Genomic DNA, 144,179 nt, shown 5'->3' with positions numbered 1-144,179 from the left:
GCATATATGTTTTAATATGCGAGAAACATTTGCGAGAAGGTTATTGAAGTAACAAATAATTATACAAGACGTTGTGATGAAAATTATTAATATATCTGAAATGTTGAGAGTTGACCTTGCAGTCTCTAAATGTACTTTTGGGGTTACGCAAAACCTTTAATCAAAATTGCTAGCGTAAATTTATAAGCTATTAAAATTTAAAACATTCCTGTTCGAAAAAAGAAACTGTCAAGTCAAATTAATATTTCGTAGAAATACATATATTTTTCTTTCACGAAGCCGAGAGAGTATTTGGAGGGGACGGTGGCTTGGGAAGGCTATAGCCCCGGATCTCGATCTGCAAAGGGGCTTCCAGTGGGAAAACATTGCTATGAAATAGTCCAGAAGAAGGGGCGAAATGATTTTTTTTAAATGGCTCAAGAATACAAAGATATAAGTGGACATTTTGCAAGCTTACTCTAAAACTTACAACTGATATCGTACGTGTGTGTGGGGGAGGGGGGGTGGCTACGTGAGGTAACACAGTGGAATATGATTCACAATACTAAAGTTAAAATAAATATGTGGGAACAATAAAAAAAAGGTAAAGTGCTCCCCTGTGCATAGCACCACGCCATGAAGGCGTATAGGGGGTGTGGGGGTAACGCCCCACACTTTCTTGATCCGGTCGTGAGTGGGGGTGATGTGATCAGCATCACGCCCCTGACCGCCTTTACCCCCCAGGGTTTCCCCCAGGTACCCATGTTATTCGCCAGGGCCGCTTCCACCGTTAGAAAAGTTCCCGGATTTGAACCGGCCGGGGATCGAACCCGGGACCTTTAGCATGGTAGTCAGACGCGTTACCGACTGAGCCACCGCGGCCAATGTGGGAACAATAGAAATCAAAATATGTTGTAGCTAGTGACGGCGCAATAGTAAAGATGGACGGGTAAATCATATTTTCCCGGGGCAATCATGTTTATTATTCCGTTACATACGACACAAAAATGCATATTTTGGCTAAAAGAGCATTCATTCATTTATTTATTTTGTCGTTTTACTGGGGGCAGATAAGAGAGAGAGAGAGAGAAATTGTCGAACGAGAATAGGGGGGCGTTCCTGCCTCCCCTCCTGTAGTGTATCACAATTGTATGTTTAAGGTCAGTGGTGGCAATTAGGTTCCAAAATGTGGGTGGGGGGGTGGACAAGGGGACAAGCATTAAGAGGCCATAGTGTGATAGTGCGGAGGCAAAGAATGGGGAGCAACTATCTCCTAAATCGTCGCCACTGTTTAAGTCTGTCATTTTAATCAGAACGTGAAATCGGGACATTTTCTACCACTCAACTCCTCTGTTTCCATGCATTAACATTGTGTGCCGGAACCATCTCAGTGTGTGTGTTTGTCCATTTCTTCTCCTCAGGCATCAAAACATCTATGTACCAGAAGTATTTTTACGAAGTTGTTACACATGCACGAAATGCACAATCCACTCGACAACTCGAGATGTGTCTTGTCCTCCCATGTTTGCAGCTCTTATAAAAGCTGAAACCCACCAAATTGTTCATATTCAGGCCTAAGCACTCGCAAGTGTTCAAAATTGTCTGTTGAGTGTGTGTCGAACCCAGTAGCCTTAAACAAAAGTATTTTTTTATGCCATGAAATTCTCGGACTGCATACACAAAATTTGGTCTTGGAACAACCAAATCATGACTCAAAACTTTAATTTTTAGTTGATCTGTGCAGCTTATTTCTTTTTTAATAAATCGCTCCAATGCCCAGCCCGATACTGCCGAAATATTCACTTTAGAGAGAGGGAGACCCGAACTACTCGTAGCACTACTCGAAGTTCCGCTGTCGTCAATGTCTTTAGCTTTGGGACCGAACTGGAACTAGTGGTAGACTTCGTTACTTTACGGTATTTAGTCCATTTCATTTTCGAATCACTAGAACTTATAAAGCAACCAATGGACACTGACTGATCACTAATCGACTGTATGAATTGTCATACTTACCTCAGAAGTCTCCACCTATTCTGTTGTACAGATCAACCGGGAAATTGAAGCCGCGTATTAATATCCTCATTATATTCTAGAACGTTCCGCAGATAAAACGATTCGTAAATATTGCCAGTAGTTCGACTCCTTCTCTTTTTCAAGAACGTTCCCTCTCGCGCTTTATAGAGATTAAAAAATTGCAATGAATCCGAATCGCCCTACGTGTGGCGTTACATTTGTTGTGCAGCTTGCAAATGCTGACAAGTCTGTACATAGAGTTCAAGTTCGCTACGACAACACCGAAAGAAGAAAAGTTTACGTGCAATGTTATCAACAGCAGGGTTATAGAACATTCTTCGTCTAGCCTTAATAAGTATTTCTCTTCTAAAATTATCGTCACATTATTGAAGAAGACAAAAACCTAATTTTATCTCATATAAACTGAAAAAATTGAGGGAGGGGGCTCGAGACACCTGATGCCCACCTTGGATAAGCACTATTAACAATAACAGGGTTATAGAATATTCTCCGTCTCGCGTCGATAATTATATATATATATATCTCAAATTATTATCACATTATTCAAGAAGCCAAAAACCTACGTAACTTTATCTAGTGTAAACAAAACAATTTCCTATAGGAGGGGGAGGGCTCGAACCCCTGATCCCCACCTTAGATACGTGCCATTAACAATAATAGGGTTATAGAACATTCTCCGTCTTGTCTCAATAATTATTCCTCTCCTTAAATTATCGTCACATTATTCAAGAAGTCAAAAACCTAATTTTATCAGTGTAAACTGAAATATTTCCTTGGGGAGCGGGGGGGGGGGGCCTCGAGCCACCTGATCCCTACCTTGGATACGCGCTATTATTAATAACAGGCTTATAGAACATTCTCCGTCTTGCCTAGATAATTATCTCTCAAATTAACACCATATTATTCAAGAAGCCAAAAACTAATTTTATCTAGCGTAAACTGAAAATTTTCTAAAGGGGGTTTGAGCCCCCTGATTCCCACCTTGGATACGAGCTGCTACCAATAACAGGGTTATGGAATATTCTCCGTCTTGCCTCGATAATTATTTCTCTCCTTAAATTAACGTCACATTATTTTATTTGACACCACAAGAAACAAAAAATCTCATTTTATCTAGTGTAAACCGAAAACTTTTGGGGGGCTCGAGCCCCCTAAGCCCCCCATGGATACTTGCCTGGGAAGCAGTCACGTTTATTACACCCTTACATTTATATACAATATTAAAAAGTTCTGTTTTCAGATCTCGCACAATGCCTTTTTCACAAAAATGGGCAATATCGCATTTTTTATATCAGTCAAGCTGTGATATTTTAGATTTATTCCGTTAGTTTTCTGATAATAGTTTTCACAGCTTTCCATAGCATTTAGGCATGATTTCAGTTGACAAGAACAAAATAATCTTAATTCAAAACATAGAGCAAAAATAAATCCAACGCGCTTAAGTTAAAACTCCTTTACATTCGAAGCCTGGAGAGAACGAAACAGGGGTTCCTTCGTAACACGATTTCTTGAAAACTATTTTACACATTTGAATCAACTTTGTGATAAATTGATTAGAAAGGATGAATCTTAACAGTAAAAGTTGTAACTTTTCCCCTGCTACTATATTTTAGGAGATATTCGTTGTCAAATTTCTCAATATGTGCATAAGGAACCAGCCTTTTCCGTGCCGAGTGTTTCGATGATGACGTCATGCATCCACGGACAACTGCGCATACGATCTGCGCCGCCGAACGAGCACCCCCTGGGTGAATGCTTGCCGTTGACTCAATACAAGTTTCAACTTGCTACAGTTGCTACACGATTGTTGTGAGCGTCTGACTGACGTGAAGTTGTGTTTGTGAGGTGCGTTACGAAAATGGACTGGCAAAAGTTTGAACAACGTTGTGCCATCAAATTTTGTGTTAAGCTTGGCGAATCTGCCACTGTGACTTATGAAAAGTTACAAAGGGCTTATGGAGAACATGCACTATCTAGGGCACAAGTGTTCAGATGGCAGAAGTCCTTTTTAGAAGGCCGAGAACAAGTGGAAGACTAACCTCGTGCGGGAAGACCTTCAACCTCAAAAACGGATGACAATGTGGAAAGAGTTAGGTCTCTTGTGAGGTCAGATTGTCGATTGATGGTGAGAATGATCAGTAGTGAGTTAAATTTGAACGTGTGTACCGAATGAAGTCCTTGCAAGACGCAGGAAAAGGGTTGCACGTGTGCGACCAGACAAGGCACGCACTTGGATGCTGCACCACGACAATGCAGCATGTCACACGGCAGTCTCCATCAATGAATTTCTGGCAAAAAAAGCATTCCCATGGTTCCTCAGCCCCTTATTCGCCGGATCTCAGTCCCTGTGACTTTTTTTATTCCCCTTGCTCAAAAACCACTTGAAAGGACACCATTTTGATACTTTGGATAATATCCAGAAGAGCGTAACCGACGAGCTAAAAGGTATTCCAGCAGAAGCCTTCCAGCACTGCTACGAACAGTGGAAACAACACCTCCATCGCTGTGTAGCTGCCCAAGGGAACTATTTTGAAGGGGATAACCTTGATTTGTAAAAATAATAAAATTCATCGTTTACAGAAAATCAGTCTCATTACTTTCCTAACAGACCACGTATGTCGTCCCATCTAGCGGAGATGAAAAGAAGTACAAGACAGGATGTTTGAGGAGCGTTGCGAACACGAATCAAAAGTACTCTCGCTATAAAAGCCTGATCTTGATCACTGTTGACGGATGTCCAGGGGCGGCGCCAGTTGGCTGCGATGGGTTGCTTTCGCACCCCTTAATTATCTTCCGTACCCCCTTCAAAGCCCGTTTTTCAAAACCTATTTTCAGAAACTGGCAACCAAACGGTTAAACAGGCAGCAAAGAAATGTTTATTCACCAGTACTAAATTCTCTTTAGTAATCGTGCCAACGTGCTTATAGTTACCAAATAATTTCTTCAAAATTGCCAACGGTAATAAGTGGTACTATTTTTTGTTGTTGTTTACAGTTGCTGAAATCAGTTTTTCTGTGTTGCAGTGTCATTTACGTTATGACTAGACCTAGGATTTTTAGGTACTAAATAGTGTGTTTTAGGTTCCTAAAATAGGTCTAAAAAAACTTAAAATAGGTTCTAAAAATCCTAAAATAGGTCCTAAAAACCTTAAGTTAGGTTCGAAAAATCTTGAAGTTGGTTCAAAAACACTTAAAATAGTTCAAAATTCCTGAAAATTGCTGATTAGGTATAGTCACCGGCAATGAAAATGGGACACCTATATCCTTAATTACGCACTATCTTGCATAACGTTATGTGTGTTGCCTAACCCTACTGCGATGGAAGAACTTACCATTGGAAATTTGCCATTAAAATTCACTCTTCACCGTATAGTTACATCGCCTTGAATAACGTAGTGTGGAAAACGACCCAAGAAACTGGTTCCCCGAGACGATGACAAGTAGATGGCAGTGCGATCGACCCAGGTGCTAATTTTGTTATGAAAGTAATGCGGCTTAGTTAGTTTTTGGAATATATTGTTAATGTTTGTTTCTCTAGAAAAGCGGTAAGTGAATTGATGGAAACAGTTATATTTGTGGAGTGATTTGCCGTCACGAAATGGCATTAATTTGAAAAGAAAAGTAAAATAAGATTAATAAATAAATAGCATGCGTAACACAAGAAGAAACATCGCAATGTGATTCCGGACGTCAGGTCTTGGACTGTGTATTAAGAGTTTATTTTTCTATGTTATTAGAATATAAATAGTTTGGTTTGGTTTGAGTTGGTGTTTTAAGTCCACTTTATGCACAGTAAGGCTAATCGGGACTGGACCTACAGTTTAAAGTGGGATCCGAACCACTTGTGCCTCCACCGGGTATCGAACCCGGGACCCCTTGATTACAAGGCAATGACGCTACCACTGCGCCATGAGGGAGGCCCGTAGAATATAAATAGTATCCTGAGAGATATTTCATACCGAGGCGACAAACCACAAATGTCGCTTGAAAGCGAGCAGTCGGAAATCAATGCAGCCTTTCGAACCGTAGGGACAAAAGCTCTGACTGCACCGTTTCCTCAAGGAGATTTTACACCAAAGCGACACGCGACAAACGATACGAGGATTTCACACCAAAGCGACATGGGTCATTCGGTCCAAGGCAACTTTCATAACGAAGTGACACATGTTGCTTGGAAAGGAGCCAATCAAGAGCAACATTTCACATCGTAGCGGTATGACGGGAAGCACAGGCCAGCGTTCGGTTGGTGAAATCCTCAAGCGATAAGTGTCGCGTGCCGCTTGTCGCTTTGGTGCGCAATCTCACTAAAGCAAGACACTCATTGCATCGCGTATGCGCGAACAACAAACCACGGCAACATATTGCAAGCTATTGAGGAAATGACCCAGTTTGAGCGACGCAGAAGCGACAAAGCGACACGTGTAGCTTATCGTGTCGCCTAGATCTGTTGTTGTAATGTGCGGTTTATCGTGTCGCCTATCTGTTGTTCGCCAGCAACGCTTGATGGTGGAAGCACAAAGCAAACTAATGGACAAGATTTTTAAAGAGGGGTACTTTCCGAAGGACTGGGCAAGCTCCATAATCTGTCCTATTTATAAAGGGAAAGGGGACAGAAATGACGCAAACAATTTCAGGGGCATTTCTTTATTACCTATATGGAGTAAAATTTACACACACATCTTAAACCGTAGGATCCAGAAATGGACAGAAATATTCGACAAAATCTCACCACTACAAGCGGGCTTCAGGAAAGGGTACAGCACGGTAGACAACATATTCATATTACAAACACTAGTACAGAGGAAAATTAAACAGAAGCGGGGGAAATTATACACATGTTTCATTGATTTTGAAAAAGCATTTGATAAAGTTCATAGGGAAATTCTGTGGGGAAAATTGTATGAGAAGGGAATGTCCGCGCGCATGATCAGAGCACTGCAAGCAATATATGCGAGGGTAGAATTCGGAGTAAGATGCGAAGGAAACCAAGTCTCGGCACTGCAGCCTTCGCTCAGGGGACTGAAACAAGGATGCATCCTATCACCAGTGCCATTTTCACTGTTCATAGATTGGGTAGCGCATGAAATTAAAATGGATCAGGATTCTATCCCATGTATAGGAGTGCAAAGTATACCAGTCCTTATGTATGCAGACGACATAGTCATCTTGTCCGAGACAATAGAGGGTCTTCAAAGGGGCATAGACAGCATATATGAGGGGTGCATCAAATATAAAATGAAGGTAAACATTAAAAAGACAAAAATCATTGCTTTCAAAAATGGCTACATATTTAGCAGACAGGAGACATGGACATACGGGGGGGATTTAATCGAGCGGGTTAAAAACTTCACATACCTGGGGGCATCACTCTCCATGACAGGGAGTTGGACACACCACATAAGGGCAAGAAAAACTAAAACAAAATTTGCAATAGAACAAGTCATAAGGACAATAAACAAGGCACCTCAAATGCCTTTCCCGGTCATTCAAAACCTCTATTCATCAATAGTACTAGGTACATTAAACTATGGAATAGAACTGTGGGGGTTAAGGGGGGACAACACAATAATTGGCATACAAACAGAATTTTATAAGAGAGTAATGGGCGTAAGCAGAGGCACGGCCAACTGTGGGATTCTCAAGGAATTGGGACTGAACAGAGACACGGTACAAGCGCGGATGAGGGTGGTTAAATATTGGATGCGATTATCACAAGAGGGCCAAACTACGCTGAGGGGACAATGTTTGGAAATACAGAAAAGGGAGGAAAACGTTTACGGCTGGGGTCTGGAAGTGAAAAATATCTTATATAATAGCGGAATAGGTTGGGTATGGGAAGAGGGGGGAAGGGGGGGCATCTCATCAGAAAATCAAATCAGAGACAGGTTACTCGACATAGACAAACAAGAAATAATAGCAGACTGCCAAGCAAAGACCTCAATCAGGAAACAGTTAAGAGTAAGAGAATGGGGGAAAGCGAAATATATCCAGGTGGTGGGAAAAAATGAAAGAAGCGCGCTGGCATGGTTCAGACTCGGGGGATGGAAACAACTAAGAAAGCTAAACGAATCAGGGGAAACGATATGTCCTTTGTGCGAGGGGGAGGAGACGGACGAGCATATCCTACTGAACTGCCCTTCTACACGTGACCTAAGGGACAAATGGATGAAAAACTTAACAGGGAGGGAGGTGATAGATGTGGTAGACGACAGAATAAAGATAAAGGAAGCGGGGCAGCAAGTGGGGAAATACCTGGGAGAAGTAAGAGAGCGGCGGCGGAAAGCTATTAGAGAAAACGGCGAAATTAGTGATCATGCTCCAGGCGTGTAGTGTAAGTGTGTGTAAAGCAAAATGTATGCGTGTTTTGGTGATAGTGCAGGAAGAAAGAAGTGAGGAGAAAGACTGGAAGAAGAACTGCCGAGGGAGGGGAAGAATGTGTATATAGGGGACAAAGTAAGAGACAGCTTAAAAGAAAACTAAATGTAACAAAATAGTGTAGAAAAATAAAAAATATGTAGTGCGTACAGCCTATGGCTCGCACAAAAAGAAAATAAATCTATCTATCTAATAGACTGAAGGCACCATGTCGCTTGTCACTTAGTTGGGAACTCCCCCTGTAGCGCGTCGCTCCGGTCTCAGCACCCTTCCTTTAAGGAGCTTTCCGACCGAAGTAACAAGTAGCACGCGAATACGCCATATGAACGTGTCGTTTGCTGTTTGGACCCTCATGCGCAATGAATGCTATTTTACAGTCTGGAAGTGTGTGTCACTAGTGTGACAGTGTGAACATCCCGTGTCGCTTGTCCCATTGGTCTGAAAGTTGCCTTACATTCATGTCGATGGCACTAAGAAAGTTTTGTGGGGTTCCCCTTGTCGTTTCATGCAATCATCATTATCATCATCGTCGCGATTAGTTTAAAGCGGAAGAAAAGAGACAGTAAATATCAAAAATACAAATGCTTCAGTGTGTATATCTTTAAAAGAAATGATGATGATGATAATAATAATGAACCTAATTCATATACAAAAATTTAGTTGCCAAGAACATTCGACGCGTATTTTTTCTCCCCTATTATTAACGAAAGTATGACGATAACAGGACGTGGTCGATTGTATAGAATGTTCGTTAATATCTTCGCGACCACTGTACCAAATACCATAGCAATTATCACATTCATAGAAATGCTTCATGTAAAAGAATCAGACGTTGCAGCGAAAACTCCATTTACTTCCATTATAAGCAGTCGAACACGAAGCACAGGGGTCAATACCAGCGCCTCTAGCGGATCATTTTCGAGTGGAACCAACCAGAGAGCGCAGAAGCATGCCGTTTTCCACACTACATTATTCTAGGCGCTGTAGTAAATTCTTTTTTCATGTTATCCGCAGTCAAATTCCGCAATTTTGTGTGTGAGGATCATCTTATATGCTGAAAATAATCTTTCAACAAAAGCATAGTTAGTGGTGCAAACTTCAATGCTGAAATGTTAGTTTGCAAGGCATGAATGCCACAAAGCACCGAAGTGACGCGAAAGTGAGCAAGACCACACAGATCAGACCACTTTGGATTGTACAGGCAACAGTGGCACCAGACATTTTGCTTTGTTTAGAGCTTTGAAAAATCACCATGGGCTTGGAGGAAAGGAGATTGACAGAGAGTACGTTTCAAACACATTCGTCATTGAAATTTTTCGTGACCAAACAAAGCAAATGGCTCTGTGTGACATACAAATCCTGTAAAACCTATAAAAATATATAAAAACCTTAAAAAAGGCTTCATTTAGGCGCATAAACCTAAAATGGGTTCTAACAAGCAAAATCGTTTTTTTAGGCAATATAAAACTTCACCAGTTGTTGCGTTTCGAGAAACGCTGACATAACTTATTATTTCTTACATACCTGTAAAGGAAAAAGATAGGTTAAAAATCTGAAATCCGAGGTCTTGTTATATCTTACGAAAACCAAGTAATCATGAGCGTATAATATTAAGTACTAAAGAGAAACCACTATTATACAGGCAAGAATAATTATTACTAATCTGAAAGGGAAGCCACATTTACTTCTTTGTACAGTCACGGACAGTTATGGAAATATTACAACCCAGAACTATTCGTGACTGTGCAGGTTGTGGTCATAGAAAAAGTCATTGCTATATTTTCATAGAAGACTACTAAAAGTTGATTGTTATTTGATGTAGTGGCTAAAGAATACATGCATGTTTTATTTTCCCTTCATTTTCAACATCGCACCCCCTAAATGTCATTCCGCACACCATCAATACCCCTGGCACCACTGGTGCGGATGTCGAAACCAACATTGGGAGAATCTCAGGATGTTAAAGAACAGTCCACGCCAGCAAACAAGAAGCACGTACACTTACACGACACAATCTCTTCATGTTCTCCAATACAGTACACGCCGTAACCAAGTGTCGGAATACCTTTTTCCGTTTGACGACCGCTGGGCCGGTATATTTCGGCCGTATTTCACTCGACCCCTTGCCTCCATCATGAAATAACCATAGGCATATATATCACAGCCATATTTGAAGGCTTAGCCTTTCCCCCCGCTGCGACCTGGCAGTAAATTCTTCTGGTTGTGAGGGCCACAGCAAGTCCCTCTTGAGATTTCAAGTTCAGAATTTATCAGAGCTCTCTGTTCGTTGGACGATTTATGCCGCGTCCACAATCAAAAGGGGGAAGGGAAGAGTCTGTGATAGCTTTCTCTCTCTCTCTCTCTCTCTCTCTTCCCCTCTTTCGTCTCTCTCTTATGAATTTTTTAATCGCATTGATTGGACTTGAACAAGTGTTTCTCTCCAAGAGACAGAATGTACAAGGAACCACAAGCAGGATGATATGAATGTAGGATGATTCCATGCTGAAGGTCATCGTATTCTTTTCTTCATATAATTGAAGCGTCTGCCCTACAGGGTGCCTCAAAAGTCAATATCCAACTGTATGCATCTCATGTTTTTAAAAAGTTTACAGATCACGTTTGTCATGTTCATACACAGATGGGTTATCCGGAACGAAATATATATGCTTTTAGCCGCACGGAAATACACATGTAGCCTATATACAGCATTATTGTTACAATTATGTATCATATCATATATGAACTATAAATGAGCTTTCCCAGATGGCTTAGTAGTAATGTCCTCGATTTGTAATCTTGGGGACCCGGTTTCGATATCCAGTGGAGACACATAGTGGGTCTCACTATAAACTGTAGGTCCAGTCTCGATTAGCCTATCTGTGGACTTAAAACAAAAACTCAAACAAACGAACTTTAAATGAAATGCGCTTACATGAGTTCTCGTACATAAATGCATAGCATATATATTCGAAGTGTTGTTTACAATTGTGTTATCGCATATTTATCATTTTGCTTTACTTACGTCGCTTTTTTACCTCTTTATGTTAATCGTGACGATGAGCATTAATGATAATTATATACTTAGACCGTGACTCGAACCAAGAATCATTATTGACGAGACTGTGAGGCACGTACTCAAGGCTCCCCGAGGGCTTCAGCGATAGCATAGTTTATAATGTTGGTGTCTTGTAAATAAGGGGTAGAGGGTTCGATTCCCGGTGGAGTACATTACATAGTGCTTTAGATCCCAACTTAAGTCCCACGTCCACTCTCTATTACCCAGTCTGAGCATAAAGAAGGTTTCAAACATGCCTTTCCCAAGGTTTTTCAAACAGCGAGGTGGCATTTGTATTATCGTAAAGAAATTGAATTATGAATATCATAATTTATAAATATTTAGGCCTACTCTTTTTGTAGGCAAAGTACTACATCAGTTGGAATAAATAATTTTGGCAAATACAATTTGGTAAAATTCGTCCAAAAGAATTTTACGTTTGCAGTCCTAATCGTTTCTGATATGCTGTTAATTGTTGCTGTCTTCCCAGTTCTGGAATGCATCGTCACTAACAATGACGTATTTACAGGGGAAGCTATGGGGATTTTTTCAAGCTGAAAATAATATGGTTTAACCATGGCATCTCTTGTGAAGAACTACTCATATACCCATAAATTGCGAAATGCGAGAAGTGGAGACACAGCAACACTAGAAAAAAAAAGAGCACTTAACACCCCCGAAATTGAATCGTAAATAAGCCACTGCCAATTTTCAGGTGTGGGAAAAATATTGGCAAAAGTATAGAGATTAATAATAATGAAAGACAGTTTAGAGTTTATCAGAGGCTTAGAAATTTCAATTTCATGTAATTCATTGTCGTCTTTGACATCCTGACAGACCTGAAATTTAGAGATGATGTCGTGGACTCGTGACCATACGAGACTTAGTAGAATTTCGTCTCGTCTCAATTTATAAATTCATGTCTCGTTCTCGGTCTCCAGTCTCGAAATAAATCGTATACCTTTTTCTCAACAACATATTTTTGTTTGACGCCTCGTTTCGACGCTACGAGACCTCGATAAACGTTGTATTTTTGTTTTGTTATTTAGAGACGCTTTTCTGTCACTTTACTAATCGCGACGATGAGGATAAGTGGTGTGTAGATGAAAATCCTGAAGGGACTCTAACCCGGAAACAAGATCAAAAATCGAGAGCGAGAAACTGAAATTTTATCCTGGGTGTATGCAACCACGCAGCATGGACTCACAATTGCCACTAATGGACTGACCTTGCACTTACTATAAACGAAATATACAACGTATCTATAACTTATGATGTCTATATCATTTTGATGTCTCAAGATGGCGCATGGTGACGGATATTCGATTTACTGTAGATATTAATATTTTCAAATTACCTACCAAAGTCTCCAACGAGATCGAGACTGTCGGATACTAAGTCTCGGTCTCGTCTCGAATTTACATATGTTTGTCTCGTCTCGACAAGTCTCGAAAGGTCTTGTATTGATTGGTACGTACCTTGCCTTATTCTAATAGCTAAGGTGAGGACTGATTATGATCGAATCAAATTCATTCAAAAACGAGAATCCTTGCCTAGGTGAAGACCCGAACCGATAACCTTCAATGACGCGATCGAACATCTTAGTGGATAAACTCGAAACAGAACAGCGAACAGAAAACCATTTCAGAACCTGCCATTTGACTTAGCGCGGTCAATGCAAGAAGAACCTAAGAACCTCCTTCCAGGAGGTCAAACAGAGTGATGGCCACCCAGGAACCACGACGGAGCCACGACCTTCGGAAAATGTTAAGCACCACGTTACAGCAATTACCACGGAGTTACCGGGACTTACGCTCCACTGTTGTCAAAACGTAAAAACATTAATTACTATGCGACCGACAGAGAAACCATTTTTCACTCAGGAGGGTCTTATCTGTGGCGAAATCTGGTCTAATCAGTGCAAAAAGATAAAAAAGCTGACAATTTTTTTCATGGTTCTTTATTCATTAAAACGGATGGGATGACGTTTCCAGAAATTTGCAAGTGAAATGGAAGTCAAAATTTCAGCTTTCTGGGTCTTCAGAATCTACTGAGGGGCGCTGACCTCGTATTTCTTGCACCCTTCACTGTGTAGAGACATGGGTTCATTGCAGTTCTGGTTGTTGTAAGTAGAGTTGGCGTTAGATGTGTTAATTATGAGAACGGATTGATTTAGAGACATTTTGGCCTTGATGATTCGTGCTGAAGGATTTTTCATGATGTTTGAAAGAGACATGGTGAATAAGTGGCGTGTCCAGAAATTTTTTAAATGCTGTGGCTCAAAAATGAAGTTGCTACACATAAATACACACTGAAATGAAGCATATACGTAACACTGCAGTTCTTGAATTTGAATTTGAATTTGAATTTAAAATTGTGGGAGCGTCAGCACTTAGGCTATTTTGCTCCCGTCACATTATACGGGGGCAAGCCCCTTATCATTACAAAGAACAACTCTAGCGTTGAATAATTAAAAATCTTAAAATGTTCTGACTTCTGTTAAAAGCTGAGGCTGTAAACGGGCACTCAGCACAAATAACAAATAAGGACAAAACAATGGACATCACAAACAAAATTATACTGGTCATGGGGCCAGTCGCCAGAGCCTCGTTAGTCTTCAGTCCAGGGTGTACTAACGTGGAAGTGAGGTTGACATTTGGGTGTACTACGTGGAAGGTCACCCCTTACATCCCCACTGCAGTTCTATGGCGAGAAATGTCTGCTCTGTGGTAGAAGCGAGCGAACAGAATCGTTGCCTTGTGAAGTTCTGAATAGGCCCTACATTTTATTTTATTATTATTTCATACCTATCATGTAGTTAAACAGTCTGACTCAGTTCTTAGCATATGCAGATGATGTATACTTACTAGGGGATGATATAAATACAATTAAGAATGACGCTAAAATATTTTAAAAAGCCGCAAAAGAGATAGGTTTGGAAGTTAGCAAAGAGAAAATTAAATACATGCTTGCAGGCAGAAAGCAAGTGTTAGGTAATATTCAAAATTTAATTATTGATAACAACTCCTTTGAATTAGTTTCCGTATTCAAGTACTAAGGAGCAATACTGACAAATAAAAATGATATTAAAGAGGAAATAAAAGCACACTTATTTCAGGAAATGCGTGTTAATTTTCTCTTCATAAACTTTTACCGTCTCGTATAATATATAAGAAACTAAAAGTTAAAATATACACAACAGTAATTTTGCCTGTAGTATTATATGGATGTGAAACTTGGTTCCTTACATTGAAAGAGGAACATAAATTAAGAGTATTTGAAAATAAAATCCTTAAGAAAATATTTGGACGTAAAAGGGATGAGGAGACAGGTGAGTGGAGAAGGTTACATAGTTTAGAACTGCATAATTTGTATTCATGTCCAGATATTATTAGAATAATTAAATCAAGAAGACTTAGATCGGCATGCCATATGGCACGAATGGGAAAGGAAAGAAGAGTTTACATGATTCTTGTTTGGAAACCTGATGGTAAGAGACCTGTAGGAAGGCCAAGACGAAGATGGAAGGATAACGTTGAGATGGACCGAATGGAAATCGGTAAGGGGAAAAGATTGGATAGATCTTGCCCAGGATAGGGACAAATTGAAGACTTGTGTTGCTTCAGCCATAAACCTTCAGGTTTAAGAAGGCTAGAGAGTTTAGTTAACTATCATGTAATTTGTTTGGGATCATCCTGATCACGTCTATCTTTTCTTGTTGTCATTGCACGCTACTACGGATTTTCCAACCACAACGCAAGGTGAAATATATACAAGCGAAATTAAATTTGTTAATAGAATTAACATGGGCGGTATTCATTGAACTCTCCAAACTATTGCATTTTTATTTTGCACAGCACTTTTTTATTTCCAGAGAGCGATGAATCAATAGTATGAGTTCCCTTTTGAGAGAGAGAAAAGGACAAACAAAAGTTCATAAGAGGCTGCCGATCGACTTTTTGGAAGACAGTGATTAATAGAAGCTATATATTTCGAAGCGTTTCTCTGAGGTTACTTTGGATAAATCAAAGTCGGGCGCACTAAGATGGTAGTAGTTATGTTCCCGGATATAGTCCGATAAATCAATTGATTGGAAAAGATCGATGAAAGATCAATTGATGATAAAGGGCGGTGGACAAGCAAGCATTGTTTATTTTTGGATGGAGGCCAGAAATGGGCGGGGTTTGAGATATGGGTGAGAGATTTGATTGGTTGTTTGGATGAGGAGATGATGACGTCATAGGTGTTTTGAGTTTTGATTGGTTGAAGAGTTTTTTGACCCCGGAACGGGAAATTCCCGAGCTTGATTTCAACAGGAAATTACTGAGTCAGTTGAATGATGATTAAAATGTTGTCTGAGAAAGGTGAAAGGTTATAGATAAGAGGTTGAGGTTTAGAAAATGTTGTGTGAATCACGTGAAAATCACGTGATAGGAAATTGTTGATTCGGGTCGATTCTGAGAATTTCCCGCCAAAATCACGTGAAAGTCACGTGACCGGAAATTCCCGGCTCGGGTTAATGTTCGAGTGAACAAGCAGATATTGTTATTATTTGGCAGGGTTCCAAAAATGTGTGGAGTTTGAGATAGAGGTTAAAAGGGTATAGATAACGGATGGGGAATGTTTTACTGTTGTTTTTTATTTTATTATGTTTGTTTTTCGGTACAGAGGTTGATTTAGGTTTTCGAATTTAATGACGCATTCAGTATAGAGGTCAACAACCTGTCTTTGAGAAGCCGGGAAAATGTTGCTGACTCATTTGATTCAAAGATCGTTGTATTAATTTAAGAATACAAAAAGTATTTATTTGGACATGTTTAAGGAAAATGACGTAATAGGAAGAAGGGTATATATATGTAGACGGTATAAAAAGAACGAGAGTGTGTCACAATGGCAGAGTATTACATAACGTTTCCGGAGAAAGCTCTGAATTTCTACGAGATAAGTTACGATGAGTTTTGGGAAGTCATCGAATCCTGCGGCGATATCGATACCGATCGTGAGGCTGTACAGCGAGTGTTGAAACAGTTCCCGTTTATGTACGTAGCACTACGTGAAGCTCCATGGTGCGGATGTTACCTGTTCAATAGATCGGGAGAAGCAGTCCATCATTCCTGCGAGACGTTGAAGGAGATAGTGGAAAGAAAAAAGTTTACGGATGAGAGAACAGGATTTCCCAGTCACAAATGTTCGTGTGAACTCATTCAGAGGAAGGATGAAGATGAGATTGCTGAAGCTTTAAAACAGAGAGTGAAAGAGTGGCTTGCCGTGTTAGTGAACAAAACTATTTTGTGGTGTACTACCTGCAACCGTTCTCTACTACGTAAATTAGAAGGACACCCCTGTTTTCCAGTGTTATCTTCGAATCGTCTTGGTTTTTCCAGAGCCCTGTTCGATAGTGATGTAGAAGATACTGTGCCGGTACCGTTATCACCAATACCTGGAACCCCATCACCTATTGTATCAGATTGTTTTTCTTTGGCTGATTTATGAAAGTGTTCAGTTACCCCTGCTACCGATTTTCGGGGCATTGTAATAACTACCTATCAGTCGATTCTCGATACAAAACTTACGAAAAGTGGCCTGTAGGATTACAACAGACACCTGAAGAGTTAGTGACTGCAGGATGTTACTATTCAGGCCACGGTGATAGAGTACTGTGTTCATATTGTTTTTATGGCTTTTGTGATTGGACACCGGAAGATTGTCCTGTTATAAGACATCTGGCAGCAGTGCCCCATTGTAGTTTTATACAAAGTGTTGCATTACTACATTATAAGGTCGAATGTAAATATTGTGCTAATAGAGAAAAGTCTGCAAAAAAAGTTATTGAAAAAAATGCAGATTCTGTAATGATTTGTAAAATCTGTTTTTTGAATGTTTGCGATATAGTGTTTCTCCCGTGCAGACATTTTGTCAGTTGTCGATCCTGTGCCTCACAACTCGATAAGTGTGCTATATGTCGTGGATCTATTAAAAATACATTGACAGTTTTTACCTGTTGAACAATGGATGTATGTTTTTTGGACGTTCAAGGTTTACGAGGAAAAGACGGTGAATTTGTGTGGAAAGAAGTCGGAATATTGAAGTCTCCTTTTGAATGTACATTTGATTATTTAGTAAAACCTCCATATGGTCTACATTTGTTAAGTGAAAAATATCGTCGTGTGAATTATTGGCTCCGTGCAAACAAACACGGACTCTCCTGGGAAAATGGTTGGGTACCGTATGAGAAGTTAGGAGATCTTTTATATTCTGTACTTGTAAATGAAAATGTGTATGTTAAAGGTACTGAAAAAACTAAATGGTTGGAAAAATGTATCGGAGAAAAACGTATGAGTACTTTAACCGTAGATAATATTGAAGAATTTGGGTGTCCAAAATTGGAGAGTGTGAAACTTTCCGTAGAGAAAAAGAAATGTAGAGAACATAGTGAATCAAAAAATGTGAACAAAACCTGTGCAGTTGAAAATGTTTGGAAAATGTACCATTTCTACTGTAATAGAGAAAAATAAAAAAATGTTTAACCTTTTTTTCAAATGTTTTACTCACAATTTAATAATATACATATAAAGATATACATTTACAGTAAAAATACATAATGGATAATAAAATTATTTATAATATCAATGAATGTCCAAGATTGTGTTGAAGATATATTTCGATCATCAATTCGTTGTACCAGAGAACGTGAAAATGGCTTATCAGGTTTTCCGGTACTTCTTTTCTTTCTGAAAACATATTCTTTTCGATACAATGCACAAAAGTCTGTATATGTGGCTGTAATTTATGATAACGTTCGTTCGTTAATTTTCTTAAGGGTGTGAAAAGTTCACAAAAAAATAAATGTAGTTCCGGGGTGTAAAAATAAAAGCATCCGGTGAGGAATGTTGATACATGGAAATACAACGTTTTCCGAAAAAATTTACAGCACTGACAGTAACATTCCCTGTGACGAGATAATTAAATCGTCGACCTGTTTCGATGTAATTAAGTACATCAGATTTCAAAACACACAATTCTCTAATCTGTGAAGAATTAATTCGTACGGGTAATCTTCCTTGTTGCGAAAACTCCCATACCAGATTGAAAGGTGTTTGTTTTTCGAATCCTACTGCTACATATTTGGTTTTTTCTGTGTTCAGAAAGTATATATTTGCAAGATAAAGATCCAAACAGACATCTATGTTGTGCAGTTCCGAACATTCGGTTTTATTTTGGGAAGAACCGTTTTCTTGACGTATTTTCATGAAATCACAATCCTTTGTCACATCCGGTTCACTCTCGATCGGTTCAGTTTTTATAACAGGAATCTCAATTTTGGTAGGGGGCAGACGTCTACGTTTTCTACATCTAGAAACACCATCCTTATGAGTAATACGGTCTAGAAGCTGATCATGTTTTTCCATTGTAGAATTTTTGACCGGTTCCATGATGTTTTCACTAAAGGTGTCAAGATGATACTGAGAGTGAGCAGAATCATCATACATATTTTATATAGAAATCACCTTATACACTCCCGAACTGGTTTGATGGAACGACACACTTGTGCTCCTTTAGGACACTTTGAATGCGGTAAACATTTGAAGATCTGACGAAAACGGTGTAAAATATATTCATCTTTACTGACACCCGGTGGGAATATCCGGATGAAATCCCTGGTTGTGACGTGATGTGCTTTATAATAAGCATATACACAACAGTAATGTCCGCAAGTTGTAGCAAATATTCCTTGTAAGGGGGTATTATTGTGAGTCCAAATAGAGGAATGACGGTTCAAGAATGTTATGAATTCTGGGTAATAGGGGTGGAAACCGTATGAATCAAAATATTCTGCCTTATTGTTTTTGTCGAAATAGAAAGCAACCCAGTGTGTTCCTTCGGAATCAGAAGTATCCGTGTTTGCGATTATCAAAGCAGGGGTGGAGAACGTTCGAGGCAGAAGATCTCTCGGGTAAACACCACAAAAAATTGTTTTGGTGGAACAATTGTGAGATAAAATATGTCTGATCTGTGATGTGTTCATGTCGGATACGTTTATAATAAAGTACACAAACACGATAGTCTTTTTCTATTACGATACAGGTAGGTTTCTGTGGCAGAAAACAGGAATACACCAAATTTATAGAGTAAAATTGTTAGGTTTATTAGTGAAGGATGGCACCTCTGTCTTTTGTCACATCCAAGGCCACTTCGAATTCAGCATAGAGAAGACAGGTAACATTTTCCGACAGTTGTGGAGAAAACTGCATTTCTACTCCTAAGGTACCTTGTTCCTGTAGACTGATGTGTGTATCGTTTCCTGAAAAATCTGGTGTAATGTCGTAAATTAGAAAAAATGATCCGTTTTCAAACATCTTCCTTGTTATCTGATGTCCATAATTATTGTGATGGATACCTGTGCCGGAAAAGAGAGTTTGGTAGGCACGTGTTACTAAACCGCTATTTCCTCCTGTACTGATTCGTAAAGGTTCAGAAGGTGTGAGCTCTCCATTTTTTACAAGATGGAAAGAAGATAGGTTAAAACTTCTAAAGTCGAACGGATTTTTTTTACTGTCTCCGAGAAAGCTGGCGGTGGATACCATAGTAAAAAGAATAACATTCGGAAAAGGACCTTGAAAAGCATTGTCGATAGAAATCTGCTGCGTTCCTGCAACGTAAGAGTATGCCTTGATAATACTTCTTGTGAACGGATAATGTGCAGGAGCGTAAGAAAGTGCTCTGTCTATAGCCAAACTGGTGCTAGGAGTAGGAATGACGTGATTTATTTCGAGAGCAGCTTTTAAAATTTTTATTTGTACGCTAGGTGAATCTTGATCTCCCCAGATATAAAAAGCATCACGTGACTTGATAAGTTCGATACGTACTTCCACACCATTGAGTAGATATTTAGGCTGATTGAAAAAATCTATGTGGAGTTTTCCCATAAGTTCCATTTCGGCTGTTACTTCCATAGGATTTCCTGATGACGGAACGTACTGGAAAAAATTTTTTCGGGTGGTGAAACCTTCGTTATTGGTTGTGATTTTATCTTGGTTTCCAGGTGTGTCCAGGTACCATAAAGCATTAGTAAGATGTGTATTTGCAGCATCAGTACCATAATTGAGAAGTACCTCAAAAATCGATTTGTATGCATAATTGTTGTCAGCATTTGTTACAGATATACCGTTGATAGCAACGTTACATTGTGAAAATATAGTATTGAGGAGATAATTTACTACCCCACAATTTTTTGTGGTTGCATTATCGGTCGGCAAAGCACTCATACGACTCCCATCTTGTTTAACCATCTCCACCTGTAAACGAAGATAAACAGATGCAAGATCCAGAAAATCTGTTGCTGTTGCAGGTATGAGAAATGGTATCACGTTCTGGTTATCGATGGATGCAATAGGTTTGTAGGTAACAGTGTAGGTTTTTTCGACATTTTGTTGAATAGGTTTTTTCCGAAAAAGATCGAACTGTGAAATCATACACGTGTTGTCCTGCATCATTGTGTAAAAATATTTTTGACTTTGATAGTCTGTTTGATTTTTCTGATCCTCGAGGTTCTAACACGGGTACCTGAATGTTTTAACATCGAATGAGTATTTTTTCTTGTAATTCTTCTTCTTATACCCGAACCTGTCAGAGAATCGATTTTTTATCGGACGGTAGAGTTCTCATACGACTTCCATCTTGTTTAATCATCTTCAGCTGTAAGCGAAGATAGACAGGTTCGAGAAACGAAGTTACATTCTGGTTATCGAAGAAAGCAATAGGTTTGTACGGAATAGTATGTTTTTTCTGAAAAAGGTCGAACTGTGAAATTACCCAGGTGCTGTTCTGTATCATGATGTAAAAATATCTCTGACTTTGATATTTTGTCTGATTTTTCTTTTACGTGTTTTCCTAGATTTCGATGATGTTTTTCGACGTTTTACGGATGTACGTTTTTTCTTGATTCTCGAGGTTCTAGCACGGGTACCTGAACGTTTTAACACCGAATGGGTATTTTTTCTTGCAATTCTTCTTCTTATACCCGAACCTGTCAGAGAATCGATTTTTTGTTGTGCTCTAGTTTTAAGATTCTGACCAGCTTCACGTATTCGCTGACGAACAATAGTTTTCGGGGTTTGCTGACTTGTTGCAATATCTGTAACAATATTAGCACCAGTTTTTAAAGCTTCTTTTCCGATAGCTTTTGCACCACTCCAGAGAAGAGGTTTCACCATTCTGAAAAGTCCAGCAAAAAGAGAACCTAATCCTCTTCCTTTCTGAATTCTGTTAGAACGAAAAATGGGTCCGATTCCTCCATGTATTTGGGTTGTGTAATATTCTGCTTGCGAATTCATGATGACTCATTCGTTTACCAATATAGACTGAGAAAATAGTGTTATGTCGGTTTTTTAAAAGGATTTTGTTTTTTTACGAAAATGTAAAACAGCGATAGTAGGAACGGAACCGTTTCTTAAAGGTAAAAAGTTTCCTTTTTGATCGTTCAAAGTAATTTCTATTGTTTCAAAAGAACTTTTATCCAGAGAAACATAGTGAATCGGATTGAATGTGTGATGAGCTACAGGTATCGTACATGTGGTATCTACTTCTGAACATTGTTTTCGAGTAAGACGTAAAAGACGTATCATTTCTTCACCGACCAACTGTTGTTTTACAATATCTGAATATACAAATATGTAAGGATTTTTATCGACAACGTTATTAGATATTACGTGCGAAGAGTAGATAGATTTTAATATATCATATCGAAATTTAGCATAGTCGTCTGTTAAATCTATCGGTGTTATTGTATTGTCTACAGAGGCATCGGGTTCAGGGTCGAGCATTCCTGTTTCGGACAAGTGTTTATATACGGCAGCTTTAAAATAGAATCGAAGATGAGTAGGAATAGCTACATTTGCAGGGTTGGTTTTCAGGAAAAAAATAAGATCATCTATTGTATAAGTAGTTGCAGGAAAATAAAACGGTTGATCGTTAATATATAGTGTGTTATCTGTAGAAACAGATGACTCGAATGAACTCCATTGCGGGTCAGCCAGAAGATGCCAGAATTTGTAAAGCACAGATTTTCGTATTTCTCGATTATCGGGAAGGGAAGTTACGATCGACGAAATCAAGTCGTCAACATTTGTATATGTTCGAACAGGAAATGTTAGTTGTCCTGAATCTGTTTCCAGAACGTTATCATAAAGAGTTGAATGACATAATTCTGCTAAACCGACTTCCCACAAATCTGGAGACAGATCGATACGTTTTGCCAATTTTACAGTAAAATGAGTTAATGTGTTGTTTGAAAAATATTTTTCTGATGAAGACGATGGGAGGTAGATATAGAAATTATCATCCATTCTGACTGAACAAGAAGAACTCACTGATTCGAAATGGTGATATATTTCGATATATATTGAGGTTTAGTTGTTTGCTATCGGTTTTAGCGATGATGCCTTGATCCATGAATCAAAACTGGAGGGATAACCCAGCCAACGAACAAGGTATTCTAAATTTTTACCTTTACCTCGTGTTTTTAAAATTTTATCAATTTTATACTCTTCGTCAGGATTCGAATATACTTTCTGAACCTCCTGTTTGTAAAATGTTCCTTTTACAGGTTCACCATTTAAGTCGTCCAATATGTAAACAGGTACCGGCTGCCGTTGAACGACGGAATGAATCTTAAAAAGTTCTCGTGACCACGATTGTTCGTATCCTTTTTCGAAATGTCCTTTAACAACAGAAATTCGCACAATGTCCCCAACTTTCAAATCTGAAATTGTGTGTGAGATACGGTTGTTGTGTCTATTAAGATGTTTCCACACTGTGTAAACATTAGTTTCGTTTACATCTTGAGGTGCCATTCCTATGGAACGATGGATCGCAGTATTGTAACCTTCAAGAAGTTGAGGTAAAATATCTATGTAACGTCTTGTCTGTTTTGCTGTAAAATATTTCCACATTCGTTCTTTTAACGTTCGGTTAAAACGTTCCACTATACTTGCTTTTACAGGGTGGTTAATTGCGATCGAAAAGTCTACTTGTTCATTTTTCAGAAAATTCTGGAACACAGAATTCGTAAATTCTGTTCCTTGATCTGTCTGTAATGTGGCAGGTTTTCTTTTGCTTTGTTCAAAAATGGTTCTGAAAGCTTCGGTTACAGAATTACTTGTTTTATTTTTTAGGGGTAATGCATAAGCATATTTTGAAAATACATCGATCACTGTTAGGAGATATTTAAATCCGTCGTTATGTTTTTGTATCGATGTCATATCGTTAAGATCGGCTTCCCAGAGCATATCTATGTTCCATACATTGTAATGGTTTCGAGGAAACCTTTTTCGTGCACTTTTGTGGAGAGTGTATGTTTCCTGGTGCATTAACCAATTTTTTACTGTATCACGAGATATATTCCTATCTCGTACAGCTTTCCATAAACGATCCACAGATGAAAATGAGGCTCTGTGTTGAGGATCGTAATATATTCTAGCAAGAATTTTATCATGTTTTACTTTAGGGACTCCCATGATTGGTCTCTCTGTCTACGACTTTTTCTTAAAGGAACGAGTTTGTATGCATCAGGTGTTCTCAAAAATGGTGAAGTTTTTTCTGGAAACACGTAAGACAACATTTTTCTTCTTTTTTTTCGCAGGTTTTCGTTTACGAGACGGACCAGGAACCCCCGTTGGTGATGATGACGATGAAAAATTTAAAGATCTCGGTTCCGGAAGCGTTTTTTCCTGATCTTTTTCGATTAGACGTTGGGCTGTAGATTGATACTCATCAATAATATTTTCTAACTGCTGTCTTGTATTACGTGGTAATGTTTCTACCAGGTTTGGAGGAAAATATGTTGATCCTGGTGAAATACTAGAATCACCATTATCCTGGATAATAGGAATCTCTAATGGTTCTTTCGATTTTCGACTCAACCATAAATACTCATCCAATTCTTTTCTATAAAGACGCCATTTTTGGTCATCTGGTATATTTTTCATTTTAAAAATTTCGTTCATTTTTTTATCCAGAACAGATAATTTTTGATTTATAGACTGTTCGGAACCGCGAATACGTGTCAATTGTTCTGGTGAAAGAACAATCATTTTTTTGTAAACAGGTGTCATTATTAATGTGGAATGAGAGTTCCGAGAAGACCGGATAGTAGAGATCCTAAAAGTAGGGGTAGAAACCCTCCTCTTTGAACAAGAATTTTTCTTCGTTTTTCGATATCTACTTTAGGTTTTACAAGTCTACGTAAAACAGTTTTGTAAGGTGTTAGACGATGTTTTACAGACGGTCGAAGTTTTATATTACCTTTTAAAACATTCAGACAACATTCACTGATAAAACGGATTGTTTTTTTTGGAGCACTTTTCAATAATGTTTTACGAACTTTTGTTGGGGAATTTTTCAATATGTGCAAAAAAGGTGAATGTGTTTTAAAAGAAATATTCTGTTTAGAACGTAAGTTGGTACGTCTCTTCCTCGTTTTCTTCATCTCGAGGTTTCAGGCATTCCTGAGGAAGATATATGGTTGAATGATCTATATTAAAAATATCTGTTTGATAACGTAAAGGATCCGGTGTTGACTGGGAAAGATCAATATACAAATAACTGTGAGGTTCTATTGTTGCATCTATATATACTTTTTCAAGTTCCTTCATGCGATGAGGTTGAAGCTGTCGTGCAAAAACAGTAAATTGGTTCATATCTCGTGGATTTTTAAATATAACAAAATGTTTTACGTTCAAAGAAATATCTCTACAATTTTTTCCTTGGTGAAAAAGATTCTGTGTTATAAAAACAACTGAAATATTTTTGTGGTGACTACCTTTCGTAAAAAGGTCTGCAACTTTTTCTCCTTCAGCAACCATCATAAGATCATCTAGCACTATAAGGGTAGGAGTTTTTCCGTTCCATGATTGCCAATTAACAATTCCTTTATGATATTCCACATCACCAATATTTTTTGGGATACTATTTTCCTGATCGTAACACCACACTATTTTTGTAACAGGTTTTTCGACAAAAGAAAAAATAGAATTGACAAGTTTTGTTACAAAAGTAGTTTTTCCACTTCCTGATGCTCCACAAACCATCATTGTAAAAGGATGGATAAGTTTAGGAAACATTTTATATTAAGCAAAAATTTTACAGATTTGTATCCAGGAACTTGAAAGAAAATGACGGTTTACCAGACTATTACTACATTTTATATTTATTTTGTACAAGATTATATAATACAAGTATACAATATAAAATACACTGAAACAAAAATTTGAACTTTGGACCTAAAACCTATTACAATACCTATTACAGATTAGGTTTACAGACATATTTATAACCTAATCTGTACGGTATCCGAAAGGAAATGATAAATGTCGGTGGTCAAAAAAACGTTTCATTAATACTGGCTGAAACAATTTCTTTTCATTTGTACTGATAACTTGAAACTGTTTTGTTCTTCTAATTCTAAAGATATTTTCTACTGTAACGTCAGATTTTTCATTGTTCATCATATCACACATAGTATCAAAGTTGACCAATTTTGATGTGCAAGTGTTTAAAGTGATCCCTTTAACTTTACAGATATATTGGGGTTCAGAAAGAGGTTTTTTAATTTTCATACTGTAACTTTTTGATCCTGTTGAGACAAACTCTTCACAAATTGCATCGGGACCAAAATCACTTAATTCATCGGTGAGATCCCCTAATTTATCACCTGTTCGGGGATGATATTCCATTTCAGGACTATCTATGTAAATCACCGAATCTGTGTCACAATAACATACCCTGTCATCCAATTTTTCAAGAAGTTCATACAGTTTCAAACGAGCATGACATGTCGTAAAAGCTGCAATAGGAACGTTTACTTTTCTGTTCAGGGTGATTGCCTCTTCAACATATTTCCAGTTTACTATAACAGTATCCTGATTGATAAATATAACTCCTCCGATAATTATATTAGGATCGGTCATTTTATCGAGGAAATCTTTCGACTCCTTGATAATAGATGTTTGGGAAAGGTTATCTCGTTGACAAAATTTGCCCCATAAAGAATTAAGACAAAGTTTAGCCAAAGTACGTTTTCCAGGATTGATCTCAATATTGTCTTCCTCCAATAGAATCCCCTCTTTATCAAAGTAGTCCTGTAGGTATTTTTCTTTATCCATTCTGTTTTGACACCAAGTAGGCCACCCACTAGCTTCCTGTTTTATTTTCAAAAATGTGTTGACATACTCAGCAAACAGTCCTCCAGTTTGTGTAACAGGATTGTACATAGATGTTTCATATTTCCACACTTCCGACATCTCCAACATTCTGTAACCTAAACTGCAAGCTTTACGTACTTCTGCGATAACCCAAGTTCCTGAAAGTGCACGCTGTTCATCTGAATGTTCACAAATACCTTCACATTTTAGTGTGATAGCACATTCTTTACATAATACAAACATCAGTTTTCCATTTATTTTGGAGGGTAAAACAGGGTGGAGAAGGGTTGTAGGGGGTAGAATTGTACATTTAACAAGTCCTTCCATGTTTAAAACTTCATCGACTGGAGGAATAGAATTTCCTAAAAATATGGTAGGATGCCTTACAGGATAGGTACAATATTTGTTCACATAAGGGTACAAACTTGTAAAATCGTTGTATTGTAATTTCTCATTTTCTTTGATTCTGTAATAAGTTCTGACTGTTTCAACTCTTCCGCCATATAAGGCATCTCTTGGATTTAAAGGAATACAGCAGACAATAGGGTGTGTAGATAGATGTCTATCGAGTTCAGGATCAGTTTTTAATATTCTATCAAAATCGCATTCCCACATTGTGACAACATGGTAACCTTCAGAACGTAAAGCTGCAAGTTTACGACATGTTGTTTCGTATCTAAAAGCTGCAGTGTTTAGCATGTCACTATTAGTTTGACCGTCATTTTCCTGGGTGTTTTCATCTTCCGTGATATCTTTAGGATACATATCCCTGTTTGTTGATATGCATCGTCTGCAGCCGTGCCAGAAGCAACCAAGCGCTTCGTACACTGTATTTGTCTCCTCGTGATATCCATCTACTTTATAACGTCCTCCTAAAACATATTTTTCACGAGTACGTCCGCCGTGGAGAAGTATTATGTGATTTTGTTCTTCAACATAGGTCAACCATTTCAACGCAAATTTTGACATTTTATCTGCATGATGGTAACCTCCTTTAGGAATTATTCCTATAGTGTCAGCGGGCATAAATTTATGTCTGTAAATTAATGAACACGCTGATGCTATAGTGATACAATTCCTAAAAATATCTATTTTACATATATCCAGAAAATTCTGTCTCAGTTTCAGACATCCTTGTCTTAACAAAGTAACATCTTTAATACAATATTGGAGTAGTTCTGTTTTGTTGTTGAAAGGCATATTTTTTTTGCATTCAGTATCATACCAAGACATGAAATTTGTCTGATCTTCAATTGTTTTCATATATTCATATCCGTATGCAGAAGGAGGAGGTGTAGGTCCTATGTAATTTCGATTTTTGTATGTGTTCCACAAATGCGGATAATATCCTTTCTGCACTGGAAGACCGAACAGTTTTGAAAACCCTGCAAGATTCGTTTGAACATAATTAAGACTGTCGATAAAGTACAGATTTTGGTACGTCATACTGATGATTTTGGTTCCATCCAAGATTATACGAGGTTTCATCCCTTTTTCCAACATTTTTCTCAATATAAACGTGCAATCATAACCTCGTGCATTGTGTGCACAAATAGTTATATTGGAAAACTTATGTTGCAGTTCGAGATAGGAGAGAAATGTTTCTACAGGATCATCCCAGAATATAAACTGTCTTGTACCACAGACAGAACACGAAACTGCTAAATCCTCTTCGTTATGACATGCATGGCAGGCTGTTTGTACCACGATCAGATTCGGAACATGAAGAAAAGTTTTTTCTTTATCGCAGTACGGAATATCAGTATAACATTCGAAATCATAAAACACAAATAGAAATTTCGAATTCTGTTTAGCTTTTGGAATGGACATGTAACACATATGATTTATAGGTTTCACACAGTTACAGACAGTACAGTATTTCATGTTACACCTATGTACTTTCTCATACGAATTATTTGTGAGAACAATTCTAAAACATCGAGGACACTGTTGGATTTCACTACATACTGTACCGTTTCGAAATAGTGTAGAAACATGATTTGTAAAACATTTCTCATTTTTGAAAATTCTGTGACATGTTTGACATGTTTTATAAACTCCTGTTTCAGGTACGCATGGAGGGATTGCGCGGCACATGGAACACATTTGTTTGCACTGATGAATATGTGGTTTACAAAATATAAGTTCGTTACATCCCTGGCATTCCTGTTTTGCTGCAAAAGCTCCAACACGGTTCACAATAACATCATAATGCTGCCGAGTACTGTCGTATAGAAGATATATGTATTTGGAGACATTCTCGACCTCTCCTTCAAAAAGAATATCTTTAACATCACGAAGGTTATTGTACACAGTGATTTTATATTCTGTAAGAACTTGCTGAAATTTTTTGAGTTCAGGAATTCCACTTCCGACACACGTATTGTCTGTTAGATTTACACCTGCCTTTCGCATTAGTTCAAAAACAGGTCTAAGAAGATTTCTATTTTTTCTGTATTGTGTATACGATGGATCTTTATCTACATAGGCTTTCCCTATAACCAAAGCTTCAGCTAAACAAAGAGGTTGTTTTCTATTTGGTACACTGACAACACTTCTCTTCAATGTACTTAGGATATAATTTGGTAAACAATAGGCACGCTTACCGTCTCCTCCTCCTCCGACAGGTATATCAACACGGTCAGCCCGTAAAATTAAACGGTCTGTACTTGAAAATGTTTTTGCACTTTGTAGTATTTTATGCATAACAGTCCATACCATATCACTATGTAACTGATCACTTCTATGCCATCCGATATAAATATCTTTTACATTTGGGTCGGATATGTTAGATAGTGTTAAACCTATTTTATCTCCGTCCTTAGCATTCTTTTTCACATAGGTGAGAAGGTTTTCAACACCTTGACGAATCCAACTATGAGGGTCAACATTTTCTGGAGGATGTGAGAAACTGAATTCCACACGTTGTCCCTTGGAACGAAATTTAGGGTATTCACGCTCCTGAATATTGTGTAACAATATATTTCCTATGTGTTCACGAGGTATTGTATCACGTTTTCTTTTCTTACCTCTTCTATGTGATTCAGAAATATTCTGAGGTGACTGTTCAACTGTCGGTAAGGGGTCCTCTCTCCAAGACGGTCCAGGTAGAGGTTCCGGGTCTGGTCTGGATACGACATTCCTTGAAGTTCCTTGAGATGATGCAGTATCGGATGTGTGAATATTCGGTGGCGATGATACTCCTTTTCCGAAAAGTTCGGGTGTTGTTGTTGTTGTTGTTGTTGTTGTTACTGCCCGTAGTAATTGATCATACTCTTCAACTAAAGAGACAGTCTCTCCTTCAATTATCCTTTGTGCAATGTACGCCAGTAGTTTTCGTAACTGGTCAGTTGTTTTGTAATACCCGTTACGATATAACACTAACAATTCGTCAGCAGATAACTGTAAGTCCATGATAGGAGGATAATAGTATTCCAGAAACTACTCACGAAAGAGGGTGTCTATGTTATATACCTCAGCATCACAATACTGATTCTAACGGTTTTACTGTCTGATTTATAGGTTTCCAGGAAATGGGTAACAATCTTTCCGGTATCTACGACCCCTTTTGTTTTAATGATTTATCTAACGGTTTCCTGGTTGTATTGTAAACTTTCTAGAAATGTGTAACGGTTTCCTGGTTCTTATCTATAAACAAGGTTAAAGTCTTCGATAATGAAAAGATATTTCTAATAAATAGAACAACAATTGTAGAGGTCGAATTGCCTGATAACCTAAAACTTGGCAAAATTTCAGAAAACCTAAACATTTCAAAGGGACATAGTCGTGTTGCCGATCGAGTTAGCCTGAAAACCGTTACAGATTTGGAATCTGCACATCGAGACCTTTTAGTGGAGTGGTCGGAAGGGGAGTCTTCGATTGGTAATAAAGGAAATAGGAAACTGTTGATCCTAGAATGATGAAAACTTTTTCAATAGAAAGAGGACTTCATTCCGAGTTCAACGACCTATCGATCATTATTCTATCTCAATTAGGCACGGAGATATAACGATTTGAAAATTTGAAGGAAAAAAAAAAAGTTAAAAAAAAAAAAAGTTCAAAAAAAAAAAAGTTAAAAAAAAAAAAGTTCAAAAAAAAAGGTCAAAGGTCGGGGTCAAAGGTCATTCACCATTTTCCAAAGGGCCCGGGCCGGCCCTGGTTTTTACATACAGTAATAACTTCACCAAACGTTATTCATCATTTCCTAGGGGGCCCGGGCCGGCCCTGTTTTTTAACATGCAGTGATAACTTCAGTAATCGTTATTCATCATTTCCTAGGGGGCCCGGGCCGGCCCTGGTTTTCGATATACATACAGATATAACGTTACGATGGTTATTCACCATTTCCCAAGGGTCCGGACCGGCCCTGTTTTTTAACATGCAGTGATAACTTCAGTAATCGTTATTCATCATTTCCTAGGGGGCCCGGGCCGGCCCTGGTTTTCGATATACATACAGATATAACGTTACGATGGTTATTCACCATTTCCCGAGGGTCCGAACCGGCCCTGGTTTTTAACATGCAGTGATAACTTCAGTAATCGTTATTCATCATTTCCTAGGGGGCCCGGGCCGGCCCTGGTTTTCGATATACATATAGATATAACGTTACGATGGTTATTCACCATTTCCCGAGGGTCCGGACCGGCCCTGTTTTTTAACATGCAGTGATAACTTCAGTAATCGTTATTCATCATTTCCTAGGGGCCCGGGCCGGCCCTGGTTTTCGATATACATACAGAAATAACGTTACGATGGTTATTCACCATTTCCCAAGGGTCCGGACCGGCCCCTGGTTTTAACATGCAGTCATAACTTCAGGAATCGTTATTCATCATTTCCTAGGGGGCCCGGGCCTGCCCTGGTTTTCAATAAACATCATTTCACACAAGGTTCCATATTTTAAAGTGTCTGTTCTGTGTAGTTTCGTAAAGATCGACCGCAAATAACCTCCTTAGGGTTTATTCTTCTTGTAAACCTTTAACCCTCATCTCAAAACTGTTGATTACAATTTCATCCTTAACTTTTAAACATTACTACGTCTACCGAGATATTGAAACACAGAATTTATAAACACCGGAGAATGAAAAAGACTCGAGAGTTTATCGACTCCTTCATTATTTCTCAATACTCTCAAATGTGACAAAGAACCTTCTCGAGACTGCCAATTGCTGCGTAACCTCTAACCTTTAGAATGATACATAGAGATACTTTCAGAGAACGTCAAAACAGTTTGTAAAATATGTTTCCCACTAACTGCTACGTGACCTCTATAACCTTTAGAATGTCAAAACAACTTGTAAAATATGTTTCCAGATTCCCGATTATAATTTGACCGCTAACCTTTAAATGATACACGGAGGATGTTACAAAATTTGGATCAAACTATACCGTCAATATATATGGAATATTTATAGCAGTCTTTCTTCACATTTATCGTCTGTAGCAGAACAGAAATGGAGAACGGAAACTTGGTAAGTAATTTGCATGTTTGTCTGTTTCTAACTTATTTTATGTAAAGAGACTAATCACAACTAGACCTCCAGTTTACACCGGGGTTCGAATTGTTAGACCTCCTCGATGACACAGTGGTAACGTCGTCGTCTTGTAATCAAGGGTCCCGGATTCGATTCCCGGTGGAGGCACATTTCGGATCCCACTTTAAATTGTAGGTCTAGTTCCGATTAGTCTTAATGTGCATAAAGTGGACTTTTAACAACCAATCAAAATCAAGAGTTCCAATTGCTGTGTATTTTACCTTTTGTAATCAAGGTCCCGGATTCGATTCCCGGTGGAGACACATTTCGGATTCCACTTTAAACTGTAGGTCCAGTCCCGATTAGCCTTACTGTACATAAAGTGGACTTTAAACAACCAATCAAAATCAAGAGTTCGAATTACTGTGTATTTTTACCAGGTATCAAACCCGGGACCTTAATTATGAGACATGTCACCATAGTAAAATCGGATTCGAACCATTTTTATGGAATAGCAGATCCGGAACTCTGATTATAAAACAGCTATGTCACCAATGTATTATGAGAAAAACGTAATTAACATACAGGTATTTCATATTAATATAAAAATAACATATTTTCTGATTATATTTTATTACAAACATTTCATATCCATCTAGTTATATTTTAAAATATATACATTTCATTTACTAAATCACCTATACACTTTCTCATTTAATTTTTCGGGTGTAGACAAACGAAAATCGGACAAAAGTGTTAGTGTATTAGTGGTGTTAGTATTTATTTGTCCAATTTTCTTTTCTTTAGAAGTTCTGACATTTTACTCTCCATCTCCTTTTCATCGTTCTTTTTTGTCTCCTCAGTTTTTTGTTTTCTAATATTTTTGAAAACCTCCATCATTTCGAAACATACACGAAGGGATAAATGAGATGGCACATACTGTGCCTGTTTTACATTTTCCAAAAAATCCCCAAATACTGGGGACGTGTTCTTTTTTTCTGATATGTAACTAAACATTTTAGTGAGCGTGTCGATTTGGACTTCCATATCACGGCAGACCTCCTCCAGGTTCTTCATCAGGTTCTCTGCTAACCCGTTCTCCTCGCAGAAATCTATGTAGCATGCGATCTGTCTCTCCACTTGGCGAGCTTGGACCTTGCTCCACAGATTCCTTCGTTCCCCGGAATGTTCTGCATCTTTAAGATTCCCATGCAATACATTGAATTCAAATGGTAGGGATGCCATATCTGAAAATATAAAGAAAATATGTTAGATATATCGCACGTACACCTTGATTACAGTTATACATTTTTGTTTTAGAACAATCGGGGGTTGGCTCTTTTAGAGGCCTTCCTTCTGTATATGGCTAACGCCGATGTGCAGGAAGAAATCCGAAACATGCAGAGGGCATTTCGCCGGTACACGGATAGAGTGGCAGGAGTCGATGTGGAGGCGCAGACAACTGGTGACCGTTTGGGCGCTGAATTAGAGGGTATCGGACACCGTTTCGTGGAAACACTCCAACGTGCCGTTACCGCGAACAACGGATTCCTAGCCAGGCGGGAAGAGTTTAGGAGAGAGTTGGAGGCAGAGATCGGCGAGATCCAGGAAAGGTAATATATTTTTTCAATTATATCTATTACATCATCACCCTATCTATACAACTTCCGATTTATGTGTGAATATGAAATATTATTATTCTAACTCCCTTCTTTTTTTCAGGCTCCGTCGTATCCACGAAGAACGAGGCGTTCAGTTCTTCGGGTTGGTACCGGAGCCTCTCCTGGAACTCGTCCGGAATGGTGCTGTTGCACCACCTCCTCCTCCTGCTGCTGCTGTGCAACCCCCTCCTGCTGTGCCTGTTCCTCCCGCCGTTGTGCCGGTCCCTCGTGTTGCTACGCCACGGTCCCCTGCTGCTACGCCACCTTCTCCTGCTGCGGCGTCACCGTCTCCTCCTATTACGCCTTCAATTATAGATATCACGGATGAAGAGGACGGCAATTTATAATTATCAATAAATATAGGTAATATTTTTTCTCACCTTTTATTTTTACACGTCTTCCACTTCTGATGTATCGGTCTCCTCGATGATGTTAGGGAATTCACGGTGAGGTGGGGTCAAAGTTCTGTTGAATTTTTCTTCTACTTTGTGAAGGCTAGAAATAAAAAAATATTTATTTCTTACATCATCTCGTCGTAATGGATTGTAACAATAATCCGATAATTCTTCCAGATCCAATGTAGGGCCTTTTACTCCTAATATTTCACCTATCAGGTCCTCAGAGGACACACTGTATCGAAACCACCGGAATATCTCCCCCAGTGTTAATACAGATTCTCGGTACTCTCTCCGAAATATCTGCATTAACGTTGCAACATCACAATAATCTACCATCATATACTTACCGTGGCAGCCGACCCTATATAATTGAGGAATTTCGTTATTCAGCAGATTTTCCAAATTTTCGTACCGTGTCAATTCGACATCGGTACGGTTGCAATTCAGTCTTTCATTCGCCATCATGATATATTTTGTTGCCCGGCAACGTGGAGGAGCATGTAACTCAGATGTATCTAAATACTCCGAATTTAATTCCGATTCTGTTTCTATACAGATACAATCCAATGAGGAAAGCCCTGATACTAAAATAAAAGGTCCTGCATTGTATCCGTGTGTCGCTATTTCACTAGCTACACGACTCGTCCATATACCGTACGACAAATGCCCGTATACAGGTGCTCTTTCGAACAGATAGTGTGTCTCACATAAACCTGCTCTGCGATTATTAATAAAACGCATACTGATCGGAAAACCGTTATTTTCAACTTCCAAAAACGTTTCAGACACTAAATTTTGATTGTAGACGGTAATTAAAAAGGATTCTCTGAACCTTACAGGGGCGTCAAAAATAATCAATTTTGTATTCTGATGTCCAAATATTTCCGATTTACAACTTTTAAATTTCTTTGATCTATTAACTGTTACAGGATATGTCTGATACACAGTCTTTTCGGGAGAACACTCTGTATACCCATACATAGGATTACACTTTACATTATACATATCACGTTTTCTCTTCCTCGACAATTCACCAGCATCATCGATACTGTTCTTTCTATAACGTTTAATTTTTTCGTACCCGTGTTGGGCAGCGTTCTTTTCTTCCCACACCTTTCGAAATTCATTCTCCGTAAAATATTTAGGGACATTCACATATGTCTCTTTTTTCGACAACATTCCTGACCGTATCGATGATCGTGGTGATTGTGGAGGAGTCGGTAACGGACGAGAACTCTGTCTAGTTACCGGTTTCTCTGATTGATCAGGAGATGAAGTCATCCCGATCATTCCTCCAATAAATTTCATCATCCACGATACTATACCCATTTTTATACTTACCTCCGGATACCGTTATATACCTGGTAAATCACTTCGAAATCGACTCTGAAAGGTAGTCTCTGGGATCTCTGGAAGAAGACGATGGCCACACAGGGTGCTCACTGTGATGTAAACATAAACAGATCAATTGTCCTTATATACCTCATCCTCCTTGCTTATCACGCACCTATTTTCTCTGCGCATCCTCTCGCGCAAAGCGTCCAACGCCCACGTACCCCTCCTATCCTCTTCCCACCCCGGAATACTATACACACTATCCCCTTCCGCAAATTGTACTTTTTTTCTATTTACTTTATTTACTCCCTGTTTCTCCACAACTTTTTCCTTTTTCACTTCTCCCTCCATCGGTCGTTACCCTATACGGTCGTTACCCTATACCGACCACACATACAATGACGCCACTATCGATAAACACGCAAAAACATCTCCCGGAAACATACAACGAACTTTATCTCCAACCTTTACACCGTCCACAATACCTCCTTTGTTCTACCCCACTTCCATATCACCCAACAGTCCCACACTCACATCCTGATTTCGTCATTCCAACCGCTCATCTGTAACCTTTCACCTTTCTCGGGCAACACTCTCACTCACCAGCCCACGCCACCATCTCCCCATACCCCAAAACCCAATCAAAACACATCCACATATCTCAAACCCCGCCCATTTCTGGCCTCCATCCAAAAATAAACAATGCTTGCTTGTCCACCGCCCTTTATCATCAATTGATCTTTCATCGATCTTTTCCAATCAATTGATTTATCGGACTATATCCGGGAACATAACTACTATGGTAAGCTCACCAGCGACACCTCTCGACTTCCTGAACATTCATTTTCAACCAGCATTAAAATATATCTCCGCATTAGAACTACTATTGCACTTCTTTTGTTCAATAACGGGCTACTATGGACATGGTAAAGAGACTCAAGACAAGCATGTACCGCCACTCATCTGACGAAGGGAGAACGGTAAGCACTACAAGTGGGTGTGGTTTACAAAACATTTTACTAATATAAAACAAAGTTTAATGCTCCTATGAACAATATAGAATTGAACTCATGAACCATTTTTTCTTAGCTAGCTAATGTTACATTTTAACTTTTTTATGTCCTAGAATCTTTTTTATCATCTGTGGAAGGATTTAACCCACATCAACACAACATTGGCTGAAATCATCACGAAAATAAATGAAAGTTTTAATAACTATTAATAATTGCATTTTTCATCTGTGGCTGTATTCATCATTGATTACATTGATAATGTTTTGCATGCAGACAACTGCAAAAATAATAGTGAATAATTTATACAGCACAGTATTCAAGCACATATTTCTACATTGTACAGTGGGAAGCGTAAAAATTACCAAACTGTCCATCACTTTCCTTTACATCCTAGGGGTAGGATTTTTATGATCTGAAAGTCGTTCAAATATGCAAAATGAAAATATGCTTGACCTACAATTTCCATAAATAGGTCCTAAATCACAAATATGCATAAGAATTATATAAATGTTTTTTTTTTATTTAATGAATGAACTACTTTTGTGTAAGAATAAGAAACTAGAGAGAAACAAGTAAATATTACGAAATTTAAAAATATGTAGGACTATCAATACCAATACCATATGCCACGATACTTCTTATTGGTTCACGCTATGAGTCCTGAGTTGTAACGCACAATGACTACTTTATCCAGAGGTTTCGCCTGAAGGGGGTTCACGGAGCACACGAACCCCCGACCGAAAACGGAAAATTTTCAATCGGTTTTCTTTTCTGCACAATAAAACACTACATTTCAATACACGTATTTTACAAAGTAGCTTTTTTCGTTCATAAAGTCCTCACAATGATTCAAATTTCCCAATTTCCTCCGACTGTTGGCAAGAAAAGCCCACAGATTAGGCAGCGAGAACCCGGCACACATCTGCCGCTGTGAACCTCTTCTGGCGCACTAGCCGATGGCTTTAGGGCTCTAGCTCCACCAAAGAAGCCGAGACAAACCAGGGGTAGCCGTCGAAACAAGTGGAAATTGGCGCACGTGCCCCTTCCGAAAGAACTTTCAACAGATGGCAGCAACTGTTAATGGTTTGGCTTTGGATAATGTTCCCTCAACAACTTCATTGCAAGTAATTAGTTGTCGCGCACTAGAAGACTTGCATGGCGAAGGTTTCATGTTTTCAGCCACTATTTTACGAAAATGAACAGATTTATACTTACACCGATAGTTAAAATGTGTTGCTTAAACCTTTAATGTATGAGTCAAAACGAAAGAAGACGAAGACATTGTTAGCAGAAGATAATATTTATCTTGGTACACATACACGTGTAAAACGAGAATTTCTATTGAAAATAAATTATAATTGTGATAAACTCCTACAGATAAACTTTAAAACAATAATTTTTAACGTTCGCGACTTGCAATTCTCATCTTGAAATTTAAAGATTGCCATAGAGACTTACGAATGAAATATAGGGAAGCTGCTGTGAACTATTTTTTAAAAGAAATACATATTCGACAGTATCATGATTAGCAAAAATGGGGGTTAATTCTTAGGAGCAAGAAAAGTAATTTTCAACACTAAAATGAAGAGAAAAGTAATTGTTTGGTTTATTTTACATCGCAGTTCTGCCATTTTGGCTAATCGCGAAGATGAGGATGATTGATGATATGATGAACTTGATGAAGGGACGTTACCATGCCTTGGCCTGTTGTAGGACATTGTGCTAACTACTCTGCCACGGAAGTCAGCGAGGAGAAAAGTAAGAAATTTCAGTAATTCAAATTTGCAAAATAGTTTTTGCATTGTTTAAATTGATAATTTTTTCTTGTTTTTGAATGAGTCTTCATAGTCGACGAAAGAGGGGTGAGTTTTAAGCGGACTCGATAATTCGCAATAAATTAAAATTGGCCTGTGTTTTGTAAATGTATTTTCGATGATCACTCTGACGGAGTGTCTAACACAATGAGCTACAAATACAAGATCCCAGGTTCGTATCCTCGATAAAACATGCGCTGTTATATTCGTACTTTTATGTCGCTTTAATTCGACATGTGGCAAGGCTTTTGTATTCTCGATTAACCAATGTCACTTAGGTTCACTGTTTTCTTCTCTGCGATGGTGGTCAATATTGTTCTCTGTGTGTTTGTAACCCCCTCGGTCTTGGGGAGAGGATGTAAATTTTCACTGATTTTAGGTTAGCTGTGAACTCTCAACGATTTACTCCACGCGACGCCACCGATGAGAGCCTATTGTAAGCCAACAAAGGCTTGTATCTCGAAAAGCTTCTGTCCACTGCGACTAACACAGGAGGAGAAAATTTAATCCACTTCAGAAATAGTTTAAAAAATGCCGAATATGACCAAAAATGGTCAAATGTGCACTCTTATTCAGAAAATATCAATCTGTATCTTGTGTGTCATATAATGAACTTGTATTTTTTTAAAAGAAATGAGAGTAATCTTGATAAGACTCACTCAGAAATGAAGGGCTCGGGTGTGAAACATAGTAAGTGACAAAATGCAGGTTTCGAGATAATGAAAGTTGATGTTTCAAAAAAATCTGAGTTACAAATTAAAATAAATTTCTAAACTATTTACAGCGAATGAGATTCACTTGTATGCTTACTATCATACAAACACGATATTTCATCCGAATTATTTTTTTCTGTAGTGCTACATGCGATTTGTTTGAGGGTTGTTCAAGGAATTGTTGTAGTTACCATGCTTTACATGCAACGATATTATCAAAATGAGTGATCAGATACCGCTTTATTCAAGCTAACTTGTGATGTAAGTTGAATAATAATATTTTGACATTAGACTTTTTATAGCAACCATAACAATTTGTAATACAAAAATGAAAGCCATTCATAATAATAATTTTCTTCAATAAACAATAACCTGAGCTACTTGTTGTAACAAGTTTTTGTTTTCCTATGTCTATGACTGAAATGAACACCATTAGAAAAGTATATTTCATCGTTTTATTACGTTAGTATTTAAAAAATAAGTTCTGAATTGTTGTGATTAAAAATAACGTCCTTATATCTATATGGAGATCAATATTCGTAAAAAAAATGTTTATATATGAGCCGTTTTTCAGCTTCACATATCTACTTCACACACACAGAGGCTCTATTTATTACCTCAGCATGCCAAGCAGATTGCAATTCACAAGTCTCTCTTGATACAAAGTTGTGTTACGTAGACTATCCAAATTGCGTACAATGGCAATAGGCTATTAGATTTTTGTGATTCAATAAGTAATTTATACATAAGGTTTAAATCTCTTTCTTCAAGACAACAATTGCCGGCTCCCATCGTTAACACATCGCGCTTTGACGCCAGGGGTCCCGCTTTCGAATCCCGACCTGGGCATGGATGTTTGTGAGTGTTCATTCATCATATCATCACTCATCCCCATCTTCGCAAATTAACCAAATGTGGCAGAAAAAGAGATGTAAAATAAAGCAAATCAATCAAGACAACAATTATGCCCTTGCAGCTTTCTGTTATATTTTTCCTTGACTTGACATATTTGTAAAGAATGATTTCAAATGTACGTACATAGGGCTTACGTTTTTAATATTTTTCACTGAAATTTAGCTCTTATGGATTAAAACCAAGAAGAACATACTTATATGTGCAATATCAACAATAAAATTATTTGCTTTCATCAAAGTCACAAATATTATAAATACGAAAGTTAATTAAATTACAAATAGGTAATAAGGTCCACCATAAAAATGTCATAACTTTTAAAATGAGCATTACTGATTTATGAAAGAAAAATTTCATAAAAAAAACTAAACAGTTCCTAATAATTGATACGATTCAAATCATATCACATATTCCTCAAGTGTAAAGCATGGTATCTTATCTTACCCAATTGAAAATAGAACGAATTTCTATCTAGTAGAAGAAAAGTATATGCTTCTCTATCTGTAGATCGCAGTTCACATCCAGGTTTGAGAGTAAAATTTATTTCGAACTGCCTTTATGAGCACTGCTGCATGTAAAAAATGGTATCTACAGTAGATACCACGTTTTACATGAACGTGGCTACAGCTCCTTGAATACATAGTATGGAAAACGGGCCAAGAAACTGGTTTCCGAGACGGATGACAACATAGATGGCAGTGCGATCATTATCGCCACTAATTTTCTTTTGAAAGTAATGCGTCTTAGTTAGTTTTTAGAATATATTGTGTAGATTTGTTTGTCTTGAAAAGCCGTAAGTGAATTGATGGAAACAGTTATATTTCTGGAGTGATTTGCAGCCAACGAAATGGCATTAATTTGGAAAGATATGTAAAGTAAAATAAATAAATAGCATGAGTAACACAAGAAGAAATATCGCAATGTGCTTCCTGGCGTCAGGTGTTGGATTGTGTACTAGAGTTTATTTTTCTAGTTATTAGAATATAAATAGTATCCTGAGAGATATATCATACCGAGACGACAAACCACAAGTGTCTCTTGGAAGCGAGCAGTCGGTAACCGATGCAGCCTTTCGAACCGTAGGGACACAAGCTCTGACTACACCGTTTCCTCAAGGAGATATTAGACCAAAGCGGCACACGACACATGTCGGTTGGAAACGAGCCAATCAAGAGCAATGTTTCACACCGTAGCGGAATGACGGGCAGCACAGGCCAGCGTTCGGTTGGTGAAATTCTCAAGCGATAAGTGTCGCGTGGCGCTTGTTGCTTTGGTGCCAAATCTCCCTAAAGCAAGACACTCATTGCATCGCGCATGCGGGAACAACAAACCACGGCAACACGTTGCAAGCTATTGAGGAAATATTCCAGTTTGAGCGACAAAGCGACAAGTGCGGCTTATCGTATCGTCCAGATCTGTTGTGCGCACAATTAGCAGCAAACGCTTTCTAATAGACTGAAGGCATGTCACTTGTCACTTCGTTGGGAACTCCACCTGTGGCGCGTCGCTTCGGGATCTGAGTACCCTTTCTTTAAGGAGCTTTCTGACCGTGGTAACAAGCAGCACGCGAACACGAAAAATGAACGTGTGCTGAACGGTTTGCTGTTTGGGCCCTCATGCGCAATGAATGCTACTTTTGCCGTCTGGAAGTGTCTGTGTCACTAGTCACATCAGTGTAAACATCCCGTGTCGCTTGTCCCATTGGTCTGAAAGTTTCCTTACACTCATGTGGATGACACTAAGGAAGTTTTGTGGGTTTTCCTTTGTCGTTTCATGCAATCATCAGTTATCATCATCGCCGCGATTAGTTTCAAGCGGAAGAAACGAGACAGTAAATATAAAAAATACAAATGCTTCAGTGTGTTTTTCTTTAAAAGAAATTATGATAATATTAATGATAACAATGAACCTAAATCATACACAAAAATTTTAGTTACCAAGAGCATTCCATGCATTTTCTCCCGTATTATTAATGAAAGTCACTATAACAGGACATAGTCGACTGTCTAGAATGTCCGTTAATGTCTCCACATCCACTGTACCAAATATCATAGCAATTATGACATTCATAGAAATGCTTCATGTAAAAGAATCAGACGTTGCGGCGAAAACTCCATTTACTTCCATTATGGGGGCTATTCGCCGGATGTTTACATTTCTGTGTTTCCTTGGCGCGGGCGGGAACTTTACTTCCGGTTTTCAAAAGAATAACATGGAGTTCAAAGGTGTCATGGCAGTGTCTTAAGAAAAGGTGACAATTATTGTGTAGCTTTTGGTCACAACACGAGGTTGGGAATAAATATTTTTTTCTCGGGTATCTATGCATGCTTTTCAGACACATCCGATACGGAAAAATCAGTGAATTCAGGCAGTAAAGCGAGAAGACTGGACACAAACACAAGGGAATAGGCTCTATAGTCGACACTGCATCACCGGAGTAATTCAAATGAAAATATTTTACGTGTTTCGAAAATCATAATTGTCTAACGCACATGTGTTGACTATATTTAAAAATTGAAACGGTTTATAATCATCCAGAATTAAAAAAATACAATTTTATAATTTAATGTTATCAATGTAAACTTTATTAGTAAATTTTTTACTAACTTCTAAAGTCTTTTCTTGAACGACACTTGCAAAAGTTAATAATAAAATACAATAACTGTGCATTTCAGTATTGTAACTGTTGTGCTGGATACGCTCTCGAATAGCATTAATAAATAATAATAATAATAAATTTAAAATAAAATTTGTTTATTTCATTAGTTTATTAATTATTTATTGTATAACATTTATAACAGTTGTAACTATTATTATTTCTACTATTCTACTTTTAATACTGGTCGTTACCCTCTACAAAAATTTCTGACGACGCTCTCTCTAAGCCATATGATAAAATTAAAGAGGTTGTGTTTGACTACACAATGTCAAAAATTATACATTTTACTGTTGTAAAATTGAAGTATTTCAATGTTTATAATATATGTAAGTCTCGTCTGAACCTGCAGAAGTCTTAACGCGAAACTCTTGGTAGAAGATCGACATTGTCTTGGAAAAGACTATCTTTTCCTTAAATTTTCATCCAAAGGAACCGGGAAATTGCCAATCTTTTCTAGGTACCTTTGTTTCTCTATAGCACTCAAAAATTTCACGTGATCCATTTTGTATCCGATCTTTTATAAGAAAATAAGCTCGGTGACGATCTGTATTCCACTTGTTTACATTGGAAAATTTCCCAAGCCGGAAGTTCTTTCCCCGCCATCTATAATCGAATTGTCTAATCGATTATTTTTTGTTTACTCAGGAATAACTCCCGTAAGCAGACGAATACCAGGTAGCGGGAGCGACACCAGCGCCTGTAGCGGATCATAATTCAGAGGAACTGCCTGAGAGCGCAGAACCGTCCCGTTTTCCACACTAACACTAAGTAGCTATACAAGGCGCTGTAACGTCGCCATGCACAGTTTTCCTCGCATCTGCATTGGTAACCTCTTCATTCTCCTCATTCTTTTTCGGTGATACATATTCCGGGTTTTTATGGGAATCATATACACTAATTCGTTCTCATCTTCGCTGTGGCCTAAATACTCTGGGACATTCTGAGACATGTTGCATCGCAGTAGACTTAGTTTCGCCACCATCTTTGCTACTTGCCATACATTACATGAAACAAGTGGTATATACCATAATTTCTAACATGTTTAGCTCTGCCATCTGTTGACGAAACGAAACACTTCGAAGACGATTCGGCTCCATTTACAATGGACTACACGATGCACATTGTTAACTCCAAAATGACCAAAATGTCACTTACCATGTTTTACACCCGACCCCTTCAATAGTTTACTGTGAGCGAAGTAAAATCTTTCTGGATATATCTATAACTGAAAATATTGATTTAATAGGATGCATTTATTCTTTTCTGTCACTTGCTGTTTTTGCGTAACATTAATTTCTTCATAGTCTAGGAACATATCGCCCTAACCAAGAAAGAATTGTGTGGAATCATGGCAATCTACTGCTTCTTGTTTTGTTTGCGTAAAACAGGGTGAATAACCATGCCTAAGGGCAATTTGCCTAGCAGTAATATGTACGCGTTAAACTACACAGTGTGAATATATGCAGTAGAAAACATAGAACTTCAAATTTCTTTCTAGTCTCATACACAAGCCCTATCAGAGTTGGGCAACTTAACCTGAATCACATAGTCATTTACTTGGATGAAAAAAAATGTTGATTCTGTCAACGCAGTATCTCAAACAGCCCCCGGGGTTCGCAAGCCATAATTTGCTTCCAGCGAACAGTGATGGGAAATGTGACAACGCCTACTTAATGATTTTTTAATGTTAATATAACACTAGCTGAAACGAGGCCTCGTACGAAACGATGAAAATTTTCGCTGCCTTGGTACATCTGATATGCAAGGCAATATAACCTTGGCGGTCTGTGAGCGGAACGGGGAGCGCTATCACCATAAAACGTCAGGCGTTTGCTTCCGTTGGGTTACCATGACGACGGAGTTTTATTTGTGGAAACAAAAGGGCGAGCGATAGCGATCAGCTCAATAGTTGATGCAAGTCCATTGTTTGGCCTTTCGGCCAATAGGTGGCTCTGAGATCGCGGGAAATGGTTCTCGACGCGAGAGAAGTTTCTGTTTATAGTAACCTTGTCTCGTGCCGTTTGCAAAAGCAATATTGAACGTCATTTATATTTGTGCATTTTAAAGTAAAATTCTGCACTAAATGGACACAAATTAGTTTAATTAGAAGGCAAATCCGACTTCCTAGACCTACAACTTTTATATACATCAATAACAGTTACAGTGAAAGTCCTCGAATGTAAATAATCGTTGAAGTTTTAGTTTGTAGGCCATGTAAAAACTAACTGACTGTACATGTATTTTAATATTTATAGTCGCTTATGTATAAAATGTAGGTTAATTGCGTCAACAAATTTTAAGTTCACTGTATGTCAGTGCTGTAGCCCAAAATTTCAGAGGATATACGCCAACTTTCGTGAAACGTTAAATGAAAACCATGTTTTGCATTAACTTTTGGATTATGCTTTCATTGATAGCAGATGATGATGATGATGATATACTCATAACTGGCGCAAAACAGTCACACAATAGAGAAGGATTTTTTTTAAAAAAAGTATTTTAATTATTGCATTTAAACGTAAAGACTGCAGTAGTGTTATGTAGGCTACACTGCAGCAGTACCACATGTTATTGTGTTTTATTTTATTACTGGTATTGCTTTTCTGAATTGCCTGTTTGTATAGAACACTAAAAATTAAAAACTTGTAAAATTACTTTGAAGACGCATTGCTTACAGTGAGCAAAATTACTTTGAAGACGCATAATTACAGTGAGCAATAAAATCTTCTTCTGGAGCTGTTTCTACCTGTCTATTACTCGAGAACATTCCAAAGTGCTTCTTTTGATACTTCACCACGCTTGTCACTAGAACGTTTTGCACACACACTTGAATTGGTGTTATTTGCAGCATGGTAGATTTCAAGCCATTAGTTATATATTTCTGAAACTGAAACTAATCAACTGGTGCCAGAGGATATATGGCGTCTACAGCCGTATACCCTCGACTACAGTCCTCCTTTATGCTCAGAACTGGATCTAGAGTTGACAGTGGGATCCCAAACAGTGTGCAATGTGTCTCCACCCGGGACCTCTTGATTGCAAGGCGACAGTTCTGTGAGTCCCGACAATCACGTGGATGAGAATGAATAGTGTATTTACATGTCTCATTTGGCGTCGCTTTTCTGCCTCTTTGGACTAATATTGACGATGACGACGAATGATTTAATGAAATTGATAGGCGACAGTGCCAATGGAACGTTACGATCGGGTCTCCGGCACAGAACTTTCGGTTTTGAGGTTATCAACTCCATTACAAACTGAAAGGTTATAGGAAAGCTTTCGTCATTATACCTTCAACTACATTTTCAAAGAAAAAACATAAAACGAAAAATAAATTTCAACCAGGTTGGCTGTGCAAATAATTGATTACATTTTTATTTCAATAAAGTTACAGATATCTTAAAGAAGAATGCATAAATTTGCTTAAGAATCGAATTAATATTGCAATAGAAAATATAGTTCATTGACCTTATAATTTCGTGCATTTTGAAAATTTTATAGTGTCAAGAACTTACATGTTATGATTAACTTTTCAACAATGATGAATATTAGTATGAGAGCCATCTTTACAACCATTGAGAACTAAAATATATCTCCGTAGCAATGTACATGAAACTTGCAGCGTGTGGGACACAGTTCAAGTTAAAAATAATATCTAACAAGGAATATCTACGATATGTACCATGTTTTCAAAACATCCAACAATATTTTTGAGAACATAAATTCCATTTTTTTTGTTTGACATTCCCTTGAAAATATTTCCGCTCACCTATCTGCCTCCCCATTTACTTTTGTTATGTTGACGTCACCGTATCCAACCATTATGATAATAATTGAAAAACTATTGATTAAGGAGGGCCTCCCGATGACGCAGTGGTAGCATCGTCGCCTTGTAATCATGGGGTCCCGGGTTCGATACCCGGTGGAGGCACATAGTGGTTCGGATCCCACTTTAAACTATAGGTCCAGTCCCAATTAGCCTTACTGTGCATAAAGTGGACTTAAAACACCAACTTAATCAATTAATAAAAACTATCGATTAAGCATGCAATCTAGGCTACTCCTTGTTGATGAACTGTAATGTAATGTAATGAAGGACGAAACTTGTAGTGAAGTGAACTTCATATGTTTCTTATATCGAAATTAGTATTTCATGGTTGGATATACTACCTATTTCGCAATTCGAATGGTTGACATGTTTTCAAAAGTTGAAACATGACCAATTTTCGTATTTTACCCAGACTTTCGGTAAATTATTATTTTTATTATTAAACTTTAAAAACTTCTTTCTCTAATATTAATGTTATATATGTAAGATTTCTATAAGTCTCGATTTTACAGAAGAGTATCTCGACTTTTTAACGGTTCTCTCTGTCCCAAAAATGAATGAATTAATAATAAATTTTATTTATTATTCTGCTTTGTATTCATTCAAAAAATATCCCTTGTACAGTGGGATCCATGAGTATTACCGTGCAAATTGTCCATCACCATGTTCGTGCACTTTATTTGACCCACTGAGAGCTTCAAGAATCAAAAGAAAACTCAAAATAAGCTGTTGATAACTTCTGCACCAGCATACATAGAAATCCATCGCTTAAAAACACACAGGATGTACGAAAAAAATTAATGAAAATAGTCATGGACAATTTGCAGTGTAATACTAATGGATCCCACTGTACGTGCATCTCTCATGATGGCTCTATAATATTTAAGCCTAGTAGTAATTCAATACAGTTTTTCGCTATTGATTTAAAAACCCTTGAAAGTTGTCTTAACAGGAGATTCCTACACTTTTTATAGTTTAATTTCTTCCTCTTTCTTTAAATTATTTGTTCTTTTTTGTTTTTTTGTTGATGAAATCATCTAATTATCCCTGTGGTTAATATTATTGCTCAAATGGCTCCTGTTGCTGGTCATGGGCTATGATCTACTAGGTGATATGGATGATTTTGATTTGTAGAGAGGAAATTAGTTTATTAAATAGAATTATTGGATGATCTTATTTTAGTTTTATGGAAGTTGCACTTTAGCTTAGTAGTGTTGATGGAGCAATTTTTAGAATGGTTAGGCAATTAGCTGATACTTTCGGACATAACGTTTCGTTCTTTAAGCCTTTAGATTTATCGTTACTTAACTGACTAGCGAGGAGAAAACAATACACACGCGACATTAGCGGTTGGAATTTTAAGGAAGTGATTGGAGTGCACATGCGCAAGACGCGGTGTGAATACAGCCCGTCGTTATATTAGTCTACGATGTTAATCCTATAGTGAAAGCAGAAGTTTTTACAAAACATATTTAAGGTCTACAGAATTACAGAATAGAAATTTACAGCGGGTCTCAAGTACTGGGTTAGTTTTGAATCACCCTGCGTTTCTGTGTTTAGAAGAGAAATCATCCCAGTAAATCATACTTTATCTTGTATCTGCAACAAGCCAGAAAGTGGTGTGGTTATTCTCAGACACAAGCCTAAGGCAATACGTCAAAGAATGATGACGTTAATCGGTGCTTTTGATGTGGAAAAAGATGCGGCACAATTTAATTTAAAGCAGAATAATATGCGTGTGTTTTAATTGGGTAAGTGAGCATTAATAACCTGTGCCATTCTTCATTCAGGGGAATGCCTGAATGCATATGAACGTTTCTTGGGAAACTTTTATGCATTTGTGGGTAACAGAAATAAATTTTGCAATGTTCTTGTGGCGGATTTACATTTAGGCTATATTTAAATCTTGTTTAATTCTCACTTACTAGCGCTGTAGTGTTTCAGAGTGTCCTGAATTCATTACCCTATAGCCAATTGGCTAATGTCACACATGAAACGGGATCAGTTAGTTTACATGGAACACGCTGCATAATTAGCTAACTTACGTCACTGAGTGGTTAGCTCAGCAAGATATGAATCATGAGCAAACCGTGAACGTTATGTTGCGTTTGTTTCATCATCCTCATCGTCACGATTAACGTCGAAAACTAGAAAAGAGACGTATAATAATAGAAGTACGTAGTGTCTACCAAAATAATATTTTATATTGTATCTGTACTCCTATATATAATACAGCCGACGTATGTAGTATTGTAATAGTTAGATTTATCGACATTACTCTCTACAACAATATACATAAAATATTAATCAGGCACTTACTTTTCATCAACTGGACCTAACATCCATTTTTGTTATTCAATAAATATTCATTCTTTTTTTATTTTTGAAATGAATGAATGATATCAGCGAACAACTTCCCTCCACAATCCATTGCGTCATATTTCGGTCAAACAAACCATATCCTGCGTTGAAAACATGCCGAGTTAGCATTGTGGGTATAATCCTTGCCGAAGTGATTGAAATATGATTTTCGTGATTACATGAAGGATGTGTTGTTGTTGTTTCTTTTTTTTTTTACCTTTTTTCGAAGCCGTATAGAAACCGTGAAAAATGTGTAAAGTGGTGAAATGCAAATTTCCTCCTTGTAAGAAGGCTTCTCTTTCCTTAACACGCGCGAATCTGTTTGCCCGATTTCTTCCCAGAGTACACTGCGTGATGACGTCCATTCTCTTGCCAGGAGAGTTTGTTTTTATACAAATTTTCACGATCTTAGCTACACATGAGCTAGATAATGAATATATCTCTATTATTAGTATACCCTTTTTACCTTTCATATATTAACAACAACAATATTGATAATTATTATTATGAATAGAACTACAAATTATATCAAATTATAAAAATATATATTACAGTTATATTCATTACTATTTCTGAGGCACTTGGGTCGCCCCCATCCCTCCCGAAATGTATTTCTAGATACGTGCCTGTCTAAGACCACCTTATAGTAACGACGCTTCTGAGAGAAAAGCGTACGCATAGTCTAATGTTAATGAAAAACCTCTACCTATGTTATATCATGAAATATTATTAGTGTGAACACCTAATGTCGGATGTAAAGATGAACGTGAAACGTGGCAACACAGCACGCACTGACTCGCAGTGACAGGCCGCAGTTTCCGATGTTCAACGGACATCACTGTGTGCGGTGTTGCCACGATCCACTTACATCTTTATTTCTTTGAATAAAAATCTATATAAACTCGTTTTCTCAATATGAATTGAGAATGGATTTTAAAAACAGATGCAAAGAGCTTCGAAACAAGACCGATATTGTATTTTTAGGACTATCCCAGTGGCGTCGCGTGCGGTTAGCTTACGAGTGTCCACAATAATATTTTCAACAATTTTTCCCCAAAATTCACGCTATATTTGAAGTAATACAAGAAGGATCTAGGAGAAATTGTCCCTCTCCCCCTTAAAATCCTCCAGGTTTAGCGAATTCTCGCTAAAGTTTGCAACTATGTAGCACAGACATTTTCTGGTCCCCCTAGACATGCCTTGATATGCTGCACTGTGGTGCCGAATGTAAGAAGTATTTCCGCTTGCATCAGTGTTCGCACAGCGAAGTGAACATCTTCGGGGTATAGTGGCCAACAGTCTCCTAGCTGTCAGCTCTATGCAACACGCACAACAATTGTGTTCAACGCCCTCCGTGGAACACCGTGGGAGTCAGTGTTACCAACTATCTAGAGAAGTTATCAGACATCAGAGAAGTCGTGTCAGAGTAAATTGTGTGTATATACTTGTACACCAAACACAGTATTTCTTTCGAATAAATATACGTATGTGTGTGTGCATTTAATATGTACGTAGTTTAAGACATATACATGAGTGTTCATGTGCTCATGCGAATATTATGAGGCGACGCGCCTGGCACTATCCAATGATAAGAAAAAGTTGTTTCACAAAATTGATGAGACCTGTTTTTGACAAATTTTAAAAATTCGAGAATTAAGAATTCTGTTTTAAATCTTTCTGCATGCAGCGTATTAAAATTTCATCACGATGGGAACGCAAGTTTTTTATTTATGGAATTTCAAAGAGAGCGATTGTTTGCAAAACAAAAAATCCGGCCCGTTTCTCTGTTCCCACGACGATAAAAAATTGGTTAGGATAGAATTAAATAAGATAAATTTTGATGTAACTCGTTTTTATGTACATTTTTAATTGGAGTCCAAGCTCGAGTATCCATAATTTTTAATCCGACAGTAGACTTCGCTACAACAAGTTTTCTCTCCTCGTTCTGTCGGATGAGATAATTCTGAAGGACATCTTGAAGTTAATATATATTTCGTTACCCTCTGACGGTCACATGACCGAACTGTTACGTCACAACGCATGCAGCGTCGCGTGCAATGACAATCATGACTTGAGGAGGAGTGACGTCACACCTCATGCGATTGACCTAAACACGCGTGATGGAATGATTGGGATGTGAAATTGCGGGGCGGTGCCTGGTCATTCATTCAAATAAATAGATCAGTTTCTTCTTCTTTTTAAAGGAGCATGCTATGTAACATGCAGAAGTATAGCTGGTTTCTCTTTCTTATCCCCTGTTGTTGGTTAATTATGGGAGACTTGTTCTGACGGGGGGCAGCTACTCCCCCTCCCCATGTCTCGCTAGGTCGAGGTCCTGGCATACACTGGGAGCACGCTAACCACTGGATTATTGGCACCGCCCTGTTCTTTCTCCCTAACAGGACAGTTGCAAACTTAATTCGTGGGAAGCCGTGAAAACAGTGGCGGCCTGGGTTCCACAACTAGGGACGGGGGCAAAGCAGTTTACACCAAAGGCACGTCATTATGTATTCCGAAACAACTCCTCTGCAATTTCCGTCACTTCTTATTTTAGACATAATAGGTATTTGAATTTTCTGATATCCCAATACGGTCATAAACCACTGGAGCCTAGTAACCTTTTATTATCATAATAACATGTGTAATTTTATTTTTAACGTGTTTTTTAACATATGTGATTACATTGTATTTTACATCTTTATTTTAACGAAATTGGTCTTCTCACTATATTTTTTTCATGTAGGACATATTATATATTTTTTAAAATTGTAATATTGTGTATATGCCATATACCTATCATCATTAGGCATGTACGCTGTTTTTCAGCAGTAAAATCAAATGTTTTTCATTGTTTGATTTGTTGTTTAAGTCCACTTCATGCACAGTAAGGCTAATGGGGATGGGACCTACAGTTTAAAGTGGAATCCGAACCACTGTGTGCCTCCACCGGGTATCGGACCCTGGACCCCTTAAGTAAAATCAAATACTTAAATAAATAAATAAGGTTTAGCATAGTTCGGGGCCAAAAGTTGTAAAAAGTGGGGGGGGGGGCGCCCTAATCGCCGCCACTGTGAGAAAAATATAGTTAAAATAATAGTCATTCACAGCATTGCACAAATGGTGGTTCCATAATTCATATCTGCAATAAAACAGTGATTAAGAAGATGTTTTGTTTTATATATAGGCTATACATGGTTCATTCAATGTGAAAGAGCCCTTGAACTTAAATTTTTAAAATTAAATGAAATGCTGGGAAATTTATCCTATCTTCTCAGTGAACAATCTAAACTTGTCATTTGGATAAAAATTCAAGTATTATACATAACTAAAGTAGAAGGTATATTACATATTGTTCGTTTATGTTATTTTCTTTAATTTTCTTTGTTCTTCTATTGTGTCCCACCCTTGAAACCAAAAAAGATTAATTTCTCCTAAACTGTTACGAAGTTTAACTGTTACTAAATATTTGAGCGATACGAAAAGAAATGCATGTTTGGAAAATATTCATGTGTGTGTTGCTTCGATGGTCTGAATATTATTTGTGATAAGCACTACTACAAATGTGTGAATACAAGTAAATTCGCCCGCCGAACACTTCTGGCTCGTGGAAAGAACCGACATCACATATCCAAACGCGCTAATCTAGAGGAAGGAAAAGGTTGCAGGTGGTCTCACATATGACTTCACAATCAAGTTGCCGCCTTGAAAACTTCCTTCCCTGCCACACACACGTTTCCTAAAAATGGGGTCTCTAATTAGGGCAGAAGAACTGGAAGAAAAGGGGTAAGAGAAAGGGTAGCCATTAATGACAAAGAGAAAGCGTGGTGCGGGGTAAAGCCAACCAACGTAACGACTTATACGGCGGTACATATCTTACCAGATCTCTCCATACTCTTTGTATGTCCCCTTATTTATGTCGCAAGACAAATTCGAGGGTAAGTTTGCTTACAAGCCGACAGCTGACGAATAATGGTCATTCTTTTTTCTCTCTTCTTTTTCTTCTTCTTCTTCTTCTTCCATGTGCCTCCTCCTCCTCCTACCTTAATCCTGCGAAACTCCAACCAGTATTAGGGCTAATTGTTACAAAAACCCAACTAATGTATGCACATACATTACTGTCGATTACCCAGTACGACTTCTGCTCAACCTGGCGTTGGGTGTTCAGCAACAAAAAAAGTAACTGAAAAAAAAAAAGGTCCAATCTGAACTGACAGAATTACAAAGAAGATGCAATTTCTTTACCCCTGGTCAGATATAATCATTAATAGGATGCGTGTTTAATGTTTAATTGCTTTCCAGGCACCTATTTTTTTTAACTTCCAAATTGGTTCCTGTTAGAATTAGGCAACTGCATTTGTATTCTTACGTCTTACGGTCCAATGGAATGTTTCGGTAAGGTAAGCCGACTCTTTTTATGTTTACACCTTGCAAAGAAATAAAGAGAGAGCGATTATGGCTCTGTAATTTTGGGCTTTGTAAATATTTCACAGTTACTCCAGAAATAGAATAATGTGTTGTGTATATACACCGAAGAAAGACCATAGACAAAAACGGCTAAAAAAAGTTGTAGGTCTAGAATTAAAGTGAATGATTCTTTTTCAAAAATGCCAATTACATACACTTGTTCAACTTTGAATGTTTTCTCCTTCGTTTTTTTTAGAACTTGTAATTTTGGGCGTATTTTTGTGGACTATTTTCCCATAACGTACAATTTAGTTGTTTACCATTATGTTGGTATGAACTGAAGCAACTAACGAGTTCAATATTGATACTTTTTATGCTAAGAAAGTAGAATTAACACATTTATGTCTCTTTCGATTGTTTGTACCACCATTACAAATAATATAGGCTATAATCTTTATTTCTTGTAACAGTATCTTTTGACAATATACTAATTTTTACCATATTTTTTACGATGTAAACTTGTAGCAGTTAATTGCGAAACACTGCCTTTCTGAAACATTAATAGTTTTTACTGTATAGGCTTAGATTTTGAAACTCTTTTTCTCATAAGTAGCATTCTTTGTCTAAATCTGATTGTTCTTTGATATAATTTCATGTATATAAGTTACCTGAATAAACAATTCTGGAATATTTATATTTTCTTATTGAAATTCATCCTTATAATTTAATTTGGTACTTCTGCATATTTTATGGTATAATTTTAAGAAAATATAGTTTTAGTGTGATATTGAAATATTAATTTTTCTTACATATTAAACTGTAAGAATAATAATCATTTGAAATGAATTGACAGGTAGTTAACTTGCTGGAGAAATGTTTCCCTGCCTAATGATCTTGAAAACAGAAGAAAGAAATACGCAACGTAAAGAAATAAACGGCTAAAGTAACTGACGAGAGAAACAAAATTTAAGTTTCGTATACATTACATGGAATGAAAGCTAAAGCTTTTCGAACGCATTGGATTGATTTGGTGTTTTAAGTCCTCTTTATGCACAGTAAGGCTAATCGGGACTGGACCTACAGTTTAAAGTGGGATCCGAACCACTTGTGCCTCCACCGGGTATCGAACCCGGGACCCCTTGATTACAAGGCGACGACGCTACCACTGCGCCATCGGGGAGGCCCTCGAACGCCTACAAGTCACCTACCCCACCTATTCATCACTATGCAATACATTGACGAATGGTTAATACAATAGTAGTCTACGTATTTGTAATAGAACCACATTATAAAGTGTATCTCTGATTCAAATATAACACAAATATAAATGACATTAAACAATACTGAGTACATTTTTATGTTTATTATTGCAGCTACTATATCAGACACGTATATTTCGGGAGTGGTCCGAACTAAGTGTTTCACATGTAATAATAATAATAATAATAATAATAAAGTTTATATTAAGATTGATATGTCTGTTAATAATATTATTATAATGCATCAAATAAGGTAGGTGTGCGCAATTTCGCCACGTTAAGCTTTGAACGACCGTTACAAATTCCTGATAAGTATGATGATAACGTCTGTACTGGAAATTGATAGTATATATGTTACGGTATGTGTGGAAAAAAAAATCACGTTCATGTGCTATTAATCAGGTACTTCAAAAGACAAAAGAAAAAAACCTTGCAACTGGCGAAATTGCATACACCCTGTACACAATTTTGCCACCCACTGTAAACAGAGGGGACAGGACAAACCGCGCTACAAAACAAACATATTTTCACCCCATGAATATAATGAAAAAAGTATAGATAGTAATGACGTACATAATATACAGGGTGGGCCAAAAGTCCCTTACCACCCCTTGTAAAAATCGTTTTAGTGGAAATTGATGAATAACAACCATGTGTGACCACATTAGGCCTAGGGGGAAGTCATAAGGGGGGGGGGGTGCCCTTGACGGCGGCCATCTTGAAAGCCGCCATCTTGGATACAAGTCCAGTTTTGTAAATAGGAAGGTAGGCATGCGATACATGGCGAAATTGCAAGCACTTCCAATGACTACACAAATGGGGTGAAAATATGACTCTCAATGTATACGACACAACACTACACATATCATTGTAGGCAGAAAGCGTTTGTCTTCACAATGCAATACTTGCTACATAGCTTCGAACCCTCCTTCCTGGACAAAAGGACCGCACTTTGTTGCTCTCGATCTTATAACAACGCTACGTCTCGCACACACAATGGCTGCCTGTCTTTTCCGTCTAGCTCCTCCCCATCAAAATGAGACAAAACACGATCAGCGTGCGCTACCTACCTATACACTAGCACCATCTGCCGACTTAGGCCGACGTGTTGGGAAATACAGGTATCTGGCAGAATTGAAAACACGGCGAAATTGCGCACACCCACCTTACATCAACTTGTAACAACAATTATTATTACATGAACTTGGCTTATGTCTGCTAAAGCTCACTTGAAGCTCTGGTAAAAGTACGTTTGCATTGCAAGTGAATCGAGCAAGAAAATCTTTAGATCTGTTTCTTTATAAACTGTCAATGATATTAATTTAATGGGGTACCAATAGTTTCACATGGCGCCGTGATGTTATATTCTTTTGAATCTTTTTCCCTTTTTGGTCGTTACAGCGCCCTCTTTGCAGAAAGCATTTTCCCTTCTAAGTGTCGCACTTTATAAGTTGTATAACCTTCACCTTTTACTCGTGTTCCGTCACACTACATTTATAAGTTTGTTTGTATTTACGTGAAGCTTAAACAAACTTATAAATGTAATATGAAGAAAACATCCTTCTTTGATCACAATGCATGGTTACCAAATTGACACACGCTTGCTATCTGGACATTTACAAACTAACATTTTGTCGAAACGTTTCTGAAAGAGACCTGGTTTTCTAACAGATTGGGGGGGGGGGGGGGGGTTTAGAGAAAAGTTATAGAATAGAACTAAATTCTGCACTGTGCGACGTGTTTATCAACAAACAGTAAGAATCTAGAAATAACTCAAATTTGCTAATGCCAGTCGATATAAAGTTTCTGAAATAATTAAGTCAAATGCCGTGAAATTTTATAATTTAGGAAACCACAGTACACATTTCAATATTCAATATTATACATTGTAATATTGAATATCTAATATTATAACTTCAAGCAAATTTTGGATTTTTTAAAAACCATCTTAAACAATTATTATCTTTAATTTATGCATGTTATAAACTTTTCACGTTACAAGATCCTTCTGATAAATACTTAAATGAATATGAAATGCAAAAAATAAATAGAATGTGATTGTGTTAGGAATATTTACTTACCTACTACGTTTTTTAACAATTTGATCGAATTAACTGATATTTAAAATATGTATGAAATCAAAACATAAGTTTGAAAAAAATAATCGTTAGTCTATCTCTGAAAGTTCGTCCTAATATAATGCTGAAGATAAAGACATGTTTCAGTCTACAATAGACAATAGACTCCTTTATCTTTTGTATTTTTAAAGGCATATGAAATAAGTCTTTTAAAAAAGAAGCATTTAATGATATCAAAGTGTAAAAAATAGCAGCCTAATCTATAATAACAATTGCAATAGTTTTTGTTTCATACATGAGAAATGCAATGTGCTGTACTTTCGTGAAACAAAATTATCTAAAGATTGGTGTGTTTATTGAATTAAGAAGTTGCTTCTAAGGAGAGTATACATTTCACCTTGTTTCATTGTGTTTTACTTCAGTATAATTGTCTGTTTCCTCTTTTATGTATACATTTGAAATTAGTGTAGAAGAAATGTGCAGGTGCGTGAGTTCGTATGCGTGCGAGTAGTGTATTTGGTGATATAACCAGCTCGATAAAGGAAGAGCCCCCCTCAAGCAGAATTGTCTATACTTAAACCTAGCTCAACATGCCCATATGAGCTTCTTGCTCAAGTGTGGAACCCCCTCTAATCCAAGATTTTTGTAAAAAAGCCCTCATGGATTCCATGAGAAAGGAAGAGCCCCCTCAGATTGATGTGCTTATACTTACAAAAAGGCACTTCTGTGAGATTGTTGTCCATAAACTTGTTAAAAATATGCCCCTCTTGATATTTTTTTTGGCCACACTTAAAACTAGGCCAAGACATACACACATACACACACACACTCACACCCACACCTACACATATTTACTTCCAATTTAAGTTTAATTGGACCCCAGCCTCAATCCAATATTAAAACAATGTAATATGCAGAGACCCTCTAGAATTGCTCCGTGACTCTCTCATTTCTTACATCATAAACATATGATTTTTCTCCTATGAGAATAACACTACATATGGTGTTATCAGGTAATGCTTCATGGAATTCACAGATAATTTTAATATTTGTTCTGTCATTCACCACAACCTGTTTTCTTTTTGAAGCATTGATTACAAACATGGGTCTCTGTGCTTTGAATTCATCTGGTGTGTAGTACATGTCAGTATTGCCTGTGGTGACCCTCTTGAAAGCCGAAAAAGCTTCATATAATTTGAGGAAGTCATCCTTGGACATGTCTAAATTGTAATTTTCTCTAGGAAAGACCTCATTTCTGCCATTTTTAAGATATATGTTCTTGATGTTGCAGTTATCAAATTTACTTGAATTTTTTTCCTGATTATTGTGTCTCCCAGTCTGAAACAGTACTACCACAAAATCAGGCATGTCATATTGAATACTGGAGAATGAATTTGTAGCATCAAATTCATAATATGTACCAGATGCGGGCTTCTGTACACATTGATATGTATAAAATTGTAGAGGAATTTGTGGATTTTTTATTATATCAGCTTTGTATTTAAGACCATAACTGGCTTCATACTCAACAACAGGGATTCTTAGCTCCATGGTCTGAATAATGCATTTGCCTGCATCTGGTAGGGTATTAGGCAGAGCTTCTCCTGTGGGGTTTATTGTACTGTACCTCATCAAAGCATTGTTATCATTTGCAGCTCTTCTAAATGTGATTCTTAACCCACCCTTCCACATAATTTCTTTGTAATCCGAGAAGAATCCTGGCAACAGGCGCATGGGGAACAGCACTGTGTGGTTCTTAGATAATATCTTATCACCAGCTTCAAATCCGCCTATTTTGTAGTATGAAGCCTCGGTTTTGGATAATTTTAATGTGGCCAAAGCTGTGGAGGTAATGCCGGGATAATCCACTCTGTTTATAACAACACCGTGCTTTCTGATCTCAATTTCAGAGAACAGATGCGGCACAAAATTGTCTACCAATCTTATATTTGAATTTGCCGGATAATCTGTTCCATCGAGCTTTACAACATCAAATTTGATGTATAGATCTGCTCTGTGGGGGTGTATAAATCCATCCCCTACATCAAGATCAACCTCAATTTCTGTGTTGGGTTGATTTAAATTTGCAAATGTCCTCCTGTTTGGGGGGAATGATTGTAGCTCATAACTCTCAATATTTTCCATTTTCTTCTTGTATGTATTTTTATTTAAATGTTAATTTCTATGATTGCAGTTGTTGTGGCTCCAGCAAAATCAACTAATTCTTCTTTTTCATTAGTGACCATCAATTCAATATAATCTATTCTATTATGACACACAGGAAAATATAATGTTGGGGATGGATTGTAGATGATGGGCTCCATGAATTCAGAATTAGGTTTGAATGTTGCAATAATGCCTGTTTGTTTGTGAGAGCCTATACCATTTGATTTGGTGATCATACCCTCTGCCACATTACAGTGAATATTCAGAGTCTCTATGGCTAAGAATTTAGGTATATTCATAGCAGTGTGTTTGATGCCTGGTTCAAGTTTTGTGTTGTTCTCAAATCCTAACAGCTCTCCTATGGTACCCAGATCTACTGTTTCTGTGGCAGATACAATTTCTACTCTGTGAGTGACAGAATTTTGACTTAACACTACACCTCTGGGTAATTGAGCATTTAGAGTGGATAGATTATATTGCCCTGGAGTGATGACAATTTTTTCATCCCCTACTGCAATTGTGTTGTTGTGGTGTGTAATATTGGGGATCAGGTACATGCCATAAAATGCCCTGAGAGCTATTGTTTTGGGATATACTATGTCATCATGCAATTTGAGTTTCAATATTGAATTTTGGCTGGTGAGATGGAATACCCCCATGATGTTTCAGATACCACAAGGCTTTTTGAAAATCTTCAATTGATGGTTTGTTTATTTGAGACATATATCTAAGAACAGATAAACACAAATGTCCACAATTAACATCTTTGAAGTTTTGAACACGGGCATTATTGTAATAAAGATTAGCTGATTTTAGATATTTTATTAAATTTTCAGGTGGAACACCTCCAAATGAATCAAACACAAATGCCTCATTTTTTAAATATTTAAGATAACAGATCCAGTGAGTGCCCTGATTTTTGTACTCATCCAAATTAACAATGCCACACTCTTTGTTGAGTGGTTGTTCTGGTAAAGAATCAGACATGTACACACCTCTAAAATGTTTGATGCCCAGTGGCTTGATTAAAGCTTCAATATCTTGGTTTGTAAGCGGTTCTTGTTTTTTTTAAACTTATTCATGGATCTCTTAACACCTTTGCCCTGTTTCTCCATTGCCAGGTTATGGCGCTTCTGCTCATCTAATTCTGCCCTATTCTTCTTGGCATCTATTACTGTTTTTGCTATGGCGGCTGAACCCCCAGCCAAGCTCCCAACAGCCCCGAGAGCAGCTAAGATGGCAGGGATGGTAAATATAAATCCCCCCACATGTGATTTTTTTCTTGATTGCTGTAATTTTTTTAATTGGGGGGTACTAAGTAACAATTTCATACCATGTCCTTTTGCAAGACAAGAATTTTTTTTCTTGCGCTGCTTTTTGGTCAAAAGACTGTCAATAGTTTTAAGAGATTTGAGACCTGCATAAGGTACTTGATACATAACACCCTTGGCCTTCATTGTAGGTTTATTATATACATATTCACAACCCCCACCCCAGTTTTTGTTTGGTGCTCATAGCTATGGTGGTTCCCAATGCTGCTATTTTTTCACTCAAAGATGCATCTTTGCTTACAAATCTACCAAATGCAGCCTCTTCTAATTTCTTGTCTGCAACATGTCTCTTGTCAAGATCAGAATGTGTGTTGTATGCAATATCATGGTCTCTACAAGCAGCATCTAAAGGATTAACACCAGGATCCCCTCTGTTTAATCTATGGTCCAATTTTGTGCCTGGACCACAATACTGATAACCTGGAATATGTAATTCAAATGGCAGCTTGTTTATAATGTCATTAACAAGGCCCCGACCCTCAGAAATATTCCAAAATTTAGGTGGTAGAGTATTAATAATTTTTATAAGATATCCAATCCCCTTAGTGTCATTCACTATAAAATTAGACAATTTGGTGCTTATCATGTCCATAATTCCAACCTTTTCATTGTAAAAATTGTGGTTGCCAGCATTTTCCTCCCCAGCTATCACCAACAACCTATCTATAAGTTTCCTGACATCATCAACCCACACATATTCTTTGGGCAGGGTGTTGTATTTTGTTAGATTCCACTGCCAGTCTTGATTTGTGACCATATGGGCTTGATTAAATTGTTGTATTTTGCCCCACTGCTCGACTTAACCCTTTTTTGTGTGGGATCATTGTTCTGGTATAGAGCATCTGATTTTATTAATATTTCTTTGTAATCCTCATAATCTTGATCTGTATAGCTGCCAGGCCTTTTCCTGGTCATGAGTTCCCACAATCCAGGTGTTCCGGTGTACTTAACAAAAGCACCTTTTTCTCCGAGACGAGATTCTGAATATACAATTATATCATCTCCCATAAATGTTACTCTGAAATTGCCAATTCTATGAATAATGCTGCCATCAAGCTCTGTGTCAGCATATAAGCCAAAAACCTCATCTTTATTGTCTTTAGGTGTGGTTAAATATTTTTGAGCAAGAAGACCCAATTCAATAGGATCCTGACTAGCCTCAATTCTTCTAGGAGCAATAGGACTAGGTGTATGAATACTGGAAAGTGGGGTGATTGGATAATCTAATATGTTCCTTGCAGCTACAGGTACAAGCTCTGTGATCAAATTTTGATTTTGCTCTGTAACAGTTTTGATATTCTTACCTAAATTATTAATAGCATCAATTACAGGCTGTTCTGTTTGTTTGTGTTTTTCATAAATTCCACGGTTCTCTGATTTCCATCCCTTAAATCTTTTTACAAGATAATCTCTTAACTTAAGATCATCAATAATTGGCCTTTTCATGGTTATTTATTTATGTTTCAATGTCTAGAAAATTGTTGATTTTATTTCTGTATTTGCCACTATTGGGTGTTCTTGTCATATCAATTGTGACAAACCCATAACTGTCCTGGCTCCAGCACTTGCTGCAAATCTTGGAAAAATCATTGTAGCTCAGGTCCCCACCTACATATTCATCATGTATGTGTTTGAGGTTGGTATGGTCTTGATGAAATACACATATAAAATTGCTGTTGTCTCGGATCAGCTGCTTCGGTATTTTTGAAAAAGTCTGTGCCAGGTAGAAGCAATCAATGTTTTTGTGCCGGCCCTGTGTAAAAAAGTTCCTAACCTTGTTTTGATTATCCAATATAATGTCATCAAACACAACAACAGAATTATCGAGACATTCATCAAGTGGCTTAACATCTGGTTCAAAAGTGGCTATATCCAGTCCATCATATAGCTTCATCAGCTGCTGATATTTTAATTGTTCCAAGCTCTTAGAGAAGATATACAAGTGCCTGTTTTTCCAGTCTAACCAGTTGGGTGCCAATAAAAAATTATCAACCATTAGTGTAGTTTTACCACAAGCAGATGGCCCAACAATAAGACACCTAATATTATCAGGCAGCAAGTTGCCATTTCTCTTATTCTGCTGTTCAGGTTCTGGGAGCCTCTTTATAACATCCCAGGTGCTCATATTATTATTTTGTTTGCATCGATCCAGCTGTGTTCTGGAAGTCCCAGCCATTTGACAAGTAATTTGTTGCCTTTTCTGCGGATGATTTTTTCTATGAGATATGTGTCAGGCTGTTTAGTTTTGCTGAGCTCTTGTTCATAGAACCTGCCTTTGAGAATTTCTCCTCGGTGATCCTTTATTATATATGTGTTAAGGGTCCCGGGTTTAACTTGAACCACTGTAAATAATTCAGTGCTCCAGTTTCTTGTAAAGCCTCTCTTGAATAAGTGCTTATATTTGCTTATTCTTACTTGATCACCAATCTTGTATTTGGCCTTTCTTGTTGTTGGCTGGTATCTAGGATAATATACAGTGCTGATCAATTTTTGCTCATCAGATGAAGTTACTTCAGAGGGTTTCATGTTGATTGTGGAATGGACCGAGTTGTTATATTTATGTAGAAGTTCTGGAAGAATATTAATCCATTTATAATTACCTTGAAGTGTGAATTGTTTATACATAAGATTTTTTAAGGTTCTGTTGAATCTCTCTACAATTGAGGCCTTGAGGTCACTGTAACTCGAATAATGTTTTATTGCCTGGCTTTTAATAAATTGTTGAAACACTGAATTATAAAATTCTTTGCCATTATCTGTTTGCAAATAGCGCGGGGATCTTCCACTCTGATTGATGATTGTCCTGATGGCTTCTGTAACACATTTTCCAGTCTTGGATTTGAGTGGCACAGCCCAGGCAAATTTTGAAAATGTGTCTATTACAGTGAGTAGATACTTGTACCCCTTGTTGATTTTGTCTAAGTTTTTCAACTGTCCACTTGCTATTTCAATCAAGTCCCCCTGCCATAAATCATCTATGCCCTTTGTGACTACTGGGAGTCTCTTAAAATTATGTCTGGCCTGTCTGTGTAATTCATCAACAATAATTTTTCTAGACATAATATGTAAACAAGAATATTGCAACTATAGGGTGTTCAGCAGCTGAGACTGCAGGATTTTCTAAATATAATTTGTCCCCTATCTGTATTTTAAATTCCAAAGAGCCATCATCTTCAGTATAGGCTGTTTCTAATGTATTGGGGTCTGTAAAATCCTCCAATTCTACACTGGTGATTTTCACTTTGTTGTCAGCATTTGTTATTGATAAGGTGGGGTAGTGGTGTGCCTGTGGCTGAAGCCAATATTTGATCTTGATTGGTCTCAATGTGCCCCCAACAAAAAACTGGTAATAAAATTGTGCAGGGGACAGCATATATATTTTGCCACCTGGTGTAAATGGAGAATCATATTCTTTGTTGGGGATGCTGTACAATTCAAGAATTACTGAATGTTTGGGATTTTCAATTATGCCTGTTATTTCCTTTTCTGCTGTAAGCAATCTGCTTGTTACAGATTCAAGGTGCTCATTGATAGTCCTAACAATCTCATCGTGCCCCGGCTTGATTCTTATGTCAACAGCAAGTTTTTTGTATTGTTGCACAATATCTTGAAGCTGGGTGGCAAAAACAGACAGAGCATTTGCTTGATTGGATTCCATGGTCCCTAGCTGTTGCTTGATATTAGCTACAATTTGTTGCAAATTTTCAACAACTGCCAATTTTGAATTTTGAGCTGTAAGATCATGGACCTGTCTTCTGATATCCTCAAACAGGGCATGCAGTTCATTAATATGTTGATTGGTTGGAAGAGTGGTCACTGTCTGAGTAAGTTGTTTGATCTCTGCCTGGATATTCTTGATATCTTCTGATTTCAATATCCTATTCACTGCCCTCTTAATATTTTTAAGTTCCTGTGATGTAGGAAGATTTGATACTGTATTTTGCAAAAATTCAAGTGCCAATTTTACATTGTGTAATTCAGAAGCATCGGCCACATTTTGCATAGCATTTTGGAGCAGGGCTATATCTGCCTGAGAGGGTGTGGATTGTTGTAAAATTTCAAGTTTTGTTTGGATATCATCGATCAAGTGATGAAAATGAGACAGTTCAGATTCAGTGTTGAGGTTTTCAAGCTTTGTGATTTGTTGCTGGACACTGACAAGAGTATCTACAATACCGGGCAATCTGGATTCTAGTACATTTGCCAAATCATTTTGCACTGCTGCTATTGTACCTTCAAGATGGGTTATGGAACTTTGAATTTTTCCAAAATCTTCATATGTTTCAAGTTGCAGCTTAATATTTGCTACACTCCGAGTTATTGCATTCAAAGCATCAGAAGATGGCAAATTGTTCATAAAATTTTCAAGTGTCTCAATTTTTTCTTTAACCTCAGCTATGGCATTGTTCAGAGGATCCAGATTAGGTATTTGGAGTGACTGAATCTGTTCCTTTAGAGTGGAAATCACTAGATCAAAATCTTCTTGTGATTTTATGCTTTTGACAATTGTTTGGAGTTGTGTTTGGACATTATTTATTTGCTCTTCTAATTGCTGTTTCAATTGCTCAGAGTTGTTAGCCTGGGTCTTAAATTTGGCTTGAAGAGCTGCTACAGCCTCTTCTAAACTTTGAAAATTATCCAATGTAGCCAGGTCAGTATATTTCTGAAGCAGCAATTTGAGTTCAGAATCAATTTTAAGAAGAGGGTCCATGCATTGTGATTGCAAATTTGTAATTTCTAATTGAAGACTGGCATTGAGTGTTGTTTGTAAAGCTTGTAAATCACTTCTTAATTTCTTGACTCTGACATCAAGCATAAGAATCTCATCACTGTGATCTTCATGCCTTGTATGGCCAAAAATATCATTAGGCATTTTGTTTAGTAGTTATTTATTATAGAGTATCTGATTCTTAATTCTATAAAAAAAGGTATAAGCTTATCATAAGATCCAGGGACTTCAATATATAAGCAGTCACCAGCAGAAACAGTATAAACAGTGCCAGAAACCATGTTTGAGTGCTTAATTCTATAAATATTTCTCCCTACTGAAATTTTAACATCACCCTCAGGGGTTGTAATAAATTGCAATTGCCCACCTACAGGTAATTGGTAATGATTTAAATTATTGTTAAATATGTACAATATTTTGCCTGTTTCATCATCAATATCTGTAAATATGCTGTTCAGATGAATAATTAAGAAGCCACTCAGTTTAGACAGCTTATCAGGAGAGGCTTGTGGTGTTGGCAGCTCCATAATAGCCTGTTTTTTGAACCCAAATAAGTTCATAGGCATGTTTATTTATTTCAAATCATGCTCTGTGCTTGTGCATTTATTCCCATTTTTCAAATCACAATGACCCCATGGTAGAGTATGTATGCCACATGATAAAATGCATCTCTTATCATCATGTGGGTCCAGAGCCACTTTTCTTACAACATTTGAAGTCAATAAGTGATCCACACTCTGAATTCTGGATTCTGATGTTCTGATTAAACTCTGGGATTTGAGGCAATTTTTATAATCTTCAAATTGGAGCTCTTTTTCCACAGTTACTCTGCCAATGCCCTTGGCTTTTTTGACAACAGCATTACATGTTTTAAAACTGTACATCTTGGCACTTAACCCAGCAAATTCCACAATAACATCACCAAGTGTCTCATCTTTTAACTTGCCGGGCACTTTTTTGTTGTGGGGTTGAATATTCAGATGGTCTGGCAATTCACTGGTATCAAAATATTTAAACAATTCAGGCTGTGACATATCTTGATAAACATCTTCTGTTTTAATATCAAGAATAAAACTATCCGTGTCCATGTACATCAATTTTACATTATCACCATAAAAAGGTTTCAACACATCATAATACAATATTAACATATGTAATTTGGCCAAATCCAATATTGCAGCCCCTACATAAATAGGTTTATCAAACTTAATCTTTGTTTTTTTCATGTTGAAAAGTGCCATATGCTCATCATAAATTCTTCTGTAATTGAAATTAGGCTTTGCAACCAATTTTTTGCTCAGGCTGGGGTCAGTAATTATTTTAACATCGGTATGTTTTCTGACATTTTCAATTGTTTTGCCATATACAGAATTAACCATCAATTTAAACAAGCCCTTATCAAATTCGCTTTTTGCAGATGTTCGAAGCTCCGTGTTTGTATCAATGTATGGTTTCAACCATTCTGAGTGCCTGAACCTCAAAACTTTGCCAAGTTTGGTCACTTGAACACCATGTTTCATCAGGAACTGGAGGTTCTTGTAATATATGACACAACCCTGTTTTGCCTCCAGTGTCATCATGAGCTTCTTTTGTTTAGAGCCAGGTGAGCACTGAACCTCAGGAATTGGGGGCAGATCAGAAAATTTTTTGTGGAATTTTTTTGGAAATATCAGATCAACCTCTAAGAAGAGGCCATGTTCACGGTCATCATAGTTCTGAAGATCTTCAATATTAAAATCTTCAACCCATTCAAGCCCTGCATATGGCAATTTATCCATCATAGCATGACCATAGAGGCTGTTGGCATCTACATACAATATATAATTTGATGGCCGTGCTGGATCATGATCAGGCATATATTTGTTATTTGCTCTGGCATATCTCTGAGAACATTGCACCATACCTCCTTTTATATTTTCCTCCATAAACAGATACATATCTTGATCCTGGATCAGATCCAATTGCTTTTTGGTGTTTAAAAACATTGCAGACCATGCTAGGCCCGGGGCACTGTAAAAATACACTGGGTCCAGTCCATAATTTTGCATGGAAGATTTTCTGAATGTCTGCATTATATCAGCTAAGAGGGTCACATCAAGTTTCAAATAAGCCATGTGATAATCACCAAATGTCTGGCATTTTAAATTGTTCCACATCAATTGGGCATGGTGATAATCCTCATCAGTGATTCCAGAACCTCTGATTATGCTGTAAAACTCATGTTGTGGAGGCAGGGAACACTCATCAAATTTAGAAAAATTTGTAACATAATCATATGGATATACACCCTTCCGCCTAATTAATTTCAGATCCTGATTTGGAAACAAGGCACGTGTGATTTTGAATTGATCATCAGATAATTGAGTGGCCAGTGTATCCAGGCTAGCAGATAAAAATCTGTAAGAATCAAGAAATCTTATGTGAATAGGAACACTATTAACTTTAATTGTTTTGCTAATGGCAATATATTTCTCATCATTTTCAGCTAAAATATTTAAATTCTGCTTCTCAAACCCCTCGTACCTGATCAGATGATGGAAATCATAATTGGATGCTCCATGGCAAAATATGGGGACAAATTTTGGTCTCTTGATTTTAATATTACAGCTATTACACAGGGCCATTAAGAATTTACCATCTGTATGAGAATGGTGATGTACCTTGATATTTGTATCTGAAAATTCAGAATCACATATCGGACATTTTTCTGCATTGTTGAAATCTTCAATCTGATCCTCTGTTAAAGGCAACATGGGTTTTGATTTTAATAAAATATTAGATGCTATGTCACGGCACTCATTTTCTATTTTATGTGCAAATATTTTGATGGCATCTGGCCCCATGTATGAATATTCTTTAGTAACAACACCATCCTGTACAACCACATAACAAAAGCTGGAAGGTTCATGTAGCTGGTATGGTGTAATAGAAGATTCTTCAGGATCTGGATTGCAGGATGCAAGAGATTTGAGGATTGATTCAAAATCACAGACAATATATGCTGGGTGTTCCAACAAGGCTTCAAACTTTTTGAATTTGCAATTCTCACTTGGCATTGGCATCACCATATGAACAGGTTTATGATTGCCACAGTATTTGAGATGCTCAATTAATTTGTTCTTAGCAATTTCTGTATTCTCTTCCCGAACCCCATTCACCATTTTCCTGCCATCAAATACAGTTAAACATCTTCTGCACAACTTGAATATTCTATTAGATTTGTCTAGTTGTGTTCTCACTAAAGCTAGAAGATTATGTATCAGAGTATAATGATATTTGTCATCCCCTTCAATTAAGAGCAAATCAATCGGAATAGCAGAATTATCATCAAATGTACTAATTCTGAGAGGTGCTATCAAGCAATTGCCACGGCCAGTGGAACAAATATATACATTAATAGATAATTGTTTGCCATTCATATCCCGGGCTCTTTTTTCAAATTTATCAATATTCTGAACAGACATTGGATATTCTAAACCCTCCATTGCATCGTCAAAAAAATGTTCATGTTGTTTGTAATAAGTTATTCTCTGAGAATTTCTTGAAACTGGATACAAAGCAGCTAAAATACACCACAAAAAGCATTTATTATCATTATTTTCTATATTAACCACGGCTGTTTTGTTTTTAATATTGGCAGGTAATGGCAAATATGTGGAACCTTGTAATGGGCTGAATTCAGAAATATTAACATATAACTTGTGCGGAAAGCCGCATAGGCTCCATCCAGACTCTTTTGCCGCAAATTCAGAGTGCTCAATATTCAATTGATCTATCAACCTGCTTATTATTCTGTCCGAATTTGCATTTGAATATACCGGTACAGTTTCTGTTATGTGGGGCTGTGTAAATTTTGTGCCATTTGGCTTCTTATATTGAGTATACAATTTGAGAGAGAGCTTATAAGAGCCATTTTGTGCATTAAGAATTGCCTGCAGATCAGAATTTATACTGTTCAAAAAATTCTCAATGCCACATCTTGGCTCTGATACAAACCGATAATCCCTAAGTTGAGCATTAAAACTGCTATGGATAGGTTCATAGCGTGGCTGCTTTGTTGCTCTGGCATTAACAGGTGCTTCATGCTTTCTTTTGAGACCAGATGTAGATGGTTGTGGGGGCAATGTTGATGACTGTGCAGAGCAAGTATCTTTATGTTTATATGTGAAATATTCCATGCTATATTTTCTATTGCATTTGGGGCATATTTTTGTGGGAGTTCTGTATTTGCCGGGGTTACAAATTTTTTGGTGTCTGGCCCAATTAGAGCTAAATATATTCTTATTGCATTGATTACAATATTTTTGATTCGGCATTTTTGTTGTTGTTTATTATATACAATTTCCTGGGATTCAATTCAAAACTTTATACTGGATCAGTTGGGTTCAGCACTGTGCTGTATGTGTGTGCGTGTGTGTGCGTGTGTGTGTGTGTGTGTGTTAATATTTTTGGCTTTGGTATTTATATAAAATTTCTTGGGGTTCAAATCAAATCTCTATGCTGGATCAGTTGGGTTCAGCAGTATGATTTGTAATTCAATTTATACAAATCTGCAATATTTTTGTATTTAAAAAATATAAGCAGCACTAGAACAATACAACCTTACTCTTCAACAGCTCTTACAATACTGGCTGATATGCAATGCAAAATCTCTTTATATACCCTAAGCACGGACCGCATTGAAACAATAAGCCAATCAGAATATAACACATCATCAAATTACGTCATAAGCAACCAATCAGAAAACAACACATCTGAAACAATAGGCCAATCAGAATATAACACATAATCACATTACGTCATAAGCAACCAATCAGAAAACAACACGTATCTAATAATTTATTGGATGTTGCACAGCATGATGCAATATAAATAAACCAGAAATAGGCCACAAGTGGACCGGAAGTGGACCGAAAGTAGGCAAACCGGAAGTGGACCGGAAGTGGACCGGAAGTGGACCGGAAGTGGACCGGAAGTGGACCGGAAGTGGACCGGAAGTAAATATGTGTGTGTGGGTGGGTGTGGGTGGGTGTGTCGTGGCCTAGTTTTAAGTGTGGCCAAAAAAAATATCAAGAGGGGCATATTTTTAACAAGTTTATGGACAACAATCTCACAGAAGTGCCTTTTTGTAAGTATAAGCACATCAATCTGAGGGGGCTCTTCCTTTCTCATGGAATCCATGAGGGCTTTTTTACAAAAATCTTGGATTAGAGGGGGTTCCACACTTGAGCAAAAAGCTCATATGGGCATGTTGAGCTAGGTTTAAGTATAGACAATTCTGCTTGAGGGGGGCTCTTCCTTTATCGAGCTGGTTATATCACCAAATACACTACTCGTGCGAACTAATTTCGGAACAGTCTCTTTCGGTAGGCATGAAAGCATGTTTTTTTTTTTAATAAATTGGAGCAATATTCTTGAAAGCACGCACTTTGAATCCTTATGTTTGAGATTCATATGTTGAATGTATGTTGAAATATATGTGTCTTTATTAATGTTTAAACTTCGATACTTGCGTGACCGACAAATGTGTGTATGCACGGACAATGGTACAGTTTTAAAACTTCCATCCTAATAACAGTAATAGTTTCTAACGGAGTTATGATATTTTACGATGAGAGCCAGTATTTTCCCAAACCTAATTGAACAAATTCATAATCTATATTAAAACTGAAACTGAGATTTATTTACACCATCTACGTGTACGGTTCAAAATGTATTTAAACTTAGTAATACAGCATTTGGTGTATTAATTCATATAAAATATTGTTTACGGTTTCAAAGGTGGTTTTGTTTCAAACCAAGTTTATCAACAAACCAGCTACTAAGTAATGAAATATATTTTTATTTTTACATATAAGCCAGTAACGTAGAGTAGTTGAAAACTAGGTACTGATTTGAGGCTTCAGATGGAAATATAGTTCAACAGATTATAATCGTACAATATGTTGTCCTCGCGACCTGGTATTGTTTATGACACTCAAGCACTATTTAAGGTGTAATTTGACCGAGGTCTTTCGAGCCATTCTGAAATAAACTTCTTGCTCTCTCTCGGCCTCTCACTTTTCCTTTTGTTTTCTCATTCAATCTTTCTTTACCTTCGTGTCCTTTCTCCTTCCTATAATATTCCTCCTTCCTCCTTCCTCCTTTACACGTCTCTGTCTTTCTCTTTCTCTCTTTAAAGAGAGAGGGGGGAGGGAGGAAGAGCGTAAAGGAGAAAGAGACAAAGGAGGATAGAAAGAGAGAAAAGGAAAAGAGAGAGGAAAGAGAGAGAGAAAGAAAGAAGAGGGAGAAAGTAGAAAATATATACGAAGACAGAGAAGGAAACACACAGGAAGAGAGGCAGGAATAGAGAGATGAAATATAAGAGAAAGATGAGAATAGAGGGAAAATACGTGTTGTCTACCTTCCCACTAATTATTTTCCCTTCAATTGTATGCAACCACACAGCACAGCTTTACAGTTTGTCATTAATGGATTAACTTTGAAAATACCATAAACGCAATAGATGGCCTATCTACACATAATCGGGCAGATATCCAGAGCCTCCCCGATGGCGCACTGGTAGCGCCGTTGCCTTGTAATCTAGGGGTCCCGGTTCGATACCCGGTGGAGGCACATAGTGGTTCGGATCCCATTATAAACTGTAGGTCCCGATTAGACTTACTGTGCACAAAGTGGACTTAAAACACCAAATCAAGCCAAACCAATCGGGCAGATATCCGCTCGGTATTTCTGAATATGTCTCATAGCCTAGTAATGTTGGTTTGAGTTGAATTTACCGAAGCGTCTTGTCTCGATTTTACACAAGTTTGTCTCGATTTCGTCTCGATTTTTAGAAGGCAGTTCCGATCATGGTCTCATTTCAAATTTCTAAACGAGACCGAGACTTGTCTCGCTTCGCTACCATCTCTAACATGGGCGAAGATAGATAGATAAAAAAAAAAAAAAAAAAAAAAAATCATTACTCAGCACGTTCAAATTCGAAAATTTAATGATATGCTCACATAGTTAATATTAGAGAGCAATTTATTTCTTATAAAATGATCGAGGAGCTACTATTAATCTTACTATCAAGTGTTAATTTATATTAGAATTCCCAAACTAGTGCACAGCGTAACTTCTAGCAACAATTAAAATGCATTATCTTTAATGCACAACAAGCCGGGAGGACGTGACTGGGTTTTGCACAACAATGTAAAAAACAACACAGCTAAAGTAGGTGAACAAAAGGTGGGGCGGGAAAATGGTGGAAGGGGGTCACAGTGCTGAAGCCAAACACCCTTGCGTGACTGGTCTGGCCAAGGTGAATCCGTCTGTGACATTCCAACTGTTGGCTGCTCGAAGAACAATGCCGCATACATGGGCTGTCCCGCAACAATGTTTTTTAATAAACGCAGAGCGGACAATTCTGGGTTTTGTTTTTCTCTTCTGCAATTCGGATGGGGGTCGTCTGCAATTATCATAAGTATTAAGCAACCGGTTTGTTTAATTAAGTAATAGCTTCGTCTTCCATCCATCTTACACACACACATCCACATATGAAAGATGGAGGCGCATGCGCAGAAACGGAAAGTATTATGCAATGTCTGTGAAGTTGGCGTTCGAGCATTTACATATTTTTCGTTCGGGACATCGCGTGGAATTAATGGTATTACTTTTGCCTATAAATTATTTATAAATAACTGTCTCGGTTATCAGTATTTCGTATCAAAAAACGTCATTTGGCCTTAGTTTATAAGCCCAGTCGATCTGCAGCTCAGTTGTTCCCAATGTCGAGGTTAGACATCCATCAGGATAAAACCTGGATTGTTTTTAGACGACGATAAATGTCTTCCTACCCCTTCTTCTCTTCTTGTATACAATATGCTTTCCCATCTTAAGCTCACTTAGAATTGCATGAATCATGATGAGTTTGTTTGAGATCTAGTGAAATTAGCCAAAACTGGAGGATCAGCAACAAGGTGGAAACATACAGGTGGCCCCATCGAACACTTTTTGCGTTTGGGAATTTTCATGTGAAGTCCTCACAAATTTTCACGAAACGCCAGTTCTTTAGTGTCCTGTAACCTTCACGTATTACCTTGAAATACAAACTTGCCATAAGCTATCATACAAGTGAGATTAACCTACATGTGAGTCCATAAATGCCGAGATAGTGCAATTTATCATCAAATTTTGGTGATTTTGCCAGCACATACTGCAGAAAAAACGGCCGACTGGACTTTTTGGAAGCAAAAAATATTCATTCAAGATTTTCTCTCCAATGAGATCATTGGTAGCTGCTGAAAAATAGTGTAATTCAATGATGAATAAAATTATCCAGGTATTCATTGAATCATATTTCAATATGTTAGTTGTTTATCATCAAATCGCAAAAACAATATTTCAAGGTCATCTAGTCAATAAAACTGTTGAAATTATAATATTTTCACTCTGTAAAAAAGTCCAGAGTCTCCTCGTGACTCCATCTAATCATATTCGTGCGGATACATCTATAGAAATTTTACCTTTGATCAGCGTGTCATTGTGTTTTTCAGTGGCACTAAAGATTTTGGAGTTGACACCGTCCCTATATTTAACGAACATTGCTTTTCGCAGTTAGCACTGACATTAATTTTTCTGTACTAAATACGATAGTTACTATGGAAACAGATTCCGCAAATCCCGCCCGGCATGTCTCCAAGATGATACTAAGTTCATTATGCGCAATGAAGTAACGGAGACAAAGTTAATGTATCACTAGAATCTGAAACATTGGAGCGACAGTGTCGCAATATGCAAATATTAAACGCCTAAACATGAACAATCTCTAGATGAGAGTATTTACCATTGCCTATTGAAAAGCGAATGCGGTGGTCTTTTAGCATCATAAACGTTGTCTAAAATGGCTTTTGCAATCGGTCGCCGGCCGACATGAAACTCATAAAATGATTTACTAAATTTCATCATAATGCAGTGTTAATTTTGTGTTTATATTGTAAAAATATTGAGTCAAAAATGTTGACATTGCAAAGAATTTTGATACTTCAAGCAAATCTCACCGAGAAGCATTTAGCCTGATTCGAAACCTGGGCAAGACATGGATGTATCATTGTGTTTGTCCCACCATTCATTTCATCATTCATCCTCATCGTCGCGATTATCCCAAGGGATAGGAGAGCAATGGAGAGAAAGGAAGAAGAAAATTCATTAGGGTTGACGTGGATACTTGGCTAATCTAAAGCCAAGAAAAACAGTAATACTACTCGAAACATTATTATGGTATAAATGTAATAAGGGAATTTTGAGGCTTTGCATACTTCTAGGAAATGTTTCACTTTCAGTTAGTTTCTAGGAAAGATCTTGATAGAACTTTTACATAACTACTAGATAATCTCAGTTTCTTTGTGCATGTAAAGTAAACTGGAGCGATAATTCGTCAGTGTAATTTAACTATAAGCAAGCAAGTTTGTAACGTTTTACCTTAAATTTTGTGACGTACGAGAGCAATGTCATCAATGACGCACACAACGTAATCATTTAATAACCAATCAGGTACACGGAAAGTATTCATATTTACCACAAACGAGGTATAACTCGTTCTGAGTTACGTCACAACTTTTAACATTTGTGACGTTCTAATTGCTTCTTTGATTTCTTAATTTGCATTGCATGTATGTCACTCAAATTGTGGCTAAAAAGTGATAAAAAAATGTGAGTGTGTCGAATTGTTGCCAAAACGTTATCAACGTCCTTGGAGAAAAACCGAAGTAATTACCACCCAAAGGTCAAGCAACCTTCACACTGTTTTATCGTACACTATTATGGACCTCATGTTTAGTACGCGACAAGTAGAATCTTTCGAAAGATACTTTAAACAAATACGCTAATCGGACTAGTTTCAAAGAAAATTGCCTTATCTTTCCAACATGCATTCGCCTACTGCATGACCTGCACTTTTACATCTATCTTCTTATAAACGAGTCACACACCAAGCTTTGGCTGCATTTTCTCTGATACCTAACCGATAAAACATGCCAGCACAGAAACAACAAAAAATTACGTAATTGTTAGTAAGCAACAAAATTACGAACATCTTGACGTCACCAATAACGTCACGGAACTCATTGTTGTAGTCTGTATACTTTTCAAAACATAATTATTTTTTTTACTTCGAATCCTTATGGTTAATTGGTCATTTCGGAATGAAAGTTCATTGTCAAAGATATTGCCTTGATGAAAAGCCTCCGTGATAATCTACCACACTTTATGGGCGCCAGAAAATGAAGGAACTGTCGCCATACATAACCAACTATCTTGTGTTGTCTAATAGCTCATATATTCAAGTGCCCTGCTATTGATGTTGCATAGTAACAGCACTATGCCGTAGTTACTAGAGTCCTGCATGATACCACTTTCGCTCGCTCGACCTAGCTACAGTCTCCCATCTCCGAGCGGCAATCGAGTAGACATTTTATAAATGTAACAATCGTAGACCCACATATGTAAATATTTGAGAGCTTCTTTGCTCGAGCGAAGAATGCTCGTAGTTTCAGCCCATAATTATCTATTTCATTTTAAAAATTGGTAAGCCCCCCGGCGCGGGGTGGTTCGCACATCGCACTACGACGCCAAGGGTCCTGGGTTCGAATCCCGGCCTGGGCATGGATGTGTGTGAGTGTCCATTCATCAATTTAATCATATCATCACTCATCCCCATCTTCGCAAATTAGCCAAAAATGGCACAAAACGCGAAGTGAAATAAAGCAAATCAATCAATCGAAATTGGTAAGATAAACTAAACTACATTTTAAATGCTCGAACATTCTTCGCTCGAGCAAAGAAGCTCTCAATTCGGTACGCTATCTACCGTCGCCCGTACGAACTATTTGGCGCTCGAGCAAAATCCTCTCTTCCTGCAGCACAAAAAATAAGAAGAAGAAAAATAATAAGAAGAAGAAGTTGACTGCAGAAATGAAAGTCTGCTGGCTCGATGGTCGAGTAATCGACTCCCAATCTTGACACCGAAGTTCTCTGGTTCAAATCCTAATGTAAGCATGGATGTTCTTTGTGAGTTGTCCTTCATCAATGCCATCATATCATCACTCATATTCAACGTCGCGATTTGACAAAATATGTAAAAAAGCGACGATAAATAACAAACAAAAATACAAGAAATGACGTTATAAGGTCGTCAATTTTCGCTGCCATTCAACTATCATAAAAAAAATGACCGTGTCCATTTTGAAAGTATTAACTACTATTACGCAATTAACCAAATTAATTTAATTTTAATGATTCAGTTTTTGAAAATATATTAATGGTGCACAGACCACTGCAATTTATAGGTCTAATCATTATATATCTTTATGCAAGATGAAATATTCAAAATTAAATTTGTCACCCTCTGCGGTGGAGTGGTTTAGCACAGCGCACTACGACGCCAGAAGTCCCTGGTTCAAATCCTGGCCTGAGCATGGCTGTTCTTTGTGAGTGCCCCTTCATCAATTTCATCATATCATCACTCATCCTCATCTTCATGGCAGAAAAGCGAAGTAAAATTAACCAAATCAATCATATCAATCATATCTAATTTGAAAGTTGCTGTCTCAATGTTGTATGATGTATGTGTGTATTTAATATTCCAAACGATTACCAACGCCATGCTGCGTTCAAACAAAGAGAGGAAACTAAAATAATGCTCCTGCTCTTGTATGTGTGTGTGTATACCTATATACTATATACAGGGTGTCTCAAAAGTAATAGCGCAAACTGACACAGGTGAAAGTACACAATAATAGAAGCAAGAAAGTCTCAGCAAACATTGGTCTGCAAACGAGCCGTTTTCGAGATAATCGCGAATGTGTGATTACAAGTCGCCACTGACTTCATTGTTTGTAAACGTCGTCCTAGTTGTTAAAATGCTTTCGAAAACCCCCGGTTCATTTCGGAATTTGTCACAAGCATGTACATAATGTACTGATTGTATCCATCCTGATTGATTACAACGCCAGCTCTCGGAAATGGTCTGGACCAAATGAAAGAGCAAACCTCGGAACGCGCAAGGAGTAAAGCACTCGGTGTTTACAAAATGCAATCAATGACGGCTTATAACCACACATTCGCACACATTATTAGCATTTTACCAACTAGCACGACGTTTACAAACAATGAGGTTAGTGGCGGCTTGTAACCACACATTCGCAATTATTTCGAAAACGGCTCGTTTGCCGACCCATGTTTACTCAGGTTTTTTTGCTTCTATTATCGTGTACTTTCACCTGTGTCAGTTTGAGCTATTACTTATGAGACACCCTATATATATATATATATATATAACCTGTTGCTTCCAGTTTTTGTAAATTAACATCCAGTGTTAAATTTTAACGGCAGGATATTCTGAATTTAACTGCAACTCATAAAAGTGTACATCACCATGTTTATCGCAATATTTACACACAGTATTTTGTGGAGTGTGGAGTTATAGTCAAGGACGCTCGCAGGGTGGGCGGGAGGGGGCACTTGCCCTCCTAAGATAAATGGAAAAAAATCATATAATTCGAATGGTGAAATTGTAGGAATATTTTATTAAAAATATTTTTTTAAGTGCTTTACAGGCTGTAAGTTACATCAATTAAGTGCCATGCAATAATGTTGACTGCCGTAACAAGGGGTATGCGGGATGGAAAATTTTTGGTCGGAACGGGATTGAGAAGTGATAATTTTATAATTTTAGAGTAAAAAACAAAATAGCCATTTGCTGACTAGATGAGGAAAATTTCCAACGCGGTGAAAATCTCGAATTCTACACACTTCGCCAAAGAAACTTCAATTCAGTTTCAATTTTATGATTTGTAATAATAATTATAATATCAATAATGACACTAATAATAAAAAGGTATAGTTTTCTATGACTGAAGGCCAAGATGTGAAATCTTACCCTGCCCCCTTCGAGAAGAAATCCTGCGGGCTCCCGGCTATAGTGCATTACTTTGATACCTGTTCGTACTTCTTTGTCATATGAACAACATATGGGGATCCTGATGTATTCAGTCATGTTTTCATGAAGCAACGACGAGACTGCTGTAGCCATTCTCAGATGCTCGAAGAGTTCGGTGTCAGTTTCCTTTGATGTGTGTATTGTGCTGACCATACGTGTCGTTACTTTGGAAATACTTAGATATATAGCCTATATTGCATAATGTAGAGTGGGATGCATAAATATTAGTAGGTAAATTGTTTATCACCATGCTCATACAGTATATTTTGAGACAATAGAATAGAAAATAGAAACAAAATGAAGCAGGTGACAATGAACTAGTAATACTTACGCATCCCACTGTACCAAGATGTTACATACACAATGCACACAATAACAAATTCTTCTGGATTATTGGAGGACGTCATCCCTCTGATATCGACGCTATGCCACCAAGAGAATCACATATATCCATTTCCAAACAACCTACGTATCTTAGTGTATGCTTATTTACAGTAAAAGATACATTGAGCTGTAAGATTAAAAATTATTTTGCGTTGCACTACTAGCATGTGTGTACAAAATACAGTCTACAGAATTTACATCCACTGGTTCTTAACCTTTCGTTTAGCTAAATACAGGAAGTACTAAATCACATCAAATAATATGTATGTTATGTTGATAATCAGTTTTCTTTTATTGCAATTACTATATATACAATACAATTTATCACGATGCTTATATCTTAATGGTATTAGACTGTCTCTCTCTCTCTCTCTCTCTCTGTCTCTGTTTTATGTTTACGTCAAAGATTGAGACGATCTGTTCTTTGCTTATGAATCATCTGAAATTGTGGATTTTATATTTAGGTGTTTTGTATTATGAGCAATATATAATAATAATAATAATAATAATAATAATAAATGATAAAAATATTATCATGTTTTAACCTTCACCAAGGTGTAGTAAATATTTATCATCGGATTCGGTTCATTTAATAACTGAGACCCCATTTTCCTCCAAGTCTTCGCAGACCACCTGGGAGTCTGCGGGCCACAGGTGAAGAACCGCCGAACAGGCTATAGTTGAGCAAAACATTTATCTTGATATCCGTTTGATTGCCACGAAAATTTGAGAATACATATTTTTATTATAACATGTTATAAATATTTCGTTGAATGTAATATGTGTGCCTTAGGAGTTGTGTGTATTCATCCTTATTTTACAAACAAGATAATAATATGGCATTTGTTTATTAGTTATGGATATGAGAAACACATATTGTATACTCGTACAGCAGACTATTTCGGCATTTGAGTGAATAAATGAGTTCATGCAATGACGTCTCTTAACAATTTTTTTTTTCGTGCATGCACTAGCGTACGGAGAAGGTAGGAATTTAAAAGGTGGGCATTATAAAGTTACGTTCTAGGAGGGGGCGGGTTACAGATTAAATATTTCGTAATTATCTTTTTTTTCAACTTTCGTTTCAAAAGTTCTTCAAAGATAAAAATGGTAATCGGAGGATTATTTTAAGGGAGGGTTGCATTTTCACTTTGGTTCTCGTTATTACATTTGAAAATTTTAATTTTCTCAAAATTTCGAGAGGGACTGTAGCTCCCAGTTCCCCCTGAGTATGCTAGTGCCTACATGGGTAGGTTTTCTGTTACCACTACACCAAGCTCAACACACGAACGATGCATTTTTACCATTTAAGACGTCGTTTCGGTTTTGTGGTCAAGATTTCCACATGTCAATTCAGCAGTATTTTATTGCATCAATTGCACGAAATAACACTGTTGCTTGTAATTAAAACATTAATGATCCCTCCTCCTTTTTTTTGCACGAGCTCCATGTTCTTTCATCTTCCTTCGTGTGAATTCTGCATATTCTTCTCAACCTGCAAAAGTAGAAACATAAAGTTATATTTTAACATGCTATTTGGCATGAAAATGTGCACGAAACATGCAGTTTGCAAGTTACACAAGCTACTATACTGTAGCCCGAAGACATTATGCCTCATCTTCAGCAAGAACATAAATCCTTCTTTTATAACGGCTTTGGTAATTGCCCCGTGAGGATTATTTGAGGCAATTTTGTTGCAAATGATTGGATAATGATGGCTACGGAAGCAGCTGCCTTTGTTGATGACACTCTGCAGATAATCCACCAATTAAAGATACTTTTTTCGTGTCATTGATATATATACTAAGTCATCAAGAGAGAGACTGGTCAAACCCCTTCACGATACCAACAGATGGGTGCCTCGGGGGATACCCGGGTTGGGAAAAAGATAGCATAATGGACTGGATGCTACCAGTAAAAAAAAATATGGTAACAGTTCACTTCACTTGCAACGCTCATGTAACATCTGCTGGAATGATGAATGGTACGAAGTTTGCCAATAGAACCTCCGAGCTTAAATATCTGTAAACTGTTCACCATATGCAAAAGCAATGATCGACATTTCTTGTTGCACGTTACTAAATAAACAAACATGAAAGAGTATTCAAAACTAACCATATGAACGAACAAAAGAGAACCTAGTTCATTTAATTCCCCCATTTATCTCTATTATTAATAGTATACAAAACATGCAACCAGCTGCTGGCCTCAGTGGTTTTTGTTAGTGTAACATGATACAACACTATCTCAGAAGTCGCGCGGTTTTGTTTACAGAAACTTCGTTTTTGCAGTGGATGGAGAATAGACACTGTACTACATTTTATATTTTGTTGGGTTTTTTCCATCTATAAACATAGAACTGCAGTCTACCTTCAGTATCAAAACAAAAACATGCATATATTGTCCTAAGTTTTTTAAAAATGTTAAACTATGATAACTAAAGTAAAACATCTTCAAATCCACTCTTGGATATCTGAAAGAACGGAAAGCTCAGAAAGGTCACCGTTCCAGGAAAAATCACAATTAAAGCAACAAATGCAGAAGCTCACATTTTGAAGCAAAACAGTAGAAAACACAACAAATTAACATCAAGTACAAGAAAATAACGTAATTCAATATCTGCGATGTTCTTTTGGAAAAAGACAGAATTTGTCTGAATGTACAGAATGTTTCTCGCGGGTTAAATATAGTCAGAAGTGATCAAACGATTCATATACTCGTAGACAGTGAAAGGTGCGGTAAGTGCTATGAAAGGACCTACATACATTTTTCAGATAGATATTTCGATTTAAAGTGACCAAATGCTGGTTAATTCCGATTAACAGTAACTCATTGTTTATCAAGGACACTTGAAGGTGGCGAAATGCTATTAAAAGTGGCTAAATATTGTTAACCTACACTTGAATACGAGTGACAAAATTGTTCATATCATATGGATACTAAATTCGAATAAAAGAAACTAAAAGTTTCTGTATTCATTCATATAATACGCTTGTTCTCGTGGCAACTTCATAAATTTATATTAATTTTCTGATACCAATCCGAGGCAAGAGTAACTAGATCGACGTTTGTACGAGACTGTTGGCAGTATCGTCTCGGTAAAATGCCTCTCAACCGTTACTAGCCATGTTTAACAACAAAGCCATTCCTCTCTGTAATTACCAAATCTCCAAGCCTTTTGTTTTTCTCATCAAACAGGGATGGTAATAAGGGAGAGAAAAAAAAAAGCAAAGCGGAAGTACGTCACATCTCGCTGCCCACTAAGAAGGCGGAGCCCCGAGTGTTCGCGCGCCACTGATTTTGACACTGTCAATCTGCCACCCATACCTCACCGCCCCTCCCATACTCATATGATGTCGATCCCTAAAGCTCCGCCCACACGCTTCTCTTTGAGAAATTTACACTGCGTCCGTCAGCTGAGAATATTGAAGGTGAACCCATTCGTCTCCAAGGAGCGAGCAATTACAGTCAATACGACGGAAGTTATTATTCACAGTTTGGGGTTTGGACTGTTATTGATTTGTACAATAGAAATGATCCTGGGTTGTGCCTTCATTGCCAACATTGACTCCGAATTGAAGGGAAATAAAGGGAGGGGGAGCGTGCGATCAATATATAGGAGTAACCAGCGTATGTGCGCAAGCACTGAATATATTAAAGCGGCCATCTTTTCTGCACGGCTTCCACAGACGCTGTATGGATCACAGCTCCAGAGAATGTTACCTTTAATTGTTATTAAATAGTACTCGTGCTCAGGTCTACACATCATTAGTTCTATACAGTTTTCTACAATATTCCTAGCCTACATGTAACCGTTGGGGTGTTATCTGAAGAACTGGTGATATTGGGCAGAAGCAGTTTAGCGTTTGTGCTAAGCGAAAATAAAATATTTTGGTCTGGGAGATGACTGACTTGATATTTTACTTCGCTTTTCTGCCACTTTTGTCTAATCGCGAAGATGGAAATGAGTGATGAAATTGGTGAAGGGACACATACAAAGAACACCCATGCCAAGGTCGGGATTCGAATCCGGGACCACTGGCTTGGTGTGGAAGACTATAGAATAGTTCCAATACCAACCAGCCATCAAGAAACCCATTCTTTCAAAGATACAGAAATACCATGTACCTGATTTAATGCAGCTCCAATTTCAAAGGCTTTAATCACATCTATAGCATTTTTGCAAGTTCAAATGACCGAAAGTCAGTTGGTAACAATCGTATGTAGCCACCTCGAAGTGCCCATGTAAACTCTTTACGTGCCTATGTGAAATATTGTCACTTGAGTCGTATATAGCAATCTTTAAATGTTAAAGTGAAACATTTGTTGACTTTGAATTGTATTTAACCCCCAACAGTGACTACGCGAAAAAATTTAGCCACTTCTAATCGCATTTATCCATCTTTAAGTGCCAGAATGAAACATATGTAACGTATGGATTTGTAAATTTTGGGGGCGAGGTTTTGGCTAAAGGGTAAAATCGATAGCTTTGTTAGTGCGATTTCACGTTCTCGGTTAAATCTTAATTGAATCTTGATATTAGTTCTCGTCTAGATTTGGTTTCGTTCTTCTAGGACTGAAGGGAACACACAAAATAGCAGTTTATATGAATAACATATTTTATTTCGATATATAAGTGATCTGATGGAAATCGATTTTTTAAAACCTGCAAAACATTTTTAAATAAATAGAATGAAATATCATTTTTACACAACACACGTGACTAGGATCTGGTAGAGTTTTGCGTAGGGAAGAAAATAAATGTTTTATTTAGACATTTATTAAAACTCAATGTGGCTAATTGTTAGCTTTATATATACGGGCAGTAATGACGTTGTAGAATTATGAAATTAAGATGCAGTAATCATCGATAAATTTACCGATGAATTTGGCAACATTTTAATAGGATTGTCTGGCAGCGAGTTACTTGTAATGCAGTTAGAAGTAACGATGACTTTTTGAGTAACGGTAACCTAAGCTAGTCACTTCTTTAAATAAGTAACAATAATTGTAACTAGTAGCTAAATTAATTTTTACCTTACAATTAGTTTTTGTTGATAATAAATAAATAAAATGTTTATCTTCATATTTCACGTGATCCATTGAATGGGTTTGCTCGAATTTTCTTACCTCTAAGGCCTATTTTCATATTATACTATGATCATTGATAAAAAAAAAATAAGTAGTTCGGCTTGCAAATCATGTTTGAAACTCGTTATGCGAATTATGTTATGGATAATAAAGTAAATATAAATGTAACCTAGTTACAAAAATAGTTCCAGTTACGCGACATCAATTTTGCATATCTGGATCCACTATAAACCCCCTTCATAACTATGAATAAAAAATAGAATACAATTAGATATTTTTGATTCCCAGTGGGAACACAGTTCGGATGTTCGGATCACATTTTAAACTGTAGGTCCAGCCACATTTAGTCTTTGTCCAGGCAAGAATTTCTGGAGACGTTTGGAGCTGAGTGGTTTTATAAGTACATTTTATGCACAGATAAGCTATTCGGGACTTGACCTATACAGTTTAAACTGGGATCCGAACCACTATGGGCCTCCACCGGGTATCGAACCCGGGACCCCTTGATAACAAGGCGACGACGTTGCTACTACGCCACCGTGGAGGCCCCCAGTAGGTGATTTGATTTAATTTGATTTGCTTTATTTTACTTCGCTTTTTGTGCCACTTTTGGCTATTTTTTTTGCGAAGATGGGATGAGTGATGATATGATGAAATTGATGAATGGACACTCACAAATATCCATGCCCAGGCCAGGATTCGAACCCTGGACCCCTGGGGTTCCAGCGAGATGTGCTAATCACTCCGCCACAGGGGCCGGCAGGAGGTGATTTGACAAGGCCCTAATTGTCATAAGTAGTGCATACACACGCAAACGCTACTTTTCGTGCAAGTTATTTCACAAACCTCACCAATATCAACTTTTATGGCAGGAGTAAGAGAAACTAGTTTATAGCACGATACGCTTGTACAATAACAAGAAATCTGTTACTTTAAATATTCCAAATGAGACCTACTAGCACTTGGATGAGTATGAAAAAATAAGAGGACAAATTTTCAGTCCTCAAAACTGACCGTCGCTGCAACCTTGCGAAAGAATATTATTTTAAGTAAATACAATACTTTGTACAAGAGTTGGCTCCTACCTTTTTGGAAAAGCAGAAAATTACAGGTTTTGAACTGACCTGCAACGTCGAACAGCTGGCGACCTCTCGTATTCGGACGTTTATAAGCGTCGTCTCTTCCGTGACACGGAAATGTTAATTAGGAAAGCAAGACTACTTTGTACGATGTGCTAACCACAGTTCCTCAAGCCGTATGTAGTGTAAAAGGCGTCTGGTCGAAGGTGGAACCTCTAGGTGTGCAACGTACGTATGAAATACCTACGTAAATAAAGGAACTCCCACGTATAGAATGACCATAAAGTTTACAGAAATGGACACACATATTGGTGACGATAAGCTTCAGAACTAAAAAGAAATTACTACATTTTTTGACGTTTATATTAAAATATATGTTCTTTTGATTGATTGTGTACGAAATTTCATTATGCATGTATCATTCCAGAAGTGTTTAAATTAAATTCTTAGGTTTATTACCATAAATATATTGAATTTAGGTGAATTTAGGCTTGAAACAATGCATCATTGACGTAACAACCAATAAAATGTACGGATAAAATGAAATCAGCAAATTTAGGAACAATAATAATATCCATAACAATGTCGAAAAATGATAACAAATATTTATTTGTTATTTATTACTAAACAATTAAAGTACAAATATCATACTGGTTTTTACTATAGTCCGAAAATAATGAGTGGAATCTTGTTTTTCTTACTTTTTAAGAAAAAAACCATAGTTCTCATGCATTTTTATCAATATAAAAAACACGTAAATCACAGAGCCAATAGGCTAATACAGTATTATAAGAAACAGAAGAGAGTTTCTTATATTTTTTTAAAAAAATTTACTATATTTTAACTGGTATATTAACGTAGTCCATATCACCTATAAATTATTCCTGAAACATACGTAATAAATAGATTCTGTTATTTACGGTTTTCAATCAATATCCATTAATTATAAAATTCCAGAGTCAATATTTAAACATTAAATATTTACTAATTTTGCTATCAGACTCATGTTACGCTGTTGGTTTTTCATAATGCAGCAGTTTCCTGATATTTTTTTATGATTGTCTATATTGCGAAAATAAATTCTATCATTAGCTTCATAAACTGTATAAATGTGCTCCATACAATACATTGTTATTCTATTTCTTACGCAAATATACAATAATTCCATGTGTCTTATGCTAAAGATTACTTCTGTGACTCACTGTCACAGTTCACAGGGTTCTCACTCATCGCACGGAATATAAACACCATCGTTTTCTACGTCAGTGCGGAATGACTTCGTTGTTAGGTTAGGCTTGTTATGTATAAAAGAAGGACCTTTTGAACACATTTCAAAATAAATTGAAACAGTGGTGTATAGTGTACACCTTTTCGACTACCTTATAACTCTTACCCAGAGTAAAATATGTATAAGTTACAAAAACAGTGGGAGGAGTGGTGCAAGATAGAGCTACAAAATACCACATCCTATAAGTGGCTGCTCAAGTCAGAAATCATATACCTTGGTACCGAAACATGAATCTACCTCGGGAAGTAATTGTTTTAATATTATGAATGCGAACAGGTCATGTATTAGTAAATCAATATTTGGCTCGTTTAAAGATTGTGCCATCAACTTCCTGCCAATGCGGAGAAGCTAATCAAATACTTAATCATTTATTTCTTTAATGTCCCTTAAGACAACAATACCGAGAATCTCTATATAAAAACTTACAACATGCAAAGGTACCATTTCCGATATCCTTATCTACACTAATATCTGAACTTCGCACTGCAGTTATTTGGATTCTTTATAGTTTCGCTAGAAAACATAGGTTTACTATTTAAATAACCACGATGATTCACACTACAATTTAAATTAATAATCTCACAAAACTGTTATACCATAAGAACAGGAAGACATTAGTGTTTCGAATAAATTGAATGATATTCAACAACAGTTTGGAACAAAGATATTAACAATAGACCCTGAACTCAGCAACTTTGGCTAGAAACTGCAAACGCGGTGTGAGCCATAAAAGTAAAGAAGACGAAGAAGGTGTATAGTGTAATTTCAATCCACGGATAAAACATACAAATGGCTTGCAGAACATTCTATTCATATAATTTTCCAATATCAGTTATAACTTTTATTATGCGTCTACGTTCGGGACATGTTCGCACTAATGATGACCAAGCACGTTTACACATAACATCTAAACAAGCCTGCACATGTGGGGAGATTAATCAAGATACCACACATCTCTTTTTACAATGTCCAAATTTCGACAGAGAACGAGACAAACTATATTTTTCCCTCATCCTTTCTTTCCTGTGGATAACAAGTGAATAGTGAACTAAATATATTTTGACAAAAAATTAAAACAAGTTGACCAAAATCGACTCACAGTTGATAGGGTGAGTAAGAAGAAGAAGAAGAAGAATTGTTAGGTTTAATTCTCTTAGCATAAATACACTGCAATTTTTCGTGGTCTCACTGTGGCTTGTATTATTCATGCTAAGAGAATTAAACCTAATGAACCTAACCTAACAACGAAGGCATTCCGCTCTGACGTCAGAAAATGAAGGTGTTCATATTTTTTGCGATGAGTGAGACCCCCATTTCACAGAAGGCTGTCGATTTAAATTCAATAAATTTTGACAGTCCAAGTATAAAAAATACATAACCATTTTTGCCCATAGTCGTGTTTTTATTCTATTTTCTATTTCAAGCTGGTTTGCTTGTGTTGATATTATGTTATTTTTATTAAAATGAATATATATAATATAGAATTTCTGTTCGGAATTCCCTCCTTTTTCATGTATATTACTGGTGGGAAACCTCACCAATCCTGGGCAACGGACGGATTGACAGATTGAGAGACCCTTCCGTTAGCATTCAAATACGCAAATCTCAAATCAAACCTTACATTTAGAGCTTATCGCAGGAATGAACTACAGACAGGTACCTACAAACCAAGGACGTATTTTGAGTAGGGTTCAGGGTGTCCACAACCTTCCAGAAAGACCATGAGGTTCAAAATTATACTATATATTTTACATACAAGGAAATACTTATTTACTGAAGCTGCTTTATTTCCGCAAAACGTACATGAAAGTAAGGATTATATTGTGATTGTACATATTTGCGTTGACAGTGCCTGCAAAAATGTATGCATACCACTAATAATAACAATACGCATAGAAACAATAATCTAGGACTTTACTTATCATCAGCTGGACGTAACAGCATTTTTGGTATTCTATAAATTATCCATTCATTATTTATTATTTTTTACATTAATACCTTTGATAGGACAGCTATTTTATGCAAATTTTAGTGATTCTAACTAGACATAAGCTAATGAATACATGCTCTTATATCTCTAGTCTTGTATAAACTTTTTTAGCTGTTCATGTAATAATAATAATAATAATAATTAATTTATACCTATTTTAATAATATTATTAATAGGATATAAATCCTATCAGCTTATTAATTATATAATCTATTATTATTATTATTATTATTATTATTTTTATTTTTATTATTATACGAGAGATATTTGGTTGGAGCCCCTCCCGAAATGTAGTTCGAGATACGTGGCAACTACAAGAAGTAGCAAGATAAGTCAAAATGTGCAATTCCTTTTCATTGGGATATTTCGTGGACTTTCAAAGCGTTTCTAATGTATTAAAATAAGCAAATTGTTCTAATTTTTAAAGTACGACTTAAATATTACTTTCGAATATTTAGCACTCTTTCTATCTCTATGTCTCTAAAATTCTTGTCCACCGTGTTGAATTAGAATAGTTTGTGGAAAGTGTTTTAGAAGTGTAACCTTTTGAATTGACACTGTGTCAAAAAAATGCATGCAGCAGTTAAGAGATAACAGCAGCGTCGTGCTTCTAAATTCAATACTGAGAGGTTTCATTCATAATAAATCAATTAAGACATATTTTCATGGTTCAACAATTGATCATTATTATTTGCATATAGAAAAGAATTGATAATTAGGAATGTAATTGTAACTTAACATCAAGAGCTTCACTTTTTGTCAGCAATATTGAGAGAATTTTGTTTACCAATAATATCACACTGGTCCCTGAAAATGTTATTATTGTATTATTGTTATTATTGTACGAGGGTTGGCTGGAAAGTTTCTGGCCTGATGGGGAAGGAGATGTGGTAGCGAGCTGAAATTTTATGTGCTTCCTACATAGTCCCCTTCTACTCCAATGCACTTTTTCCAGCGTTGCTCCAGTTTCTCTAACCCACTGGAAAAAAGTTTCGTCCTGGGTGTGTAACCAGTCATTAACAGCATACATACGAAATGATGACACCATGTTTCATCCTGAGTCACAATCCTGTTCAGAAAGTCTTCACGGCGCATGCGTTGCAAATGTGCAGCTGAGAGCTTCACTCGTGTGCGTTTTAGGTCAAATGTCAAGTCTCGTGGAACCCAATGCGCAGCCACTTTGCGCATTTCCAAATGATCACGAATAATGACATGCACGCGCTTCTTCGAAATACCTAGACGTGTTGCAATAGTTTGTTGCGTCAGTCGGCGATCGGCCATGATCATGTCATGCACTTTTGTGATCTTGTCGTCTGTGGAAGCACTCCGCGGGTGCCCGGTTCGAGGTTCATCACTGAGGGACTGTCGTCCACGTTGCAATTCATTCACCCACCACTTCACTGTTGCATAGGATGGGGCATTGTCCTGTAAGGTGTTTTGCATGTCCTCATGAATCTGTTTGGCCGTTCAATCCTTCAGGAAGAGATACCGAATCACTGCACGATCGGCGATGCGCTGCTCCCTCACAGATGGCTCCATCCTGGCTCACAATTCCACCTGCTGAAAAGGAACGGCTCAATATTAGAACATGTAACCTCGTAGGGTATCCATATAAGGACTACTCTCTAACATACAAAAATTTCATGAACCAAAAATGCTTCCTTCTGGGTCAGGCCAGAAACTTTTCAACCGAACCTCGTATTTCATTATCTTACTTCAATTTGACCGTTTTTACCCTGTAAACCAAATTTATCTGTTCCCGTTTAGAAGTTGTAGTCCTGCAGCAGTGGAAATTTATCTCTCTCTGTTCATATTAACAAGGTTCCCTTTCTAAACTACAGCTACGTATATCATTGGCCGCCCACGCAAAGTCCATATTTGGCGGATTTCCTCCGTATCACAGTCTCTCCTAAAGAAAAAAAGCAGAGAAAAATCTCTCTCGAATAAAATGGAAATGAGCAGGAAGTAAAAAAAAGAAAGAAGCAAGAAAAAGCTTATCCGTCTTCAAGGGGGATAAGCACCAGAAAGAGGACTACAGAGGAAAACTTTTGCCCCCTTTTTTTATTATCTCCAAACAAGCTTGCGGGAAATGCATTTCGCTTCTGCGTCAGAAGCGGGAAAGATTATGCAAAAACTTTCCACTGGCTCCTCTTATCTCTTACCTTCATCCTGTGGCTCGAATATTCCTACGAGGTCCTAACGACATCATTTTTATGTCAGCGTCTGCATATGTAGACGTTCGGAAGCAGAGATACGCGTACACACACACACACACACACACACAATGTGTAAATGCCTTCGTTTTAATGGATGTACAGTACACATCCAAAATACGGCTACATTATGCAACCTGGTAAACACAGGAATAAATTAGCCACTGTCACATACCATGCAAGGATATAATTTTTCGACCGTTCTCTATCCCCTCCAATACTTTTCACAAAATTTGGGTGAAGAATGTAGCAAGAAATAAATGTGACAGATACTTTATACTTTCTTTCCTTATTCTGATTATAATTGTGGTTATTTTAGATATATCTAATAGGTATATACACACACAGTAGCGACGATTGGGTGCCAAAAGTGGGGGTCAAGACCGTTACTTTTTCTTGGTAGGCAAGGTTTAGCATTAAGAGGCCATAGTGCGAGAGCCAAAAATGTGTGTGTGGGGGTGGGTGGGGGGACTACTCCTTAATCACCATCAATGTAGAGTGCGTAAGCTGATACATGAAAAAGTGTTGCCTACGATAAATTGAAGTATAAGACCCAAGATCAAAAAACCTAGAACTTGCAGTGAAAAACTTAGAAATTGGGTTCAGAAAATTGAAATATAGGTTCAATCCCAAATAACCTTTCTGTGCAAAAAGTGGACTTAAAAGTAAACTCAAACAAACAAATAGCCAGTCGCGTCACCTGATAATGTTCACATGAGCACATGAACACTCGTGTATATATCTTAAATTACGTACACATTAAATATATACACACACATGCGTATATTTATTCCAAAAAATACTACACACAATTTACTCTGACACGACTTCTTTCTCTTCTGATAACTTCTCTAGATAGTTGGTAACACTGACTCTCACGCTGTTCCACGGAGGGCGTTGAAGACAATTGCTGTGCGTGTTGCATAGAGCTGACAGCAAAGGGGTTGTTGGCCACTACTCCGAAGATGTTCACTTCGCTGTGCAAACACTGATGCAAGAGGAAATACTTCTTATTCGGCACCAGAGTGCAGCATGTGCAAGGCTCGTCTAGGGGGACTCGAAAATGTTTGTGCTACATAGTTGCAAACTTTAGCGAGAATTCACTAAACCTGGCTGATTTTAAGGGGGAGAGGGACAATTTCACCTAGGTCCTTCTTGTATTACTTCAAATATAGCGTGAATTTGAGAGAAAATTGTTGGAATTGAAGATGAAGGTACAAGGGAGAGGAGTAAATCTGCATTCAGTACAAAAACATTATTGTGAACACTCGTTTCCGAACCGCACGCGACGCCACTGCAAATAGCGACGCATATGTGATTAGAAATAAAGTTTCGGCGCTAATCATGGGTGACACCCGGCTTCGCGCCCCCTGGAGGGCCGGGCCCAACAAACTTCGTTGACAATTAAAAATTTCCTGGATGCAGTAGCCACTGACACTGGAAAAGTGTAGGACTGAGGGATCCGGCGGATGCCTTTTCTCAATAATTCAGACATATTACGCTATATTTGTATTTGATATTGTTTTATCACACATTTATGGACATTCCAAATAATTGAGAATCTACTAGAACTATGATAGTAGCGTAAGCTAGCGTAATTTTTGCCAAGAATGAAACCTACACTTTCTCCAAGTTTCTGTCACGATTCTATTCTTGGTCGCGGCTATGTAAGGCAAGGTCGAACCACGAGAACGCACTTGAGGTGAATGCCTGGGAAATGCACACGCACTCTGTGTTAGTCAGTCACAAATCCAGATGGCATGCCGAAAGACGTGGTGGGCGGGAAAGGAGGCGGGGGGAAGGCGACCATTGCGTGTCGAAGCAAAAGGACCATAAAATACGAAGTGATAGAAATATGTCAACGGGTTTATTTTCCTCCGTAAAAGAAAAATGTTTTTAGCATAACAAGATACAGAACATAGCCGGGCAAGGAAATTGAGGGGGAAAAATTATAATGATAAATTACATGGATGTGATTTATAGTTGCATTGCAGGCAAATTGTACTTATGTTTGTTTACGGCTGGCCTGTAACAGTTAGGTGTAAAAATTAATTTCATTATGCACGGATATACACTGTCAGGAGACGATGAAATATATGGCGGCTGATTTCAAAGTACTCAAGGACCAAGACAATCTTCTCTAGACAAGTTAGTACATTAATACACATTATTCATAATTTTTTGTATACAGCTAAGTATGTAGAGGGAGATTATTTTCGTAACATCTCTGGTTGTGAATTTGCAGCTTGGAAGCGAGTCATAAATCCAGAAGCTTCAAATCTAGAACTGAGTCGATGACGTCGATTTTTAGCGATAGGTGCCCAGCACTTATCGCTAACTCTCTTGCTTACTCTCTACGCTGCTGTTAGTCAGCAGATGTTGATGTTTCGAAAGTAATGAGCTTGTACACTAAGACGTATCAAATCCAACAATCTGATTTTCCGATCGAAGACAAATGAAGAAGCCAAACATTGCACGCACGATTGTATCAAATGATGTATTTGATTTTCCTAACTAGGAACTAATCATGTCTATGAGGATTTTTTCAACTGCAGAATAAATAGAAAAATCTAAGCAATGCATTTTTATACTATTTGATTGTCTCCTCATCTATGAACAACAATAATTGCATTTATACAGCGTGTCCACAAAAAATTCCGTGATTATAAACACATATAGCATCGCTCTCGGTACTCATATTTATATAACGTTTGTGCCATTAGAAGAAGAAACTCAAAAATTTTAATACCTAACTACCTACCTCAGTGGCACTGAATGTGTGCTCCTCGTCCCACGGTGCAAACATCAAGGCGATATTCCCACTCATGCCACACGCGTTCCAACGTATCTACAGTGACGGTCAAGATAGCGGCAATGATACGACGTTTCAGATCTTCCAGATCTTGAAGCAGTGGAGGAGTGACACCATAAGAAGAAGTCATGGACAACAAGTCTGGGGACCTCGTTGGCCACTTGCAGAACACAGCATCTTTGTTTCCGGAGCGCCCAATGCATCTTCCTTCAAGTTTCTCATTTAGAAAATTCCGAACATCGAGATGGATTTTGGACACGGAGGATTTAGGGATGTTTAACTGCAGGCTAGCTCTACACAATTTGCTTCTAACAATAATTCCATTTACAATAACACATTAACAATCGAAAGATTTTTTCCTTTTGTTTCCCCTTTTTTTCATTTTTTCATTCTTCTATTGTTATGCCATCCATTGTTGTAGTTAACGCCAATAATCACACATCCTCTAAAATTCTTTGAGCTATTTTTTCGAATGGTATTGATATAAATTTCATAATATACATAATTGAAATTTTGTGGTCCTTTATAATCACGGAATATTTTTGTGGACACGCTGTATATCAGGAAACAACTACATTTACAAATTAAAAAGAGCGCTAATGTATTATTTTTAGTGATTTCTCGATTTTTATACTTATCGCCGATTCAAGTTATTGTAGTACACGTATCTCATCTCCATCTGCCGTCAAACAAGTTTAACAATTTAAATTAGTGCGATTTGAAAAGTTCTCAGACAAAGATAATTTTTTGTATTTAATTATTTCGAAGCGTTTTGCGGTATGACGAAACTCCCAAACCTCATCTTGGCAATCCTTGGTTATAAATGTGTATTAAAGAGTGGTAAAATTTCACCTTCAGCAATTGCATAACGCTTATGTTGGGACACACAGATTACCAAAATGTGTCAATTGGCACAAAGAATAAATATTTATTAACTCCAGTAACACATTCAAGTGGATCAATTGCTAATGATGCGGTTTTTTTTGTATCAAAATACACATAGACATTCTTCTTTGTAGCTGATCAGTGGTGATTCATTCATTCTTAATTTTTGACTTTTAACCACTGTGTTAATTTTAAAATACCAACGTTTCGGAGTCTGAATCTGCCTCCGTCTTCAGGGTAGTGACGGAGGCAGATTCAGCCTCCGAAACGTTGGTATTTTAAAATTGACACATAGACATGCATCAATAAGCTACTGTTCCGTGTGACGCACTTAAATGCATCAGTCGAACAGATCAGACATGGCCATTTTCAACGAACTTGCAAGTGTGTCAATTGATGATATAGGTAGCAAAAAACAGAATTATCTAACAGGATTTAACCACTTAGAATATCAGTAATTGTACGAGACATCTTGTCAAAAAGAGAAACAAAAATTAACAAAGTCAAGAATATAAACAGTCCACCAGCCCAGAAGACATAGGCTAGTTAATTGTATCAGTTAAAAATAAGCAAAGTATAATTATGATATTTTTCCTTTGTGTAATGACGCCCTGTTATGAAAGCCTTATCTGTTATAGGCCTTTTCTACTCTTAAGGCGGCCGGTCCTAGTTCTGGCAAGGGAAGAGGTGAGCTGGGATTACGCCGCAGACCAACCACACAACGGCAGTGGCGCCGAGAGACACGACGCGGCGGGAAGAAGTACTACGTGAACCTCGTTCTACTGGCTGCTGCGTTTCTTGTCGTGCTGGATTGGTTGCTTCCCCGCTCCCCACTTCCCTTGCCAGGATTAGGATCGGCAGCCGTAACAGTAGAAAAATGCATTTAGCTCGATTACCTAAACTAACGTAACCTAACCTTTCAATTAATTTGGAAGATCCATAAAGAAATATCCAATATCCGAATTTCATAAATGTGGATTAAAAATTACATGTTATCCGCATACATTTTTTTAATGCTTTTTTGATCCACATTAAAAAGTATTCACCTGTTTTTTAATAGTAAAACTCTGGATATATAATAGAATTTGCACGCAACTTGTTTATATTTTAAGTTGACAGTAAAATGGGTATTAGGTGTGAAATAAATAGACTGCATTGTGCAGGGGCAAATTGCGTTTTGGTACAAAATATTCACAGAAAAGATTATACAGTCTTATTAATTTTTTCACTCATCTTCTCAGGGTTGAAGTCCATGTTTCATAACAATATTTGTAAAATTGTACTAATTTGTATTAGAATTTATAAAACATATTAAACTCACGAACAAAAATAACAAATCAGATTTGTAATATTTAGACTGATAGAATAATACATTGGAAGTACTCGTATGTGAGTGCGCGCGCACGTGTGTGTAGGAGTGGGTGCGTGGAGATGGATCAGATTTGGGGAATTCCTACTTGTAATATTGTGGGATTTCCACCAAAGTCATTTAAACTATTATAAAATGCAAGAATGCAGTTGTCTATTATATTCTTTGAATGGCGGAAAGGGAGAACACTTGATAGGTTGTAACAAACAAAGTGGCCATCTTGATGTCCGCCATCTTGAATTGATATCTATTTTTCACTCTTTGGCGCTCTTTTTTAAAGGACATTTGGATTGAGTACCACCAGGATACTCAACGTACCAACAATGCATATCCTGGGATTTAAAGAATATAATTCTAACATCCTGAAAATATCTATATCCTTCATACATTCACAACATTCCAACATGGCTGCCTTGAGATAAGAGAACAAAATAATATTAAAAACGTAGATACGTTAAGCTAAGATGAAATTAAAAGTGTTACTTTCAAAACTGTATAATTACGTATTTTGGGAGTTGTCACTGCTTTGTTGTTCGTGCGTCTGACCATCTCTCCTTGTCATTAATTAAAATATTACGCCTTCGTTACTGTTTATGAAGCTCATAATCAGAGTTGTAAAAGTGGGTGGAGGCTAACTCTGACATGAAAGGCACTTCATGAATTCATAAGCAACAACTTCCCACATTAAAGATCACACTGTTGAACAAAAATAGCAAAACGATTTCTAGCTGAAACCTTAGAAATTATAGGTCCTTAGCATTGATTGATAGTACACATCCAGGAAAAAATGGGAAATTTAAGCATAGACTCGAGACGGAGGTAGGAAATTTATTGAATGGAAAACAGAATTATCGAAATGGTAAAAACAGAAGTAGAAAATATCCAAGATTAGACATGAAACAAATAATGAAAAAAATTAATTTCTTTAACGGTCTAAATAACTATCATAGAATTATTGAAATACATGTATGTAGAAGAAAGCAAGAAATACTGTATATCCAAGTGTGGTAAAGGATGATATTCAACTTGACGTCATCACGCAGTGTACTCTGGGAAGAAATCGGGCAAGCAGATTCACACGTGTTAAGGAAAGAGAAACCTTCTTACAGTGAGGAAATTTGCATTACACCACTTTACACATATTTCCCGGTTTCTGTAGCGCTTCGGAAAAGGTAAAAATATGCATTCCTCATATGATCACGATAATCATAAGAATCACTTAAAATATCATACGCACAATGCTTACCTGGTATTTTCAACGCGGATCTGATCTGTTTGCCCCGAAATATGGCACAGTGAATTACGAGTTTTGTTAGCTGATAAAATAAAAACGAAGTTAACATCAAATGATGGGAAACAATAATAATTTTGTAAATGTTCAAGTGGAAATAGAATTTCTGAGGTACAAAGAAGAAAACATAAAAACGTATCCAATAATTGAAATCTAACAAACAGTTATTGATAGGTTAGAACAGAAAGCTGTGTATTATTAACAGAATATGTTGTGCATATTTAAAGTTGACAGTCTAGAAGCTATCAAATTAAACCAGACTTAAAGAAAAAAAACTAGAACCATACTCTTCGAATGCGAAAAGAGGAAAATTGAAGAATTATTCAGCAATACAGGGAGAAAATTACAAGTGAAAGTTGAACTCTACAAGACTGAAACATTGAAACCGGTATTGACGATAAAGAAAATTACAGTAACTCTCCAGTATATTTCATTCAGCGGATGAATACGTAGTTTAACGTCCGAGTGGAGGATGCCGGGAAATTTTTGCCCCGAGAATGCTTCTTTACAACCCGCTTATACAAAAGAGGGAAGGGGGAAAATATCGTTTCATCAAGATAAGGTAAAAATATATATTTTCATCCAAGCCCCATGAGAAACCGTAGATGGGGTAGAAGGAGGGGGTTAATGCCGAGGGGGGCGAGGAAGGTTTGTGCCTGATAAACCAGCTTCCGTTTCTGAACTCTGTAATTTTTAACCGGGGAGAGCGCTTCCGTAATGCAGATACGTAGGAAAGGGGGCATTTGGGAACACGAGCAACGCTGTACACGGCTGGGGCTTGCGTGTCTGGACTTAACTATGTACACCGGATGTACACTCACACATTCTCACCCCCCGCCCCCCCAACGTCACCTCTCCTCCACTACACTATCTCCATCCAGGTATTCCATGCATCTGGAAAACTTATGAACGGGAATGGTCTCACCCGCTCGGCAAAAGGCCATTTTTAAAAAAACATTTCGAATTTGAAGAGCTGTACAGTACATAATAGAGTACCAGTTGCTAAAAAAGAAGTAATGACATTTGGAATGAAGTATTTATAAAGAAGACACGGATAACTAGTCTTGACACCACATGCACTATAAAATAATAATAAAAAAACTTTTCCTGAAAAAAATTAAGACTTAAATTTCAAAATTTTTATTAGGAATGAAGACGATCGCATGCAAAAAGATGGATTGGGGGGTTCAAACTTCCTAGATGGTGTGTATTTTACACGAGGGGGGGGGGGGTTATAAAATTTGGCCCCCTAAGGTATCCTATATTTTTGGTCCTGATGACACAATTATTATTCTTTTATTATTATTATTATTATTATTATTATTATTATTAACAGTTTTGTTACCATGATACTTCACTTCCACTAATTCCATGCTCTGTATTAATATCACTTGTAAACTTTAAAATATAGACACATCTGATTAAAAATTATTCATTAAATTTCGAAGATAACACAGTACACTTAAAAGTTGCTTTATTTTGCTATTGCAGTAAAACAAGAGAACTTCCCAAAGAAAAGGCAGTCAACAACTGATGATATTCTGTTTCCCGCAGACTTTGTACTGTACTGTATAGTGTATTTAGGGCTATACCCTTTATAAATACACCATAATAAACGTGTTTTGTTGCTATAAATGGAGTTTTAATGCACTTTCTACTGTTCTTTAGTTTCAGTAAATCCGGACTTTCGTTAAACCGGTCAACTTACCCCCCCCATTAGTCCGGATTAACGAGGTTTTACTGTATCACAATATTAAGAAATTTAAATAGTCGATGGTCTTTATCACTTCTGCCTCTACAGCGTCTTATTTTTGTGCTGTTGATCCTCGACTTGCCTAGTAGCTCTCCTTACAAGGCATCTAGAAATTATACTTAGTGTAGTATGTTTTGCATTTGTTAATTAGCGTCGCTTTTCTGCCACTTTTGGCTAATTTCGACCATGAGAAAATTGATGAAGGGCCACACACAAATAATAATACCCACTCCCAGGCTGGGTCTTCAGGGGAAACATCGGCCACTTAACGCATCGGCCACTTAGTGGCTGATATTTGAATATTAAAAGAGATTATAATGTGACAACAACGTTCAACCACTTTTCAACTTTTTGCAGCGTTGTCTACTGTATGCTTGGCGCGCTGTGGAAGCCATTTTGTCGTTCTTCTTTTGTCTTTCTCTAATTGCTGAATGCAGTTCTTGTTGTGCATTTATCAAACCGTGGAAGGATGCGATTAATTGTTGCGGTGACCGAAATCTCATAATCTACATAAACCTATAGCACCAACATGGCTTATTAAATGTTAATGTATGTGAGAAAATCGCGGGTCTTATCATTTCATTTTCAAACATAAGAACAACTGGTAATTGTGTTGGAGTAATTTAGCTTTGATCTTTTGCGTTACTATTGCACTTACTTTATTTACGGTTATGTAAACAAATGAAACTCGTTCATTTTTTCATATTGCCTTTACTGTTTCTTTCTAAACTCTTGCTAAGATATCCAATGGCTTTCTTCTTCTTAATAGTTCAACCCTGAGGTAGGTTTGCTCCATTCGCCCTTCCCTATTATTTCCTTGCTCACTTCATATTTTCTTCTTCTCTTCTGTCTTCTTTTGTCTCTCATACCTTCGTACGTATTTACAGAATAGAGCTGTGGAACTTGTTTGTACTTTGATTTTGTTGTTTACTTCGTTGCATTTCTTCCTTCCTATCTTCCGTCATGGTTTTTATTTTTCTGAAGCTTTCGTAATTCACATCTTCATCGATTTGTTAGTCACACTCAATTCCGAGCCTGTTTCTTCTCTTTTGTAACCTCTCATCTTCCTTCAAGTACAGTTTTAATTTCATAAGTTGCCGGCCCTCGTGGCGGGTGGTTATCACATCGCGATACGCTCCAGGTGTCCCGGGTTCGAATCCCGGCCTGGGCATGGATGTTTGTGAGGGTCCATTCAGCAATTTTCATGATATCATCACTCATCCCCATCTTCGCAAATTTGCCAAACGTGGCACAAAAAGCGAAGTATAATGAAGCAAATCAAATCAAATCATGAGCGCCCCAAAAATGGAGCCCCCCCCCCAACCCTTGGAATACAGATTGATAGATTAATTTGATTTATTTTACTTCTCTTTTCTGCCACTTTTGGCTAATCGTGAAGGTGCGATGGAGGAAGAGACAATTACAAACATACAAGCACAGCATCCAACACGAGCTCCACGGAGAATTGTACTGGTCGTTAGTCCAAACGCCAGAGCCTCGCAATCTTTAGAATGCAGTCAGGGTGTACTACGTGGAAAGGAGGTTGACATTCACAAGGGGCACCCCTTACAACCCCTTTGAATAAAGAAAAATTACCTACTTCTCTCTCGTTCTTCCTTTTTATTTGCAACTCTCATTTCTATTTCTTACCTTCTTTGCAAGTAGCTTTCGATTTCTTTTCTCGCTTTATTATATCTTCGTTAGTGTTTACTTTACTTCTTGAGCATTCCTTTTTCAGTGTTTTCATTCCCATTTTCTGTCTGCTTCTTCTTTGTTCTTTCTCTCTATCAATCTTCTGCTTTCTATTGCTTCTCTCCCTCTCTTTATCTGCTTATCTTTCTTTCTTTCTTTCTTTCTCTCTCCCTTCCTCTCGCTTCTTTATATCCGCCTCCTTCTCTCTCTCTCTCTCTCGCTTCTGTACTTCTTTCTCTCCATCTCTCGCTTCTATATAAATGGTGTAGGTATGTATGCGCACAGTCGTGTATGTATGTGTGTGTGTGTGTCTTCTTTATTTTCCTTTCTTTATCTTCCTCACTTAAGTTCTTGTTCTCTTCCCTTTTCTCTCTCTCTCTCTCTCTCTCTCTCTCTCTCTCTCTCTCTCTGTCTCGTTCTTTAATTCTCTTTCAGAGGACCCGGGTTTTAATCCCGGCCTGGGCAAGGGTGTCCCTTCATCAATACAATCATTTATCCTCATCTTCGCGATTAGCCAAAAGTGTCAGAAAAAACGTAGTAAAAATAAACCTCAATCAACAGGTAATTTCTATTTCATTGCCGTTCAAATCCCAAGTTCTCATGTGGCAAATTAACAGGACCTGGAAGACGGCAAATGTAGGTAAATATGATTTCTGGATCAGAGTATAACCTTTTGCGATACTCTTGTGACAATCAAGGAATAAGAAATATATTTTTTGTCTTCATACCACATTCAATATAACGAAAGCTTATTAAAAGTCTATATGGTTTGCATATATTTTCTCGTCTTCTAAGAAGCCTCAGCTAAACTACTTCCAAAGCGGCAGATGGCACTGTCACCTGCATTTCTTCTTTACATTGTGCTAATCACGCTAAATTACCCATTTTCTGTCTCTTCCTTCCTTTACTCGTTTCTCCTTTCTATACATGTCAACCACATTTTTCAAACAGGAAGGAAAAGTAACAATGTTCCATATTTGATCGAGTCTTTTGGCGAAACGATTCTGTTCCTTGCAATTAATGTTACCTTAAGTATATGCAAATGTAAATGCCGGGGTTCCATTAACGTTCAGTAGTGTCATATGTTCTGGAAGGACACGTTTTTCTGTGTAACAGAAAGGCGTGGTTGTAACATGTAGCCTCACACATGCCGCGTGAAAAATGTCTTCATGTGTGTTTTATGTTAACCGAATGAGATTTTAGCATGTGACTTTTTTTAAGTTGTCACTAAATATCTATCACATGATTTTTAGGAAAAAAATAGCTTGGCTATCAATATACAGTAACAATTGTGGTATTATCATACACAATATTCTGTATTTAATTCCCCAACTTATGATAATTTGTGTGTACCGCATCATCTTCCTCTATGACACAGTCTAAAGTTTTTGCTCGCGTCTATTCGATTATGGCAGCTAAATCAACCAGGTTCAAAGACTGAAAAAAAACTAATTTTAGTCGACAGGATAATAAACCTTTTCTCGAGCAGGCCTCATCTCCAGGAAGGTATCAACTCGGGGCAAGCCCTGGTACCTAGTGACCTGTTGGGTGAGATGAGTTAAGGCAAATGGATAATAATCCTTTTTCTACTCACACAAAAATAGGAAATAGTTAGGCTGGAGAGTTCAATGAACTAACCGATCTCTGTAATTTCAGTCAACAGCAAAAGAACGACAAAACGTATGTAACTACATTATCATCTAATCATAGAGAAGCTCAAAAAACTTTATTTCACGTTTCCATCAATTTTTAGGAAAAAAATATAGTAATTAAATCTCAAAACAAATTAAAACTACCTCTTTTTGAGTAGAAATAATATCCAATCGATGTTCAGTTTCTCGTTCTGCATTTCTCAGCATTTGCCGATACATTATGGCCATCTATTGCTGGATTCAGCAATTAAAAACTGTTTGAGCTGTTCTACGGTGATGTATAATGTGGTTGCATGGTTCTTTCGTATCTCGAACTGAAGACACTCTGTATATTTACTATGAATGGTTAATATTATCAAAATCATAAATCTCGTGGAAAAGAGAAACAAAATAACAAGTTATTTTCTTCTTTCATCCAAAATTGACAGTGGTAGCTATTATTGTGAGAATTATTAAGAGTTATTATACGACAAAACAAACTCATAACAATAGTAGAGGATGGATTGATAGAAACTTTTATTGATAAATGTAATTATTTCCTATCGTAAACCAAAGTTTTCGTATATAGCCCAGCCCAGTGTCCAACAGTGATAACCAGAATGCAACCATTACGTACTTTATTTATTTTTTAAATTTCCAGTACAGCAGAAGGTATTTTAAATCAGGTAGAAACAATAGTAAAACAGTAGACAAGTAATAAAAGAAAACAGACCAAGATAGAAAGAGCCCCGTTTCATAATTGCATTACTCAGTATGTTCAATTTTTGTAGGTTTGACAATAAGACGAATAACAGCTGAAGATATATTTTTGGTTTCAGATGTTGTTAAACTGATTCGACAGATACCGGGTTCGAATCACGGCTTGATGTTCTTTGTGAGTGTTGCTTCATTGATTTCCTCATATCATCTGTGTGATATGTTTTTTCTAAGTGATATACTCTCATCTTCGCGATTAGCCAAAAGTGGTACAAAAGCGAAGTAAAATTTAAAAAATGAACCAAATCAACAATAAACTGTTTCGGTAGCCTATGAAATAAGGAACGTTGTTCCATAAAAAGTATCCCCCCTCTCTCACTCACTATTGGATGAATGAAAAACCGATAGTTTTACGCCGTAGAACAATTTATGTCTATCATCTGTATCACACGTTTCTCAAATATAAATGTGGTGCTGTAGTTAGAAGAAAACGAGGAATCCGATATAACGAATTTCGAGAATTCCAAAACAGTGAGCGTTCCAAAACGAATATTCGAATGTGAATAAATATTATGTAAATACATAAATTTAGTCAATTTTGACTACGTCATTTTTGTCAGTGTACGCAGATTTCTTTCCTCCAGTTTTCATAACTCGGGAGGGGTATTTGCGTTACTAACGCCTTACCTAAATTACAAGAGTAATTCCGATGTTTCTTCGTTACTTTGAGTTACCTTAGTAGCAAAGTAACAATAAAATATTATCTTTCGGAACAATATAACGGTAGCTTAACTCATTACGTCTATTTTAGTAACTTACGTCTCGCCTATTTTTTTTTATACATTTCCTAATAAAACATGAGTGTGGTGTTAAAGTAACAATAATTACCTCTTACTGTACAAAATAATTTGTTACTTGTACCGGCATCACAAGTAACGCTTTATTTCCATGTATTTCGACGCTTGAAGAAGCAATGACACGTTGTCATTAGAATAAGCTTGCTTTGGCGCGGTGTAAATAAAAAAAAGTCGTATTGCGGACTGGAGATGAAATCTGTACGAAGCCATCCAGCATCCCGCTGTATCCATTGTGCGAGGTCATCATCCGTTGGAATCTACTCACCCCTCCCCCTTCACTCCCCTACCCTGAACCCTCATCATCATCATCGTTGACCCCTGAATTTGAAGTCAACTTGTCACCTCTGCGAAGATGGCGCTTTGATCCAAATTGCATAAACAGACCAATGACATCACAGTTTTTTCTTTACACCAGACCATTAAAAGTCTACATCCGCGACAATACATGGAAAAGGCACGCACCTCTGCGTCAAGATGGGAGACCAAAACATTTCCCTGCTTTCTTAAAGTTATTATTAATTAGATGTCGCTGCAATTATGATCCAGAGAACCATGGTGCTAATTGGATATTCCGAGCAGTATAATTTTCCTTGTTGAATTTTATTTTTGCACTTCTATGTTCCATACAGTGTAGAGTATCACTATACGACTTCGCACACAGGCAAAGAACAAAGTTTATTGTGGTTTTGTTATTTTGCACTGCACGTCAGGGCCTTTTTAATGTTAATTATGACGTTGAGAACCGGGTGAAATACTGAAATTGTTCTGCATGAAACTTAATTTGTGGTTTTTTAATAAGATGAACATTTTCGTGCGAATCATTTGAAAATAATGCTCGCATACGTCATATCATAGCCCTTTATTTTTGCCAACCTAGCGAATTAGGCTAAAGCGCAAGTATCTTTTAAATTATTTTATTCACATCATCTTATTTTAACACATTGATATAGGAATTGATGGATGTTGGCTTTGGTGTAGTAGTCGAGTGGGTAATTCAAATCATGTTCAGAAAGTCTGAAAAATTTCTCGAAATATTGCAATCTTTGATTGACCAATTTGGTGCCTAACATTCACTAATCTTTATCAGATTGCTTTGATGAAATACCGTGCGTCCATTTCGATCTGCAGCCGAGAGATCGGGAGAAGCGTGGCGGGCGGCGCTGGCGGAGATGCCGACATTTGCGGCCTGAAATGCCCGCTTATTTTTATGGACATATGCAGACATTTATATAAATATTGCAAAACGAGCACTAACCTGTGTTATAAGAGTATGGTTTTAATTTTAGTAGCTTAGTGGCTGTATGTGCTGATGATTTTGACACTCCCATCTCCTGTGAAACACGGCGTAGAGGTTTGTTTGGATAACTTTCTAACGCTGCCCCAATTTCATCGAGTTCATCGAGGAAGCTCACGAAAACCATTGACTTTTTATGGTTTCGTCGGCAGCGTAATCTTGATACAGTGTTGCACATTCGAAACCTCCAAACGATCCCCATCGACACAAAACTCTTTCAAGGATATAAACTTAAGCAGGACGTTGCTGGTCAAAACTATGATTAAAATGTTTTATTATCTGTGACTCTTATCGTCACTTCTAAAGCGTATTTTTTTGTGTATATAATTGCAGAACTTGGATGAATTACAGATGATGAATTATAACCCAGGTTAGTGCTCGTTTTGCAATATTTATATAAATGTCTGGATATGTCCGTAAAAATAAGCGAGCATTACAGGCCGCAAATGTCGGCATCTCCGCCAGCGCCGCCCGCCACGCTTCTCCCGATCTCTCGGCTGCAGATCGAAATGGACGCACGGTATATTACAGTAATCTTAATCAAGCCAGCCTCCATGGCGCAGTGGTTACTGCAGGGCGCTACGAAGTCAGAAGTACCAGTTTCGAACCAGGGGTTCACTTCGCCAGCATGAACGTCCAAGAGGGGCCACGCCCCCTTTGTAAATGAAAGTTAATAAAAATATATATATATATATATATTTCACACATAGGCCTATAATTTCTTTTCAGTCACAGTAATTAACTGGAAGAGCTTTACGAGAAATTATCTTCAAACTGAAGCAGTGTTTTATGAGGGGAGGACACTATTATGTGAGGAAATATTCCTCGTTTTGCCCTCTCCCACTAGAAAACATCTCTTGCTTTCCCCTCCCTTAAAAAAATCAATGTTCATTCTCATCGTTGCAATTAACTCCAGGTAGAAAAGCAACGTAAAATAACCTAAAGAGAAAAAGAAAAAATCTACTAACGTTGATTTATTCATATCGTTCAACAATCCCCATAAAAAAAGTACAGTTTCAATGGTTAAATCTCAGAACTTTCACCAGTCGTAATAGTTTCCAACATTTTACAAAGATGGGAGGAAAATAGGGGTTCATTTTCTCAATAGTGTTGACTATCTCTTCGGCATTGATTCCTTTCAGGGGAGGGGAGTTCATTTCGAAGGAAACCAAAAAGCTATTCCAAATAATGTTTCATAGGCTACTATTTTCCCACTTTTGCAACTTATAAGGGGCAAATTCTCCCCTTTTTGCCCCTTCAACCCTCCAAAGAAACCTTCCCACCCTTAAAGTTGACTTAGTCTCTAATTCCCACGAAAAGAACCACAGGAAGTATAGTCCTTTCAATTCATGAAGTGACTTAAATTGTCGCTATGACGTATAAAGATCCCACAGTGTCCCAATTAAATTTGAATTTTGAAAAATTCATTAACTTGTTTTGATCACGCAATGAAACAGGATGACCCCGTACACCAGCTGTTACACGACAATATAAAGTTGTTTTTTCCTCCTTACTAACACATATGAATGTGAGTTTCCTTGTGTAAATTCGCAATTTAACTTGGATGAAATGGAGCACCAAAGGAAAGTCACAAACGGCTTTAATTTTTAACGTACCGTTAACTGTATTATCCAATACGTTTTCTTTATTGGATCTATTACTATGCATCCTACCTTAATAATCAAATTATTGAATTTCGAAGAGAATTAGAAAGAAAGTTTTTCTGTTCCCAAATCTGCCTTTCAATTTGTCAATACGGTTTCGTAAAGTTCACTTTATACTCAGATAGGCTAATCGCGACTGGATTTTTAACGCTAAGGCTTTTACATAATTTCAAGGATAATCCTAGTAATCTTCACACAGCAGTCTACATTTTAATATACTTTAATGAAAAACTTGAATAAGATTTCAAAACTTCATGTTATTTAACACAGTTATTTATTACAGTCACTTCTTTTCGTAATTAGTTCATGCAGTGTGATTTACTTGACATTAAATTGGTAACAGTGGATAATATTTTCGCGAAATACAACACATTTAAATTATATACAATATCTGTGTGTGTACCTGTAAAGCAGTAACAATTAAAGATTTGGGACAATCACAAACACAATCTAGAAATTAAAGTGGGATCGCTGTAATGCTCCCCTACCTGGAATCGAACCCGGGACTGCTTGATTCTTGTGACAACACAAGAATTGTTATCTGTCTGTTAATGTGAATATCCATGTGAGACATGATCGATTTCGTTTTGTGCATTAGATCAGGTTGCATTAGAAAATTTTAAACTTTTTACCAACAACCCCTGTGACTCTTCAAATCGACAATGGAAGTGACATTTTCCGTGGAGCTGAAGCTAGATATTTCTACGTTCGAATCCCAGAAGGTGGATTTATAAAATTCCGAGACTAGATTAACTTAAAAATAACAAATACACAAAGCAGCAAGTCGCGCAAGACAATACATACTGGAACACAAGTCAAGCAGCATCTTCGCTGGGCAGTATTCGAATGGGTGACCGTCACAATACCAGGTTCAATATACAACAAATAAATTGAGTAGGTCAAGGGCAGAATAAATTCATAGAATAGAAATGATCCGGTCTAGCTACTTAGCCTAAATCTAGTATAATATAACTCATACAATGCAATACCATGCCGATGCCCTATTAGCACAACCGTAGTGCGAAAAGGGAAAATATCAAGACAAAGCAAACCAAAACAGGGGGAGAAGGTCACAAATAACAAAACTAGAAGGCAGGGCAACAAATCTTGCCGAAACAAAAATGTAAAACCGTCATGATTACACCTGTCCCGTTCTTCTATTTAATATTATCACAAATATGAACTGCCCCATTGTTTTTTCTCTCTGTGTCCTTAATTCTCTGTGTACGAGTGTGCAATCATGTACTACAAATTATTCTGATAATTTTCGTGTATGCTATTAGGGTGAGCACCATAGGGTGTCATAATGCTATTTCCCGGTGAGCTAGAGCCCACCCTTGCCCCTCTGGTGGCATCTCTCCTAAATCAAAGAAAGATGCAACGCAGAGTGAAAAAACAAAACATTTAAAAATATACCCATTCCGTAAAACGAACTTTTTCTCAAACGAAAAGGACCATAAAATGAAAAAAAAATATTGAAAAAAAGCATACCTGCTGGAAATATGTGGTGACATTCATCTGGCCGCCATGATTAGCGGCATGGCTTGAAGTTAGAAGAAAAAACGCACAATCTCCAAACGAGATGTTAACACCTGCTCCGCTAACGACGAATTAACCAGTATATCCTGTGTAAGAGACAAAAAAGGCTATATCACTAACACAGCCGTCAGCTGGGGAGAAAAGACTTAGAAGCTTACCAATTCAATAAAGATAGACATTTATTCCCTGATGGGTGCAGGCTTAGGGCAGACAAGATCGGAAATGTAGGAAGTATTTGGGTAGGAAAAAATTCGTTCTAAATTCCTTGAACAGATGTTTTTACTTTTTCTGTTAGATTCTGGTTATAACTTAGACATATGTTGTTTATCCCATATGCAGTGAATAAGTGTTAGTTAATACTGCATTTATTCATCGTTTTTGCGTAATTGTTGTTAATTGCAATAAAATTACAATTCTTTTTAATTAAATCTTTAATTACTTTTCAACTAACTAATTTTACTAAATGTAACGTGGAACTGGTTACTTCTGCTTAATCATGGATCGGGACTAACTTTCAAATAAGTGACAAGTATTTGTGCTATGATTGAAAAGTAACTGGTGTACTAACTAGTACAGTATTAAAGCTCGACGAAAAGAGTTTTCATTGCATTTGCTACTTAATACTGTACTAGTGTCCAAAATAAAAGCAACAAACAGAAATCCTTTCCTTGTGTGATTTTTTTTGTTGATTAATTTTCTAAGTTTAACCTGTTGCTATCTTGAGTTTTTTGTTGATAAATCCTGACAGGGGTGCCCACAGGGGGGTTTTATGGCGCAGGTTGCGCCATCGAGATTTTTGGGGGGGAATTTTTCCCTTCAAATAATATACAATTCAACATTTATATCTTTTCCAAAATATATGTAAAAATTTTACACTTTAAATGCACCATATTTAATCTATTAGATGAAGAAATGGAAGTGTTTAGGGCATTATCGAAGGGGGGTATCGAACTCCTATATGTTAGGCCTTAATTGACACGTGGGTTCTGAGGGGGATTCTGAATTAAACTTGGGGGGGGGGACAGTATCCAATCTAGGTCTTAGATTATTTCGAGTACTTTAGTTAGGGTGAATTGAGCATTAAATTGAAGGGGATATCCAATTCTTGTGTATTACTATTGTCTTAGACTGTTGCGGAAATTCCAGTGGGGAGACTGAGAATTAATTTTTTGGAGGAGGAAATATCTACACTTCAATATTAACAGGAAGTCTAAAATTGGCATGGAAATTTTGGTGGTAGGATTGAGTATTAAATTTGAAGGGGGAGATAGAAAGCTCTTGATATAGTGTTAAATCTTAGATTGTCAAGGGATTTCTATAGTGGAGAGAGAGTTCGAACATTACATTTTGGAGACTGTATTTAGCGACATTTTATCCACACGTTTTCGACCCCGAATGTGCCAAAGGAAAAGCTGGAAAAGGAAAAGACTAAATATCTCGGGATCTTAAGAAAGTATTGACACCCCATTAAATTAATATTCTTCGAAGCCTGCAAAGAAATGGATGTAAAAATTTTCATTTAAGTTCACTTTATGCACTCTACGGCTAATCGGGACTGAACCTACAGTTTAAAGTGGGATCCACGCGATATTCTCGATTATGATGAACGATTTTAGGGGTGGTCTTGAGTGATGGCACGCCTGTTTAGGGAGGAGGGGCAGATCAGTTATAATGTTCAGTAAAGCTAAGAAAAAAGTTACTTTCGGCAGACACGCTGTCGTAATTAAATATTTTGTGGGGATTACGATATGGTTTAAGGGCGCGAATGATATGATTTGGGGAAAACACGTGACATGATTTTGGGGAGGATGTGCCTTTGGTTAGTTTATTTTCTATCTTAAACCAGTTGTCTATGACATCATAAATATTACTATCACCTGATCGTATTATGTGGTCAAATGGACACACGGGAAAAAATTTCCGTTTGTTGCTTTAATTTTGGACATTAGTATAGTTCAAATTGGCCCATTTATAATTTAAGGCTCAACTAAAATTGATCATGTCGTGTATTTGGCTCTAATGTACTATGCATTTCAAGCAAATAGTACGTTACAAAATGAAGTGAGAAGTTATGATTTTCAAACTAAATTTGTTGTGAAGCATTTTATCATATTTTAAAATAGATTACAATGGAAGAGAATGGTATAAATGGTTCCACTCTAGCCTACGACATCAGTTCTTCGTCATCAGTCTTAATCCAAGGAAAGTATGGTACAGGTGACTCAATGATGGACAGTGAGCCGACATTGGTTAAAAAATATATGACATCATGTGCTGTTTTTAAACTATGTAGGGTAGAAAAGCAGTCCTTTTGTCGGGTTTTTAATGCTTCAACGTAATAAGTGTTTTCTTCAAAACATTAATACTGTAGCGATTGTTTTTACTTTCATTTTTTTAGAAACATAAGCGTGCAATAAAAATGCGTTCGTAACAAATGTTAGTGCAAAACAGTAGAGCTTGAAACATGGACCGAGGAACACAACCTCTAGAATAATTCTAAAATTATAATTATGATAATGGTGTATTAAACACCTTTCCCCTCGCATTAAATTCAAGGTATAAATGTGTATGGTTACAGATGTAATTGCTCTTTCATAAAAGCAAATAAGTGTAACTATTACAGTGTCACTTCTAAAGTACGCTTGTGATGAAGTCATTTACCTGACTGGTCCACCTCGTCATTGTGACTTTTCGGTTATCTCATTTCCTGCAGTGTTGCTCACACCCATTCCTTTGTGCCAAATTTTTCACAAAAAAAAATCTTTATTGAACCACAGAATGGCGTGCTCAGAACCTGACTCATAACACACAGCATATGAAATAATGCAAAAAAATGAGTCATCAGGAAGCAATCCAGCCAATCTCCCACCTGGAAATGTTTCTCAACTATTTTTTCCCTGTTCGTACTAATCCGTGAGGTGCTTAATATCATATAGTTTTTAGAGTGTTTCTTTCTTTGACTTACATGACTTAATTTTTTGCGGCTACTTTACTTGAAGTTGGCCACTTAACCCTTTCGATCAAAGAAGACAAGACGGAGTTTGAATGCACGAAGCGAGTGACTATGCACTGTTGTTCATTTCGTTTATTTTACTTCGCTTTTCTGCCACTTTTGGCTAATTGCGAAGATGAGGGTGAGTGATGATATCATGAAATTGATGAGGGGACACACAAATAACACCCATGTCCGGGCCGGGATTCGAACTTTGAAAGGTTCAAACTACCACTCAACAATAAATATTTATGAACCTGGACTATCTAGTCTAGTTTTGGATTGTGTTGTTACTATTTCCAAACTATTGATATCTCTAATCCCCACCAACATTCCTGTGGGGTTCCTTATTGGGCAAAGAGGATGATGTGAGATCAAAATGTCACATGTCGAATAACTAAAAGACATGCACTATACATTTTCAGTGGATATGAGTAACACGCTATGTTCATAATGGCATACTTGCTACGTAAGAGTGACATACAAGCTTCCAAGCATGTAAGAACACACATAAACACACATACGTGTTAAAGCTCAAAAGCGTGTACTTGTGTAAGGAAGTTAACTGCATGACACACGATAAACACATCATATTGCTGACAATTAAAATATTCCTTCTTTTCGTGTTGTGAAATATTAAATTTAAACACACATGCAACCTGAGTACTATTTATATATTTCTCACAATATAGGTTCATACACAGTTTGACATATGTAGTACGCATTTAATTTTGAAAACAATTAGGATAAGGAAATGAGAGAAGAGAACACTAATAATAATCAAGTTAATTCTGAAAAGAGTAAAAATGACTTTTTAAAATATATACTGAATAGATTAGAACATTTGCACATAAAGTTAACTCACAAATACTAGCAATATTAATAAATATAAATGTAAGAAAGTGCAAACCCATTATTGTTAGTATTCTTATTAAACAGATCATCTTGACGTTATAGGAAGCTTTAAAAACTTTCTCACTGTTATTATAGCTCTCACCACGAAAACAGTCCAGTCAAGGTCAAAGCTTCCCCTTGCTTCCTCCACACTTCTGGCCCTCCAGGGTTGCCACACTTCTTCTAAGCTGCTCAGTCGATTGATTGATTGAATTGGTGTTTTAAGTCCACTTTGTGCACAGTAAGGACCTACAATTTAAAGTGTGATCCGAACCACTATTTGCCTCCCTCGGCTTTCGAAACCGGGACCCCTTGATTACAAGGCGACGACGCTACCCAGTGCCGGATCTTCAAGCCGCAAAAGCCCGCAGTGCGGGGGGGGGGGGGGGGGCGGAGACAGGTAAGCCTTAGGGGCCCCTCAGCCATTGACAGTATAGGGTTCGCGTATGTAAAAAATAAACGTAGTTACTCAGGGGTACAGAAACGAATACAATATATACAGGTAAAGTTAAAGCTCCAGATGCATATAACACTGTGCCATGAAGGCACATTTAGTAAATAGGGGGGGGGGGGGGGTGGTAAGGTCACACATATTTCCGATGTCGGCCATCTTGGAGGTGATGTGATCAGTACCACGGTGCGGCTGCCTTTACCGCCCCCCCCCCGATACCATTTGATTTTAAGCTGGGTTGGCCCTAGAGCCGCTTCATGCGGGGACAAAGCCGGAAAATTTCCGACCTTAGATCTCCCACCACAGATTTCCCGCGTGGCAGTCAGACTGGAATCAAATCAGGCTAGAATTTCACGAGAAATGCCGGGGTAAAGGTTCCCTCAACCAATCTTTAATCAGGAAAAAGTTACGACTGCATGATTGTAACGCATGTACCTATCATTTTCCAGGTGTGAGAAAACAGTGTATTATGTATATCACATAACCAACCCCCTTCCCATTTAAAAATTTTGAGTTGGGTGGGTGTAGGTAGAGGGGGGCTTTGGTAATATTTTGCTGGGAGGCCCAAGGCTTGTAGATCCGGCACTGATGCTACCACTGTGCCATCGGGGAGGTAAGCTGCTCAGTCGACACTTCGCGCGTTGTACAGTAAACGTTGTAATAAGTTATGTGTTATACAGCGTATATTCATACACTTGTATATTGAATTGTATCTTTTGCAAATATGATGTTTAAAGAAACAAACTGCCGGAGTCCTAAGTGAGGTGAGTGTATGTATGCGATTGAAATTGTTGTTTATTGGCAACACTGTAGGTGGGTGGCGTGACCTTGACAAGACTGTTTTCGTGGCGAGAGCTGTAGGAGAATCCAGAGAGAGATCGTATTGAAGAAACTCAAAAAACTGTAAAACGTGGCGTAAAAGAAAAAACATATCTTGTTTTCATGATCGTACCACCGAAGGCAATTTCGAATACCGGACTGGGTCTTTCATTGTATTTGTTTTTTCATTCATTTCATATATGCATCATCCATTTTCATCGTCGCGATTAATCAAAGGAGGAATAGAATCGACATTAAAAACAGACAAACACAAATAAGGAAAGCACGTCATACAACGTCAACTATGTGATAGTTTTAGGTTTATTTGATCCATAATTATGTGAAAAATAATACGTGTATGAAACATTCATTTAAATAAATATAACGGTCTGAGGGGAAGAGTTCTGACGTCAAGTTAAAAAAATAGTCATCAGACAGCAAAGCGTGACAAGACACGGTAAATGATTTATAGTTATTGCGTGATTGTGATGTCTTCCATTTGACACCGCTAACATTTTACCGCCCTGTCATGCTAACTTGCTAACTGACTACGCTTCTTCATTCTTTTCATCCTTCACAAACACTCAAAAAGACTAACATCTATGATTAATTCATCAGTTAATTATAATGAATAGTTCTTTCGAATTGATAGCATTTGAAAAATTGCCCCTTTTCACTTACTGAATATCGCCCTCTCTGAAAATGACGGAAATTATTTTCCTGCTCTATCTCTGGCAGACTTATACACGCAACAAGGATTTTTTAAGAAATTCACATTAGTTAGGTAAACAAAGAAACGGAAATCAACTGTATGAAATATGTTTAAATGTCTAATTTAATTAGCCTGGGAAGGTGTCTGATTGTTATGTACGTGTTATAATATTTCTTCATTTTCCATTCAAAACTATGAAGGTGGAAGAAAGACTGCACTAAGCTACCCTAACGTTGGTTTCAAATTATTAATTTCGTCAGGAAATATAACAATGCCCTTATCCTTATGCTGATTAGGATCAAATATATACTACTTTGTCTTGCACGAAAACTTTTTCTGCATGCACAATAATAATACACATAAATATTTTAAAATATGATTAAATAAAAATGTTTCACAACAGTTCTAGTTTGAAAACTTTACACATATACAAAATGACATTTAAAAAATAATATTCTTACTTTATTTTTCATCGTACTATGAGCATCAAGGGGTCAAACACACCACGTTGTCAACTCCTTCCAATTGACTAACACACATAAAGTAACAAATTATTAAATAAATTCCAAGTACATACTTCTTAGACACGTTTTTTAAGAGTCAGTCGTCATTTATTTGTCTATGTAAACATTTGATTTGGTGTACATCAAACTCTCACGTAAACAATTGGTACTCGCCATTATCATATAATGTACAGGGTGAGCCAAAAGTATCATTACCCGGTAGGTATGTGAGTCTGTGCTGTGGTAGTGGACACAACATTACGCAGGCACATGAAACAAGATTTAGGGTTGAAACCATTCAAACTATGTTTTGTCAATGAATTAAGTGATGAAGACCTGATGAATTTCACACCGTACCTGGAGGCGCATAATTCTCTGTTATGAAAATGATGGTTTTCACACCTCCTCAGCTTACTCTGTACATGAAGTTTATTAGAAGTAGGAACAATCTTTTGTAATACTTACATATACTTAAACATATATATTGCTTACATTCCAAGTGAAATGATGATATAATGTAATGTATCAGATATATTGAATTAAATATGGATCATACTAATTACTACTAATAATATTAACTTTTTAATGGCATTGTATAAAGTATATAATGCAGTTCTTCCCAACACATATTTACACTTTAATGTGTTTTATCCAATGATTACCATCTACTGGCAGCATAAACAATAAATGAGGAACTAATGTATACTTAATAAACCTACCATAACTTAAAATTACCTAGCAAATAGTGAATGGAAAGACACAAGTAAAAGCCATAGTATTAATTTAATATTAACATTCAGAATGCTCGAATCTGTCTGTTATTTGTCAATATTGAAACAGTTTGATGTGTGACATCAACTTTTAATTAAAATAGTCCAATATGGATATTCTCAAGTGTTTGATGGTCAGGACAGGATTCCGTTTACAAAATTTATAAACGAATATAAACTTTAATAAAACACGTGCCGATTTGGACTATTATTATATTGTTTAGATTGTATGAAATCAAAGAGTTGTATTTTTTACGAACGTGACTAAATCCATTGTTCTACAAACTACACATTGCAAGATATCACCAGAATATTAATGCAATTTTCTCTGAGTAAATCAATCTACCAAGAATGATAACAGGCAGGTTGCATTGCAGTTTCACAAATAGAATAGACGCAGCAAGTTTTTGTTTGCATCTCAGATTGAATACACGTACATGTAGATTGCTTGTTGAACTCATGTCATGTGGTAAGAGAACCATTTAAGAGAGGAAATACGCGGATTAACAGAATGTATCTATGCAATATTTTCTTCAATTTTCAGGTGATGAATACACGAAGGTTCCTGGATGGTACTCAAACGGTAAGTAACAGACCTTTACGTAGAATATTTTTAGTTGGAAAGATTGAATACGAGTATCTGTTTTAATAAATAGACGAGAAAGTGGTTATGCTATAACTTATCAAACATTTTAAAATCTCCAAATTGTTACTTTGGTAATTTAACAGGTGATGCTCATCATATTATTTTGGAATGTCATAATTAAACAGAGAAACGAAAGATTTTTTACAAAGCTTTATCTAAAATTAATGTGCCTTTACCCATAAACTTGACTTCAAACATCAGAAATTTGCATTGGATATTTGCTTGTTTGAGATAGGCTAATATGAAAATGTAAATTTGCTTTTCATAATGAATGAGTGAATGTAGTTGTATAAAACATGTTATTTAAGAAGGTATTTGAACTTAATGTGTAGAAATTTACCAATATATCAAAAGTGTTTGTCGATGTGTTCAAAATGTATGTTGAGAGTAAACAGCCAAATGTAAAGCTGTAAGTACAATAAACTATGTTTATGTTGATGAATACGAGTATTGAAGTTTTTGTAGATTTAGACAGATGTTTCATTGCAGAGAGTTTGAATTTTATAATGCTATGCAGACGTTCCCCATATGTGTGTGCTTGGCAAAAGCGTTCACCCCTCCCTCAGTTAATGATATTCGTTTACTTCCTATGGTCCAATAGCACAGCATGATTCCACCAGATAGTATTCTTTGAGTAGGTTTTGTCGCGTAAATCCTGTCCACCACTAATCTGCCCGGATGGTATAACATCCGGCGTTAGTACATGCCCTTCCCCATCAGTAGCGATATCAGTAACCATATCGAACTCTCCACATACTAAAGAAATGTAAAAACTACTTCCCTTTGCAGTTTCTGATATCGGACGATTTCGCATTATTAGCTTTTTTTACGTTGCCAGTCTTTCGCTTGGGGGTGGTACCAAGTCTGGCAATTATATCGCCTGACAAAAGCCAATAAGTAAAAATGCTTGTAGTATTCCTGAAGGCGGGGTGGGCGGGGGGAAGGGGGTTGCGTGTTCATTTACTTGTTTATCCGTGTGCTCGTGACTCAACTCCTTTATGGGGAAATTAATTGTTCCCTAATTGCTTTCGCAACAATAGAATGGCGGGTCTATTGAATGTGGACCAAAGTGTATGGTTTTATATTTTTCTGCCAGAGTCGTAATAAAATGCAGGTGGTCCGGTCGTGACAATTTATGTTGCAATGAACTACTGTTTTCAAGTTCTTTCCGTCCTCAACATCTCATCCCTGTAACTGTAGTTTTCGAGATAGGGTTAGGTCTCGTAAACACAAACTGATGGTTAAATCGGGATGAATTTTGCCAACCTCTGTGACGAAATGGTTAGGATGCCAGATATGGTAGGCTGGAATCGTGAACAAAACTGTTTGCCTCATTTTCTACCTCGTTAATTTATAACTTATCTCCATCATCGCGATTGTCCTAAGGAAGTAGAAAAGCGATGCAAAATAACTAAAATAGTGAAATATATCCGAATAAGCAAAACACACGTTAGATCTTTGGATACAATAAATTCTGTCTTCGTTACTCTAACGTTTTTCTGAAGATATCGAATGACATCTCGGTATTCAATGCATAATGTATGTCTTAATAAGTTAATATTAGTTTTTTTCCCATCTACCATTCTCATAGAGCTGTAAGGGGCAACCCTCTGGTAAGGATCCCGAAAATAAACCTCACTTCCACGTAACCGCCCCCGTGGCGGAGTGGGGGAGTGGTTAGCACATGGTGCTACAACGCCAGGGTTCCCGGGTTCGAATCCTGGCCTGGGCATTGATGTTTGTGAGTGTCCATTCATCAATTTCATCATTATCACTCATCCAAAGTTAGCCAAAAGTGACACAAAAAGCGAAATAAAATAAAGCAAATCAATCAATCAATCACTTCCACGTAGTAAACCCCGATAAAGCTTAACGTCCACTGAGTCGTGGGGAAACGCAGAAACAAAACTTCTATTGTCTGTTTCTATTGAAATCAAATGGTGTAGCGCTCACTACAGGAGAACGCACGCGACCGAAGCGCCGAATTTCCGTGCCAGAAATCTGCATGCTACCTTAAACGTTATCGCGCCCACCGAGACGCCGCAAACTCATCTGTTGCCGCGTCTTAGTGGGCGTTAAGCTTAACTGCTCTGACTCCTGATCCTTTTTGTGTTCTCCTGTGTTTGTCCTTCTGTGTGCCTGCTGAGTGCTCCTTTACAGCCTCAGTTTTAAATTAGGTAAGAAGATTGATTTGATTTGATGTGTTAAGTCCACTTTATGCACAGTAAGGCTAATCAGGACTGGACCTACAGTTTAAAGCGAGATCCGAACCACTTGTGCCTCCACCGGGAATTGAACCCGGGATCCCTTGATTACAAAGCGAAGACGCTACCTACATCGGGGAGGCCCTAGGTAAGAAGAGTTTAGTCCTCAGATACAGTATATTGTTAGTTCTTTTTAAGGGATGAATGAATTAGTTTCAAAAATTGAGTAAGAAAATTTTTAACAGACATATTTTATTTTCTTGTTAAGGTTCTGCTCTCAGTTTAGTTAAGGTTTTTAACCTTTTAACCTTGCGAGTCGGACGAAAATAACCCATACAATGAAACTCCACCCATCCATCAATGAAGCATTAGTAATTGACGGATTTCCACATATGCATAGTTTGCACGGCCAGACGAACGTGACATGTTCTCGAGCCTAACCAATTAGTGTCCATAAACTAATTCACTTTAGAAGCTTTCCGTTCTACGTTCGATATAATTGTAATTTAATATTATTGCGTCATTTATCAAAGAATGAAACCCTCGACAAGAAAATTACATGTACTGCGAAACCTTTCTAAGCCTCATTGACTGTGCTAACTGTATCAGCAGCATCAACGGGGCTGAAAGGAGAAGAAACCCCCGTACACACTGATCAAGATATATAAAGACTGGTGGCCCTTATTCCCACGAAAAATCGAAAGGAATTACCATCACGTTACCCGCTATAGAAACAGTTGCTTTGAGTAAAACAAATAAGCACATTAAGCCGTATGAAGAGCAATAATATTCTGCTTATCATAGACAGTAGGCCTACTTAAAATTTCATCATCCGGAGACTAATGACAATATGGAGGGAAACAGCTGTACGATAAGACCTGACGATATCATTGGTGGATGGGCGAAACAATCGGAGATTCGGAAGCTGTGATAGTGCTGCCTTTCGACATATTGCGGTAGTAAATTCATCATTCCATACGAGCGAATCAATACTTTACCCTGATAATATGATTGCTATGCTGTCCAGGAATTATGCTGCGTTTTGAAAGTTCAAGATGAGCTTGCAAGACCATTGGCATATGCAAGGGGTGATACCGGGCACAGATCCCCCCCGGCCGAAGTATCCTCAAAATGAAACAAAAATGTGCAAATTACAAATTCTAATTTCCTAAAGCATTACCCATTATATTAAAAATGGTCCAAGGTTCAGTCGAACGCTGTAATTGGGCATCTGCCTGTTGTGTTCTTAATACATAAATAAATAAATATTACCACAAAATGCGAGGTTCCTGAAATAAAAGGAGGCACAATCGAAGTAACTGGCAACCTTGCAAGTAACAGGATAATTAATAAAAAATTGCAATGGACAATTGGCCTGGTAATATTTCATACATCCCACTGTACACCAGTTTCAGGGCTGCAGGCATATACTAGTTGGCGCTCTTAAAAGATAAGAACTTATGCAACCGATAATAAATCTTAAATACGCCACTGTTGAATGGTTATCAGTTTTTCCGTTGTGTCCCCGACTTGTTACTTTCTGCTAAATTTGAAAATGATTCCATTGTTTGTTTGAGTGTAAGTCCACTTTATGCATTGAAAGACTAAGCCAGGGATCCCGGATTCGAATCCCGGCCTGGGCAAGGGTGTTCTTTGTGAACGTCCATCATTTCATCATATCATCACCCATCCTCATAGTCGCGATTAGCCAAAAGTGGCAGAAAAGCAACGCTAAATAACAAGAATCATATCAAATCAAATTGATGTGTTGTTAATGGAAATGTCTGCTTTTATCTGTTGGTAAAGAGTTGATCATAATATTTTTTATTTTAATTTACTGCCCTGCATTAGTTGTGTCCCCGTAATTAGAGAAGGGTGCAAATGTCCTCAGTGCTGAAGTATCTATCACAATTTTTACTAACATCAATAGTATATTAACTGTATGATAAGTACAAAAATATAGGAAAACAGTTGTGCTGGATATTTACTTATCTGATGTATCTCGTGGATCGAGTAGAACTCTCTCCAAGGAGATAATAACAGTAAAAATAATAAATTGACAATAAAATTATAGTTTGTATTAATTTTTGCTTGATTATTATATTTTTCTCTACTATTCTTTTTCATATCAACGACCTGATCCCTGTAAAAAGAAATGGCGACTTCCACTTCTTTGTGTAAGCAAGCTTGTGAAATTTGAAAACTCAGACTGCTGTTTTGAAACGTATTCAGCATTTAGTAGGAGAATTTGTTTATCAGGGACTCTAGAAGGCCACATTTTACATCAGCATATATATCCACAGTAGCAATTATTGATCATAACAACTGCGTACCAAGCGCTGAAGAGATTTCAACCAGCGCGTTGCCGACGGTACCGAACAGCCAAGAACTACTCTTAACATTGCGACGAGGCCGAAAAAGATTATCTTTACGACTCTGCAATCACGGACAATCACGGCGAAGAGTCACCGTGATTACATCACAAGATTGCATTTTAATTACGGGTGACCCATCTGATGTTTCTTATCGATGGTGCTATCGCGCACAGCAAAGTCCGTATATATGCAAATACAATCTTGAAGGAGGAAAGTCGAGTAGACGAACAATGGAGAGTAAAAAATCGTTATGTCTGCTACAATGAATATCCACCGGATGTTCACTCATACTCCCAAAGACCTCGAATATACAGCAGGACATCTTTGACCGGAGATAACCTACCGCTTAGTTTCTGAACTGGATCACCAATCACGATGATTACGAGTGCCATATCAATCCATTCTCCCAAATAAATGTGGTAGCTCTGCTTGAGTAATGTTTTTGTAATTTGTGGCCAAATGCAAAAAAATGTTAGGAATGAATTATTATGCAATATTGATGTGTACACTCTTTTCATGGAGTAATTTGCACTAAAAAATGCACCACTAAATTGTATAGACCTATATTCCAAATGATTTAGCATGTTACATCATCTGTGGTTTTACGAAGTTATAATTTTTGGATGATTTATTTCATAATCTACTGTATTACACTATGTTATAGGTAATGATGTTTACTTCAGTCAAAATTTGAACATACCTAGGTAATGACAAGAAACCAGGAGTATTCAAACATTACCCTTTAATTATCTTCATATATGATAAGAGAAATGTTTCATTTTGAAGCACCAACCTCCTGAATATGACAAAATACCACTCACTCAACGCTATGCTGCAATGACAAAAATGAAAGTTTCACTTTCCATATTTGCAATTTGGTACTTTACTCGCTCTATTGCCGTATTTCTGGCAAGAAAAACTTAATTCTAACTTACTGACCAATATATTTATCACCTAATTAACAGGATATTGTATCATATTGACTTACCTTTTTCTTAATAATAAAAACTAGCACCTTTGCTTCCTTCATCTACCGTAACGTTTGCATATCTTACCATGGTTTTATTGTAGTGTGGCTCCTTTCATACGTCTCATTTTTTTATATAAATTATCTCTTAGAAATAAAAGAATAATTATGGGACGTTCCGCTACGAAAATGTAATTCTGACGAAATTTTTGCCCCAACCACAACGTATTTTACTTCAACTTAACCTTGAAAAATTAAACCTTTCATAATCATTACTTGTTTTAAAATTGTGTACCAGTACTTTTTATAGATATGTTTTCAACTGTAAGTTCAATTTTGCGTCATGATTACATACTTCGTTATACAAAAGTTATAACGTGATTTTAGGCTAATTTAGTTCCTAAATTCAATTTGCATAACTTTATTGTTCTACAATGGTTATGGCATTAGGTAAAATAAGCTTTTTTCTGCTTAATTATTCCATTGTATTTCGTAATAAGGTTTGTGTAAGCTACTTCTAATTGTGTGAGCCACTGTATACAATTCGATACATTTGTGCTATTAACTGGATGCATATAATCGGCCTGTGATATACAATGTACTGCACGAGGGCAATTGTCAAAATCTCCCTTGAGGGCTTTTAATTTTTCGTTGTGTTATGTAATTACTATAAAATATTTCTAGAAAAATTGAAGGTTTAACGAGGATTTCAGGGATTTATCATCATACTTCTAATACATGTGAATAAGTTATCAAACTGTCAGTTATAACACCATTAAGCCTTGTTTCCATGATATGAAAAACTCAATATGCTGACCAAGGCATTAATTTATTTTATTATAAAACTTAAACTAAACGTAACGTTTCAACCTTCTAGCAAGGTCTTCTTCAGACTCTGCACCAAGTACAAATGTAACAAGGTACAAAAAAAGGACGATATGTATTTGCTAGAATGTTGCAGAACAGCTTTTTTAATAGTCTGGAGGGGAGCAATGTTTGTATATAGGCTATATATCGTCCTTTTTTGTACCTTGTTACATTTGTACTTGGTGCAGAGTCTGAAGAAGACCTTGCTAGAAAGTTGAAACGTTACGTTTAGTTTATGTTTTATAATAAAATAAATTACCGCCTTGGTCAGCATATTGAGTTTTTCAAACTGTCAAGTGAAAAATCTGCAGTAATACAAACTGAATAATTTTTCGCTCTCGTAGAGGGCAATTTTTAGCTTTATTCGGAAACAGCTGCAACATAAGCGAGTTTGCGCTGGGAAATAACGTAACACAAAGGGAAATAGAACTATTACTACACCAAATGATGACGTGAAAATGAGCATATCTCATGAATACATCTTAATCCACAAAAGAATACCTTGCATCCGTTCCGTATACACAAATCTCAAACCATTTTATTGTTTTCACATCACTCTTTTTCACGTCATATTATGCAAGGCACCAATTATCCCAAGGAATTATATGTCTTTATAGATTTTATTGCTGCTTTTGGTAGCCAAGGTCATGTGCTTTATTCGCAGGCACTTTCAGAAAAGATCAAGGTCACACCAAAGTTGGAATTTCGTTATTCTTTGACAATTACGAAGCTATTAGGTAATATGCGGCCTTGGCTTTATAATAAGTGGGAGCGTGGTAATAATGAGTATGTACGTTAAGAAGTGTAAAATTTCAGTTCCTGTGTCAACAATAAATCAAAGGTAATCTTCCATTCAGTTCCACAATATGTATCTAGAACTTTAAAAAAATATTATAGCAAAATCTTCAAGGTATTGTCTTATAATTTGCAGATCTGGGAAATAACGTGTTATTTTTTTCGCCACTTGCGTTAATAACTCATTACCAAAATTACATGAGTAATTCTAACCCAATTCTCGTTACTTTTATTACGGTATCTTGAATTCAGAACTGAAGGCATAATTTGCCAAAGTGAAGCTTGCCTTGTTGTGTTCTTTTGAAAGTGTGCATGAAAAGTTGCACTGGAAAAATATTCATTACAGAGAATTATTTGTGTAAACTGTTAAATTGTCTTATTGTATGACAAACTGACCGCAAAAGTAACTCACCAAACTCTGATAATTTGATTGATTTCTTATCAGAGACGCCAACTTCACATACATATTGGGGGGCGGCAAGATTGACATTAACATTTTCTTTGTGTATAATGTATATACTTCTTGAGGAATTTTCGGGGGGGGGGCAGAAAGTGCTTTGCCCCTCCGAAGTCGGCGTCTGTTTCTTATGCTGTCTTGATGAACCCTATGGCAAACACAATTAAGAAATTTAAACGAAGTTTACAGTACCATTATAGTTATTTAGATTATCCGATTATTTTTGTTCAATCCATCTTCCCTTCAAATATTTTATCTTTTTATTTCAATAGATTTACATCCATTTCTGGAACTAGAATATTAAGAAACTTTCGATGCTAGTTATTTCGTAGAAAGAAAAGTTTCTTTGTTAAAATCAGATTCATACAACACTGTGCAAGTAGAGTCAGCTATCTTAGGTGAACCATTTACCTAAAATACAAAACAAAATATATATATCTAGTCCCAAGGTGATGCGTTAGAAGTTACTTAACCTATTGCATAATAATAAAAAACAGAACAAAATGTTACTTTCTGTCTACGCAAAATAAAACAATATACAGGATTAGTCTAATGGTTTTCTGAGGTTGGGGTAACTAAAACTACCAAAATTTCGGAAACAAAGTAACCATACACCCAATATTTTTACAGTAATTTATGTAATTATTCGTTATTTAATTATTGTTATTATTTGGATGATAGGGTTTGATCAATATATCATGTCATCATTTTTTGTTTTTTATTACTTACTGTTATTTTCTCTCATTTATTCGTTTCTTTTTATTATTTTGTTACACTATCTTTAGTTTTTCTATTCTATTATTTTGTTTCATAGTTTTATTTTCTTTCTCTTTTAAGTACTAATCTTCTTCGTTCCTTTACTTCATTTTTTCTACATGAGTGTTCAACATTTTTGCTTTTCCTTATTTTTCTCTTATTTGATTACTTCCACTTAATTTTATTTCAATGTTCAATTTTATTTTCATATTTTAATTTTCTAGCCTTCCTTCAGCTTTTCATTCATTTCTTATATTTTCCTTTCTTTTTATGTTTTCATTCTATTTACTTTTCATTTATTTTCATTATATTTTTTATTGTTCTTACTTCGTAGTCCCTTCCTCTGTGTGTGTCTTGTCTATTAAACTGCTTTTTTATAACATTTTATTCCGTTTGTTTCATCCATTTTTACTTACTTTTTCTTTGTTAGCCTTTTTTTCCTGGCCGAGTAACTCTTTCTTTTCCTCCCTTCGTCTACCATTTTTATTCTTCTTTAATTATTTTTGATATTTCAATTCAAAATTTCCAGGTTTTTCATGAGGAGAATTATAGGTCCATATGCGTAGAGAAAGAAATACATATGTATTCTACATGTAAGCTTTGAAAAGCAAGGTCTACAAAGTTGCTTTCTTGTGATATAAGAAAAAGACACGAAAGAAATTACAATATGATAAAATACATATTACATATTCAATCTATTCACGATAAAAATCAAATAACTTGTCTCGAATTTATTTATATTAACTGAAATAGCATGGGTATATAGCTAAGTCAAATGAAGAGTGCACCTTTAGTAGGGGCTATAGTAGTTCTGTGTTTGAAAAACTAGCTCAAGAGAACGTGTTTTTAAAGTGGTTCAAAAGTCCACGGCTTGCATATGAATTGCTTGTTGTCTGTTGACATACCGTATATCTTCAGAGACGTTGAGAACATAATTAACTGCTTTTATCTTTTTCCGTAATTTATATTCCCACGTGCTGCAAATATCACGTAGTGAACAAGACATTATGCTGTGTTGATAAGTATTTTGTAAAGAAAAAAAAATCGCATGAAATGGGCTGATTCAGTCACATATTCAAGACCGAAACAGACATGTAACAAGTCTTTCTGACAAGGTTTTAAATATTTTTCTTACATGATTACATGAAAATGACGAAATTTTATGTAACTTGATTCAGATACAGTAAATTTGTATTATTTCTGTGTGTACTATACTACTATAATTGTGTATTACTAATGGTCGAATTCAAAGGAACTAAGAACTTCTAAATGGGTAAACAGGTTCGAAAGTAAGAAGGCAGATACGAGAAAAGAACATATACTTTTATAAACGCACTGAAACTACGTCAACTATCTACCTTTTGGAAAGTATCAGAAAGAGACAAGTTTGTCTCCTCGAGACGAGAACGAGGCCAGACCCGACGAGACTTGCCGAGCCGAGACCGAAAACGAGACTCGTCTCGATCGACATTGACTAAATTTGAATTAAAACAATATGAAAACGTCATCGAAATCATAATTACTTTACTATAGCTATCAAGGTATGTATGTATTATAAGTGTCATTTGATGTGCAATATTTTTAGTTTTTGGTTTGTTTGTGTGAATATTATTTTGCATGTTTGTATATATTATTTCGGGACTCAAGATGAGAACAAGATTGGACTATTACTCTCGTATCGGACCATATTTACTCGCATAGAGAATAAGCATATAGAAATACACTATGGAAATAGGCAAATCAATAGTGCGGGTTCCAAAATACGAATTCTAGGCACAGAATCAAAAGTGATTCAATTGGCACCAGAAAACCAATAAATGTTTGACTACGGGAACACAGTAAAATGCATAACGTAGTGGTAACGCAATCAGAAGCATCAAAATAGATCTCGTTACGTGAAATGGAGCAGAAAAATGCATCAAATGATTCATGTTTCACCCGCTATTCCCTTTGATGCATTATCAAAGCATCATTTGCGCATATCAGACACGACCATTTCAAGATAACCCAATTGAACATTTAACTACGTTAATTAACGCATTTTAAGTTCTGTGTTTAGGGGGAACTTGGAAGGCAAAACTTCCATTGAGTTCCAGTTTGACTAAAACAAAATAATATTCAACTGCTCCATTATTGAATTCATAATACACTTTAAAGTTTGAGTGTGGTTAGAACTACTTGATAGTTCCCACTTACGAAAAAAACAGGGAGAAAACTACAAAATTACATTTTCTTTCCCGCATTTCAACACGCCCAGGAAATAGGATTTTCTGGAACATTGATATCGAATCTACCTTAATGCATGGAAACGGAACTTCAACGTATAGCAGGTGTTCCTACCACGAGGTAATCTGAAGACGATGTCCGTAGAACAAGTTAATATGTGGTTCGCAAAGATAAACTGTTGGAAAAACGTGAACGGAATGTTCAAAGCGAAGTCTGATCAAGACAACAATACAGCGATGGAAGATAAGGAATAGTGTCTTAAGACTTCTTAATAACATGATAATGGACACTCGGCCTATGAGAGGAAGATACGGACATGGACTTCTTTTTCGGCTCGGACAAGGGAAAAATATACGGAGTCGTTCAAAATTAGGTGTACTTTTATCAATGGGAGCTAGAGAATGTGCAGACCTTTCCTTTAGCACAAGATTAAAACACACAGAAAAGTAAATTAATTTTGAATCCATATTAATGTGAACATGTGCGTCACCAGAAATTTTGGTAGGGTATGTTAGGCCTTTGAATGAAGTTTAATAGTAGAAATAATATTAAGAATAGAAAAGGAAAATTGTTATTATTATTATTATTATTATTATTATTATTATATACTTGAGGAAGACTTCTATAGATACGCCAGATAAGTGAATATCTGGCACAATTTCTTCATATGTTTGTTTTCAAATTTCATATAGTTTACACAAGAATGCATATAGTCTAGTTATTCTACGTATGTTGCCATTAACTTTTTTTAAATTTGGGGAAAAGCTTATTCATGAGGTTTAGTTGTGTGACTTTCCATTTAAAAATAACTTTTTGGAATTTTTAAAACTCGGATAACAATTTATTCTTTGTATTAAGTGATAAAATATGACACCATGAATTTCTGACCTGATTCCTCAAATTTTCTGGTTAATCATCTTTTCCTTGATGTAATATTATTTAACTGAACTTAATTTCTGTTATCGACCATCAAAATAATAAGTCCTTTTTTCTAATTTGACATGATACTGAACAATAATAAAGCTAAACAAAAACTTTGAGTTTTCTTTCACAGTAATCTAACAAATAGTTTGTGATTTGACACTACGATTTTTGCCATATTTTAATGAGCTTGAGCTCTACAATTCACAAGCATATTAGTTTAAAAAATATAAAACGTAGTGACTTTTAGCTTCTTTATAATTTTATTTTATGTGTTCAGCAAATAACAGGGAAGAATCAATAGGTATTTTTCCTAGATCTTTATAACTACCGTAGAACGTAGTAAGATCTTGTGAAGTTCAGTAAAATAATTAGAAACAACTAAGTGTGTTTTCTCATACGTCTCATCACGTTGCATTTATTAAATATATATATATATATATATATATATATATATAATATTAATAATTATAATAACGGAGGCGTTTTGGATTGAATATTAAATGTTTTATACATCGAGACGCTTGCTTGAGGCTAAAAGTCATCTGCACATTTACATTATTTACTTTCTCACAACACGCAATTATTGAAAGAGGTACAAAATTGCCAACTTTGTGTGTGAACGAGAGACAAAGGAAAATCTTGTGAAAACTATGAATTGTAAAATTATCATCTGCAAACAGTGTAAAGTAAGCGACACAATAAAAAAACAAGATTTTTGAAAGAATATTTGCGTTATTTACTTATTTTTTGAGATGTAATGGCCCTCTGTGGTGTTCTATTCAACTAGCCCATTTACTAAACGAATAGTTGCTTCTTTTTAGAAATAGAAAATTTGCGAGCGTTATGAAATACATTCCTCCATACATTTAAAATAAAAAGGATGAGAAGACTGTATATTGGGTGGCCAAAAATATATCCTTCTCCCCTTCACACAAAACACTAAATACATGAAATCTATAAGATACACCACCAACCATCGATTGATGCACTAAAGTATGTTTTTGGTCTTTGGTAAGAATCAGGCTTACAGTTTGATGATTTTTTAAATATAATTTGTATAGATAAAGCCCAAGTGCACCATGTGATGCAAATGAGGATATATTTCATAATTGAGCTGCACTCGTACTTTATTACATCCACTGATGCGTTTTTTTAATCACCTTCCTGCATCTTTCTCGATGGTGCATTTAAACATTTGGTCTGAGTTGATGCATTTACTTTTTTGTGCTCCTCTTCTTGGGGAGAGAAAATGCCTTCCCTGACCAAAAGTCTGCAACAGTGCTTCTAGTTCACCTTTATAATATGTATACTTGATCTCATTCGATCCACCGTGGACTACTTTTTTTTTCCTTGCAGCCTTTTCTATTTACGAACTGCTCTCAGACTTTTATTAATGAAAGAGTGAGTGAATAGAAGTTGTCATTAAGAGCACGTGTTTTCAACTTGCACTTTTCAATTATATCTACATCTCAGTTTTGCAAGATTGCATTGACACATATATGCACGTGGTCATATTACTGTCACGCATGCTGAAGAATAGATGATTTCGTGTGTCAATGCACGCTGCACGTATTGAAAACACGCATCACATCAAAGTAACAGTACTTTAGGTTTGAAACATAATTGTAGGTGTACTTATAGGCTTAAACAAGTTTAAACACATATAACGTTAGTTTAATTACACATTTTCTTAATTAAAATTTACAACGAAATCATGTGCGACATATTTACACTTGTAGGTGTAGCCTAATCTATGGCATAGTACATGACTGATTCATGGCGGTTCCAGAAAAGACTGAGAGAAGAAGGGGGAGGGAATATCTTCTTGAGAACAGTTACATTTAGAATACACCTTAACAGTGGCGGCAATTGGGTTACAAAAGTGGGGGAGGGGGCAAAATGCTAAAACGGGGGGGCAAAGTGCTAAAACGGGGGGGGCAAAGTGCTAAAACTGGGGGGGGGGGGGCAAGGATGGTTTAGTTTCCCTTAGTAGATAAGGTTTAGCATAGTGCTAGGGCAAAAGTGGCAAATAATACCATACAAGAATGTACATGTCGGCTAGAAGAGCATTCATTATTTTTTTCTTGTTTGCTCATGGGCGTTCGCCCTACTTGCCCCTCTCTGAAGCCGCCACCATCAACGTCATTGTTGTCATAGCTTTCTGTAAACATAATATACTGTAGTAATGTATTCTATGTATCGTTTTAACATAATAAATGTGGCCACATAACAGAACAAAGGAGTTGTATTTATTACTAAGGTACACCAACAGGTGGGAAAGCATTGCAAATTGATTACAAACTGAGAATTAGCTATGCAATATTTATTATTCCTGTACCTTCCTGGCAACTTCATTCTCTTAGGTCAACAGCCTGTGGTGGCTGCACGACAAGTCTATTTAGTGTATTTTCCTTATTTGTTTAGTTTCCATGTCAGTTGTGATTATGCAACGCAGCTCTCACCATTAGTATAAACAACCCTTAGTTATTTCTGCTTAGCTTAAGTTTACTAACTTGTAAGCGACAATAGCAGTTATGAGCACATTAATACAAGAGATGCGACATTGTGGTTAATATCACCCACGCCACTGCTTGTCACAACATGTTATAATATTATAACTCTCTCAATTTTATATTCACTTATATCCAATTATTAGCTCTCCACATAAGTTACAAAATACTTTCTGAGGCTTGCAGACCATACTGGTGGAAAGTTACATCCAGTATCGATAAAAAATAACTTCTAGAGTTCTTCCTCTGAACATCTATCTTGCTTCTTCTTCAGAATCGACAATTAGGCGAAGACAGGTGCTTTCTTGCAGATCCGAATTTGCATGTTCCTTGCGTCGGTTGAATGTAATAGGAAATTGACAGCACCTTGTGTGTCGTAATGTCAGTACATCATCTGCTGACTCGTATGGACTGTAAATATTTACGACGTCTCCATTATGCACCTGCTTCTTATTATGTGAAGTTGGTTTTGAGTATGCTCTTGTTCCTTAAAAACGTTTGTCAGCACTTTTCGATTTGATTAACGATTTCAATGATTTAAAAAATTGAATACTTTGCAGAAACTTAATTGGATTACTTTCTTGTTAGAAGGTTTGATTGTATGATGAAATTGCGTGTTGCGCCCGAAATTTTGGAAGGCAGGGGTTGGGTTAGGCCCATGTTATAAAATTGAATAGTGGAAATAATAAACTAATAATAATAATAAAATGTTATTATGTTGTCATTTTTACAATAATAATACTGTAATAATATTATTATTATTATATCCTTGGAAATATTTTTTTCAACAAATGAGTGAATATCTGGCAAAATTGTTTTTTATTATTTTTTCGCATGTCGTATCGTTAATATATTGAAATACATATTCTATTTTGTTATTAACTTTTCACATCTTATTCTAGAAAAATCTTTGAAAGTTAAGGGAGATCCCAGACATAAAGATACTTAGCTACTTTTGGTATTTTGAAAACTCACATAACCCTTGAATTCTTTGGGTTAAGCGGCGAAGTTGAGGATGGATGGTGATAGGATGAAGTGGGTGAAGGGACAATCACAAACACAAATAGACGACACAACAAAGTTCCTACAGGAGATAAAACTGGCTGCAGGTACAGTCGCCAGAACCTCATTAGTCTGCACTAATACAGTCCAGGGTGTACAACGTGCAAGTGAGTTTGACATTTTGGTGTCTTTGGAAAGGGTCATACCTTGCATCGGAATATTATATAACTTATATATTTATAAGTAGAGCATCTTGAAGCATTGGAATATTATATCTCCCAAATGCAAAGACAGGGATGCAGAAACCAGAGGGAGGATTTTTTCCTAATCCTCTTCACATATCAATCTGTATACATTATATCATGGACCAGAGATTCAATAAGCGCCATATTTTAAACATGAAATACTTTTTTGACTTTCGTAAAGATTGTTTATGTATCATTGTTGGAATTACAGGCCAAATACATACGAATCCCGTGCTAGCACGAAGCAATTACTGCATATAACAATGCAATGCAATGTTTCACTCTTTCATATTCCTAATGCTCCTGTGCATACAAGTGCATACCGCCTTTCAACAGTCCACATGTAATGATTCGTGTGTGCAACTAAGGGAAAACTCATGCGCATTGCATGGCAAATTGTTGTGCATCACGCCATTGCAAAGTTCAGTGCAAGTCATATACATTTCTTAAAAAAAAAAAAAGGTGGAAAGGTGGTACATCTACACACAATCTTCCTGCAATTGCGTTATACTGTGTACACACTGGTGCCGTTACATTACAAGTATAATACGTTAAGTGCATTTGCATTTTTTTATATATTCTGTGGTCATAACACTGCAACTCATATACATTGCATGCTTCGGACTATGCAAAATCCACTTTTGGTCTCGATCATGGGAATTTGTTCCGGCAGGGTTTCTTGATATTATAACGTCTAATTATTCAAATTACAACTCGCCGATAATGATCTGTTAGCTGTTGGTTGACACTATATCATTGCGTGAAATGGGCCAGTAAATACCAAGACGCAATATCAGCGACAATTAAAATGACATTTAGCGCTCCTGAGGTTCTTGGATAATTGTAAGTCTTTGCTATCATTGTTCTTTCCAAACAAAAACTGTATAAATGAATAAAATTGAAGTTCAGAAAGAATATATATCCGGTAGTTTGTAATATGTACACACTACGTATGTTATGAGACATGTAGTTTTCACCCCTTCGCACAAGGAAAAGCTCACAATTTCCTTTTAAAGAGTTTTGAATAGAAACTTTAAAAGTTCAATTTCAATTATAAAATAGACGATCTATTGTTTTAATAGGGCAAGTAGGAGGTGCGATAAACTTTTTATGCAAATATATTTAAGTAACAAATAATAACTTAAAGAAACGGTAGCTTTAGAATGCAGTGAATGAGTATAAATGGACGATATTCAGCAAACAACTTTCCCCACAATTCATTGCGGAAAATCATATTTTCGGCAGATCATATCCTGCGTTGAAAACAAGGGTAAGTAAGCTATGCCCATGGTCTTTGCTGAAGTAATTCAAGGTATAATTATCATGAACATATGAGGAATGTGTACTTGTAAAATATCGCAAACTTTCTCGCTATATAAAGGCTTCTCAGCTGTTTTCCTTAACAGACGCGAATCTGTTTGCCGGACTTCATGCAGTTTCTTCCCAAAATGCACTGCGTTAATACTGCGTCAAGAGAGGTTTCAGGTCATCACTTGTATTTAGTTTCACTTCACTTCACATTTTCAGTGTCATTTTTCCTTCAACAGTTTGAAGTTCTAGAATAAAAATTTGTACTGTCAACTAATGGAGAAAAATTAGAATCTTAATTAGGTGTAAAATTTATTTATCAAGTAGGTTAACTGGACTTGATAAAGTAAGATTTGAATTTGAATGACTGAAATTGGTTACCATCGAAAATCTTACCCAGGGCTCTATAAATAAAAGGCCATTAAATTTCTAAAATCAAATAAGATTATGAAAAGATATACATTTATAAAGAAAAATGACAAGGTGACAAATGCGAAACGTGGGTAAGAATAATCGCTTAAGTTGTTTCTGACTTATGTGTACTATTGGTGCGAAATTTATTTCACACACAAATTGAACACAAAAAATTAACACCGAACGAACAGTTGTTTCGAGAAAGCTACTTAAGTCACTTTATTGTGTTGAAAATTGTTTAAACGTGAGGTTGAGAAGTGTCCAAAGGTATTTCACTGTATATTATTAGTTCTTTACACATTAAAACTAAGACGATAATTAGTTACAATAATTTCTGGAATAATGATGAACAAATCTACATTCTTGAAATAGTATATTCTTGCTGTATATTCACAAATTTTCCTTGTGTTCAAAAACTATTCAAAGTAATTCCAATTCCATCCATAAAGAGTGTTAAAAATGAAGACTGAGTCGTTTACACTTTCACTGGATCAAACAAAATTATATGTTTGTTAAATATTTATAATTTAATTTCAAATTATACAAATTAAATGGTATCTTTTACAATTTATTCCGGGAAAAATCATATTCTCAAAGTAAGGAATGGTTAAGATGTAGCGACAAATAACACCGTGCTTCTGAAATTTTATTACAGGCAGATATTACATATGGCCCTATTTGAAGGGTTTATACCTGGATCTGTTTGGTAGGGTCTACCAAAGAGAACAATGGGATAGGCGTGACTTAATATGTGGTGTGAGTGAACGTCTTGTCTCATTATTAAAACATTAAGATCCAACACCTGCCTGGAAATGAGCACTGTCTTAAAAAGTCTACGTCATAGTTATACGTATTAAGACATACAGAAGGAGACACTTTAGGCAATCGAAAAAGTAGGAGAAGAAATGCTTTAAATCACAATTATATAGTCTTATCTCCTATGAATTGTACTATTGTACTATGTATATGCTTGAACACATACAGAGTTTTGAGCTGGGTCTACCTAATGGTGGACAATCAAAGGGTCCCAGATTCGCAGGGACGGCGCTACAGGGGGCTAGGGGGGGCTGAAGCCCCCCAAAACTGAGCTTAGCCCCCTTGTAGCTCCCCCAGATGTTTATAGTACGGTAGACACATTTCGACCGAAAATGAGAAAAAAGTTGAAGTTTCCTAACATAATATTTTCCATTATAAAATTTCCATTGGGGCAAAGTCATTATAATGTCCAAGTGCATCTCTTACTTTATTAAAATTACAAGGGTAGTTTATTATGAAATATTCTAAAATTGTTCGTTGGAGAGCTGCAGATCTGTCTGGATCAACAAGGGCCACTGGTCATAGGAAAGAAGGCATGATACTCTGCTGTCTGAATGGTAGATGGATGCATTCAGTGGCTGTGAGATTATTTCTTGGTTGTTGGAGGTTCAAGTGGTGTCGAAGAATATATGCATACACAGCTAAACGTGTACAATTAATAGCCTCTCTAAATCGTATCACTATCTTTAGGAATAGGTCTAACAGGTGTGAAAAATGATTTTTATAAGTAGGAGGACGTTCAACATCTAAAGAGCAAACAAGTTTACTTTCTGTTTTCCTTATTCCAGTACCGAGTGTTGATGATGTTGTGTCATCCGTTTCATCGTTGTGTCTGTCCTTATATCTGCAAATGTACGAGAATGAGAGAGAAATACGACGTTAAGGAATCAAAGAGTACTACCTAATTCTTAAATGTTAAGAATTAGAAATTGGGCCTCCCGTCCCCGTGGTCCAGTGGTAAGCGTAAGACTACTGCTTTAAACCATGGGGTCCCAGGTACGAACCCAAGTGAAGCATATTTGTTAAGTGACTCGGATTCTACTATAAGCTCTAGGTTTAGTCCCGATTAGCATCTGCACATATATTGGACTTTACTACAAATCCGACCAACTAGACACTGCAATGCGGTACAAAGAAACAGCATGCTTTGAAATTTTTTTTAGCTCGTAGTGCTAGAACTACATGTTATAATTTGTGAGGTTAGAAAATAATTTCTGCAGTACCGTCATAGTAGCCAATTTCGATTCCGCGCAGAAATCTTTCTATGAAGCATATATGAAACTATTGATCCAATATTCATCAGCCTTTATGCATAATATATTCTTAAATAAAATTATAATCTTCAGCAGTTATTTTCACTAATCATGTCAAAATGTCCGGTGCGAGAATTTCAACTTTTTCTTTGTTTTTATGTCCAAGTATTTGTCTAGGGGAGGTGAATTTGTAGTGAAAATATCTTAATTCTTTGAGGGTGGCACGTCTACTCTTCAGAAATATTGCTGCAAGTGAACGGTATTTCTCTCATCCTCCCCATTTCTAGCCCTCTTGTATGGCCTTCTGCGAGACTTGAAAGTAGTTTCTGATTATCTATAGAAAACTGCTTTTATCCTAATTCATTCTCTCATGGAAAACGCACATGAATTTCGAATAGATAATACTGCTTATCAGGGCCTTATTATAAAGGAGTGAAGACATTTGCAGATAATATTTCAAGCACCGTAGTAAATTAACGAAACTGAAAGCTTCCAAAATGGTTTCAGAATTACGCGACGTGAAAGCAAAAGAGCAACGCGTGAAGAACATATTCAAGTTAGGATCTATTCTCCAGTTTTTGATCGCCTAATTTCTGGACTACAAGAAAGGCTTACTTCAAACAATGCTGTGTTAATTGGAATAGCTGTTTAAATTCAGGAAGTGCTGATTTTCTAAACTACGAAAAACTACAATCTGTCGCCACTCACGGCTGTTGTGATTTGGGAAGTTTGGAGAGTTCCAGTTAAAACTGACGCCAAAAATCAATTATCTATCTATTCTTCCCATTGCGAAAAAGCTTGCAAAGGCTGCATATAATTTTGCAGCTACTCTTTATGAGCAGACGTTCTTACTGTGGTTTATTTTCTCACTTCAGCAAAGGAGTATTCATACTCTTTACTTAGAAATACATGTAGTATTAATACGCATATCCAGAGTTGAGAGTGAGTGTCGTTTTCATGGTGTATTTTGTAATCTCAATATTAAGTCTGTTATACTATTCCAATAGCTAAATAATGGCTTAAGAAAAATATATAATTATTGCATTTTGTTTGGCCTAAAACATTCGTGCCTAAAAGTACTTTTGTGTGTGAAGGAACCGAATACGGTATCTTACATAGTCTGAATGTAAAATATGCCACTGGTAAAATTATACTGTAGTAAAACAATATGTAAATACATTTGATGCGCTCATTATAATAACGGCAGATCCCAACTGACCTCGAATTTTGAGATACAAGTATGACGGTATACTGCAGCCACCTACCTTTCATATGCTGAAGTATGTAACGGTCGGATTGACCATTACTGGTTTTGGTAATATGTTAATTAATTGCTGGCCAGCATCAAGGTGTAGGGTTAAGTAATATGTTTCCATGAGTGTACGTTTATGTTATTTTTGCATGTAAGTGTATATGCTTATTGGATTGTGCTTTGCTGGATGTTAGATTCCCCTGTTTTTTACCTCCCCGGTTGGGGGAGCTAGCTGTCTTTCAAAAGACCGTTGCAGTGGAATTTTCCAAGGCTACGGGGTTCACGTCCACGGACGTTTACCCCGACTATAAAAGAGGCCAGTTGGCTTTAGAAAAAAAACAGTGTTTCCCCATTTATCGACGAAAGAGGAACGTCTCCTCAAGTTTAGTCCACTTATGGTGGCTAAACTGGATATAATAATGTAGAATCTGGTTATGCCAGCCCCTGTTGCTGTCCCAAGTCCCCTTTTAGAAAAAGCTTTGATTATGTGGATATTTCCGTATTGATTACCAAAAGAAGGAGTGAAGGCGTAAGGAAACGCATTTTTAATGAACGGAATATCATTTAAGCTGAGGATAGGACCGCAGAGATAGTTATGCTAACTCTGCGGTAAAGGAAGTGCCGATGGTTATGCCATAGTGCGCAATTATATTGATTTAGAGATTTGGTAATTTGGTCTATGCAGACACACATGGAAACGCTATGTAAAATATGTATATATATAACTACGTATAATAAACCAATATATTCTACTAGAATGTTATGATTTAAAGAACTACCGTTGTGTCCATTTAACAAGTTGTATATTCACTTTCTGTACATGTGTAAACGAACCTATAAATTGTTGTGTGAAACCCCCCTTTTCGTAATTCCGGCGCAAATATAATCTGCTCGCTTGGCACCCAGGGTGAGGTGAAAGGAGAGATTGAGGTATTAAAATAGGAGGTAATCCAGAGGGCCAGATAGAAACGAGGGACAGGGGGGGCGGAACTTTCACAAGTATCAGAAAAATTGGGATATGCCAAAACTCTCATATTTCACCCTTAAAATTCGTCCGTAAGGAAAATGAAAATATTATCAGTGGAAAAATGTCATATCCCAACTGTGTGTGCTATTGCTTATGTCCGCTACGAGTTCGGTGGCGTTGTAGACAATATGGCAGCGTCCGTGACTGAGTGTGTTGTTATGCCAGAATCTCCGAAAAAAGATAAGAAACGAGTGAAAAACTCAACTCAATGGGTAATAAACAAACGGAAGTAATGCAGAAACAGTGGCAAGTCGTATGTAACAAAAACTTTAACTGTGGTTCCGGATAAAAAGACGTCAACCATTAGAGAAGTGCTGCAACCTTCCTGATTCAACTTGCGTGTTTCAACGTTTGTCTGGGGATGTGAAGGACACATTGTTTCTAGAGTTTTAAGGTCTTGGTGATTATAATAAGCAGAATGCCTATTTGTTCAATTTAATCGAGAAAAATGAACCTCGAAAGGTATACAAAAAGGACAGAATAATCAGAGACGAAAGTAGGCGCAAGTTTACCTCATATTTCTACAGAAACAGTGTTTTACATGCGTCAGCTATGGACGTATACCTTTAATGTTCATGTGTTAAAAATGAAGACAGTGCAGTATTGTTGTATGATCCGAAAATGTGGCTTCACGTGGCAGTGATGAAATAGGTTTTTGTTTCTAAAAGGTTTTGCCTCAGCTGAAATCAAAGTTCAATGTTAGCAGCCTCATCATATGGACTGATTCTTGTGCTGGACAAAACAAAAATCTTCATATTGTTGCTCTTTGGATTTACTTAGTAAAAATGTAGGTTTTTGATTCAATAACACATAGATTTTTCATACGAGTAAAAAACCCTTTCACTATTAATACAATGACCAGGGAAGATTTTGTTGATATTCAAAATGGTATTAGTTCAAACTTTGTCATCAGAAAAAGAGATGTTGATGGTGCTCCTCTGCTTCTACATAAGGTTACTTCCATTATTGTGGAACATGATAATCCTGATATTGTAAAATTTAGTTTATCTTATTCTGACATTGAGGTGCATCAAACAGTTAATTTTAGGAAACGAGGTAAAACTTTAGATGCTGCATTGTTTAAGTTACAGCAGAAGTACAGCGAACAGAAAAAAATTAAGAAAGCTAAATACAATGACCTGATGCTACTACTGGAATATATACTACCCGTCTATCATGATTTTTATAAAAATCTTGTTCATGATTTGTGTTGATGTTGAAGAAGAATGTGAAAATCTGGGAATGGAGCTGGTTTAATACAACATGTTAAATAAAGGTAAACTCAATAAATAAGTTTTATCCCATTTTTGCACTTGTGTATATTTTTTCCTAGTAAATAGCACAAAATCTGTGAAACTATTAAGCACAATGGTTCAAGAATTGAAGATTGAAAAAACATTTTGAAAGAACCTTAAAAAATTACGTCGTAATGTTAAAAATCTCCTGAGTTTTGAAATTAAACAGATAATATCATTTTTCTCAAAATGAACTTTGGTTGGGATCTACCGTTATTATTCTGAGCACCTCATTTTTGCCTGTATCAGTTAGCCCCCTTAGAATTTGACTCTGGAATCTGTAGCTCCCCGTAGTTATTTCAGGCGAGCGCCGTCACTGCGGATTCGATCACCGATAGAGACACATTGCAAAGTGATTTATATCTTACTTTAAACTGTTGACTGATTCAGTTGGTGTTTTAAGTCCACCTTATGCGACACCTTGATTACAAAGCGACGACGATACCACTACGTCATCGGGAAGTTTACTTTAAACTGTAGGCCTAATCCCGATTAGCCTATCTGGAGTGGAAATAAAACAAACAAAAAAAATGTGAATCTGGAAATACCCGAAATTTCATCTTTGTCAGGTTTCCCGGGCCTTATTAACTCAATATGTTTTATAGGAATCATGAAACATATTACCAAAAATGTCCCTCCCCCAAAAAACCTGATGCTTCATGCTGTAGCGACTATAGATCAACTCGTTAAGGTGGACAGTTCGTTCCATGCGAAAAAGTAAAGAAAAGTAACTGAAAGTAATTGTTGATTCCGTTACTCTTCACTTGAGTAACAATAATCCGTTTAGAAAGTAACGAATTCTAGCTGCCTTTACAGAAATTAGTGTTATTTCCAAAGGCTGTACATGAAACTAACAAGGAGGCAACCAGCAACAAACCATACATCATTTCCGTTAATGTTAATCTCTGCAAGATTTATTTCACTTGCCGGAACTCGTTAGTTCCGTGCGTACATGATATGGTAATAAGGCGCATGTGTAATTTCAGACGCACGAAGTTTGTTGTAAATATTATCATGTGCGTATGTGATAAAGCGTGTCTATCGTTGCTGCTCACTGATATTGCTATCAGTTTTCCCGCCATTTTCCTTTGGGGCAATAAATCTTTGATATTGCCAAAACTTCTTACAGGGAGAAATTATGTAAATGCATGCCTTTCAGGGATCTTCAGTGAGCGTGCGAATCGAATGTTTTGCTTTTAGTAGTTCAAGGGGGAAAACTGTCTATTGTGGGCGTTAAAATATATTTTAATTAATATTTTTCCGAGTGCTCACTATTCATCTGCGGAGTTTTCATTTTCTTATATTGTTACTGCATTTTAAAACATTTATTAGCTTAGATGTGTCGATATACAATACAATTAGCTGTTCTTTTTTTTTTTTTTTTTTTTAAAAAAACAGTGAATTATTCGAGTTTTATACATGGATTTCCGAGAACAGTTCAACTTGTACTATCGTTTTGCGTGTACCTTCCATTCAAATTATAAACGTTTTTCTCCTTCTTTTGTCAACAATAAACAAACTAAAATATTGGCAAGTATTTCGTGATAATTAAATATATTCACAATGCTTAGATTGATTGTATGACGTTTGAATGAACGAAAATTAATTTGTTTCATGAACAAATTTGCATTTTAGAAATATGTTTTAAATTAGTGAAGGGGGTAAAATGACCCTTGCCTGGGATACCCAGTCTTAGTGGGGATTCTCAGCAACCCCCGTTGATTCACGCCCTGCTTCTTGTTTACAGTCCACTATGCCCTCTACAATTATCTGTTGTTTTTTAAAACTTATCGGTATTCAGGAAACGAGCCGAAAATTTACGTTTGGACGAAGATAGCATGCTTCAAAATTTAATTTTCTTGGCAAGGTACTAAGCTTTTCCAATAGATGTTGCTGGCCGCTGATGTTCCATCAGTGTTCAAAAGCACTGATTGTTTTGGTTAATTAAGTTATTTTATTACTTGTAATGTTGTGATCGAATATGTGAGGCAATAAAGTTATGTTACAATTCCAAAATAAATATTTGCGTCTTCAATTTCGATGGCGAATTCTTTAGGGTCTTAGACGGTTCAGTCTAGCTCGAAGACAAATAAAGACAAAGACAACCGTGACGAAATACACGTATGGTATTCATGTGGGCTAATTTTGTAGATAATAGTTAGATATTTTATTCCACTCTCTTCAATTAACATGTATTATTATAACTCGGTTTGTTAACTGTTGTATACACATATAATTTAGCGTTGACATGTATTATGTTTATTTACATTTCTGCACAATAATATTTCTTATCAAAGTGTAAATTTACAAACTCAAAGCAAGAAATGTAGAACACTGTAATTGGGCATTCGTCAGTTGTGTTTAATAATAATAATAATGTTCACCTGCTGTGGTGACACCTGACCTGCCGCCATTTTGAATTATTTCCATTACTTTCTAAAGTTCAGTATTTAGAGAACCAGTGGACCGATTTTAGCTGGTTTTGGCTTCAAGTGAGGCTATGAGAGCAAAAATTTCTATAAATGCATTACATTTAATAATATAAATGATTTATGTACTCATTGCCGGCTCCCGTGGCGGAGTGGTTAGCACATCGCGCTACGACGTTAGGGGTCCCGGGTTTGAATCCCGGCCTGGGCATGTTATTTTTTTTTGTGAGTGTCCATTCATCATGTCATCACTCATACCCATCTTCGCAAATTATCCGAAAGTGGCACAAAAAGCGAAGTAAAATAAACTAAATCAATCAATCAATTATGTATTTATTTTTGGTTTTATAAAAATATAGAATAAAATTAGCAAAATCAATTGCATTTACTTAAAATTCTTCCATTTTTATCAGAAAACGTGTTCAATAACTCTTGTAAGAAATAATTATTGAAGCTTTCCTGGCGGCGAATAATGAAAAGTTTTTTTCGAGCAATCAGCCAGGTGATTTCCGGATAGACTTCCAAGCTTTCGAGAGATAACGTCACTCGCATCTTCAGGGATTGAACTTTCACTTCCTTGAAGATGAGAGTGATGTTAGCTCTACAAAGCTCGGAAGCCTATCCGAAAATCACCTGACTGATTACCCGAGAAAATCTCTTCAACTCTTATAAGAGTAGTACGTAAGCTCAAATTTAAGGTATAAAACATGACACTTAGTTATACATTAACGTAGGTACAGCTGTTTAATTGATAATATGCTTAGAGCATTTATCTATACCATAGTAAGTACCATTTACTCAATGAACAATGCAATTCGGCAAAAGGCCAAACTTTAAGCTCTATCTGAACATGAACAACTCCTGTCAACACACAATGGAGGAAACATACTATTTCCTCTTCCACCATTTTTTTAAAATATAGTGGCAAATAGTACATTGAGAGATAAATCCTCCAACATAGCGGAATCGCTAACAGATGTTACCCTAATGTTAATGATTCAAACACAAACTTTGGATATATCGTGATAATGGTATCAGACGTGGATATGCTAGACCTATATGTCCACCATCTTGAAATGCGACGCCATGAAATTCTCAGAGCCAATTGTCTAAGCAATAACTTGGCCAATACCGAACTTTCTTTAAATCGATCATGAAGGTTCACTTTATACCGTGGAAGTAAATATCAGTTTTTGAAAATTCCGACTTGTCAAAATTTGAAAATAATTCTTTAGAAAAAAAAAAAATTTAAAGGAATTTTCAATGTAAACCGCTAGCTTTAGCGTAAAAATTATCAATACTTTATGAAAGACAGTTAATTGGGTACAGAATTAGAGGGTTCTTTGAAACGCGAGGAATGACGAGCATTTAGGTAATAATATCATTTAACCACTCCTAACAGCAATAAACTTTCATAGACGCAAACGGAATTATAAACTTTATAATTTCAGTCTTGTAATAACTCTATGAAACAAGAAAAGTCATAGGCTAGTAATTATATTCTATGTGTTACAATTTAATATTAACATTAAAACTTTGACTAGCTACTTTGGGACCATGAGTGTATTAGTGCAAATGGTGACTATGTTACTATTTTCGTTCTCCCGGTCTTCTCTATAATGAAAATTCTAGAAGCATATGTATCAGGACAGTGATGAACCTCCTTTTTAACACCAGATAGGACGATAAAGCAGGTGATGACTCTTTTTAAGTAATAAGAGGCAAATTAATTCGAATATACAAAAGAGAAGTTATCAATTGAAGTTTTACACTTTTCAGAACACTAATATCTTATGATTCTCACCAGATGAGATTGCACTATAGCATGACAAATTAGGAAATCAATCCGAGAAAATAGATTCAAAACAGACAAATCCATGTGTGAAACAATGAAAATAGCTAGCCGGTATTAAGATAGGCAATATTGTATGGTCTTGCTAACATATTTTAGGAAGATTCTACAGTGAATATAACAAATCATGATGTTATGATACCTGTATTTTATAACAAATTAGATACTCAGTGGTGGTGACATCTAAAAGCTAGAATCTCAACTATATCTGAATCAACCAACCCTCTCTCATTCTGTATCAAGTCTAAATTGTCTTAATTTGAATTTTAAAACCTTGAGTGCATATAAATAAACTTAATTGTTCTATGCTATGGTGTATAATATTAAAAAAGGTCTAATCTCGCCTAGCATGTCCACATAGAACGTAGTTTAAGAAAACAAAATATAATCAAAATAAATTGAACCTGAATTAACCTAAGTTCACACATATTAATTCAAAAAATTATTACCACTGCAGGGCCAGAAAAATTACATGTTTTGACATGCTTTAATCTGTGTCATTTGTTGAGTAATGACTTTCAAAATAATAATTATAAGTAAACCATTCAATATAATATTTTCTTTTTGTTGCCACTGTTGCATTGTGTGTTTGGGGTTTGAGTTTGAATTGATGTTTTAAGTCCACTTTATGCACAGATAGCAGTGGCGGCGATTAGGGGGGTGAGGGGGGGGGACAGTCCACCCCACTTTTCGCCACTTTTGCCCCCGCACTATGCTAAACCTTATTTACAAAGTGAAATATACTCTCTTTGCCCCCCTCAGTTTTGGCACCATACCCCCTCGGTTTTGGAAAACAATCGCCGCCACTGACAGATAGGCTAATCGGGACTGGACCTACAGTTTAAAGTGGGATCCGAACCACTGTGCAATGTGCCTCGAGTGTGTTTGGGGTCGTTTTCACTATAAGTGCATATACAATACGTATACATTGCTTATTGGTGGTACTTGAAGTAGACCTAAACAATGTTGTCAAATTCAAGAACGACAACCCATAAAAGTCACGCCCATTGCGGAGTGATCAGCGTAGCCAGAAGTTCTAGATTCGAATCCTGGGTGATATGTACGTGTCGTTGTAATTCGCTCTTTCCATTTCATCAAATCACTCTTATGTTGCGATTAGGTAGTCTGATTAGGTAGAAAGAACTAAAAATACAAATAAAAAGAAGATGTGATTACAATAGCTTACCTGTTGGAACATGTTGAGGCCAGAACTGTCATCTCTGCATCGCAGGTATGCTGAGCAAAATACCAGAATGTCCATGTAAATTATGTCGACTCTCACAGAGCCAAAAGTACACCACCATAACGACTCACCAATGCCTTCCTGGTCAGAAGACCGCTTACCAAAAGCTGCAGCACAAGAAAATCGGGATGCTTTCAAGCTTGGAAGTTCCTTAATGACAGATGCTACTGATTTCAAACACCGGGTTCCGAAAAGAAAGGAAAAAAAAGGAGCTTTCCCGGGGGCTTTTTTAGTTCTTTCGCGTGACATTGGAAGCGTGCCACGTCGCCGAACCAGTTTAACGGGCCTTTGGTAGCTCTCGTCTGCAGGGGACTGCATGAGGAAGAATGAGAGAGAGAAAAAAAACAGCCAACTAGATTTCCAACAAAAGGTTTATACACCTTTTCATTATTTCTTCATTCCACGATGGTCACCGCACTTTTGTGCAAGTGGGGTGTTCGTGTCCCTTCCACCTGTAACAATCACGCAACGCATAAGCGTTTCTCACAAAGACTTGATGCCTGTCTTAGCAAAGTATCTGCTTTAAGGTCTTCTTTTGCCGAGACAAAATGTTCAGTCCACCTGAAAAAGAGTAAACAACGCCGTGAACAGGAATTGCTTCATCTTTACGAGAACCGAAGACGAATCTGCCCTCTACGTTGTCGAGGATGGCACATAACTATACTCAGATACACGGAATTAGGAGATCGGCAGAATTTGCGACGTTGCCAAATCAGTATAACACATTCTCACCCGTTATGAATCTTTTCATGGGCCGAACTAAGCCTTTTTCCCCAAGAGTATACTTCAGTTAGTTATGGTGTTCCAGCAACCATCTGTACCATTCTTATTTGTAATTATTAGCCTTTACTATAGTAATGAACTCA

General features: G+C 36.8%; 1 long non-coding RNA gene across 1 annotated transcript; it reads right to left on the bottom strand.

Annotated features, from left to right (window-relative positions):
* Positions 1-78,317: 78,317 nt before the first annotated feature.
* On the bottom strand, positions 78,318-143,606 carry LOC145989387 (uncharacterized). The gene is made up of 3 exons (XR_014441832.1): positions 143,257-143,606; positions 107,262-107,395; positions 78,318-79,639 (listed from the first exon to the last, which is right to left on the bottom strand). It is a non-coding gene; the product is annotated as an uncharacterized LOC145989387 (long non-coding RNA).
* Positions 143,607-144,179: the final 573 nt, after the last annotated feature.

The sequence above is a fragment of the Lepisma saccharinum genome, chromosome 6 (genome assembly GCF_977018435.1).
Source record: "Lepisma saccharinum chromosome 6, izLepSacc3.1, whole genome shotgun sequence".
Taxonomy (NCBI): Eukaryota; Metazoa; Arthropoda; class Insecta; order Zygentoma; family Lepismatidae; genus Lepisma; species Lepisma saccharinum.
The sequence above is the reverse complement of the archived record's forward strand: the minus strand, read 5'-3'. Positions and strand labels throughout refer to the sequence as shown.